The sequence below is a fragment of the Trachurus trachurus genome (genome assembly GCF_905171665.1).
Source record: "Trachurus trachurus genome assembly, chromosome: 7".
Classification (NCBI taxonomy): Eukaryota; Metazoa; Chordata; class Actinopteri; order Carangiformes; family Carangidae; genus Trachurus; species Trachurus trachurus.
Genome location: NC_139901.1, coordinates 16,500,661 through 16,644,839, shown reverse-complemented (window position 1 = coordinate 16,644,839; position 144,179 = coordinate 16,500,661). Strand labels below are relative to the sequence as shown.

General features: G+C 40.3%; 8 protein-coding genes across 12 annotated transcripts; 4 read left to right on the top strand and 4 right to left on the bottom strand.

Annotated features, from left to right (window-relative positions):
- Positions 1 to 37,977: 37,977 nt before the first annotated feature.
- edn3b (endothelin 3b) lies at positions 37,978 to 41,645 on the bottom strand (the record flags this gene model as incomplete). Its single annotated transcript, XM_083975182.1, has 4 exons — positions 41,525 to 41,645; positions 41,202 to 41,418; positions 39,184 to 39,336; positions 37,978 to 38,032 (listed from the first exon to the last, which is right to left on the bottom strand). The coding sequence occupies exons 1-4, from the start codon at positions 41,592 to 41,594 to the stop codon at positions 37,978 to 37,980; spliced, it is 495 nt and encodes a 164-aa protein (XP_083831308.1). The 5' UTR covers positions 41,595 to 41,645.
- Positions 41,646 to 45,149: 3,504 nt separating this feature from the next.
- Positions 45,150 to 55,303, top strand: ttll9 (tubulin tyrosine ligase-like family, member 9; the record flags this gene model as incomplete). Its single annotated transcript, XM_083975843.1, has 13 exons — positions 45,150 to 45,172; positions 52,144 to 52,236; positions 52,323 to 52,434; positions 52,560 to 52,745; positions 52,841 to 52,909; positions 53,007 to 53,097; positions 53,211 to 53,251; positions 53,335 to 53,422; positions 53,693 to 53,751; positions 53,871 to 54,067; positions 54,492 to 54,605; positions 54,931 to 55,055; positions 55,233 to 55,303. 13 exons carry the CDS (start codon positions 45,150 to 45,152, stop codon positions 55,301 to 55,303), a joined length of 1,269 nt encoding a protein of 422 aa, XP_083831969.1.
- Positions 55,304 to 55,639: 336 nt separating this feature from the next.
- On the bottom strand, positions 55,640 to 59,117 carry fam217ba (family with sequence similarity 217 member Ba). Its single transcript, XM_083975454.1, has 4 exons — positions 58,880 to 59,117; positions 58,670 to 58,769; positions 58,504 to 58,568; positions 55,640 to 58,410 (listed from the first exon to the last, which is right to left on the bottom strand). The coding sequence occupies exons 1-4, from the start codon at positions 58,984 to 58,986 to the stop codon at positions 57,009 to 57,011; spliced, it is 1,674 nt and encodes a 557-aa protein (XP_083831580.1). The 5' UTR covers positions 58,987 to 59,117; the 3' UTR covers positions 55,640 to 57,008.
- Positions 59,118 to 59,678: 561 nt separating this feature from the next.
- ppp1r3da (protein phosphatase 1, regulatory subunit 3Da) lies at positions 59,679 to 61,713 on the top strand. 5 transcript variants are annotated; one of them, XM_083975457.1, is made up of 2 exons: positions 59,679 to 59,818; positions 60,243 to 61,713. In XM_083975457.1, exon 2 carries the CDS (start codon positions 60,263 to 60,265, stop codon positions 61,184 to 61,186), a length of 924 nt encoding a protein of 307 aa, XP_083831583.1. In that variant the 5' UTR covers positions 59,679 to 59,818; positions 60,243 to 60,262; the 3' UTR covers positions 61,187 to 61,713. The 5 variants fall into 5 exon arrangements, with proteins under 5 accessions (XP_083831583.1, XP_083831582.1, XP_083831585.1 ...); XM_083975456.1 differs by having other exon boundaries at positions 59,785 to 59,918; XM_083975459.1 differs by having other exon boundaries at positions 59,786 to 59,913.
- A 1,860-nt stretch (positions 61,714 to 63,573) lies between these two features.
- Positions 63,574 to 84,184, top strand: sycp2 (synaptonemal complex protein 2; the record flags this gene model as incomplete). Its single annotated transcript, XM_083975842.1, has 44 exons — positions 63,574 to 63,597; positions 63,787 to 63,927; positions 64,022 to 64,165; positions 64,247 to 64,342; positions 64,440 to 64,464; positions 64,959 to 65,044; positions 65,135 to 65,229; positions 65,330 to 65,364; positions 65,454 to 65,596; positions 65,701 to 65,753; positions 66,055 to 66,100; positions 66,363 to 66,467; positions 66,593 to 66,650; positions 66,844 to 66,992; positions 67,247 to 67,321; positions 67,459 to 67,545; positions 68,116 to 68,224; positions 68,569 to 68,726; positions 68,926 to 68,976; positions 69,277 to 69,343; positions 69,436 to 69,481; positions 69,613 to 69,686; positions 69,779 to 70,197; positions 70,277 to 70,392; positions 70,788 to 70,833; positions 70,923 to 70,966; positions 71,082 to 71,142; positions 71,264 to 71,299; positions 71,453 to 71,615; positions 71,705 to 71,766; positions 71,880 to 72,086; positions 72,541 to 72,699; positions 73,703 to 73,856; positions 74,317 to 74,618; positions 75,441 to 75,719; positions 75,826 to 75,877; positions 76,117 to 76,245; positions 80,924 to 81,102; positions 81,379 to 81,473; positions 81,995 to 82,094; positions 82,391 to 82,449; positions 83,505 to 83,583; positions 83,806 to 83,862; positions 84,083 to 84,184. 44 exons carry the CDS (start codon positions 63,574 to 63,576, stop codon positions 84,152 to 84,154), a joined length of 4,737 nt encoding a protein of 1,578 aa, XP_083831968.1. The 3' UTR covers positions 84,155 to 84,184.
- A 1,027-nt stretch (positions 84,185 to 85,211) lies between these two features.
- On the bottom strand, positions 85,212 to 114,945 carry phactr3a (phosphatase and actin regulator 3a; the record flags this gene model as incomplete). Its single annotated transcript, XM_083975841.1, has 12 exons — positions 85,212 to 85,227; positions 85,697 to 85,773; positions 86,131 to 86,271; positions 86,433 to 86,494; positions 86,842 to 86,897; positions 91,503 to 91,656; positions 92,951 to 93,201; positions 93,452 to 93,680; positions 94,723 to 94,935; positions 95,962 to 96,129; positions 97,418 to 97,582; positions 114,843 to 114,945. The coding sequence occupies 12 exons, from the start codon at positions 114,943 to 114,945 to the stop codon at positions 85,212 to 85,214; spliced, it is 1,635 nt and encodes a 544-aa protein (XP_083831967.1).
- Positions 114,946 to 115,976: 1,031 nt separating this feature from the next.
- Positions 115,977 to 124,646, top strand: pigt (phosphatidylinositol glycan anchor biosynthesis, class T). Its single transcript, XM_083975047.1, has 11 exons — positions 115,977 to 116,383; positions 117,426 to 117,603; positions 118,443 to 118,570; positions 118,760 to 118,860; positions 119,050 to 119,224; positions 119,359 to 119,456; positions 119,668 to 119,824; positions 121,932 to 122,132; positions 122,846 to 123,011; positions 123,209 to 123,292; positions 123,424 to 124,646. The coding sequence occupies exons 1-11, from the start codon at positions 115,978 to 115,980 to the stop codon at positions 123,671 to 123,673; spliced, it is 1,944 nt and encodes a 647-aa protein (XP_083831173.1). The 5' UTR covers position 115,977; the 3' UTR covers positions 123,674 to 124,646.
- Positions 124,647 to 125,481: 835 nt separating this feature from the next.
- On the bottom strand, positions 125,482 to 127,053 carry wfdc2 (WAP four-disulfide core domain 2). The gene is made up of 4 exons (XM_083974735.1): positions 126,930 to 127,053; positions 126,597 to 126,740; positions 126,251 to 126,388; positions 125,482 to 126,145 (listed from the first exon to the last, which is right to left on the bottom strand). Exons 1-4 carry the CDS (start codon positions 127,030 to 127,032, stop codon positions 126,012 to 126,014), a joined length of 519 nt encoding a protein of 172 aa, XP_083830861.1. The 5' UTR covers positions 127,033 to 127,053; the 3' UTR covers positions 125,482 to 126,011.
- Between the last annotated feature and the right edge of the window lie 17,126 nt (positions 127,054 to 144,179).

Genomic DNA, 144,179 nt, shown 5'->3' with positions numbered 1-144,179 from the left:
TGGATGATGGTTGTGGCATACAAAACTATACAGAACATTATGAAAACTGTGGCAGCTGTGAGAGGTCACACTCAGTGTTCATCCCCACTGCTCAGTGAGCACTGTGAAATGTATGTTAAAGGCACAGTGTGTAACTTATTTGGCTTTTTATTAACAAAAATCAAATATTGCTTTCATAAACTACGTATTTACCGAATCTAATCACAATCGTATACAAATGAAGGTTTTCTCGTACCTCAGAATGTGTTATTTAGAAATACATACAGGTAGGTGGCGGCGCACACAATCGAGGCTGCCATGTTGCATTGCCATCTTTGAATACGGTAGCCGAAAGGTAACAAACTTGGTTCAAATGCTCTATTGAGTGTCTGTCATAATTTATTTTAAAGTTGATTTAACAGGGACGATACATACAACATTGCCACAAAAAATGGGAAAATGTGATGATGCATATAAGACGTCTAGCTTCAGCTAATTTGCAGTCTTGCTAGGCTTGTGCTGATCGCCTATCAGAGGAGGACTGACAATGTTTTTTTTGTTGTTTTTTTGCTGTTAAAAAACACACACTCTGTGCTACAGCTGAGCAGCATTGGCAGCTAGATCCTCTAATGTTGAACAGTTTTTATACAAAATGCAGCCAAACACCAGGAACAGAAGAGGCTCCTCTCAGGTGAACCGACTGGAGAGCTCAGGGCGGTCCTTTTTTCTTTTCTTTTTTTAGCAGCGCTGTTGTTACAGGTGATGCATATCTATGACCGTGTACGTTTGTCCTCTGATCTTTCTTCACGGGGACTGCGCTGCATAACTGGCACATACTGTACGTCCTCTTGTAACTTCTTGCTGCGAAATATACCTGAGGCACGAGTGGAAGTCTGCACGTAAAAACATATTATTATATTAATCGCTAAGTTATTGTTACAAGTTAACGGTTAGTTTGCAAATGTGTTTTTCCTCGGAGGCCACCGTCACTTTGCTAACGGGAGGGGTGCTCGAGCGAGTGAGCGCTGTAATCTAGAATCTGAACACTGGATGTCACGGTTCCCACAGTGGAGCTTTAAAGACTCCTTTTAGACAAAACATTTTAAAAACTTAACAAATATGTTTGTTTAAGATATTTTTGCATCTCTATATTTCATGTCTGCACTTTACTCACTGCTTGGAAGTGGGTTCTGTTCTGTCATAATAGTGGATATCACATTTTGGTCTTCTGGAATTTTCAGAATCACTTCAAAACCAGGATGGGAATGTAACCTGCTACAGTCCGGTTTGTGCTTACAGCCACATAATTAGTCCTACAGCATTCTCACATTACCACAGCTTTTTCTTCACAGCTACAGCTTAGCCGGCTATATAGATCATCCAACAGTAGCTGTTGGTGACCCAAAACATGCACCAACACAACAAATAACAGTGCAACAGTGGAAATCCTGTAATTCATTCAGGATTGAATGAGGCCATGACTTGTTTACAACTCCCTGGCTGACTGTCTCAGTGTGTTCAGTCAGACATCTGTAAACTTGTCTTTTTCTCCAGGGAAGCAGTAGCCTCCACTGACCAAAAGGTCAGTTCACCTAACTTAAAAAAGAAAAGAAAACCCTCCCTCGCTACAACATCTCAATGTGACAAGAATTCAATTTCTGAAGACCAGATTTGACTTGAAACAGTAGCAGATATCAAAATGAAAATTGTATCTGCATACAAAGAGCGGTGAGAAAAATGTGGATGACAACATTGTTTTAATATATTTAAAGGGGCCTTTAATGAAGACAATGGCTTTGTTAAACTTGTTAGATTATTCAGGAATGGTGCCATGTCCATTTTTATGTTCTGAGTCTAAAGCAGCAGGCTATCAGGACTTTTGAAGTGCAAAGAGTGCAGCAACCTAATTTACAGGCTTAGAATTTGGAGAAGATACTTGCACTAATATAAAAACACAAAGGCTTTAAATTTCCCCATATTTAACTTAAAAATGTATAATCTAATCCCATTCAAACCTTCAAACTCCTCTAAAAAAAACAGAGGCTTTGACCTCATCTAGTCATACAGTACTCCACTGCATTCAGAAAGTATTTAGATAATTAATATTAAAAAAGGAGAAACTAAAATAAATTAGGCTATATCAAATTAGAGAAAAAAACAGGCCACAAGATGAAACATGGTGGTGGCAGCATCAGGCAGTGGAGGTGTTTCTATGTGACAGGGACTGGGAGATGAAGAGTCAAGGTTGAAGGACCGCTAAATGAAGCAAAAATAGAAAGAGATCCTTGATGAAAACCTGAAATAGTGCTCAGGACTTCTGGGGCACAGTTCAGCAGAAGAAAACTCTTAAAACGTTATGTAGTGGCCCAACCAAAAAACCCTGGCCTCAAGCCAGTGGAAATTTTGTGGTGTGACTTGAAAATTGGCGTTCACCTGTATATGGTCCCCATCTAACTCAGCAGAGCTTGAGACAATCTGTAGATAAGAACAACAGAAACTCTCCAAATCCAGGTGTGCTTCACCTTGTTGACTGCTGTGTCATACGCAAGATGACAAGGCTTTCGTCACTGCCAAAGACACTTCAACTTCAACTAAGTACAAGGGTCTGAAAACTTCTGCCAATCTGATGCCCCAGTTTTTCCTTTGTAATATTTTTTTTCTGAAATTTCAAAAATTTTGTTCTTGCTTTATCATTACGGGGTGCTGGGTGTAGATTGATGAATACTTTCTGACTGCACTGTGCATTCTCAAAGCTGTTATGACAAAAAAAATAAGCCACAAAGCAGCAAATAACAGAGTGAATCCTGTAATTCATTCAGGTTTGGATGGAGCTGTGCTTTATTTACAGCTTGTAGGCTGTCTGTCACAACATGAGGAGTGACTACAGTTGGTCCAACAACTGTGTTTAAATACGAGACATCTGTAAACTTGTATTTTCTGTACAAAAGTATTTGCCTCCACTTTTTTTTAATCGCAAACTCTAATGCCTGTGATGTGTGGTATCTGTAGAAAAAAAAGCCTTTTGTTGCCATGAGAAGCGTTTCCTGTTCAAGAGTGGTACAGACGACTGCAGGCATTATTAAGATAAGCTGTGTTTAGATGATTAGTCACAGTTATTGAAAATCTTTTAAGACAAAATACAGATAAGCAACATTCAGTGACACACTCCTCCTCATAAGCACACACACACACACACACACACACACACACACACACACACACACACACACACACACACACACACACACACACACACACACATACTGTACACACAGACTTCTTTATCCTCTCATTTCCAGTCCTCTCATACACGACTCAATCAGCCTACATTTCAAAGTTAGACCGCATACACAGTAATCATTACTGAGCGCTGTGGTGACCCCGATGTGGGCTAAGATCCACTGAAAATGCACTCACTCTCAAACTGTACAATGTCAACAACAAGGAAGCAAAACGGACGCAATGTGACGCAGCAAAACCTTCATCATCTGCACCAGGGACAGTTCAGATATATTGCTAGATAGTAGCAGACATAATGGCTGATCATCTAGGGCAGAATGATGTTCATGATGCACCATTCACCACGGCCCGCCTGTGCCCATCTGTCTACATGCCATCTCCGAAACAAAGACTCTTGTCAATTTAGAGGCCCTGTGTATTGATGCGTCTCCAGGCAGACGTCAGTTGCCCTCAGGCCCATCCTTCATCAGCGGTGGGCAGGAGAAATCTGTCAAATATAGCAACTCAAAAATATGTCACAGCAGAGCAGAAGGAACATGGGCATGACAGACTGTGGATTCCTCTAGCTCCTCTAACACAGCATACTGTCAAGGAAGGGTACATGTGCTAACAGCATAGTGTTATACTCCAGAGCATATTAGAGAAAGAAAGAAAAAGTGCTAAGATAGAGAGACGAAAGCGAGAGTGACAGTGTTAGCAACACGTTCACTGGTCACAGCATCAAAGCTTTTTGAGAAAGGTGTGCAGTGTTGGAGTTATTTCCAAAAAAGAGGGGAACGTTGAGCTTCGTTTTAGCTTGCTTTCTAAAAACAATCAAGACCGTTCTGCCATCTGAGGAGATGAGACTGCCCTGCTGAGGAAAAACAAGCCATGGGTTGACAAAACACAGACTTTCACAGACTGCTGCTCCAGTGTTGATTTTTTTTTTTCACTCTAACCAAAACTTCATACTTAAGGTCCTCTGCCTGCTGTATAAGGAAGTGTTTATTTCAACAGCAATCTTAACCAAGTTGTTTATATGCCTAAACTTCAGCACGACCTTTCCATAAGCAAACACATCATCATTTTGCTTGTGCACTGCTTGGTGATATCAGATTATAGGGACAAATAACCTACAGTATATGGTTGCTTAGGTTGCTGAAGCAACTCATGCTTTTTCAAACTCTGCTGCTGTTTAAAGCAAAACAATAACTCGTAGGAAATCCTCATATAGAAAACCTGCAACATTTCTACAAAAATAAAAAGCAATTTTAGCTGCTGTGCAGCGATGGATAAGGTCCGGGCTATTTTTTTTAGGCAATTCTGAGCAACAAACAGGAGAATAGGAAGATAAGACAGTTGACATTATAATGTTAATTTTGCATCAGTTGAGGATTAAACTCATAACGTCTGACACCTAAATCCATCTTCTATCTCACTTAGCTAACTGGCTAGAGACAATTCACATGAGGCTTCTCAAATTGACTAAGCCATTCACTGTCGTGCAGGCAGATTTGAAACCACTGTAAAAAAATTCAGTTATTAAGACAAAAATCTGAAAATACACATACTGCATCTAGACAGCATGGAGCTGTTGGTAATTTGTTTTTAAAAATGATTGATTTGTTCCATAAGTGAATAACTGATGTTCAAATATGCCATTTCATTCAAAAATCTGAGAAACAAGTTTTGTGTAGGACAGTCTGAAGATGTTCTGTAGTAAGTTTGGTGTCAATTGAGGAAACATTGTGGGAGGAGAGGTTTTACAGTTTTTGAAAAACAGAGTGATGGACTTCATAATAGGTTTAAATGTACAAACATTTCTTCAATACTGAGGCTACAGTTTGATGGAAGTATTGAAGCTGTAGCATGTATGGTTTTTTGATTTGTTATGAATTTTCAAAGTTTTGAACTTTAGACGCTTGCTGTAGTGCCACCATCAGGACTATTGGCTTACAGCTGAGGTAATCTGGCATGGGACTGGACCTTGTGCAAAGTTTGGTGAATTTTAACCCATGGGATCTATGATTTCCTCGGAAGAAAGAATGAGGAATACAATAGTGTCCTGGCAGTTTAGCTGCCCGGACCCTCACCACAGATTTTACTGACACTTCTTGTTTCACGTTTCAGAAGCCAGCACAGCAGAGCTTATCTGTGGATGCCTCTGATTGCATGAAACTCTTAGATCACACATGAACTTGAATGAGTAAAAAAAAAAAGCCTATTGGTGTTGCTTATTTCTGACAAATCCTATGCTGCTGTTGTTGGAAGAAAAAAGCATCATCCCTGCAAGCATTTCTTTAACAACAACAACCCCCCACCCCCGAGAGTTTTAGCCCCCATACTGCATTTCATTATTACTTCTTTCCTCTTGGATGCTTTATTTGCAAATGTGCATTCATACAAACCAATGATTCCAGCAGAATCACTGTTAACATCCTTCTATTTTAACAACAAAGGCCTTTTATGGACCTCACCTGAAATGGTGGCAGATAAGGAAAAAAATGCATTGAATATTCTAATTATCTGCACGAGGTGATAGATATTAAATTATTATCATCCGTGGCTCTCCGATAATCCTGATGTTGTGGCTAATATAAAGTATTTTTGACATAAGAATGTGACAATCTTACATTCAGGCTTAGGACATGAGAAATATGGTGGATTTTCCTTCTTGCTCTTGATGCCTATTTTTATAGACAGGTTTTTATTAAACTTCTTTAACAGTTTTTACTCCTTCTTATCTCAGGTTTCATACCTCAAGATAATTAATAGTGTGTTATAATCAACAAAGCAGTGGTAATACTAGAAATAGGCTGTACGGGTCCTGCAGAGGGGGGCGCTCTGTGTTGGTAACATGCCTTACTGTGATCTCAAGGCAGTGTTCTTCCTTTGCCAGAAAGTCTTTTGTGACTACATCATTTACAAAAATGAACAAAGCATGCCTCAAACTGTACTCCTGTTAATTAGGCCATCCATTAATTTGGAGATTTAAAGGGACACAGAGACACAGTATTTGTCCATCCATCTGCCTGTTTCAGGACTTTTATCATTCTGACTGGCCACATATGGATCCAAGTTTCTCTTTGTCCAGAGTGTACAAAGAGCAAACTGAGCAGGTTGCCTGCCCTAATTGATTTTTAGCACTTTTTGGAAGTTAATTCCTCTCTGTGTTGCTTTTGACCATCACAAACAGTAATCTGTTTGTGTTTGTCATTTGAGGTCACCAGTGCAGAGGCACTTATCTGCCATGGCAACACTGAAAAAAAAGATCATAGCCCACTATTGAAAACTAGTGATCTTGTTTAAACAGCATCCCTATTTGTAGTGAGGCCACAAGAAAACAAAAGGTCAAGACATCAGGAAGTTTTCTTTTCCTTTCTAGCCCTGCCCAATGCCCTGTCATTTCATTCATTTTCATTTCATTAAGGACTGCACAACAAGTCGGCAGAATTTGCTTTCGGCACAGCATAATAGCACATAGTACTGTGTGGCAACACATCAGTTGTACACACATAAGACATCAACATCAGACCAGACATTTTACCTACAGACTATACATTTAACACAGATGGAGTTTGGGGATGAGTGGAGTTCAGTAACCTGATGGCAGTGGGAAAAAAGCTGTTTTTGAACCGGGTTGTTTTTGTTGATATGGACCTAAAGCGCCTGCCCAATGCAACACTTTGTTCACAAGGACAGAGAGAAGGTCTGTTACAGGTTACATTGCTTATGATGGGTTCAAGTTAGCACAGTTAAATGCAATTTAAAATAAACAAAAGTTCTTCAAATAATGGCCCATTTCAAGATAAGTTGTTTTTTACCATTTCACTATAAATTCCAAGTTCCATGAAACTGAACTCTGCAATAAAACTGATTGTCATTTAAAAAAAATTGTGACTATGCTACCCCATTGAACAGGTACTCCAAAAATCCAGTATCCAACCATTGTAAGAGTTACCATAGGAACTAGCATAAACACCTACAATGTGTATGTTTTTAGACATATCTAAAGCAGCTACTGTTGCTAAAAGGCATCAGCGCATTATACGGTCTATGCTGATTTAGTGTATCTACACATAGAAGCCACCCACTGCATCAGCCAATCAGCGAGCATTCCTCTCTGAGCTTTGCCATTTCATCTCGCAGCTCCTTTCACATCTAGGCCTTGTAATCAGTGCTTCCCCTCTAATGGCATACACAGCCAGTCCATCAATCCTTGCTGGGCAGGGGCTGGCTCTGCGAGACCAGGTGCAACAGGCCGGTGGGGGTTGGGGAAGAGGGAGTGGCAAGATGTCCTTGTTCAGGGAAAGCCATATACACACATTCCCCAAACCTTTGGCACTCAGCAGTCTTGGGAGCAGATTGTGTAGCACGACTGTTAAGTCTGCTGCAAATCACGTCACACCACAACCGAGATAAATGATACGGCTTCCAAACCAATGAGGCTGCAAGTTCATCCTCCCCCAGAGAAAGGAAGTCCAGAGGGAAATGTGCTGCCTATGTCGACATAGTATAAAGCACTGACTCGTGGGAAGGGTCTGCACAACAGCACTGGGGACTCACAGGGGTTGATACAGTTTCTACACTTAAACATCTGAGGTAGCCTACTAAGTTCCACCTTTTGATCTGATACGAAATGACAGATTGTGTGATTGCAAATTTATCCGTGTCTGCTTCATTGTTGCTTGGAGTCAAAGAAGGTGGCAAATGTGCGTATCAGAATTATCAGAGCAGGAGGCTGGGTCACTGTAAAGTTAATCCTGACTGATTAAAACAAATCAGGCAGAGAAATTTCTCAAAATGAGCTGTCAAAATTCATCTTTTGATTTATGAGATGAATATGTTAAAGATGAATCAGTTTACAGGAGTGGAAGAGCCATTCTCCACCACAAAGTAATCTCCCACTTAGTCAAGGAGGTCATGGCGGGATATGTAACAAGGCATGGGGCTATTACATTAAAGGTCAAAAGCAAATGGAACTCCTAGGACACGATGAAATACACAGACTGCTTATATAGATTTTTCTATCACAAGATGTGAATGTCTTAAGAACAATTACTGTACAGACACCCACAGTGTGGGTGACTGATTGTAGACATGTTGACATACTGTTGTTACACTCACTGACAAACACAATCCAGACAGACAAACATGCAGCAGGCGCTTTCAGTGAGACAGAACAAGGCGGAGAGCAGACTGCAGGCTATACATGTTGTCCTTTTTATACAGCATTCTCCAGTTTGTGTATAGTGTGGAAAGTAGTGCAATTCAACACAACATCCCCATGTACTAGGCCTACCTCCTCCCCCTCCTCCTCCTTGACGCAGTCAGAAGAAACTGAACAGTATGAGCTTCTCAATGTGAGCATTTCCTGCAAAGCTATTCCACTGATTGCATAACATCATAGCTACTGCCGTTAGTGTGCTCTTTCTGTGTATTTACAGAGCACTGGTAAACACCATGACATGAGAAGAGGGTGTGGAAAACACATACAGTAGACTACACTGTCCAGGTTTCTAATACGTTTTGAAGAAAGTATTTTGAGTGATAATGAATGTGATACTTACTTAGTTTGAAAAAAAATTCTATCAAGTGCAATTCATCCATTGACAGATGACCCTACATCCCCAAGATTGTATTTCACTTTATAAGAGTGATAAATGAAGTACAATCAACCTCCTCCCATTTCTGCTCTAGGCAATGATGATTCCTTCCCTAGTAGATCTTCACTAATAGATAAACTAAAACACACATTCTATTTTCACTCTTCACCATAATAAGAGACAAGCACCAACCTCTGCCTACCATTTTCAGTTTTGTTCTCATTTGACCAAAGAGAGGAGAGTGTTGCCACTAACGATAGTTAACACAGAGACAAGGAGCCCGCCTGTTTAAGAATGCGGTTACTATGGGAACCCTAGCCTAACATCATCTGTCAAGTATATCAAAATAAGATAAAGACAAAGGGGGAAAAACAGAGCCTGTGGGCATTATTTTGCCAGTTGACACATTCATGAGATGGAAGAAGAGGTGAAGCATCGCATGGCACTGTGCGGAAGAATGTGACAGCTCATGCAGAGGTGGGCACGCTGCTGTGACAGCGTTGAGACAGTGGTGGTGGGTGGAAGATGATGACCAGCAGTTTCCAGTAGGATGCCATATTATAGTCTCCATTAAAATAGTTTAACATGAAAAATGTGTGTCACAGTGGGACAAGGGGGGAATATGAAAGATTACACTCTGTGTGAGATTTAGATGACAAACTCTGGGGAGGATAATTTCAAAAAATCCTGATCAGACTATTCAAACCAGATCCGCAATACAGTTGCAATATATACACATCTTATATAGTGTTTTTGTTTTTTCATTACTGAATAAAAATCTAGTTTCTCTTTTATGGTTTTATGGAAACCAATCAGAAGGATGCAACACATTAGCCTACAACACAAACTTGCAAAGTAATTACTAAGAAATCAACTCTATACATTAATGAAATATTCAGACTTATTCATCTCTGAGCTCTCAGGACTGCATGCTTTCCTTCAATAGGGGAATTATCTACAGTAAGCGGGTCAATACAGATGAACTTTCAAACTGCAGCATATGTCACGCTGGCTTCCCCCTTTGTTTTCAGTCTCTGAGAAACTCAATACATTCACACATTATACATCCTCAAGTAACAGGTCTCGTGTAGGTCCACACAACCTTCAACTGTAAGCAACCAGTTTCTTCAGAAAAATGCTTTCATTCATCTTATGGTCGTGTTTGGTTTGTGTTTAACACCTGTGTTACACATCATATGATGTTACAGAAGAGAGCGCCAAGTCCTCCTGATTCTGGCTTTGTATCCCACTACATATTGTTTGTGATAATGATGCAAAGAGTGTCAGTTTAATACAGGCCATTATCTTTGATATGACTTTGAGAGCTCCTTTCATTTCCAAGTGATGTGAGTTTATCTTGTGTAGAATTCCAATTTGGCTGTGAACAGATCACTGGCCCTGCTTCAATGAGCTATTACAAATCAATACTAGGATGACTTGAAATAGGACTCGAGGGAAAATTGTATCGAACTGCGCTGCCTTAAACAAGCATGCAATGCTGAATCTACATACAGAAAAACACACACATAAAAGTGCATCCTGTGGTCGTACAACACAAGACCAACCTTTATCCGTATGACATATGCACTGGTGGTGACACAGCAGAATCACCACATGTGAGCAATTTGTAAACATCTGCCATATACTCTCGCTAGTATCTCATTGTTGTAACTGTGGGGTTTGCTTGGGTAATTGTTACATGTTATGTCACAGATAAGAAGAAAATGCTCAGTGTAAAATTTAGCATGTAATTTCATTATTGCATCACCAGCGTGAGACTCTTTGAACCACATTCAATGGACATGAAAACAGATTTTCAGTCATTTTTCCTGTTGATGCAACAACATCTATCTACACAAAGAGGCTTTGCCCTTTAGTGTGAACTAGCAAATGGGTGTAACAGAGGAGCACCACACAGCTCATGCTTGCACCATTGTAATGCACACCAGGGAGTCTGGAAGTAGAGCAGGTGAAAGAAAGGAAAATGAGAGTGGAGGATGCATGGAGGGACAGAGGCATGATAAACAGATGGATGGATCTTAGATCTAATTTGCCCGCTCCCTGACTCTGCCTCCACAGATTCAGAGCCTGGGAGTTACTGTAGCCTGTGGCGAGGTTGCAAGGAGCCAAATATACATGGAGTGACAAGTCTGTGTGAGTAGGAAGAGAGTGAAAAGTGGGATACTTTACTGACAATGCAACTTCTGCAGTCTGACTTGTATGGAGGTGTAAGGATAAAACTTGCTAGATAACTGCATTTATGTAGCTTTCTCATATTCCACATTGCTCAGAAACTCACGTTGTCACTACAATTTTTGCTGAACTTTAACTGAGAACTGTGTCATTTGTTTCCATGCTGGGGAGTAATCTTAATATTTTGTAAGTTTATTACAGATTGCTTTGTCTGTTACAGTTGCCAGTATTTTGTTTATAGCCTAGTTTACACAATCAAATCTAAAAATCAATTCAAGTTGTTGGATTACAGGTTTGAGTTGCTGTATTGTGGACATTAAACGAGCAGATTCCTTTCTAATGACCTTTTCCAATGCCAGTCTTAGGGCATTTCCAGTTTAATAGCTCACTTTCTCACACTGCAATTCACACACAGTTGAGACACCTTCTGTTTGCAGGGGCGCCCACGCCTGCCCCCTCTGCCACACCCGTGACAACACACGCTGTCTTCAATTAGCTCATTACACTGAGCATCAGCTGTTAGCCTATAGCTCCACATAGGGAAAAAAAAAACCGCTCCCTTTGCAGATGCCGGCGTGTCCAAGAATAGGTCTATTGTAAGTGGGTTGGATGTGTACAGTAAGAAAGCTGATGATGCGCTATGAGATTGAGGGAGATGCTAAGAGAGGTGCACCTGCTGACTCTCTGCCTCCCGGGCCTTGATATCCATGAAATACTGGATGCCCTGGATATATGCAGCTTATTAAAGCAGCCCGACGACCATATTGGTCGGATTAAAGCTCCGTGGCAACACCCTCTCCATCCGTCCATGACACTTGAGGCACAAAGCGGTGTCTTTTAGCGGAGCATGCACAGCGCGTTTTTTTGTGTGCAAAGGCTTGTCACCGGCATGAGGATGCTCTCCATCCCTCCCTCACCTACAATGTCATTTCGTAGCAACCGGCAAATGCAGCATGCACCTGTTCCGCTCTCATCAGCAGCGTCCTGTGAGAGAAACAAATAAAAACGCAGAGACCCACCTGTCCTGTGTCAGGTCCGGGTGTCAGGCTTCCGTCCAGATTCCAGTCATTGAGATTGTAAGAACCTGCAAGACGGACGCCGCCACCGCCCCAGTGCCAGCCCCCTCTCTCCTTTCCCCCCCCTACTCTGCCGAGGGAGATGTACTGTAGCCCTGCAGGCTGGGGACAGCAGACAGCAGGCACAAGCCGGCACGGATGGCTTACGGTCGGGAAGGGCTAGGAGGAGAGTAGAGGGGCGTTTTCACGGTGGAAGCGGGGGGAACTCCTAACGTCGTGCGTGATGTTTGAGGACCGCTCCGTCTATGACACGCAGCGTCTCCTCTCGCTTGCCTTGCTGATGTTTGGGTCATCTTTAGAGTAGATGTGTTAAGCGCGCTAACGATGCTTTAACGCGCAGATTCCTGCAGCCCATGGTTTCAGCTGTTCACCCACTTTTAATTAGGCTGATTGTAATTTATTCGATAGGACAGAATTTGATTGAATAAATATGTGTCGAATTCGGCCACTTCATTGTTCTTGATTGTTGATTGTAAGTTTCCGGTCTAATCATTTTAATGTTTAATCATAGATCTATTCTACAATCCAAGTAGTCCATCTTAAATCTGCTGTACTAGAGTTTTATCTGGAAACAATCTTGCAGTCTAATTATGTCAGTGCAGCCACGTGCACCTGCCAGCTACTAAAAGTCTAAATGCAAAGTTCATCTAAGATCATTAAATGCAAATTAATGCTCTTGACTTTGCACAATTCGTATTGAGAGTCGTTGACATAATGAGATATTGGAGGTTAATGGGATGAGAAAATGCAATGTGAAGCAGAAAGTGGTAAGGAGTAATCACAACAGAGGACAAGGCCTGTAGGGGTCTCCTGCCCTGCAGCCCCTCTGCAAAATGAGATCAGTCGTCATAGGACACCATTAAGGAACAGGCTATTAAAGGGATGCAGAGTGATTCAAATTAAGATAAAAAGAGTGGGGATAGAAAACCGTGGCCTGAGCCAACTCAACTGACTCCTGTCATGTTTAACATTGAGATGCATGTAAAAGTGCATCCTTAACTCACAGCATTAAGAAAAATGGCCATATTGTTCCCTGCATAGCAAGAAGGGTGTTCAGTGAATGATGGCTAAGTGGGTGATGTATTGCATTGGTGACTCACAGGAACCGGCTGTGCTTAACGCCCTCTTTGGCTTTTATGCACAAGTGTTCTGTTCAAATGCAAATATGCATACAGGAAAATCAGCTCCCGTCACGCTTCAGTGGGTCTCCTTCAGCTGCTTACAGGATATGCAGAAATGAGCAGCAGAATGACTTTGTAGCCATATGGGAAGAGTGTGAAATGATGCTGCAGGATATGTCTGACAGTATTATGCAGTAATGAATGAAATAAGATAATATTGACTACATGGACCCACAGGTCTGCCCGTATTTAAACCATTTAGGATATCAATTTAATATTGAGTATGGACATTTCCAAACTCCACTCATGAAGAGATATAGTCCGATTGCAGGTGCAGGTGATGATTGTACATGATGGTATATTATTGCCACCATGTGGCCATCAACACACACACTGAAACCATAATAAAGACAGTAGCTCTTCAGTGTATTGTATGGCCTGCACAGTACATGCTTCACCCATACATAAAATGAATTTCAGTTTGTCGCCAAGAGCATTTCAGTGCCTTTCACATGCATTTTAGCACATAATTACACATATCTGCTTGTACGAGCAAACCACCACCAGACTTCCCATGAGTTATGTTGCTTCAAGCTCAGTCTATATAAGGCATTATCATTTTTCGCAGTTATTACCTCTTCACACTGAGACTGAGCAAAGCCATACATCTCTATAATATGAAAGGATAATTCTAAACCTCTGCTTTGCTGACAAATTGAGTAATCTTAGCAGCAGTACTGTAAAAACCACATACACAAACTTAGTGGACTCAACTCAACTTAAGTTTTATCATTAACCTGTTTCAGTTAGCCCAAAGGTATAACTTAAGTTGTCTGCTTTTCATTTTCAGACCATTAAAACAAATTCTACTGACTTCAAGTCAGTGACCATAAATGATTACCTAAATGAATGTACTCAAACCTTTAAATCAGGTACTTAAACAAAGAAAAGAAAATAATTTACTGTAGCTTTAACTTTCCTGTGAGTCAAAACAAATTAAATGACCAGCAGCTCACCACTCTCAACTGTTATCATGGGGCAGTTCATTGCTAAATATTTTGGTATTTTCATTGATCATCACTGACAACACTAATGCAATCAGTGAAAAAGCCCAACAACAACTGCACTTTTCAGAGGACACACTGGTTTGGGGTGTGTGGAAAAATGTTCTTCCATGATAGAGTCAGTTGTCAACTTTACTATTATTACTTGGTTTGGCAGTCAATCAATGGAGGAAGAGAACAGGCTGCACATTATGGTTCCAGTGGCCAGGGAGATCACTGGCGTCTAACTGGCTGATCTGCCTGACATCTCCAGGAAAAAAAAGAGCTGTTTGATGCTCATTATAGAGAGATTCCTCCTCATCCTCTGTGTGGGGAGTTTGAAACTTCTCAAGTGGGTTAGCATCTGCCTTTACATATTTTACATATTTATGTGTTGTATGTTATTTACGTGTAACTGTGCTTTACCTTAGCAGCATGACAAATTTCCCACTGGGACAAGTTGAAAAGTTCAATCCATAGAGTCAAAGCTCTCAATAGATTTTGCAGTTTAAAGACCACAGACATGATGGAAACTTGCTGTGGGACTGTGTTAAGTTAAGACATGAGCTGTCTCTCCCAACATTAATGAAAACAATGTGAACCATGGTTAATTCAGCTCCCACCCCAATGCACAAGGTCAGCAGATACAACCATACACTTACAATGTGTAGTGCAGAACTGTGTCCGCTGACTTCACAGTGAGAAAATGTGACCAAACCGGCTGCCACTGAGACTGAACAGTTGTCGTTTATTGAAATGATTATTATTCAGCAACAAAATACAACATAGTGAAACTAAAAGGAGCGCTTCAGTGATCATTCCTCAAATTAACAAATGGAACAAACAAAAATGTAACTTTTCCATTATGACCTATTCTTCCTTCAAACTTGTAATGCCATCCCACCACCAGTTTGCATGATGGTCGTGGAAGGAAACACGTTGAATAGCATTTTCAAAAAAGATTCTGTAAGCCCTCTAATTGTGAAAGTGGAACAAATTGTCAGACCTTGAAACTGCACCCTTTTTTTTACACAATTATTACTCTAACCATGACAAAGAAAATCTCAACTATATAACCATTTCTTCATAAAGACATCTGCTTTGTGTCATTCTGAAGGACGAACAGCATATTTTGTAATTTAATTTGAAGCGCTATCAACTACGCTGACTTTTATTTTCACAACTACTGAGTTTACATTGAGATAATTCAAGTTTAGGTTGACACAATTTTAAGAAACATTGCAAGGTTAAAGTCCATCTTTAAAGCCCTAAGATATTTGCTTCTGGAAGAACTACTGGGTTTCTGACCAATTGGCATCATTTGTGTGTGTGTGTGTGGGGGGGGGGGGGGGGGGGGGGGGGGGGGCTTCTGCCAGTGTGGGCGTATCCTATGTGCGATGACTGCGAGAAGCATGGAGGCTCCTAGGAAGGCGGGCATAGATAATTCTAGAACTGTAGGATGCTTCTTTACGGAAAGAAGAGGAAGAGTAAAGAGCAACACTGACCGCTTTTCTTTGTGGAAAAGATGTTTCCACTCTTCTCTCTCCTGTCTTCAAAAAGAGTTTGATTTACCAACTGGCTCTGCTTATGGTGAAAAAAATGGAAAAGATGCAGAATCCCATTGGTTGAAGCTGTGATAGACAGTGATAGACAGATTCATCCAATCATCTGCCAAGTTTCACAATTTTTTTTAAGTGCCTGCCCTTTTTCAAACAGTTTCCATCTAAGCCTTCCCAGATGGTTCTGTGTAACAAACCATCTGGTGGCGTCAGATTAATTTTAAGGCGGCCGGGCAACTTTTGTGTTTTTTCAAGTTGAACCCTCTTAAAATATCAGAAAATGTTGATATACTTTCAATCAAAAATGACCTAGTTGCTTTCTCCAGAGATGTACTGTAGGCCCATGTTCCTTTTATAAGTCACATTAACTAATTGAAATAAAATATTTAAAAAATATATACAAGTATATACAGTACTGTATATATTTATAAGTTTTGCCCCTGCTTATGTACATGCATGTTCCTAAGGTTTTAAAGTCACGTGGAACCCATCCAAATGTGACATCTGCTGATAAAGTTGAAGACCAGTAGGCTCAGGTGGAGGAAGTGGGGGCTGAAAGTGTAAACACACACCATGGACAATTTCTTGACCAGAAGAAGCTAATTGAATCCATATGGCTGATGGTATGGCTGACTAGTATAGACACAAATAGAAAATGTTGTATCATTCCATGTGATGTGGGTGCATTGTTGTTACTGCATTGTGTGTGTGTGCAATATATTCACCATATTCATGTGTCACACCCCATGTCACTAAGAAAAATTGTCTTACACCTGTGTAAACAAACAGCACACACACTTGTTTTTCCTCCCTCAAACGTGCTGCTCATCCTGGCCATGTCTGACAGGCTGTATATTATATCACACTGTGGTATGTGAACATTTGAAGACCACCAACCTGCTGACGGTCAGCTGCCTGTAGTCTAGACAGAAGCCTTGCACAGTCAAAGATGAGCCAAAAACACAAACAATATCATGGCTAATTTTCATGGCCGTTAATGAATTTAACATCTGGACCTCATTGACACACATGTGTACTGTATGTTGATGTGATTTTTGAAATTACACTGTAGCATGCATGGCTTTGCGGCTTGTTAAACTGAAAGTTGTCAGCTCTCAAGTATATCAGCCATCTCTTCATGACCTTCATGACCAAAGATGAAAAGAGGAAGTATTTGTAACAATATCTTCATACACCAATTGACACAGATTGTGTCACTATAAAGGTTGAATTGTGTAGGTGTGCTTCAGACAGGCTACAACAAAAATATAGAAATACTATATTAAAAGAGAAAAAAAAGTTTTCTACATAATTCAATGAAGCCACTTGAATTATAAGGACCTGGTAAAGGAACAGAGGGTTCTACCTAGGCTCAATATGATCAAAGTGTGCACAAAACATCTGCTGTTCCTAAATCATTTCAGTGAGCACAGCCTGGACCCAGATAGAGCTGAACTCTCGCTCAGTGCCAAGTCTAACCCAAGTGCAGATTTGATAGATAACTAGACACAAAAGTGGAAAATAAGAAATTCCAGCTGCTTCACATAACCAAGGGACAGTCCTCAAACTCACACAATGATTGAGATTTATATAAATGTGCAGTGACACAATAAAAGTGAGTGTGAGAGGAGCAAAGGTTTGGCATTTCTTGTTCGGAAACGATGGAGGGTGAATTATTTGTGATCAGTGAATTGCCTGTGGAATCGGAGCACATGGTCTTCCAAAACACCGCTGAGGTTACCATAAAGTTTCATTACTCTTTTTCTGATTCACATGAAGTGTGTTTGATCCCATTCCTGAGTGCTCCCCAAAAGAAGGGTTCTGCTCAGTTTCCAAGTTATACATCCATGAGCACACTTCCCTCCTGTCTATGAACTGGGGTTTGGGGGTCATTCTTCACGTGTTCCTCCGAGGAGCCAGGGAGTGAGGAATGAGCAGCTGCCAGAAGAGCTTGAAGAAAGAATAAACAAAGTCGGAGTAAAATTAAGACATCAAAATGAAGGTAACAAGAAGTAGGTTGAATGTGTTTATAATTAAAATACAGTACACAAAAAGTCCTGGATTTTTTTTTCTAACACAAAGTGTTTCAATTCTCTTTGGAAGTTAAAGCAAGTCAATGTTATGGTCAGCCTATCTCTAAACAATACCTACAGTCTAATAGTCACGCAACTGGAGTGATAGTAGCTCACACCAAGTTACCATTCAACTGGTGTTAGAAGGAGGATCATATTAATTTGTACCTGGTACTTTATTTGGGGGGAAGAAATACTTTATTCATTAATAACTGTAAAAGCTTGAAAATACCAAAAATTGTCATTGACATTTCCAGTGGCTGTCTATATCTGGTCTTAATAAAACATAAGATAAAACGTTTAGTTTAATCAATTTAAATCTATACCAATAGCATTAACCATTAAGACATGTAAGATATAGCTATGAGTTGACGTCTTAGTGTTTGTTAATTTAGATTGAAGATAATGCTGTCAAATGGGTCAGGTTGAACTTTCTTGTATGTCTATTGAAAAGAGATGCATAAAATCATAAGAAAACAATGTAACCATAACTCACCAGCAACAGGGGTCCCAAGCATTCAGTAGCACAGTAAATCACAATATAATAGCAAATTTGAATTCTAAAGAACCAAAAAGTACTGTAGGCTACATCACCATCTGTCATGGGCCCCCTGACAGCTGTTACAGATGATACATGCAACGTAAAAGAAAAAAAAAAGAACACCCCTAGAAAAACTTTTTCAAAGTGAGACTCTGGCATGGTGTTTCTGTTTGGTGAGATCATGTGAACTTATAAGTGCAAAGAAAATTATAAGAAACAGAAAAGATAAGACTGAGGTAATGACAGGCAGCCAAGTTTTGCCACCTGGATTTAATAAGCTGTTGAGCTGTGTACATCCAAGTCACTGCACCTTCCACAGTCCTTTGCAGGGCAACCTCACACCCTTGGCCTCCAAATGTGTTCCTTGTGTGAAGTCAAGCCAGACAGCTCTACAGGTAGCCACCTCAAACAAACGCAAATATTACTTGTAACAGGCCCACTCTTTAAACTTGGCCTATATTCATCAAACCTCTGAGAATTACACCCAAGAATCCTGTAAAGTCCTAGCTTAGGATAAAAGTTGCGTTAGTGCAAAAAGACATTTTTTCTACTTACATCAAAGTGACATTTAAGAGCTACACTCAAGTGATCACATGACTGATCAGATATATCGGAGATATTGTTTGACCGTGTCTTCTTTTAAAACACTATGAATTCAAAAATTATTCTGTAAGAACATTTACAAGTATTATTATTTTTGAATAATTGATATGAATAAATAAAATTATCCTATACATTTATAATAATGATTATGGATTGTTATGATTATATAGATATAACCACATTTAATTATTTATTCAAGTGGGTATCAGAGGTATATAGAAGTATCATTTACCAAACAAAATAACTTCCACAAAAAGACAATGAAAACACATAAAATGGAAGACTTGTGAACAGTATGTGCATAAGATGGGTTTATTTGTTATTCTGAGTTTCCATATTAGGGTTGTTAAGATTTGAGTGAAAGAGGCAGCATAGGGAGTAAATCAGCTGTGAACTGCAGGAAAGGAAACCAGAGGCCAAAGCAGGTTCAGCATTCCCAGGATAACTTTTCATTATCTAGCTCGACTGCACCTAACATCGGCCGTCTCCGATAATGTGTCCTTCACAGCTGGTTATTTACTGGGCTGGGTGTTCCTTGAGGGATATTTAACATACTATTGGAATACATTTTCCAATAATACACATGCAGAAAAGTTTAGTTGTTGAGTCCTATTTTATCCTGAGCTGCAGTGATAAAATATGAATGTCAAGCATCGACACTGTCTTGAACATTGTTTTTGCTTTGTGCAATTAAAATGTGTTAAAAACTGAACATCACAAACTCCAAACCTTGGCAAGGAAAGACTCACCTTTAACAGGTAAACCTTGAATAGGACCACCAGACCTATGGTTTGCCAGCCAACAGGGTCACACTCTTGACCTAGAGCTTTCACTGGACCTCACCCTCAATAACCAGGAATTAAATGATGTCTGTGTATTTGACCATAATGCTGTGATTCTTAATGCTTTACTTCCCTGCCCTGCCCCCACTCCCTCTGTCTATCAATCTTATATCTGCATCTCTGAGACTGCCATTGCCTTTTCTGCCTCTTTTCTGCTGTGTTCCCTGAGAAATAATCTGATCCCAAAACAAGGGTGTCAAATACAGTATAGCTCGCGGGCCAAAACCTGCCCGCCAAATGGTCCAACAGGGTCCACAGGATGAATTTGCCAAGTGTGAAAATTATGTAGAAGATAAAAGATGCATAATATTGTCAAGATTGCACATTTCTTTCTTAAGAAATGTCAGGTTTTTCTGGTTTACAAAAGGATACTTTAACTGAAAACATCAATTATGTGCTTGTACTTCTTTGCACTAAAACAAAGGGAAGATTTATTTTTGTTTATATGTTATCACGCTTTTATTTTACTGGTCCAGCCCACTTGAGATCAAATGGTGCTGTATGTGACCACTGAACAAAATTGAGTTTTACACCCTTTACTTGCTGCAGCATCATTAACAATGACGGTAATAACCCCAGGATCCTGTTCGAAGTTATCAATCCAGTTATCACTCCTATTCCATCCCTCCACCTAAAATTCTCTCCAGAAAAATCAGAGGAATTTCCTTGGTTTTTCCCATCATCTCACCAACCACAGACCAATCTCCAAATTATATTATAATTTTTTTTATCCCAAATTATAGAAAAAAATATAATCAACACACAGCTCCTTGCCTAGTTAAACAACAACAGTTTGTTTGGAGAGTCGGGTTTTAGAACCCACCACAGCAGCTTGATTGCCAAGACCAAGATCACAAATGATTTTCATCTGAAAATGGATGCTGGTGACTCCTCGATCCTGGTCCATGACTTGCACACAGCATTGGACACGGCGAATAACATACTGCTGAACAGCTTAGAGACATGGGCAGGCTGAGCTGTTCTGCCCTTCAGCTGCTCCGTTCCTATGTGTCTGATAAAATCATTTATGTTGTTGGTATTGCTTCCTCTCAAACAGCCCATCTCACTTATACTGTCCCACAAGGATCTACTCTTGGCCCTGTGTTATTTTCAATTTATATGCTTCCTCTGGGTCATGTCAGTCACAAGCACAACATTCAATTTCACTGTTATGCGGATGACACAGCTGTATGTCCCTCTTAAATGTTTGAATTCCATCCCTGTAGCTTTCCCGAAGGCCTGTCAAGCTGACATTCATGGTCAGATGTCCCAGGATCTTTCACTGTTAAATATTAGGTTCTCATGTTTGGTCAAATCACTTCCAAATCTAATTAGGTTGATAGCCCCAATTTCCTCTCGACTAAATGTACAACCTGTTCCAAGAAACTTTGAGTGCTATTTGATTCTGAGCCCTGCTTCAATCTGCAAACAAAAAGGGTTACACAATAATCTTGCTTCCTGAAGTTAAGGAATAACTGCGAAGTAAGACCTTTCTTATTGACCCATCTCAGTAAAGTCATCAATGCCATTGTCTTCTCTCAACTAGAATACTGCAGCCCTCTCTCTTCTGGTCTCAGTCAGCTCTCACTTTCACAGTTCAGGATTGATATAACCATGCATTATTACAACAACAACAATTTTATTTATATAGCGCAAACTCAATGTGCTTTCACAAAAACAAAACAAAGCACAACATTACATAAGGAATACACATAAAATACATATAAAAGACAAAAAGAAGGAAATGTTGTAAATTAAAAACAATAAAAAACTTAAAAGCTTGTGAGAAAATAAATGTTTTTAGTCTGCTTTTAAAAGAAGATACTGTTGTAGCAGACCTGAGTTCGTGAGGTAGGGAATTCCAAAGAGCAGGACCATAATGACTAAAAGTACCATTCAGCATTCACACTCATGGTGCCAGGGGGTGAGAGTGGTAGTTATAGTGTCAAATTTATAGCAGCTGTGGGTCCCAAATGAATTATCTATGAATGCAACATTCTGAATGAGGAGATCTTCACAGATGGGCTGTTTGATCAAGCCAGGCAGAAACTTAATTGTTTGTCCAGTACTGGATACTGAAGCTGGTGAGAGAAGTAGTGGATGAAAACAGCAACATGCAACATATTGTTTTGAATTTTGTCAAGTAGGTCTGTTACTCCTAGACATTTTGCCTTTGCATTAAAATATCAACCCCCTGCCAATGGGTGGATTGATAGATCAAAGCTGCTAATTGGAGGTTGCAGGATTTGTCCGATATACCAGAATTCCATCAATATGTAAACTGATTTTGTGATGAGGTATGAATTGGTTTCAATGGTTGGAATGTTGTTGTTCTATCTTCGTTGGGAGAATAGATCTACAAAAAGTGTAATAGTGCCTCAACTTGGGTTGAATATTGAAGGCCTTTGTTCTTTGCAGGACCTGCTTGTGTTGTATCCTGAGAGAACTGAGGGGGCCATGGGAGTTTGACCAACCAGTCTTCACGTGTTGATAGGGACTCGGTGGGGGTGAGTGCAGGAGTATGAGGTCCTGGGCCTGTTTCTGTGGGTCATTCAGCCCCTGTACATCCAAAGTGAGAGCTGTGTCTGCACTCTCAGCACAAAGTCAAACACAGCTTCAGTGAATGTTGGACAGGATCTCAAGGTGAAGGCAACACTGCTTTATATAAACATGTTCTAAGAATGCAGTGGTTGGTCTTCATATTGTGATGGGGTCGGATTTTGGCTCCAGCTGTTTTGAGATTTTCATGCGGGTCGTGAGTTGGCAAAAGTTTCGGAACCGCAGATGTAGGATGAGTGGTTTATCTAAATTCTTCTATCTGTTATTGATGTGACATTCATATTTTTTCACTTTTTCATCAGAAAAAATGTTTTCTCATCGAGTTCAAGTCTCGGTTGTCTGATGAAGTGAACTTTCTTTTTGTTAAAAAGATCATAAAATTTGTGTTTGCTGATAGGCAGTTGGGATAGCAGGGTGTCAAGTCTCTTCACCTCCTCGCCTGCATTTTTTTTTTTTTTTGAATAGCAATTACCTCTAACTGATGTTTCCCAGAGAGCGCTTGTGGTCACATCAGGGATGCTGTTGGTGTCTTGGAAGGATGCCTATTCTTGGTAAAAAAAACTTGATAAAATTTGATCTTTCAGGAGTCAGATAGTGAAGCGCCACCTAGTTGGGGGATGTGGGTGAATTCTTGTTAGTAATTTGAGGATTATAGGAGCATGGTCTGAAATAATAATACTGTGGACGATGAATTCTAGTGCTCTCTGCACTCTGCATGAGTGAGCTGCTGATCAAAAAATAGGCAGTGTAGGAGTATGTTTTGTGGTATGTGGAGTAGTAAGAACATTCTCCATTGTCTGGGTTGTGAAGACTCCAGATATGTCAGATGCAGTTGATTTATGGGAACATGGTGGAGTTTTGCTAATCAGAATGGAGGCACCACATTTTGTGGAATCCTAAGTTAAGTGGGAGGTCTGGCCAATCCATCTGGCCTTGAGTTTCCAAGTGAGATGGGTTTCTTGTAGCAGAAATGTCTGAATTCAGTTTGTGTGGATGGTTTAATAATGTTGGTCGTTTTTGCAGGGGAGCCAGTTCCTCTTGTGCATAATGGGTTATTCACTGCCAATTATCTGATGTTGACAATGAGAAATGGGTTGTTCTGTACAATAACCATGTTGAGCTAACCTCTCCATGCACACTTCTATATCCACGAAATGCACAAATGTAGCACCCAAAACAACATTAGACAGAAATATAACTGAGGACAATAGTGTCTTGTGGGTAGAACTGGGTGTATGTTGGATGGCGTTATATTTTCCGCTGTCTTGTGATAATTTGTGGTCTGTTACCTGGTAAAAATTATTTTTATTGCAATTTCTAGCTTTTATGGGTTTGCTCAGATATTTCATGAAAGTTAGATTGTTGCAGCACTTGATATCCAGTATGGTGTCTTTTATTTTTATTTTATGGTGTTGACCTAAGAGTGTGTTGTATGGATGTGAATCTCCACAGGTTCAATACGCATCTCGATATGCTGCCAGCGATACATTAACGATATAGTGAAGCCCCCTGTCTACATTCACCCCTGTTCACGATGCAATGCAATTCAATAAAGAATTGATAACCATTTGACTACAATGTGCAAGTCGCTTTGATTATGATTCAACATGATGCAAATAATTTATAAGAATATTTTTATTTTATGCACTAATGATTTTAAATACATTATGTTGTTAATATTTTATCAACATGTCGGACAATTTTGTCTGCAGGGCAGGTTAATACTAAGATTTCTGAAAGGTTAAGTGGCTTTAGTCAAAGGGTATACAGTATTTGTGTGTGCAAGTGCCAATTACGCATTATTGTACACATGTAGACACTGTGCCTGCACATTAAGAAATTACATACCTATTGTATGGTCACTGATGGGGTCAGAGTACCTTGGAACAATCTGCAGACACTCACCTAGTGACAGTCTGTGTAAGCCTTCCATTGAGAGCCTGTTGCAAGCACTTCACTGGTTACATAGTTTCGTTTCGGTGAGGGACGCCCGAAGGCAAACTGTGCACAAGAAATAAAAGAAACATCATCAACACACCCCCTCACTTCCCCAGACAACATCTGGCTTGCGTCACACTTAGGTTAAATAAGGCAGCATACAGACTTCATATAGGTGAAGTCTATTTATCGTCAGGTTCAACTGATGTGAACATGTGTGCTCATACATGCTGGTTCTCAGACAAAAATTGCAGTGTGTGCGTCAAAGCAGCAATATTGTATCAGTCTAATTTGCACGCAGTGACAGCTGTGGCACAGGATAGTTTATGGTTTTGGACTGTTTTCTTTCTTGCACAAAGAGCCAATTTGGAAGGTACGTGTTTAAATCTGTCAATAACCCTGACACCAACAGGTGTGAACTAATTTACGGAGCAAAGGGCTGTTAACACTGTATCACTTCATCAATCTGACAGTGAGATGTGTCATTGAGGCTCACTCAAGAGTGCCAATGTAAATTTAAAAAAAAAAACTCAATCAGAAGATAAGCTGATCATCTTAGAACATGTTTATGCATTAATAGACAGATAAAGGTCTCCCAGTGCTGCTTCAGTCTGCTTAAACTCACAAACAATCCGATGCATAACGCATCCCAAACCAGTCCCAATGTTAATGTTGCAGAATGCAGAAATAAACACATTGGGTACAGTCTAGTACAGACTCTTCCCAAGGTGTTTTTGCATACAAGTTTGTTCTATCACTGTCACTCCCTGGCCTGCAACCACCTCACCACTTCTGGCTTCTGTTCCAGGAAAATTAAGTGCTTCTCCCCATAATAGCTGTTAACTTTCTTCCAATTGTCAAATCGTCTTCACCACAGTGGAATGAAAATGGGGAACATGTATGAAATTGCTTCATAGCTGTAAAATGTCCTGCTGAAGTGAAGTGGAGCTCAGGACACTTGGCTGGTACAGTCGATTAGTACCATGCAACACGGCATCCGATGTACCTGGTGAAAGAGGAAAAATAGCTGTTAAAGGGAAACATTAATCAAGCCCCAAAGGCCAACAAATCATTAATTAACACTATTAAATTCTTTGCAGAGTCCTCACACATAATAACATGTACTTGCAGCAGGTGTGGTGCTCCAACATGCACTGGTACACTACACCAGTGTTCCCTGTTTCCCTGTGGGCATGTCATTGAGTCAGGCTTTAACAGACAGGCCTATTCAGATAAATGAGAATGTAATCATCATCCAAAACAACTTGATTTGTACAAGTACAAACATTTAACCTATTTACCGCATCTAGGAACATGTTTTCACTTTTTATATGTGCAATTGACAACTTTATCCTGTTGTGTAAGCTAGTATTTGAAAAAAAAAGTCCTGGGTGTGCCCTGTCTCTCCGTTGTGATTGGCTCTGCCCACCCCCCCTCGTAAACCCTCAAGAATAAAGCAGTACAGTGAAAGGATGGATGGATTTCCCTCTTCCTACTATACTTATTAACATATGGAAACTAATTTAATTCAGCACCTGACTGTGAACTGTCACCTTGATCTTAAAGTGCCCTGCGGTGCACACACAATTATACAGTTTTGTATATGGTATTGATACAGATGATACAAGCACAGAGAAAAGAGAGAATCTCGAAATCCACAAGATAGCCTGTCAAGTTCAATGAGTTATTATTTTGATTCTTTTTGCTGATGGCGCTGCAATTATGTCAAAAAGACCATGTCAAAGTATACACAGCATGCATCAAAACACATGACCTTTAATTTGATTGCTCATAATGATTTTGATAATGATAATGACAATGACAGCAGTTGAAAGTTAAGGTGATTGAGTGTAAACAGTTCAAATAGGAACATTTCTCACATACCACACCTGAATGAACCAGTGTTTGCATGTTACTCCATTCCTTGAAGTGAGATTCAACTCTCAGCTTCTTAAGAAGTCAAATGTTGTGAAAGACTTTGCCCTGTATGATTTACCTCTGTGGTGAAGAATTCGACAAATTCATGCCTCCAGGCGGCTACGCATATTTCTTGAACACTTTGAGACTGACTTCCTCATCCTCTGTGGCCAGGAAGTTTGTATTTGAGTGTGTGTCCTAAAGAGTCCTCTTAAATTTGATACTGTGCTGCACATGTTCTTTTATTACAGGCCCTTTTATTACGGGACCAAGTCACCATATTGCCTCCCTTCATGTCTTCATTGACAACAAGATGAGCTTGCTTCACCATCTGGTAATAATGAATGTCACCTCGTTGTTGATGGAGGAGTGCAGTCTTGGAGAAGCCACGAGGGGAACAAGATCTCTGTTTCCCCTTTTGAGCCAACTGGCCAGAGCTGCAGTTGTCAGGGCATGTCGAAGTTTCAGCCTCCAGAAGGATCATTGTAATTGCAGTCTTATTAGGAAAAATGTGAGTTTATACTCTATCTCCATGGTTACAATTAGTCAGGTGGGAAAGACACAACATGACATATCAGGGCAATCATTAGACAGAATATTTTTTATATCAGTTCATGTGAATAATTAGTTCAGTTCAATTAACTCTGTGGTATCTGCAACAGCCTTGCCCAAGATGCTATTGTTCATATTGTGCAGCAGAAACAGGCATGGGTGCAATCACAGAATATTTTAATCTTTTTACCTGATCTATTTTCATGAGGCTATCTTTTTATGTTCAACAATTAATAACTTTGCAACAGAAGAGCAGGACAATTGATTCTCAAAGACAATATAGCTTTTTCCCTTGAAACAGCTGCTTTTATAATGCTATGGGAGTTAACCAATATAGCCCAAAACACAGCTGCTTTAAAGGCACTGTGTGTATAAAATTATGGCAACTAGTAACTAGCAACATCCTGTTGGCATAAGTTTTGTTTGCGGAAATATGTGCCAGTCCTTGTTAAAAATGAATTGTAGTTGTGTTGTGTTACAGCAGAAAAGCAACTGAAAATAACTACGATTGCTGTGTGTCCCCTTTGTATAAACAGGCAGTTGTTTAGCTACAAAAACTTTATTAGGTGATAGATAACATGTGGGGAATGTGTGACTGTTATACATACAGAGGACCAAAAGATGACAAATGCTGCTTTAAAATATATATATAAGCGTATTATCCAGGAAGATGATTGTAAATAAATGTGAGAGCGAGTATATTAAGGACATGCAAGGTAATATTATTTATATACTGTAAGTATCATTCAATCACAAGGCAACGTCTTTAACGGAGAAACAGAAACTGGTAACAAAGACATTCAAACATCATTAAAATTGCATTTAAAAGGTAATTTTAAAAAAATCAGGGGATTCAAAGTGGAGAGAATGTTTTGTGTTTAACGTGCAGGCCTGCTTATATTAGATACAATGACCAGTAGTTTTAAATGGCACAATGTTTCCTGCACTTTCAATCAACCATCTTTTTTTTCTACTACAAGCTAGTGCAGTTCAAAATGCTTCAAAGATGACTGATCAGCTGGAGAAATGAAGCCTGACAATGAAATACAGTCAATTAGATTTCAGCTACCAAGGACAATAAAATACAGTAAGGATAAATAAGGGGATAAAGTGGACTGGAAATTGGTTAAGCATAAAAAGAAAATCTAAAAAGCAGATGAACAGACATTAGGGCTAAGGAAATAACAAATAGAATCCAACTTTCAACACAGATAGAATAAAATAAATATATCAAGTCATTTATGTCTAGAAACCAGACATCATTAAACGCTGTGTGGACGGGGGGTGGCTTTAAATTTATATTTAGATAGTTCATCACTTCCAGCTGCTCTGAGGCGCTCAGGCTTAGAGCATGAAAGTAAAAAGCTGCCTCACCAAAACTTTTAATCCTGCACTTCAGAACAACAGACTTATGCCAGAGGACCTAAGGAGCTGTACTGGTTGAATGAAAGCATATGAGTGATATGTTGACTTAAATCTCGTGAGACATATATGAAGACAGTAAAGTGCTTTACAGAAACTGTAAAAGAATTTCAAAATCAGTACAGAAGATGACAGGCAACTAATAAAAATATGTTACAGGTGTAACTGCAGACCCGATAGGAGAGCATTACAGTTGTCAGTCCGGCTCGTACATCAGTGAAACTTGTGAAAAGGTCACATAGGGTGATGAAGGGCAGATTTGAAGACAAGTCCTACATGAGCCATGTATGTGTGTCAAAGAACACACAACGGTCCTCTTGCTTGCAAGGCAAATATAAAACTTATAACTCAAAATTTTAGTTTTGTCCTGAATGAACATTGCAACTTTTGTCAGTTTTGGATATTAATAGATACTAACTTTCAGATACTAATATATGTAGTCCTGCAGGGTATCAATTGCTCTTTTGTCATCATGACAACATGGTTGTTTTAATCACCATAACGATAGAAGGAGATGCGTCCAAATTACATAATTTATGAAGGACGTCACAGGAAAAGGAATTGAAATAGGAATTGTAAATAGAATTTATGACAATATTTGTAAATGTATAAAATTGATCTATGACAGAATAAACCTCTCATTAAATAAACCCTTTATAACATTTAATTCATGAATTAAATTCACTAATACATGATAAAATTAGAAAATCTACTTACTTTGGAGGTTGTGGAGAACAAGCAGTGATTGCCAGAAAGATCAGAGGAAAACCGGTCAAAAACTGCTCCTGATGGACAGTTCCACTTTCTCAGAACATGTGTTTGCCATATGTTCATCTGATTTTGTTTTTTTCAAATGATCGATCTACATTTTACAAACGATGATTTGTTAACTGCCTGAGTGCCTCACATATTAGACTGCTACATGCCAAACCTTTTTTTTTCAAATGAAAAATGCAGCTGGTTGACTTTCCATGTATTATGCCTCAACTTTACCTGCTTGTACTTTTCAATAATTTGGTATATTCCTGTAAAGCAATAGAGGGTATGCGTTTACGTCACGTTGCCCTCGGCAACGCCCCGTTCGATCGGACTGAGTGGCAAAACAAGCGTCCCTCAACATGCTGGCGGATAGCGGTGGACTCATAAACTGGATAAAATATCTTATATCAAAACAAATTGATGTCAAAAGGAATCGACAACCAGCTCCCCAAAACTGTCTGCTCCACTGACACTTCCTGTAACACACAGAGTGACCGCGGTACCTGCAGAGTGACTGACAGGCTGCTTACTGTGCAGAGGGACGAGATTACAGCTGTTACTGTCGTCCTGACTGTGACTCCCGACACTAAAACACGAGCTGCTTTTATTCTGAAAAACTCTGACCAGTCAAACTGTAGGATGTGTTAGAGGACTAATTTATCTGTCTAAATATCATAACTATGACACCTGAAACTGTAAACACAGCTGATCGATCAAAAAAAAATGACCGCTCCAGTGAATTTACTTTCCGTCATTGAGAACAGGTTCTTGAATGTAACTCGGTCAAAGTGAGACGTATCCTCAAGATTTTTAGCAGCTCTGTTAGGTCATGCATGCTTTACATGCTGGCAAAGCTAGACATGTCAGACTTGTGTGGGCTCGGAGAAAATCGCTTCGTTACTTGCTCGTTTTTAAACTTTGGCTGCTCTGCCACTCGTCTTTTTGCCACTCAGTGGACGTTCCACAGCGACTTCCGAGTACCGTGACGTCATGTGCATACCCTCTATACATATAGCCTATATGTTTTGTATGTTTCTGCTAACTAGTCAAGGTGCAAGAAAGTCGCTCACAGATCACAACCTCAAAGTGTTTTTTTCAGAACATCATGATGTAACAGTGAGGCTGACCTATGACCATTTGCCTTCAAAATGTCATTTTTCTTTCTATTTATCCTTTCCTTGTTGAGGTCACAGTTTTGTGAGGCCACAGTGACCTTGACGTGTAACCTTTGACCGCCACCATCTAATTAGATCATCATCAGTCCCAGTCAGTGTTTGTGCCAGACATAATGAAATTCCATCTGGGTGTTCCTCACTTTCACAACATGATGTCATGTGGGAAGGTGTGCTTTCGTCACGCTTACTTCATCAGAAGATGTCCGCAAAACGTTTTGAATGAAGAGACAGCGCTCTGCTACCTCATCAAAGATGTGAGTCACACTGAATCACTTTTGATGATATGTGTTATGTGTTGTGATGTAATGGTGGTCTGTATTTTAACCAGTGTAAATAAGTCAAGATGGGGAACATCTGAACTCGGGAAACAGTGGTGTTTTTGTACATCAGTTTGGCATAATAGCGGTTGGATGCTCAGATTGTGCCCACTACAGATGGAGAGAACAAAAATATCAAAAGTCAAAATCTTTTTTCTTGCTGTGTTTTCTTCCCAAGTTGCCATTTTATTAAGGTTTGGCCATGTCCAAGAGGATGTTTGTTCCAAAATTAGAGAAATTTCCTATTCTATAAAAAAAAAAAATAAAGCATGCTAATATGGATAGATGGTTGGATAACTCAAAAATACCTCTTGCAATAGCTGTCACCAGCATGGAGACATAAAAATGCTTGACTCAGAAACAACTCAGCAGGCTTTTTTAATCATCCATATCAGCCACGCGGTTCAGCAGTCCAGCTTGTCATAAATAACAAGATTTATTTCCACTGGGCTACACTTTGGCTGCAAACCTGCAGTAGACTTTTTCTATAACTTCAGGTTGGAGGTTGAGTGGACAAATAAGGTAAGAAAGAATACCACATTAATGTGGAACTATAGAATGGAAAAGCAAGTGGGTATTAAATGCAAATTATGTATATAATTAATATTTAAAAGAAAAAAAGAAAGAAAATGCTCAGATGCTGATAACTTTATAACCATAAAATAAGAGACTTTAATGTATCATCACATTGTAATTAGCCTACATTTATCTCTGTATACATTGATAACAAATATTATTGCAAAAATTATTACAAATGTAATGAACAGCTACAGAATCAGGCATTTGAGCGAAATTGTCATTTTTTCACTTCCATGATTATTATATGTTCAATATCCCAAGTCATAATTAGAATATACACTTACACACTACAAAACAACAACATGATATTGTGTTTGGAAATGCTTGTGTGGTCGGATTAATCATTATTGTCTTTCAATTGTCAGTAACCTGGGACAAAAGGCCTATTCATTTTAATGAACCTGAGGACAAACAACATAAGCTATGGTAGGGGCCCTGAACCTACTGCTGTATGGTCAGGAAGTCTGCACAGGAATATTTCCCAGGGTATACTGTGGGAATGAGGACCTTACTAACTGGGTGATATTGTTGATGCTCAGTGCAGAACGTTTATACTGAGGCTCCAGGGTAGGCTTATTTGGGGTAGACTTAGTATGACATTCCAGGATGATAGGTGGTATTAGGGCTTCAAGGGGTCCAGTTGGTCTCACGTTCTGTCGTACAAGGGGAAAATATTCACATTACAGAACTGCAGCTCTGCTGTATGACATATAGTATTTTCTATATCACTCCAAAAAAACTGATTTCTCATCTATGAAGAAAAACAATACGGAAAGTTAACTTGAGTTAAATTATCTTGTGATCTCAGCATAAGTCGTTCTGTGTTACAACATGATAATGTTCTCCTTATCTTGAGAAAACAAAAACACATTTTCTCCATTCATCAAGAAAAGAATTAGCCCACTATCACGGGAAATTATGTTTGTTTTCTCCATATGAAAGGAAAATTATCCAATCATCTTGATCTCAAGGATCAAGAAATAAGACTTAAGAGCAACATGACGGCCGTTGCGCCTGTTAGGGTAACTGCAGCCGAATGCAGGAGCGCGCATGAACTCTTCACAGCAGTGCAGCTGATGCTGTAACACCACATTCTATTGATTTAGTAAAAAAAAACTTAAATAAAATAAAATTTAATGTAGACTGATCAGTTAATTGTAAAAAAGAATATTTATTGATGACCCAAGACAGCGCTGCTATTCTGTCCAATAGCCTACACGCCTGAAGTTTCATTATTCATTCAAACAAACTAATGCAGCTGCCACAGTTGTTACATTTCATCAATGAGATCAGCATTTCTCCTAAAAAGAATTTAACCAGCCGGTGGTAACCCTCTAAAAACATGTGGGTAATTTACTCGGCTCGTTTTCTACCCCGGGATGACGACACAGGTTGACTTGACCGACTGAGCAGCTCAGGCACATTCATTCAGCAAAATGACAGTTACCCAAACACTAGTTTGGGTCCACCGTCAAAAGCTGTTGAGGACGCGCATACAGCGTCATCTGACGTCATGTCTGCAGGACTCCATGGGAAAATTCGGACTCCATTCGGACGCAATGGAGAGATACGTCTGTGGGCTCATTCTTTTTGATTTTGAACGCTTCATCAGCCATTAGCATTAAAAAACTTCTCTCACGTACTGTAGCAAGGTAAAACCAAATCATTGTTGATTATTTAGCCACAGTAGAATAATGCAGACATGTCGCTCATTTTAATTATTTTGTATAATTTGCATGATTAGACATTGTACAATGCACTGGCTCTTGATGAGAGATAAAAAAAAATATGAAATCACACCAGAGGTAGCCTTGAACAGTGAAAGCAAGCTTATAACTGGATGTGGTCATAGCCCATTAAAGGAATGTGGGGTAGGTCTGCACGGTCAGCGACCATAAATTCAACACAACGCATGACTACTAAACCCAAATGGCCATGAGCAAAGGAATTTAGGAAAAAGGACGGTTACAATACTGTAGTTGATCATGTACACACCCAAGAGACAGTAAAGCCCCAGGCTGTGCTGTACGCAGTACCTTCCCACATCAGACCACTTTTTTTTTTTCCTAGACCAGAGAAGCTCAAATATTCCCATAAAAGACTTGGTTGCATCGCTATTTATTTTCACTGTATGCAGTCTGGCTGAGATCACAACAGAGGGCTATAAATTATGTGTACATTCTACACAAAAGGAAGGAATAAATATTTCCATGTCATTTACGCAAAAGAGCACAGAACAAATACACAGAATGACATACACATAAGGTTTACTTTATGTTTCGCGATGAAAAACAGAAAAGTAACCACTAGGTGCTTGAAGTGACAGTTTTTTTGATTGGCATGCAAAAACATTTATTTCCACGCCATGTTATGGATGTATAAGAATGAAGCTATGTATTACATGCAAGTGATGTCGACCGATTAATGCTTTCCAGATACAATCAATGCAGTCACAACTTTTTTTTGAGAACAAAATGAGTGCATGAAGCTCTGGTCGTGCACCATTAACAGGTTTTCTAACATTTCTCTTAGAATCCATAGCAACAGTAAAACCATGATTACTAACTGGTAACAGGCAAGAAAGCAACTATTAACAAATTATAAATAATAGTGGTTAATTCTGAGCAATTAGAGCTTTACACAGCATGGTTTTGAACCACGCATTTTGTTATACAGTTAACACCCAGATCCTCATTTATACTCTTTATACTATCCCATATTATATGTGTTGAATTGATATAGTAATATGAGATTTATAAATGTACATACATACATAGTATACATACTGTACAAATATTTGTTGAAAAGGTAGAAGCGATTTGTAACAATACTTTTTTTTTCTCAATGTGTCCTATATGTCTGATCATGGTTATGATCATTGTCCTACTAGAACTAGAACTTGTGGAGAACAGTTTTGCCCCTGGACTCTGTGAGAAAACCACGGCTGCTCTGATTATGTATTTCTCCAGAATCTCTTAATATTTCTAGATAATAGAAAAATAGATTTTAGAAGGTATAGAGGATGGGGCGCCGAGTGGCGCAGTAGATTGAGTAGGCACCCTATGTGTAGAGGCTGTAAACTACAAATTTCATCCACTTGACCAAAAAAGTAAATTATATCTAATGCAATGTTGCCCCTGTAGAGTTTTTAAATCCTATTTGATTTGTATCCTGATTGAGTCAAGTCAAATCTATTGACCCACAGAGCGAACTGTCAGAAAACTGTTTTTGTTTGGTCCAGAACACCTGAATGAAGATGAGGGATGGAGCACATTTTGTGTCAACTGGGTGAAGAACACATTGTCAACTTTCTGATCATGGCATGTACAAAAAGGCAACAATAATCAGCTAAAACGATCTTTAATTGATCTCTTGAAAGGGGGCCTATTACATTTTGCTTTATTTTGTGTCATATATACAGTACTGTGCAAACCTCTTCGGCACTACAGTATAAGTAAAGTGATGATGCTTTCATAAATAATGTTGTGAATGGTCTTTATTTATCAATTAATGTCATGCAAAGTTCAGTCAACAGAAGATACCTAAATCAAGTCATAATTGGGTGTGGACACGCTTTGTCTTTAAAACAGCACCAGTTCTCCTTGATACACTTGCACACAGTCAAGATACTTGACCGGCAGGTCGTTCAAGCATCTTGGAGAATTTGCCATAGTTTAGTGGATTTAGGCTGTCTCAGTGTCTTCTGTCTCTTCATGTAATCCCAGACTAACTCAATCATGTCAAGATCAGGACTCTTTGGGGTTTGGGATTAAAATAGTTATTTTTGATCAATTTGGGATCGATAAGAGGCATCTCGGGGGTAATGGATAAGAATCTAAACATCTTACAGTAAGTGCCTAAAACTTTTGCACAGTGCTGTATATATCATACTACAATGTCAGTTGTCCATAAAGTTTCAAATAATGAGTTAAGGCATCACACTAGTCTGACGTCTTGGTCTCCTATCCTTCTATTTCCATGCTACGACCACCCAAAACAATCTACTTTGGTGGTATTACGGGCACTTAATATACTCCAGCATAAAAAAAACAGCAGTGAAGATTTACTACACAGTTATTTGGCCACAACATCCTATGAGCAACATTAGCGTTTGTATTTCCTGACAGCAGACGTTTTCTACGTCAGTCTATATTTTATCACATTTCCCACAGGTTCAACTACTGACAGGGGCATATGTGGAACAAAAATCTTATAAACAGATCATCAGATCAGATCACAACTGAAAGACTAAATCCACTGTTATGCCACAAAATAAGAAAGTAATAGGTCCCTCGGCAGGCTTCCAAATGTTCGATCAAACAGAAGAAAGTGGGCTCTGAGGGCAGCCCAAACTAATACTGCCTGCATCAGTCAGAGGCTCAACTGAAGGCCTGTTTAACAGGCAGTCTGAAATAAATAAGGCCATTTTTTGAATCATGCAAAGCTACTCTAATGGAGTCCCGGAATAAAATATAGAGTTGGAAACAAGCATAATAGGTCCTCTTTAACAACAGTCAGTGATTTTACTAAACAAGTGGCGATGTTTTCTTGGCAAGACAGTGGGCAAGTCATCATAAATAGAGAAAAATGTGTAACCCTTGTATAAGTTTCAGGCCCCAATGGAGAGGTTGTGCCAAACTCAGAGTGTGTTGTCTTAAAATGCCTCCTCAGATTAAGCTCTGTTTTCATGGAAATACTCTCAGGGTACTTCAACCACATGGACCACAAACCAACAGGCACTAACAAATACTTGTCTACCTCTGCTTCTAGAGTGGACCACATAATTTGGTAACAGTTGGTTTGGTGGGACCCAATACTGCTCAACAACACAAAAGCCTGTCTATATCACATGTTAGTTCTCTTAACACTATTTGTGCTATTGATAGAAAAATGATAAAAGAGGCAAATGTTTTAATTGGACAGTTAAAGCAGAAGTAAGCGATCCGGTCGTTTTCGCTAATGCTGCGTTCCAGGCAGGCTTTTGAAACCGTAAATCACAACTTACGACTTTGTAGCGTTCCAGGCAACCCACTCGTGTTTTCCCGACCTGTTTTACCGGTGAAAGTCACTATAACGGCCACTCGTAACTTCCGACCCGTGAACTCGTACCAGATCGAACTGGTACAACTTCACAGGTCGGAAAAACACGAGTTACGAGTTGCCTTGAACGCACCATAACAGTCCTCGTCCCTACGTCACCACATTCACGGCGTCCCTTGGCTGCACACACAGCCCTGCATGCCGTTCTCTCTCCTCATTGGATAAAAACTGTAGGATACGAGAAATGTTTTCTCCTCGGCTCAGAGCAGAGCAGAGTGACTGACAGACCCGTGTTTCGGTCCAAACACTCTATGTAAGTGATTGCTGTCGGAAGATATAACTATTTAAGACTTATATTAACACAAATATATCACTTACTTCTGCTTTAAGTAGGTATTGTTTGCTTAGCAACAGTCAGTCGGAAGAACTATTTGACGAAGTGGATGGAGACAGAGCAGTGGAGGTAAAAGAGAGACAAAGTTATTGACAATTATTGCAGGGGGACAACACATATGACCCCAAAGAGGAAGGAACAGTCACTCTACTATGTCTCTGAGTGCTGCATATTGTCATATTGAACTCTTTTAGTAGCTTATAGCTTCAAGGAATGTGACACGCTTCAACCACAGTCTGTTTGGCAATTTGGTATCACACTCTGACACTCAAAAAAAAAAAAAAAAAAAAAATCTCACACTTCAGTGATGTGGCCATCTCTTTTTCATATTTATTACTGTGAATAAATTCCATAAGAAGACCTGAACTGAATGTCTGCCTTTGTACTCTCCTTCTTCCTTACCCTGGAACTCAGTCCCAAGCCAGGTTGATATGGAATTCTGTTAAGATTAGTCACAAATACTGTACTATATTTACTGTTTTGTACCTACTGTATATCTTTTATTTTTATCAAAAGCTAAACATTTTCCTGAAACAGCACTGTAGTTTTTAGTAAACATCACTGAAACAGGAGTAAAGTGCATTTGTTACGGACTATTTTCAGCTGCAGATTAACATACATTTGGTGGTGGTGTTTAGGTTTTTTTTGTTTTTTGTTTTGGTTGTTGTTTAGTAGACTATAGACTGGATGATCTATTATAAATTTCATCCTGGCTATGTTTTTGAATGAAAAAGCTATTGTTAGTCAGTGAAGTTAAGGTAAAAAAAAAAAAAAAAGGAGGAAAAAAAGGGGGGAAAAAATAAGCACAACAAATATCACTGATGGTTCAGTTGTACAGAGCATAATTGATATACTACTGCTGAAAGAGCTGATACAAAAGAAAATGCAAACTATCAGCGTGTGACTGCTTTCCAGATGGACTGTTAATAGTCTCATAAAACAAAGATCAGTACGCACCAGAACACAAGTGGTCAAAAAAAAATTTTGTCTGCATGTTTTGAAATACTTAAAGGCATAAAATGACGAAATCACAACTTGCTTCTTTCCTCGGTTTCTCGCGGCACTTTTAGTATCAGTTGTCTCTCATAGGCTAATAGAGTTTATCTCACAGAGTCAGGTGTAGTCCACATCTGTTACCAGGTGTGAAGACAAATGGTTTGTCTGGACATGCTTGACAGAAGCAAGGTCATTGGCTATTGGATAAGTTTTTGCATTATGGTGTACTGGTAAGTGATCCTCATGCTGCTCTCAAGAGGGAACAAAAAGGGGATAGCCTCCAGGGATCTGAACTGAATTTGCAGTAGAGTTCTTGAAACCACTCGGCCTGATGGAACTTGCTCCAAAGTTCTTTCCTTGATTGTGAGTGTACCTGTGGCTGCAAGAGTGCCAAACAAAGAATTATGGGGCCACAAAGGAGTGAAGAGTCCTATCCCCCAAGAGGAAGAGCAGAAGATGAATGGGCGTTAAACTGTCATCCAGGGCCAGGGACCTTGTGGAGGCTCCTCACTGGCATTGTCTGCAGGGGGCTGTAAAGAGAACATTTCACATTAAAATGGTCATATTAAAAGTCTGTTTCAGTGATGTATTAGCACCTCTGTAGGCCTTGTGTTAAGGACGAGGAGATTGAGAATTTACAAGAGAGAGGTCAAAGCACCAGACACTGACATATCCTGAGTTCTTAGTCCCTAGAATGCATGAAGCTCTAACAGGACTGGATCCCACATTTCCCAGTTTGCAACCTTTAGCACCCCCTTAAACAGACCACCTCCCCACCCCTAGTGCTATGGACTGCCCCTTTAAGTGTCATCCATGTGTCTGAGCAAAGCCTGGATTTTACGTTTACAAGGCATCAATGCAGAGCATAAACCTTAGCCTACAGTTTGCAATCAGGTGTCTATACTGTGTGTACCACAAACAATTACAGAAATTGAGCAGATAATGTTGTACTTTGAGCTAAAAAACGCTGAACTGTGACTTTTGCTGACATTACTGCACGTTTTATAGTGCAGAACTATAAAACTTATCTGACAAAATGAAGTCCCCTGTGACATGTTTTAGCCACAATAAATAAATGTTGAAATACCATTTTAAGGACACTCTAATGTCTTTAAATAGAAGACAGTAGAGAATCACACCTCATTGTTTTTTTATACCCTGAACTGTTAATTTGTCATAATTAATTTACATGGTTCACGTACTAAGAGAGTAATTGTCATATTCCATTGCTTTTAAACATTCTAATGCTCAATTAATGTCAAATAAACCATTTAATGGTTGGGAATAGTGGAACAGTTGATTTTTTGATTCTCAACTTAATCTTATCCTATATTAGTATTACTGCATAATTTAAGAATAGTTTTCCACAATAGTGGATGCAGAAAGTGTGTCAGATATGCAGTACGATCTATATTCATATCAGAAAGCACATCAATTCTCACCATTAATATTTGATAGGGGATAGCAATCAAAATTGGCCATGCTTGGTGTTTGGTTGCCAGAAGCCTTTTATCAGTGTCATTGCAAAACTTGTACTCTTCACATCGATATTAGCTTGAGAGCTTGATGTAAATATAACACATGATGGCTCATGACAGCATTACTTGTCTTACTTTTCTTCTTGTCCTATATAATCTGACACTGAAAATGATCCAATGTTACCAAAAATAATCAGACTGACCTGGACAGACAGAAATCCTGGCACTCTGGGTCTGCATCATGCACAACACAAATGCAGCGCTGAGTCTTTGCCCCTTCAGCTGGTCGTCCAACAGCAGCACGCTTGACTCTCTGAGGGCCTCGGTAGCTCGACATTCCATAAGGCACCGTGCGTCTAATATTTTAACAAAAACAGAGGTTGTTGTTTTTTTCTGTACATTCATAAAGATGTGATTAATTATATTGTTGAGGATGCAGAGAGAATAACATGTCAATATTACATACTGTGACATTTCATGCATATCTTAATACCACTCACACCTGCTGTGACATAAAATACACTTCCTTTTGTGAACCTGCTGAACTGTTAACCTTTCACCGTTTTACCTGGTCAGAGTTAAGTGACTGGTGTGTGTTAATGTGTCACAAAAAGGTCTGAACTGAGGTCAGCTGAGAGCTATCATCTGATGTTCAAAGAAAGGCTTTGAACAATAGGCGCGCTGTGCAAAAACACTTTAATTATGATTGCAGTGTATGGTGGAGTTAATATGGGAGAATGGAATCATAAATACACAGACAGCTGAATGCAACCACATGGCTCCTCTAAAGTATTTAGGTTAAGAGCGTTTAAATTATGTGAATGAGTAGGTAAACTTTTTGCTTAAAGTAGCCATCTCAGCGTTTTGGAATTCATCTTCTTTGACAGCACAACACTTGCCGACACAATTTAGGTGCAGATACCATGTTGAAAACACACCTGATTTTTAAAATTCAATATTAATGTTATGTGTCAACAAACTTCTTGCTCTCTTAACTACGTCAATTTGTCAGGACTTGCAAAGCGGTAATAAAGTGAGATTTTTACCTGAAATGCCAACAGCAGTCTTGGCAGAGGATAAAAGAGGTGGAAAGAATGCTTCCCTACTGTCCTGCCAATGGTTTAATATGCAGCTTAAAGGTGGTAGAACAAAACAACTAACCCTCAACACACGGAGATGTTGTAAATAATAAAGATATTATGTAAGCTATAGCCATGTTGAACATACATTGTGCAACCGCAAATTGTAAGACTGACGTTTGCTCATGCTGCTCAGGTGATGTGCACGTTTATATGCCCCTCATAACTTGGAGAGCCAAAAAGCACCTTAAGTGCACTTATCTCCGGCTAGAGTTGCCCCCTGACTTTTGGTGATCAGAACATGGTTGTAGGGGTGGTCCCAAAACCAACCTCCACTATTATCATTAATATATTTTACACTCCTCTGTGTACTGTGCTTCTGCAAGACTGAAACTCTATAAAAATAAATAAATAAATAAATACACGCTGATTAAGAACAAATTTACACGTCATAGCACAGTACATAACTAGTGATGAATAAATACAGCATCTTAATATGGTCTCATAGGCTGAAAATTAAGATTTGCCCTATTTCTCATTAACTCCTGTACACACAATTAACTTTGCACTTTCTGTCTGCTCAGCCTCATAACTGCCATACACTACTTTTCATATCACATGTCAACTCATGTCCATGATTTATGAAATCATGTATGTTTTAGGTGCATTAGTGGATTGTATGTATGCATATCAACATGCAACATCTTTTCTTTCATGGTGCTGAAACTATTTTCATAAAGACATCAATGCAGGGATGTCAGAGAGAGAGAGAGAGAGAGGGGGGGGGAGTAAAACACAATAACTTGTACTGAACAACCACATCTCTAAAGTCATATTTTGACCTTTCAGAGCGAGTTTCTTTCTGTTGGGCTTGCCATCACTTGAACTATGATTGCGTCTGGCGCCTCCGGGGTACAAGTTATCGGGCGGGACGCGCTACAGTTTCTTGGCTTCAGTGTTCTCATTGAGTTGCACAAACCAACCGCATGCCAATCTGGTTTTAGTCTTAATTGGCCGTCCTTATCCCCTAACAAAGCGCAAGTATTGTGCAAGCCTGGAGATGTTTGCACAACAGGAGCGTGTCCTGGTGGATAACTGGGACGTGGTAGATATCGTATTATATTGAAACAAGCAGATCTTACTCGGGAGTGTTGATCCAGATGATATCCAGGTGGCAGTAGTAGACGCACTCTTTATCCTTGTAGGAATAACAGGTGCAGCGCTTAGGTCTGGACTTTGTCTCTGCTGCCTCAGACAGCCGTAGGCTGGGGGATCCCCCGGAGCCAAACACCCTGCTGGAGTCTGGGAGACTTCCAGGGATGACCTCTGATTTAACCACTGCATCGGACCTCAAGACAGCTTATTGTAAAAGACATATGTTCAAAAATAAATAAGTGCAAAAAAATTAGTTACTGAGCAAATAAATACAGGGGATTAGACTGTTAAATGTATTTTGCAAACATACCTTGTAAGAGAATTAATCCCAGTATTTTAAAAAGCATGATTTTCGCGAGGATTGATAGTATCCTTGCCATGTCAGATATTCCCAGAAATAATCATAGCCTGATATGGATGCAACGCATTTGTCAAATTAATCTCCCACGAGTGAAAACCCAATAACTTCAGTGTAGATCCATGTGCGGTTCATCTCATCTGGTCAAGACGTCAAACAGCGGATTAGAGGATGTTTGTCGCGTGGTTCCTTTCATATTTATGGCGTCATAAATCCTTCTTGCAACTTGCACATGGAAGTCAGAGGAAACTGCGGCTTCCTAAATACAAATTGCTCCCGGAGCTGCAGTCGCACAGCAAAGGTGATCTCTGGCGCACGGAGAGCTGTGCTCCTTGAAGTCACTTTGCCTTCTAAAAAGCCCAAATCAATGATACAGGGCTTTGGAGAGGATCGGGTACACGCCCACACCTCCCAAAACACCCCCTCTGTCAGATTCAGCAGCACAGGCGTGTGTGTGAGGGGGGGGGGGGGGGGTTACTCTGTCTGTGTTCTTGTTGGTGCATGATAAAATATGGTATTTGTCTTAATTTTAGAAGGCAGAGATCATTCAGCAACACAGAACATCATGGGCCCTGGGGCCGTTAATTAATTGACTATAATAACACTGCATAACATTCCAAATGTGTGACTGAAGTAGACTATTTCGCTCTTTGTTGTTGTAATTCAGACTTAGAAAACAAAACCATACACTAAACAGGACTCACAATTTCTCTAACACCATTTCTTTTAATCTCCTTAGTCTTATACCATAATGTTTCTGCTGGAAGAGCGCTCCTAGTAGGAAGTACACAGAGATAGTTACAGCCGCTTCCACACACAAAGATTGTACTATCCTGTCTTTAGACCCATCATTATGCTACCTTGGCTTGTTGACACTGAACACAACAACACCGCCCCACTCTGTGATTGTATGGAATAGCATGGAATCAGACATACAGTAGCATGTAACACAACAACATCGGCTGTCTGTCTGTGCCAGCTCTCCCATGCCAGCCCCCTCAGCTCACTGAACCTGCACCCGGCCTGTTAGCCTTTGGCATGCTAATCTTCAGCCAACATCTGCTCCAGGTCTGTGAATCTCTAGTCTTCCTGTCCTGAGCCAGCTAGTCTACGATCTAATTAGCCAAGGAGTCACACAGAGGTCAAGCAGTCACTTTTCAAGGGTACTGGCCAGGTCATTTTCATTGGGTTTCATGGACGTCATCCTGAGGTATTTGGTAGACTCAGCTGCTCAGAAGTGCCCTTTAGGCACTTCTTGAGTTGGCCAAAGTCAAGCCTGTTCTCAAGCCTTCTCCACAGTCAGCAAATATCAACACTCTTCCAGGCAAATTCCACTGGATGCGGAACGGCTGTAGCTCAACTTCGGCACGGCGGCGGAGCCGCAGCCGTTTCTACTCTGGTCAATGTGTGTGCTTCAACCAGCTCCAGCACCCTGCAACCCTCCGAAACACACATAGCTTCTATTTTTGCCGGACGCTGGAGCACCTTGCATAAAGTCAGCACAAAGCAGCTCGTGCGGGACAGGAAATTGTGTACAAAATACAAAACAAATTACCCAAAATAAAATAAAATACACCGTGTTTACGGCGGATCATATTTCCCGCACTACACCGTGAAAACATTGTAATGGGCTGACACCGGCCTGAAGTCAACAGGTCAAGGTTTTCAGACACTATTTCACCCCGTTGACACCATGAACGAGGAGATACTGATTTTAAAATCACAAAATAGGCAAATCAACAAGTCAGCACCAAGTTGTTGCACGCGACCGGGAGATGAGGATGTTTACGACGCTACAGTGCCGGTGCTCATGGGAAATGGGGTCTTCCTTCAGGCAAAACACCGCTTTGGTCCACTGGCGCTGCCAAACTCAACCAAAACTGAAAGTTCTTAAGTATTGCTTTAAACCATCACAATTACTCCAAAGCTGTTTTATTAAGAGAAAAAAAGTAGCATAAGTTACAAATCCTGCATAGTTCCTCTTTAACTCAGTATTCTGTGACATTAGCCAACACTGTCTAGCTAACATACACATTCAACATATTGGAAGTATATATATGGTTATTTTTGTTAAATTCAATCTCACAAGTTCATTAATAGAAAATAAATAGCATTTTGAAGCATTAGCGATCATATTCCATATTACATCATTTACCCAGCATGTGGGTGATAATGTTATTAGCTTAAACCAACATAACATTTACATCTGGCAGATAGGAAGTGTATTTAATCTCGATATAAAAGGCACTTTGTTTGGCACAACTGGATTTATATATTTTTGTGATGTGTAAATCTCATCTCTACTTACTAAACATTCTTATCACAAGAGCATTATTCTGGTAATGTTGTTCTGAATGATTCAAATGACTTGATGGAACCTGATGTTAACCCATTGCTTTTTGGTAAACTTTAAGACTGTCAGAATGAGTGAACCCAATGACCTGTTAGACTATAGAAGACCAATATAGTGGATGACATATTTAGACCACCTGTCTTGTAGATCAGGACTACACCCCTGCCTCAGCCAAAGACATCAGGCATCACAAGAATTCTATGTGCCAAAGATGAGATGAGACAAAGATCAACCTGTTCCAATAACGAAGTATGCGGAAAAAAAGCATCGTTCATAACCCAAGGCATACTTCATCTGTTAGACATAGACTAGGTGGGGGTGGTACAGCAGGACAATGACCTGTATATGCAGCCAAAGCAAACAAAGTGTTTGCTTTAGTCAAATTCAGTATGTTTCTCTAACACAAGGTCAGACTGAAGGTCAGAAAACAAGGGAAAACAGTGATGGCTGCAGTCCTGGCCTGGCAATACATTGCCAACAGAAGTGTCTGGTGATGTGAGAGACATAGATGTCAAGCAGCCAGTGAATGATTTGCAACCAAGTATAAAATGCCAATGCCAATCAGATTTCAGCTAGGATTATGCCCTGCCCTGTTCCTGGCACAGCAGCCACCATAAGTCAAGTTCTCAAGTTGTATTTATTGTGCTAAAATAAGTGGATTAGGTGCGAAAAGATTATCGGTCAAACTAGACAGTATCTTGATAAGAAATTGTGTGTAATGTAATTCATTTTGATTTAATTAATCCATTCTGTTTGTCAATCAAACCAGTGAGTGTGAGGCTGCATGCGGTATTCATGAAAGCTAAGCAGGAACACCTGTAGGAATTTGAACAAGAGGTGTACACAGGAAAACTGGAGAGGTGGGGCGGGAGGGGGGCAGAAGGAGACTTTATGAGGGTGTACCTACAGCTCTGTTCAGATCACTGTAACAAAAACAAACCTACCTCACCTAGCTTCCAAGTCCAACTTTTGTTCTCTTTGTGTTGCCTCCCGGGGCAATCATTACGATCACACGCCAGACTACCATCAATAAATAAATAAAACATAGATGAACAAACTGAAGACCTATTAATCTGTTTAGATTTTCACTAATACTCACATCAGTCTGTCACATCTTGTCCATCAAAACCGGTAGATGTAGAATAAAAACAATTTCAAAGTTGGTCTCTCTCTGGGCCTGAGGCATACACACTTACTGTACATATACCCAAAGGAAAAGATATCATGGGATATGGGGATGGGGTGGGGTAGGGGGGGGAGCTCATTCAAACAAATTCATACCTTCACTGATTGATGAGGACCTTTATCTAAATGCTTTGGCATAATGACTTAAGCTCTCCCATGGGGCCTGCTGTTTACGTTGCTCCACTCTGGGTTACATAGAATGACTGTGCAAGGTTTGTGCTTTCCTACAGAGGCATCCAGTAAACCTAAATCTGTTTGACTCATGACTGCCCTCTGGCTCCTTCCCAAATTCCCCACGGCTAAGGTTTTGTGCCATACCCCACTTCTCTGGCACAATCCCCAAGCTGGGAAACTGAGAGAATTCCTGATAAATGAAGACCATATTCTGTTTTCTTTCTCCTAAAGTTGACTGCATGTGGTTAAGTGGTCACATGATGCATGCATGCTTTCAAGGTACCATTTGGGTTTTTCTGTGAAGGACCTCTAACAACCTGGTCCGGTGAAAGTGATGTCGCAGCATGAGTTCATATGTTCACGGGTGTTTATTTACAGTTAATATGCAGAGAAAACTATAAATGTACAATATAAACTTTCCTTGGACACCCTCTTTTGGCGTAACGGATCAAGGTAATAAAACTGAATTGAGGGCATGAAACTTAATAGCAGGCCTCACTGAATTAAACTGCACTAAATTAAATTTCAGTGCAACACATTTTGGTGTGAAGTTGTTTTCCTTGTGCACAGTAGGACTGCCATTATGAAAATCTATCGAAGACCTACAGAGTTTTCCCAGGTTCCTAATATTTCCATTATCTGGCGTTTCCCAGATCACTCTCATAATTCTACAGGCTTTTTTTTTCCTTCTGCTTTTCTCCCTGCTTTAGCCTACCCCAAGAAGTCAGACATATGGTTTCACGTTATATCACAAGTAATGTATGTTCACTTTCTGCTTGCCAGAATTGATTATAGCTGCCTTGATCTAGTCAGTAGAGAGGAACTCTTCCTAAGGTATTCTAGGCTTAACTGGGAGACATACAAGAATGCATGCTGCCACTTTGTTGAGTTTTTCTTGGCCCCCTCTTGTGTTTTATGAGAAAATATTTTGGGTGTGCAAAGCCTGGAGATTTGCAAACTCATTACCTCTGGAGTGCAGTGGAGCTACTGAGGTAGGGAGTGGAGAAACAATAAACAGATGGCATTAACATCTCAGAGGCTGCAGATATGTAAGCCTGTTGAGATGAATATGAGGAGCGATGATGTAAAACGGTTCTATACATCTGATATGGATAAGAAAATCAAGCACAGAAAGGAAGTGGATTTCAGCTGTGATTTAGATCCAATGATAATGTAAAAACACAAATACCACTGAGCCTGCTCTGCATTACTATCAGTGGAACAGATCGAATTAGACACAGCAATAAGTGGACACCTTTGCACACAGACTTTTACAGAAACCTGCATGAAGACAGCCATTTGATGTCCAATCACATTTAAAGCAGAAGTAAGTGGTCCGGTCGTTTTCGCTAATGCTGCGTTCCAGGCAGGCTTTTGAAATCGTAAATTACAGCTTCAAGTCACAACTTACGACTTTGTAGCGTTTCAGGCAACCCACTCGTGTTTTTCCGACCTGTTTTACCGGTGAAAGTCACTATAACGGCCACTCGTAACTTCCGACCGGTGAACTCGTACCAGATCGAACTGGTACCACTTCACGGTCGGAAAAATACGAGTTTCCTTGAACGCACCATAACAGTCCTCGTCGCTACGTCACCACATTCACAGCGTTCCTTGGCTGCACACACAGCCCTGCATGCTGTTCTCTCTCCTCATTGGATAAAAACTGTAGGATACGAGAAAAGTTTTCTCTTCGGCTCAGAGCAGAGCAGAGGGACTGAGAGACCCGTGTTTCAGTCCAAACACTCTATGTAAGTGATTGCTGTCGGAAGATATAACTATTTAAGACTTATATTAACACAAATATATCACTTACTTCTGCTTTAAATCCCTGCAGAACTGATTGCTTAGTCTTTGTTGTTATGCATAAAGAGTGTTAAGAGAAAGGGCCTTCTTTCAAATCACAATAGGATGTTTCACCTCAAACTCTTCCACTTCCTGGCACATTACAGTGAACAGATGGCACATACCAACTGAGGCCTATTGCCACTCTAACCCTGTCATGCTTCAAAGCTTTACCCTCTCTTGCCTTTGCATCCTTGACCTTAATCAGTGACATAGAGATGTTTCCTCTGCATGTGGAGGGGCTGGAAGAGTGTAATAAGATGCTACAGAAAGAAATATAGCTGAGCTGAATTTTCCACCAAAAAGATCATCATTCCAGCATGAAGATTATCACACTAAAGTCAGCAAGATGCTTACCTTATGAGTAACAGCTGATGCACCAGGATCCCACATCCAACCACTTTGTGGCTGTTGAGAATGATATGGTTTACCAGAACTGATGACTGTCAGCCACTAGAAATTGTATGACCTGCAGGATACTTCACAGTGAGTGGTGGTACAGAGATTTATGCAAAACCCACATTGTGGTAAAAATCTGCATTGTAAAACTAAGCCAGTTAAAGAGAGCCTGTCAAAGACAAAACATAGATTTAAAATGACAATCTAAAGTGGATAATAAAGTTGGAATTCAACTTCACATCCATAGAAAACACAGACGATAAGTTCGAAATAGACAAGCCCATTGGTTAATCCTCAAAACAATTTCCATTCCAAGATGGTAATCATCGAGTTGTTTTTCATGTTGCATAAAAACAAAAACAAATTATCTGCCAAAATCATACATATAGTGACTTATACAAACTTTTGCAGAGCCTTGACTTTAATTTGAAAACAGTAAATGTATATAAGGTATTGTGGTGGAGATGGAGATGGAAATGTCTGGCAAAGGGCCAACTCTGACTAAAGACATGACGACTTCCTTTCGGGCGTAATAATGTGACCATTTACTTTGAAAATAAGGGTGTTCATGGTGGGCTGAAAAGTCCTTCCTGTGCTGCTTCATCACTTTCCGTATAATATAACTTTTTCACTCGGTGGGTTTGAGCAAATTATGGTCTCAGGTCCATTCATCTATTTGAATGAGTGGTTGATTACCTACTACTTATATACATGTCCTCTGCAGTAAAAATAAATAAATAAGAGGACTACTTGTTTTCTTGTCTGAGGCTTGCCCAAGTATATGATGTTGATGACATTTGAAAGAAATCTGATGTCATTTTACAGCCAGCTGTTTTGGATATGAAATATGATATGAACACTGCCACATTTCACTAGATTTTCTTGTCTGTTATTAATCTCTCCTATTGTTTGAAATAATATGAAAAATCCTAAGCACCAAGAAAAAACAAGTTCTTTTAACCACATGTCATGTTTTGTAATAGATTCAATTTCCAGTAATTACCAAATAAAGCATTTAATAGTTTATCTGGATGGTAGGAGATTTTGAGACTGGCTTTTGGGGCGACAGTTTTGCAACTTTCACCAAAACATTGCCCAAGACTCCAGAACCTTTTGTACAATTAAATGCAGTGCAAATGATTAAGTCCATCACTCTGGTTTTTTTTTTTTTTTTTAAACTGTAAAACTTATTAAACCTTTCCCCATCCACAATTTTTGTTCAATTCACACCAAATTTGCTACACTGCATCTTCAGATTGTCCTGCACAAAAATACCACCCAGCTTTTTGATATTTGAAAAACTAAGCCTACATTGCATGGAAACGTTTTCAGTACTGTAAACATAGGCTATACCAGCCAATTCTTGCTAAATACATTTTCAATCTTCCTGAAAAAATGTAAATTTTGGAGTCATACAGTAATGAAGTTTGGCAAATATCAGAATTTTATCTCAAAAACTGAATTTTGTAAAACATTTTGAATTCTGGTCTCATGTGAACAATTACAGTCAATGTAAGAATGGCTTTTTAAACTTTTAACATGTATCATTAAAAAACAAATCACCAACATTTTCATTCTGTCAAGATGCAATTTTCAGATTTTGAGTTAGGGGGTGGTTCTTAGTGTCAGAGGTTGTGAGTTCAAGCCTCAGCTAAGGCAAAATGGACATTGTAATGCTGATGTTCTTGTTGTCTTCCTATTTTGTTTCGTATTGCTCAGAATTGCCTATATTTGTCTAGAATTGCCTGGGCCCTCACCATTGCTGTGAAGCTATGGAATCAGACTTGTGTCAGGTGAATGCTTCTCTCATAATACAAGGGTAAACCAATTAAAGTGGAAGCTTTTTTATGAATTAGTATTGAGCTGTGATAATATTAAATTCAATCTATCAGAGATAAGGAGTGAAATTTGTTTTTTCAATGAGCCATGACCTTCATGAAAGGTAAAGGAAGATTGTAGAAGGTTTTTCAGTCGATCTAACTCTTGACTCTAATTGAAGAGTTCATTTGCAAAAGCAGATAACTCCGTTTAAAAAAAATTCTAGAATCTTCATTTTTTATTTTTTATTTGGTGTTATCAGTCAAACCAAAGTTGAGTGACTTTGAGATACCGTATCTCAAAAAAATAAAGTTTTATTGAAAACAACACTATGCAATGCAACCTTCGTTACATTAGCATCCCATTGCAAATGATAACCATCCTACAAGTCAGAATGACCACATTGACTTCACTGGGTAATTAAGTCCATTAAAGATAGATTGATTTACTGGATAAGATATCTCTGGGCAAAAAATTGAATCAAAGGCAACTGGACTTGTATTTGTCTAGGAAGACGTTTTGCCACTAATGCAAGGGGCTTCATTAGTTCGCAACGCATCAGTCTGACTAGTCCTCACTAGTCTGACGAGGACTAGTCAGACTGATCTGTAAACGAACTGATGACGCCCCTTGGCGAAACGTTATAAGATGCATCTCATTTGACAGACTACATATTAATGGGGGTGGTGGGGGGAGTGTCACTAACTCTGCTCAGATTCATTTCTAAGTGTGGGCCTTTCTCTGGTCTGACTGCAGCATAGTTCCCCTCAGGCATGTAGGCCTACTACCCACCCCACCCCCCACAACAGTGGTGTGTAAAAAAAAAAAGCCATGCCTTTTTTATTTGATAAAGCTGGTTAAGTTCAGTGTAGACTTGTCCCTGATGAGTCCATCTTTCACAGAGTTGAATTTTAGACATGTTTACTCTTACTTTGATATGCCGAAGTAGTCTGAAATGAAAACATGCACACACAAGGCTGAGAGGGCCTGTGTTGAAAAGTTTGTCAGAGTTTTGTAATAAAGTGTTAAAGAAAGCTGAGTCCGTTCTGTCTGACAGCATCCATTTGCTACATCCATTCAGACCACACTACCAGCCAAAACCAACAGATAGAAAGCAGTCTTTCATATCCTCAGCCGATTCGCTTAACTTGTTGAAAGAGACCTATCAGTTTGACCACCCAGCCACTGCTTTTCATTTTAGTAGTAGGCCTACCTTTTATTATCATATTTCATAATTTTATTTTCTTCTTATTTTATATATTAGGCTAATGTTGTGTTTTATAGCTGCGCAACCACTTGCTCCTCTGGGGACAAATTAAGTTCTGCTTGACATGACTTGACTTGTCGTGAGGGATGATCTCTCTCTCCACTCCAGACTGTTTTCTTCCATAATCTTGTTGTCATGGTAAATCACTGCAATCATCACTGGGCCATTTGTCCCTCAGGCATGTCTTGTCATGTAAGACCATACAGAAAGTTCAACTACAACATGGAATTAGTGTTGTAGAAACGTGTTAATATTGTTTATCATCAGATAATAATAATATTACAAATATTCTAATGATTGTACACATTTGTTCATTTAGATGTGTCAAAATATTGCATTCATTATGTGAAATAAAAATTGGCAAAAAGTTGGCAATTAACTTTATATTTTCAAATTTGGCATATCCTTTAACTTGAGTTACGCAGGCTTTAATTTACTACCATCCACTGATAGTATGTCATCATGGATCACCCATACAGGCTTAGGCCTATTGGCCTAACAGTATGATGTCGGCATGTAGGCTATGTGTATGATGTATGTGTATGATGACATTGTAGGCTGTTTAATGAAATGAAACAATGAATATCAATCAAGGCAAAGACTAGACATTTGCTGCAAGTAAAGCAACATCTTTCTACTCAAGGTTTTGGCACCACCAAGTGGTGATTTGATTCTAGATTTGAAGCTTGGCAAGCCAGCAAAGTCATGAAAAAAAAAAAATCTAAAATGGCTACATTAATATGTGTGACAGCTTAGATTTTGGGTGATGTATTTTCCCACAAAAATCCCCATCTATCTATCTATCTATCTATCTATCTATCTATCTATCTATCTATCTATCTATCTATCTATCTATCTATCTATCTATCTATCTATCTATCTATCTATCTATCTATCTATCTATCTATCTATCTATCACACACACACACACACACACACACACATTAGCACTTTTGAAGATAAGGGACTGTAGGCTGTCAGTTCTTCCGGTCGCCAAGGCCTCTGTTACCATGGCAACGGCTGTTGTCTAACTACTACGCCGGGGGTGTTGTTGTAGTCTCGTCCTTAGCTGTGCTACTACTAGCTCCATACTTTCACTCAGACATATTTTATCTTAATACAGCCGTAGTAACAGTTTGAACAGTGTGTTCATGTTGTGTTCATCCATGTCAAAGTATAAGGTAAAGAGGAAACGCTGCATGTACTTTTTTTTTTTTTTTTGCATGTACATTTTGTTTGTTTGTAGGCTTTCTGTTGATGTGACGTAGACGTGGAAGTTAACATTGGTTAACTAGCTAGAGTTTCTAACTTAACTAGAGCAGCTAACTGAGAATGTGTGACAAAATGCAAGAAATATCAGATGATTGTTATTAAAATCTTGGTTTACTACTGGTTTACTGCAGACTTCTGGATACAAAGGGCCACATGACTCTGGCAAAAAGGAGGAGCGGTCAGTGTCGTTTTAAGTTGAGTGTAAATAGTAACACCAAAGCATTGATGACATTGATTACTTTTGTAATGTCTCCTCAGGGAGGGAAGAAGCTGCGTGCGTTACAAATGTGGCCCACTCAACACCATACAGGATGTTCTGCGCCTAAGACCAGGCTGGGTCGAAGTGAAAGAGTGAGTTGTTAGATTTTTATCAAACCAGTAGGCTATCTTTATTTTATGTATTGCCTTGCATTTGTTATATATTGTGTTTCTCACAGTGAGGGAGAATGGGATTTCAACTGGTGTGATGTAGGCTGGCTGAGGGAGAATTTTGATCATTCCTACATGGAGGAACATGTAAGGATAAACCACTTTCGTAACCATTATGAGGTGAGCTGATATCAATCTAGTATTCTACAAGACTATAAATTGTATAATTTAGAAGTGATAAGCATATATAATTCAGCATATCTGGTCATTTATGTGCTGTTTTTTCTCTTTGTTTTCTGTTACAGCTGAGTCGCAAAAACCTCATGGTGAAAAATCTCAAAAGATACAGGAAAAATCTGGAGAGGGACATTGGACAAATGGAGGCCTCCAAATGTGACTTTTTCCCCTGCACATTTGCATTGCCAAGCGAGTATCATCTCTTTGTAGAGGAGTTCAAAAGAAGCCCTGGCAGCACCTGGATTATGAAGCCGGTTAGCTAAAGTACAATACAGATGTCACACTTTCTAAATAATAATGATTATTAGGGTTCTAACCCCAAATTAAATTAATTGGTATGTTTTTCAAGGTAGCAAAATCTCAAGGGAAAGGCATTTTCCTGTTCAGGAAACTGAAAGACATCATGGATTGGAAGAAGGTAATGTGTACTAAATCAGTCATGTGTGATTTGATCAAGAAATTGAGTGCTCACACACGTCACACACAAATTAAGATTGACTCTTGTGCTCCCTCAGGATGGCACCCGCTCAGAGGAACAGAAGGATACAGCTCAGGTGGAAAACTATGTGGCACAACGGTACATTGAGAACCCCTACCTGATTAATGGTAATAAATTAAGTGAAGAATACATTATATTAAAAATTACATTCTGGACAATCATCAAATGTTACAACAAATAATTTTACAATCAGTTCTTTTTGTGTTTTTTATCTTCACAGGCAGGAAATTTGATCTGAGGGTCTATGTGCTGGTTGCATCAGTATGTGCTACACATTGTGAATCCCAATATTCTATGCAGAATGTGATTTTTTTGCACTTACAAATATGTGCTCGTTGTTTCAGTATGTTCCCTTGAAGGCCTGGCTGTATCGAGAAGGCTTTGCCCGCTTCTCAAGCACCCGCTTCTCCCTCAGTAGTATTGATGACAAGTGTATCCTTTCTTTGGTGTTATGACAATTTGCATCTGAATGTTCTTACACTTATGTGATAATTTGAGTCTGAGGTTTTGGTACCAACAATTCCCTTAACAAGTTGAGCCTTTGTCTAATGAAATATTCAAGCAAAGTCAGTTTTAAATAGCCTGGTTTGACCTAATTTCTGAGGCTGTTGTTCCTAATTTTGTCGCTTTCATCCACATCCCTGTGGAAGGCATCATTACATCATTAAAGATCCCCAAATTCTTCTTAGTGCTTCTATGCAGATATGCATCTTACTAATGTGGCTGTTCAGAAAACAGCACCTGACTATGACCCTGAAAAGGTGTGTAATTCAAGAACCTCAAAGAATTGGTCAAAGATTGTGTTAGATTTCTGTAAGTCTTACAGAAACGTCTAATTTTTAACAAATTCTATCTCTTTTTTTTGCTGCATTGTCTATAGGGGTGTAAGTGGCAGATTCAACACCTTCGCAGATACCTGACTGCAAAACATGGTACAGAGGTGGTAGAAACCCTGTTTAAAGAGATGGATAACATATTTGTCCGCAGCCTACTGAGTGTACAAAAGGTCATCATTAATGACAAACACTGCTTTGAGCTCTACGGATACGACATTCTACTGGATCAGAACCTTAAGCCGTGAGTGCTCACGCATACAGTGTACACAGGTCAACACAGGGCATCAAATGATACACATTTTCACTTGCAAACACGCACTACTGAGGCATGCATGCTCACAAATTTGCAGAGAGAAACACATGCACGGACAAGCAAACCCTGCAAACATTACGTGACTTGCCATCAAGGATGCTTCAAAACAAAGCTGTAAATCTGCCAGAAACCTCTGTGTATGAAAACTGACAGGTGTGCAGTAATCCAGCTGTAAATTCACAGCCTCTAATGACAGTTTTTGTCTCCATTACAAATATTCCAACATCCATTCAATTTGCATGTGCCACGCATACAGATATCAGCTTTTGCTCTTCTCATCAATCGGCCTAATGCCAGCTCAAAAGGCTATGTAAATGTTTGGTGAATGTCATCACGTCCCATCTTTTTGCAGGTGGTTAATTGAGGTGAATGCCTCTCCATCACACACGCCCAGTAGTCAAGAGGATTATGAGATGAAGTGCAGACTGCTGGAAGACACTTTGAATGTTGTTGATATGGAGGGAAGGTAAAAGCCTCTTTCTCATCAAGTGTTTAACATTGCAGTAAATGAGGGGTGAGGGCTTATTTCTCTATTTAATAAAAGGCATGGCATTCTTTATTAATATTCACCAATATATCAAAATTTCAAAGCTTAGTCTTTGCAGGTTTGTGGCATATTTGAAAATTGAGAACAAAGAAAATTGAAAGAGGCATATTTTAGAAACTCTACATATATAACAATACCAAGAATATATACATTTCCTCTGATGCTCAACAACAAAATGATGAGTTCTTGTCACTTTCTGCCACCCTGCTGCTGTGTTCTAATAAACTGTGGGTTTCCTCATTAGGCTGACGGGCAAGGAGAAAAGAGTGGGTGGCTACGATCTCATGTGGAGCGATGGCCCTGTCTATGAAGAGGATGTAAATCTAGAAACATTTGGTAGTTCATGTTTCACTGCCAACACACATCTAGGTAATCAAACTGAGGAAACTTTTTGGAGGCAATGCCACATTTGAGACAAAAAAGTGTATGTTAAGTTTGGACAAATGTGATTAAGCATAGCTCTAACTAATACTACTCTATTTGATCATGTGGATATGTGGAAAAAGCCTGTATTACTAAATGCAAATATATACTTTTTTTCCCCAGGGGGCGTGAATGACAGAGATAAGCAGCTTCGCCGACTATTAAAACCATTTACAGGCCAGAAGAAGATGTAACAATGTTTTTTCCTGTGATAATTCAACCTTGATTAAAAACTGAAAAGGCTGAGTCATGAAAACCACATTTCCTTACAAATTCAACAAACAAGTTCAAACCATAGACTGTAAAAAAAAAAAAGTTCAAACATTAAATAGCAGAGTTCTTCAAAGAGAAGTAGAGTTTTATCCATCTGTTCTGCTGGTGGTGAATGCAATAATTTGCATGATTTAATAACCATAGGTATAGCTATTTGTGTTGGGGATTTAAGCAGTGTTAGTATAGTAATGAAGCCAGGTGGGAATTCTGTCCATTGTTTTAAAGTGTGCTTAAGAATGACCCACAGATATTGTCACTTGTGTGCAAAACATTTATTTCTATGCCTTACAAATACTTGCATTCAACATTGAGAAAATACATACCACAATCTTTCTGCGTGCCTGTCAACATAGTGTACACATAAATAATAACATTGCCACTCTGGCCCCTTATCTATGGCTTTGATACTTTACATGAATATTAAGTAAAGAGGTGCAATCTGAATACATATCAGGTCATTTACAACGATGAAGTGTTCTCATGAATCATTTGCACATGGTATATCACAAGAAACACATAAGACACTAATGTAAACACAGTGTTCTGTAGGCTTCAAATGTTGTTAAAGCCTGACAGATAGATGATGTGCTGAAATTTCACAGAATCCTCAGAATGACCAATGGTACAGCATCAGTCGACTTTAAGTTACATTCAGCTCTTTTACTCGGTGTTTTCTTCTTGTGCATGATAATGTAAACATAAAAAAGACAATGATGAATACATGTCAACCACAACACTTTTCATAAATATAACTATGGTATATAAAATTTGGAAAAATATGCATTTACATTCGTAGCAAACATTACACCATCTTCAATGATACAAAGAGCTCAGCTCTAGGCAAAATACAGTTTATTATCTTAGACTAAGCTGTTCATACATGAAAAGCCCTTGTAACCAAAAATGTAAATACCCATTGCACAAATAGATCTGAAACATATTACATTACTCAGCACACCAGCACTCACTGTACCTCCTTCTTTTCAGCCAAAAAATGTTGTAACTTAACATGTCTTAAAACATGAGCACCAAAGAAAAGATGAAAAGCAACATCAAGTAAAGTAACTGCTTGAAAACAAATACATTCCTACATCAAAAACTCCACTAGTAACGGCTACAGTTGTATTCAATGACTCAGATATAATGATCTGTGTTTAACTTCACTATGGATTAGTTATGCTGAAAGCTGTCTAACAGTACAGTGGATGCTTATTTTCTGCATACTTCAACATTAGTAGCACACTAAGAGATGCAGTGTTGCAGTGCATCAGAGTTCAGTCTACATAAAAGCTGTGTTTTTAGAGTTCTAGTTGTGTTACGGTTCATAGCGAGCCTCTGTTATAACACAGTCTGACTAATTACTGTACATTCTAAATGAAATGCAATGTGTATAAATCACTTCTATTTAAGAGTCATACATGTTGTTGTTTTTTTATCTCTATTCTACTTGCTCGATTTCTGAATGTTTTGACCTTTTAAAGGCTGGACACCACTGACTGATTTAGACTGCTGTACAACAGTTAGAACAGGTTAGTATTACACAGATTACACAGAAAGCAAGCATAGGTGTAAGCCCCTATACCAAGTAACCACTCAGTAAAGTGCTAAATTGAAGCTCTGTAGGGGTTACTTTGCAACAAAGTGCACATTTTTTGTTTTGCCATTCTGCTTACTACTAAGCGGTGCTTTGGAGAGGGCCTGCGGCTCTTTTGCAGCTCTTTTCATGGCAGTTTTAGAGGCCTGCCCTCCTGCCTCTGTCCTCTGCCAGTCCTTCTCTACTCTCTTGGAGGTGATGACCTCTCTCTTACTTGCAAAGACGCGTTTCTCTGCACCAGCTGCTTTCATGCCACCTGACTCTGTCTCAGAGTTAGCTCTCACGCGAGTTTTCCTCACCTGACCTTTGCAGTTTGGGTTGGATTCCTGGGGTTGTTTTCGGGCATTGCCTGCAGCCTGCATGTGCCTGATATGACTCCTTCCAGCTGACGGGCTAACTGGGGTCTGGGCACCTCCTCCACCTCCTCCTCCTCCTCCTGGGCTCCTTCCTTCTGTGGAGGGTGCCCGGGTCTCACTGCTGCTCCGCTTCGCTGGTGCCCCAGGTCTGGCTCTTCGCTCAAGTAGTGGACTGAGCCGTGAGTGGCGCTGGTAGGCATAGGCAGAGCAGCTTCCATTGCACATAGGGTAGCGAATGTGACAGTGAGGGCAAACTGGGTAGCGAGAGAGGTGGTGCTGAGTGGAGGCAGGTGATGGGGGGTTGTTGACAGGTGCAAATGGGAAGGCTCGCTGGCTGTGGCGCAGCCCTTTGGGTGAGTTGAGTCGGGACGGTGGAGCGGTGTGAGGCCGCGGTGGGTGAGCTGTGGTAGCTGAGGGGAAGCCCTGTGGCCTTGGACGAGTCCCAGGTGGACGGCTGCTCTCTGCTTGCACTGTTTGGATCTGGAGCCATTCCAGCTGCAGCAGCCTCTCAAGGTACTTCTCTAAAGGCCCTACAGGCTTGGGCCGGGGGGCACCACGGCCCTCTGTGTGAAGAAACACTGCCAGCTGTCTCAGGCTCCAGCTGTTGAAGGGAGGAGGCAGAAAGTCTTGATAACTGTAGGCGGGTTTCTCGCTCTCGTCTTCGTCGCCCAGATTGCCGCTGGGTCCCGGGAAGTCGGGGGGAAAATCATTACTGTTGATGACCTCGGCCCGGAGGTTGAGGTGAGGAGGGGTGCAGGGCGTACAGGGGGAGGGCAGCACAGGCAGCCTCTCAGAGTCGGACAGATCGCTGGCACTATCGGTGTCATCATCCTTCTGGTAGTGCTGCTGTAGTGCTTCTGGTGTGGGGGCCGGGGAGTGCGTAAGGGGGTGCGATGGCATGTGTCGTAGCCCTGATATTGGGGAGAGAGGCAGGGAGAGGGCTCGTCGGTTTTTCCCCATCCCCCCACGGTTGGGCTGAAGCTCGTTACTGCACTGAGGCATTCGCTGATTTTCCTCCTTCCTCTGCACAGATGAGTGTTTGCGGAGTTGAGGTCTCAAATCCCCTTCTTCTTCGGGGCTGTGAAGAGACAGACACGTGTAAGGAAAGCTGTTGGGGATTTAGGGATTTACTGTACTGGAAGCAAAGCATTCACAGACAATGTGCACCTACCTGGAGAGTTTGCTTGTGTTCCTTGCTGTGCCAGACTTGACCCTACCACCTTTGGACTGTGCACCCTGTAGATAAATGCAGAAATGGTTTGATTATTATTTTTTTAATGATAGCCTAATAATATCTCACTGAAGCTTCACATGACCTACTACTATCATTCACCCACCTTCAGCACTGTTGACACTGTGTCATTATCCTGACCTGACCCTGGTGGGGAATTTTTCACTTGCCCCACTGCTTTCTTCATCTTGTTTCCCTTCTTTGAACTGTGGAAACATGATAGCGATTTGTAAGGCACCTCGTACGTCTTGACTGAAACAACATGCGACAACTTTTATTTGACCTTAAATGTATTCGCTGTAAAATCCGACAATACCTGGTTACTGGTCCGCTGTTTTCAGTATTTTTTACCCGAATCTTCTCTTTGGAGACGACGCGTTTCAGTGTCGTGGATGCAGTGCGCTCCTGCATGATGGGCCCCATGTTGCAGGTCGCCAGGGAGTCCTATGTTGTTTTGAGTCCAGCACAATGAAACGATACGGTAGCTAAAGAACCCAACCGACATCTCGGATCAGATACCCTATTCTGAGAATGAGGTTAAAAACACCCATTTTCTCAAAAGTACTGCAATGCATCATGCGCAGATGTCGACAATCAGTTCTTCTCTGCAGGTTAAACTCGTCCTTGTGCTTGTCGTCGACCTGCCTCCCTGTGCGAATATTTAACTGAGCGATTATTTTAATGTAACGCTGAAAGCAGACGTATCTGTTTTTCGTCTGTCATCTTTCTCGCCATTAAATATGCAAGACAGTCAGACACCGCATACGCTTTGTTTGGCTCGCCGTCCCAGTCAGATTGGTTTGTTTACCTGCTGCTCTGACTGGTTCGCAGCTTGCGTCGAAGTCTCGGAGTGAGCATCACAGGTGCATCATGGGACATGGAGTACAGGCGTTTGAGTCGCTCTGTTCAGGTCACGTAATAACGCTCCCCGATGAGTCCACCTACTCTCTTCAAACAACAGTTACAACTGGGGGAAAGATCAAATTCGTGTTTGATGAAAGAAACTGAATATACCGCACACAACAGCAATGGTTAACGTTATATTACTCCATCTCCCATACGACGTCAGTGATCTAGTAGTCTGTTTGCAGCTTCCTCGTTGCTGCGCGCCTGCTAGCAGATCTCCACCAAGACCCCTCTACAAACCTGTACGTGTTGGACAGTTATCGAGTTGGCTACCGATTACAGATCTTTTGATGCGACTGCAGCCAGAAGCGGAGACTCCATGACGGGACGGACGCACGGAAACGCGCAGGTCTAATAAATACGCAATAAATACACTTTAAATGGAGGCTCGACCAGGCTACATCCCGCAGCTTAGTCGTAACTAGCGCTTTACATCCTAATGTGGTGAGGTAAAGTCAGAGTCTATATCTATTGAAGCATATTTCAGTGTGATCTTAAAACTATTCAGAGGGAGAGTGTGTGAGAATAAACTGCATGCAGTCAGGTCCGACACGTACTCATAGAGTACACGCCCACTTTTTCCTGCAGTGAATGTTTTTGCCTCGTGAAGAATTGCAGCAACGAAGTTGCCTTTATTTTGGATTTGCAGCACAAATTGCAAGTACAGGTTAAAAAAAATGTTCACCAGATGTGGGAGATTATTTTTTTGACTGGAGTGCACTTTGGTGGTAAGGCAACTGACATTAAAATATGCTTCATAACTTTCTTTACAGGCAAGAAGAACAGTTTCAACATGGATAGAGGGTGGTTTATTGGATATGAAAAGATTTCTCCCTCAAAATCTGAGCAGCAGATGCCCAGCTCCTGTAGCCGCGTCTCGAGGCCCTGCATGACTATCAACTTGACTGAAATGCTTCAAGCTGACAAACATGTTGCAGTGAAGAAGCCAGTTCCAATACGCCCCCCAAGCTCCAGGGTCTCTCCACTAAGAAACAAAGATTTCCACCGGAGTCCCTCCTGTGAACCCACACCTAAGCCAATCATCAGACAACGGTCACACTCCCTACCATCTACCACACAAAAGAAGAAACAATGTAGAAGTGTTGGCGTGCGGTTCGTTGATGCTTTGGGCCTTGACCTGGAAGACGTCAAGCATTTCAAAGCTGGAGAGGATCCCTTAGTGCCACACCATGTTACCTTTAGATTGTTGATGGGTGCAGAGTTGGCAGATGGAAGGCATCTGGAGATTTCCTTGCCATATATGAAGCCATTTTTTCCCCAACAACCCGGTGACCAGCCAGGTTTCCTGCACCGTCTTTATGAGCAGAAAGTGTGTCTCGAGAGAGTTTTGTGTTTTGAACTGGGTGTTATTGGAATTACCCAGGTTGTCAATTTGGACTTTGGGAAAGATGTCACTGTCCGCTATTCATTTACAGAGTGGAAGAGCTGCACAGAAACTAAGGCCTCATGGGTGTCCACCATCACGAAGAGCTGGGATGGAGGAGAGGGTCAACTCAGTTGTGATACATTTCGTTTCCATCTGCCTGTTCCTCCATTCCTGCGGCCAGGAGCAGTGTTGGAGTTTGCCATTCAGTATAAAGTCTGTGGGGCTGAATACTGGGACAACAACAATGGCAAGAATTACAAGTTAGTTTGCCATAATTACAAGCTCACTGTGCCCAAAGAATGTGAAGATAGTATGGTGCACTTCATTTAGGATGCTGATGAAGAAGGAAAGCAATAAGAAGCACTTTATGGCTGTTGTCAGCAAGGCCTATAACAAATAACAAAATGTGTAACTGCATTGTCACAATTTTATGTAATTATGTTAAACTAATGCTAACAGGATTTCTTAAAATCATGTTAGATTAAGTGTTAACTAAGGCTGAGCTAAGTTAACACTAGTGTTCTTATCCTTGATGTTCACTTTAGTGCCACAGTTTTACTTATGCAACTTATTAAAAAAAAAAAAGCACTATATTTACTTTTCCTATCTTTATAGATTTTTTAAAAAGCACTTAATGTGGGAGCACCCAGTGAAGGTGATACCCACTGAGTGTTATGTAGATTATCTAGCACCTCAGTTTTTTTCCAGCTGTGTAATTCACATAGAAAATAGTTTTATATAATGCAGGAATTTGATCTACTGATGATTTTTTGCTTTATAGTCGAGTTTATTTTTTTGAGTCAAATGGCCAAACCATGGAATAGATATAAATTGAATCACCAAATCACTAAAGAATGAGCTGCTTATTTTGTTAAACAATAAAGCACTATTGTAAATAATGTTCAACTTGTATCGTATTGTCATTATTTGTACTAGGCTAGTTGTAGTTTTTGCAAGTAGAAGCCCCACCTCTTTTGCCTATTCTCTATCTATCTTCTGAGGCTTTCTACCAGTGTTCTGTCTTTATGCAAAACTATCCTTAGCCTACTGGCAACATGTTTAAGATAGTGTATTGTATTCTATTTTTTCAGTTCAGTTGTAATAAACCACTGGAGGCTTTACCAGGTAATGTGTACGAGGGGTGGTATGAGTACCTAGCCCATACAAGTTTTACTGTGGAGCACTGTGTCAAACACAACAGTCAAGGTAAAGTTTAAAAGGAGAGAAAAAAAAGTTAAAACTATCTTGCCTCTCCCCAATAAGTGCACCTGTGTTCGTGCTGCTCTTGTTGCCCACCGCTGCCCTTTGGCACCAGCAGGAAGGCCACACACCCCACACAGAATCACCTCCATTCTCCCCAGGTAGCTAAGTGCCTCTAATTCTCAATCATGCACACTTACACACCTAGGGGAAAAGATGGGAGGCGCACATACACACATACCTGTGCATTCAGCAGGAAATCACCACTATAGTATGTACCCTGTGGTCACACTTTGACAAGAGCATCATATTACCTTCATATTATCATTACATGTACAGTAGGTAAGTCCAACTAAACAGAGGCAGGCAGAAATTTGTGTAATTGCAGGGAGGACAAGAAACACAGAGGTGGTGATTATAATTTGTAACAGAACCATGTCAGAATTTTACCAGTTCATTTAAGCAGTGTAAAGCTTACTTTTATTTTTATTTTATTTTATTTTTTATCAAATAGCTTCACTAAAATATAAAAATAACACCCTTTGATTTTTGTACCATGACTTCATGGGTTTCTGGTCAGATACTTACTGTAGTCTACTTTTTTTTTAGCCACATGTGCCTTTTTTCTTAAAACAAGAGTGAGCATGAAAATTAGATGGACATGAATAGTTAACTGTGATTAAATAAGTTCAAACACCAAGGCAGGATAGCCCACCCTTTTCAGAAGAAGACAGTCTGATTATGGTGACTACTTTGGTAGCTACAACCATGGCTACAACCAGAGAATTTCTGATGCGTAGACTCTGGTACAACGACGTGGTACGTGACGTGAGGTTGCGTCATTGACTGTATACGTGATGCCCGCGTGAGGAACGTAACGACTTTCGCGCGGGTGGGTTCGACGATCTGAAAAAAGAAAGAAAGTAGGAGGCGACACATAGTAAGTAACGTGAAAATCTGTCGTCGTTTTCTCAGACTGATGATTTCTGTTTGTACTGTCAAACGATTTGAGTAGATCAGTGACATGGATATACATAGTGACAGGTGACTGTTGTAATGCGAAATTTGTGTTAGCTAAAGAAATCAATTTAGCTAACGTAGTTTCAAGCTAACCGCCCTGGAGTAACTTAAACGACAGGGGCAAAATGGTGGACTTCAATTAACGTTGAATTGAAATAGTTACTTTAGATTATGTCAGATTATGTACAACCACACTTAGGCGTTTGTTCTGAAGAAAGTTTAGATTAATGAGTCAAGTCAGCTTGCCAACAGTTAACGTTAGCCAAGTAAAGTAACGTTAACATTAGAAATATCTTCCCAAACGTTTTGAAAATCCTCGAGATTGAGTTGAGTTGTGATTGATCACGATGTACAGTAATGTTTGAAACTTAATTTACCTACCATTGATTTACCTTCCAGTGTCTTAAGACTGATGGCTTGATCATAATTTTCCTATAGAGTTACTCTGAGGACAGCTAAAGTCAAGTGGCAGTGAAACTGTTTCTCAGGGGGGGAGAATGGCACCGAGCCAGGACACACAGGTGAGAACAATCATCAATCGAAAAAAAGTTGCCATGACTACTGTAATTTCAGTTAACTTTGTTAAATATTAATTGGTGACAGTCTGTAAACAGCCCATCCTACCAACATTACGATAACGTTATTAAATATTTGTTGCTGAATAATCATAACAGCAAAAAGTTAAGTTGATGAATCCTCCTCATACACAGTTGGAGAAAGTCCTGGATGAGGTGTTGAAAAGTGGGGATGTCCATGCACTGGATGGATTCTTGCAGAGGGACATATATGGAGGGACCCCCATGAAATGCTCTAAACAATTTCTCTCCAAATTGGATGAACTTGTCTGCAGGGTAAGATGTGGCTCAGCACATTAACTGATATGGCGTGATTTACCCCTGTTTGTGGGTTTAATGAAGCCATGTCTGTGTTGTGCACATACTGTAGAGCTTGGATCAGAAAGACTCAAGATCAGCCAGGTTGGGTCTTGCTATTGTGTACAAATGTGGGGAAAACATAAAACTACCTGATGGACATCAAGGGCTGTCAGGACTGACAAGACAAGGACTGATCAAAAAGATAAGTGTTCATGTAATATAATTTGGGACACAGTGTGCGTGTATGTGCTGTTATTTAGTGAATGACTGAACCTGTTTCATGCACATGGTGCAGTGGTTTGAGAAGTGCAGGCAACTGTGGATCCAGTGTGGCCCGCAGTGGGATGAGCCCTTGTTCAGCCTCTCTGAGGACTTCTTTGAAGTCTTAATGGTAAGCCAGTGTTGAACTGTGAAATACACTGTGTATGATAAAACCTTTGTGCTTGTTGCTAGAATCTAAAAAGAGTTTTCTTTCCTCTCTGTTACAGGTTGTTCATGAAGCATGCAAAGAGGGTACAGTGCTACATGTTTTTTATTTATGTATTTGTATTCCACCTTCAGTATGTGTTTTTCATCCTCAGTAAGCCTTTGTACGATCCAGGTCAAAATTATAACCAACCATGCACATTTCACCCTAAATTGTAAAACATGTTTACATTTAATTGCTTATTACCAACAAATCTCAGGTCTTACAGTTACAGCATTATTGGAATCATTTTGTTTGTTCCACAGTTAAGGAGAGTTTTAAATTATACTCACTCTTGTGTCAAAAAAATATGTTATTTTGATTCCACTATCCCTTCAGTCTGAGGGCACTGTCAGCTCAGGTGCTGTAATCAAGAAAGAAAGATTGGAGGAACATGTTTAGGTCAAAGACAATTTACATTTAGCATAAAGGACAGTCTTTTTAGAAGCATGCCAAGGCTTACATTTCCATACTTTTAATAATATCCAGAAAAATCTGTGCCGCTCTATTCAGAGAAGTACCCCAGTGTCTTGTCTTACAGGAACATACCAAATCACAGAATCTTTCCTGTATCCGGTGGGTCAGTTGGGAGTAGACCCCAGAATCTACATCCTGATCCAGAAAGAGGTCTTTTGATAATATATACTGATACTACGTTTTTGGTGTACCATTTGGTGAGATGCTTTTTAAAATAACTTGCTGATAATGTTCTAACAGTCAATTCGTAAATTCAACTTAATACTGGACAAAATCCCAGTGGAGCTTAAGAAAGAGAGGAAGATCCTAACATCACAGAAGGCCTCAGACATCATGTATGTTTTGATAGTTTCCTCATGGCAAGAATTATTATTAGTCATTTTTCACAATGTCTATTCACTCTTGAACTTTGACTTGTTAATCATACTTCAACAGGGTCAAGCTGGCTGGTCAGATATTGGAGGGTGGTGGTAAGTGTTTTTTATAAGGAATACAGTCTCTTTTGTTTTCATACAGAAACACACGGACAAAAATATACAACATATTATGTTTGTGTTAGATTACGACTTGCAGACAGCTCTGATGGAAGCATTGTGCAGAATGGCCACTCCCACCCAAAGGAAGGCGTTTGCAGATCGGTGGTTCAGCATGGAGCATGTGGCTAATGCCTTCGTCAAGATCTGTGATTTGGAGTTTGAGACGGTAAAACCTGGCATTAGCATTTACATTTTGTTCTATTACTGTGGCAAGTAACTATGGCAATATTTCATGTAAATGTGTTAAACAGCAAATATGTCTCATTTCAGGATTGTCGCAAGTTCCTGAACTTGGTGAATGGGATGCAGGGAGAGAGAAGAAGGTACCTACAAATCATACCTCAGTGTGAAATATTATCTGGGGCAATTGAGGGGTCTTTAAGGTTGCCATTCAAAAGAGAAATACTTTAATTCAGTTTCCATGACTCTAACAGAGTGAAAAAGAATGACTGTTTATGTTTTCCCAGTGATAACAACTACCTTTAGACAACATTGTTGACTTAAAAAAAAAAAAAAATCTTTGACTATACATATCAGTTGTGGTTGTTGACAGCTTAGTTGGAAACAAATGTATTGCTGAAGACAGATGCATATAACTAATATTGATGTTCTCTCTGAATGCAGGGTGTATTCCTACCCTTGTTTGGAGGTTAATTTGGGAAAGTTTGAGGTCAGTATTAAAAGGATATGTACCAAATATGAGGGAGAAAAACAAAACTTGAAATTGCAGCAATAGTTAATGTCTTAAGATGCATAGAAACAAATAGATTATGTCTCTGAGCCAATCAGCACATTCAGTGCAACAAGACAGAACTTATAAAGACACCTTTGCCTACTTCATACAATTAAGTGAATGTAAGGTCGGACATCACATTATATCAATTACTCCCAATTTATTAGGTGTATTGAAATAATGGTTGTTATGTTCCCAGCTGCTGATGCCTATTGATGAGAAGCTGGAAGAATTCTGGATTGACTTCAACCTTGGCAGCAACAGCATCTCCTTTTACTTCTCTTTGCCTGATGAAGATACACAGGTACCTCAATATTAATAGTTTATTTTATATATATGTTCAGTACTGTATAACTATTAATTACGTTCACATGACCAACAAGAGACATCTGTTTTAGTCTAATGGAATGTGGTTTCTCTTTCATGTAGGGCCGGTGGGAAACGATATGTATTCATGAGAATGAAGTCCAAAGCTACACTGTAACAGGTAAAAGCACAGAAACATCTAGTGTAGATTACATCCAAACAGCCAGCACAAGTATTACTGTATTATTACTGTACTGTATCAATCATGACATGTGTGTGGCTGCTGGTCAAGTGTACCTTTACTAATACATGTGTGTGCATGTGGCTACTGTATATATGTGTGTGTTGTTGTTGTTGTTTTTTTTTATCTTTAGAGGAGGGCAAGATGAAAGTCTTGCAATTAAAACTGTCAGAAGTGGTGGTGGTTGGTGGGGTTGAAGGATCAAATCTTGCCATCCACTTCAGCTCCTCCCTGGACATCCTGCAGGCTGCTCAAAATGTCTATGGACACAGCAGAAACAAAGTAGGCCATGGCTTATTCAATCCTCCCTATTGGTCCCAACATCTATACTGTATTTGGATACTACAAGTATACATAAACAGTATCTAGGTAGTATTGACATCCATGACAAGCAAATGTGAGCAATACAATAATGACACTGGCGATAACTTGGCATCCTGTGAAAAAAACCTTTTCTTCAGTTGTAACAGTTTATTGATTTGTAAAATTTGAAAACCCACAACATTGTTTGAAGATTTACGTTCTCTACCCGTCAGGGCTTTGAGAGAAAGATGAGCACATCAGTGGTGAAGACAACAGTTAAAGTCATAGTTGAAGACAACTGCACCCAGGTAAGAAATGTCAACTTCTTAAATATTAATGTAGTAATTCTATGCCAAAATATGCAATAATGCATCTTTATAAGCTTTGTAAATTTGAATCAACATTGAGGTGTCTCTATTTGTGCTGCATGCTTTTCTCCATGAAGGTTGTTCCAGAGAGCCAAGTCTCTCTTGGTGACAGTCAAAAAAGTACTGCCCCATACCTACTACCTGCCGCATCTGCACCAAATCAGGTAAAATTGTTTTGTATTGTATAGACCCTTTCAGAGAGTATAAACAAAGACAGGTGTGGCTCATTAGAAAACGCTCTGGTACACTAAATGGAATGGAGCCTTAATTAGTATCCTTGGTAACACCTGTCTTTGTTTATACTCTCTGAAAGGGTCTATAAACAGAGGTCAATCAATACATCTCTTCTAAGTCTTTATGTAAAATGAATACATTATTTTTCAACAAGTGCAGTTGTTGGTTGTAGTTTTGCTGTGTGCATCTTGTATACCAACTGATTTGCAGGAGGGCCAGTAGGGGGCGTAGAAAGCAAGATAACTACATGTCATGAACTGAAGAATTTATATGTGATCTGATACCATCATCTTCATTTGAAACGCATTACATATCAAATAAATAATATGATATCATTTGAATATCACATGTGAAGTGACTCTTCAGCAATTCACAGACACAGTCATTAGTTTCTCTTTGGGTTAAATAAACCATCCATCCATCCATCCATCCATCCATCCATCCATCCATCCATCCATCCATCCATCCATCCATTTACTCTCTTCTGATTTTCAATTCAGAAGGTGACCCCAGCCAAGATGAGGATTTCAGAGTCCACCACCGTCATCAGCAATAGTGCAAGAGGAACTGTACATGATGCCAGTTTCCTCTCTGCTTCTAAGTCATCAAGTAGGTGGACATTAAAAACCATAGCAAAATACTGTACAATCACATCAGGTCCTGCAGTACAAAACTGCACTGGCAAAGGACAGGCAACAAATCAGAAAGTTACAGAACTGTTTTGAAAATAGCATTAATAGTGATGGGACTCCTCTCCTAACAGCTTGTTTATTTCATATTTATGTCATCTGTATTTGCATCTGCAGTATTCTACAAACCATCTTCTATGAGTAGTTTGTCTTGTTGAATGGAAGCTCCCTATCAACTTTTTAAACCTTTGTTATATGAGAATAAAATAAAACAAGGAATATAGATCTAACTCTCATCTACAATATTGATATTTTGTTCTTAAGATGCTCCAGCTAAGAGTAAAGGGAAGCCATCTCTGGAGATGGTGCGTTCATGTGAGAGGAAAGGTGAATTTTGTGTGGGAGACCAAAGGGCGACCCCCAAGCCCCCCAGTAATAGCACAGCATCGAAAAGGACAAAAGCAGGCGGCATGCTAGAAAAGGTAAGACATGCACCGGTTACACTGCAATTAACAAGGGGTTCCATATACTATACTGTACTTCTCTCTGTATTATGCTCTGAATGGTCTTTCAACAGTACGTCGAAAATCGGATATCACAGTATGTAAAATATTTTGTTTTTGGTTTCAGAGTGAAAACTCAATTTAATGTTCTCTTTTTCAGAGTAATATGTCTCTCCAGAGTTTAGCTTTCAAGCAGACCAATAAGACCAAGGGTGATAAATATGAAAAGGTATATCATGTAATTATTTTTGCTTATATTTAAAGTTAAGGTTGCATGTTACTACCTCTTCACATTCTCTACACTGTTTTTGATATGTGATGGTGAAATACAACTGACTTATGTTTAATGATATTGGTTTTTGTGGCTACTGGTTCCAGTGAGCACTCCAAACAGGATTTCTCTTTCAGCTCTCTGTGAAGTCTGGGATAATTTGGCCTGAACATCTCTTAAAAGTTACTTCAGTGGAGATAAAGTTGTATATACAGAAAGTTAATTGTTCACCTACACGTCTCTCTAATTGTTCTACAGAAAATTCCAACCTCAAAAGCAGTAGACATGGTTCTAGCTGGACAGGGAGAAGAACAGTCTCAGTCGGGTATTATATTGACTTAACTTCAGACCAGAAATACAACTACATAGTTATTCTTCAGAGACTCTTGAACATTATCTTGATATTTTTACTTTCAGAGTGTAATTTTGTGCCTGACACCCAGCCCAGACCTGTGAAAAACATGTAAGCACTGTGAAGAACCACTCACACTCTGGTACCACCAATGCTCTGATAAGAAGTATTGTCTGCATTTATGTCAGTGCTGTGGATGTATATGGAGTGTATTATCTAAGTGTATTGTTTTCAAATTGCAGATCTGCTAACTGGAGCAAACTGTCAGTTTCTGAAATGCTAACCATGCCCACACAGGAAATAAAGACTCGACCTGGTAAACAAAGTGTCACACATTTATAGTTAATACTTCAATGTTATTAAACTTTTTCTGTATTTTTATTTATTTATTTATTTTTGTCTCTTTAGAGCCTTGTTCAAATTTGGCACAACAGCAGAAGGATCCAACCTTAGCACTGCCGTTGTCAGTTCCAGGCTCAGACCCTGTCAGCCTAAAACAGCTACATACTGAGCTCACCCAGAGACTGCAGCAGGTCATCACTGAGAAGAACCAAGGTCCAACACCTCAAAAACCAGCTGCAACCCAGAGAATTTTGTCTGGAGCCAGAAGGGATTTGGAAGGCAAAAGCTCACCAGACCAGCAAGTACAACAGGCCCAGAGAAAAGACTCACTCAAAGGAGGAAAGAGCAAAGGCAGGATGGCACAGGAGGCAGGTGTTGGTCTAAATAAAGCTCCAATCACGGCGCCCATGACCAAAGCTCTACGTGATAAAATAGCACCCAATATTAAGGCTGAAACTAAAAGGCCCCCCTCAAGCAAAGACAAGGTATTTCAGCAGCGTAATATCCATTCCTAGGTTCAAAATGTTTACTATGATTCTCACACCTTCGTTTGTCTCATCTCAGAAAGATGCAGTGGTTACAGGGAGCATGATGAAGGCCATTGCCAGCCATTATGAGTTGAACACCAGATCCGCAGTAGAGAACACACATCAGAGCTGGGTTCCTCCTGTTATTAACAGGTTTGAACACTGAATGGTTGTAGCGCTAATTTATGTTGTTCCCATGTAGATGAACAACTGTCATTGTTGGAATAACTATGCCATGGAATGACCATTTATGTTTTTCTATATAGGCAAATCTTCAATATGAGCTGTTTATCAACTGCTAAGGTAAGGGGTCATTGTGGTTTATGTTTAGGAGTAACCTAGTAACTTTACTTTTTCTGTTGCCTTAGAGTTACTAAAGATGATCTTTTTTTTTTTAGAAGAATGTATCTCAAACATCTGTAAGCCTAATGAAAACCCGCATCAATACAGCATCAATGCCTTCAAGGCAGAGGTAATATAGTTCATTTAAATGTTTTTTGCATATTATTTCAGTAGCTTTATGTAATGCCTTCTCTCTTGTTGAACAGAAAGGATGTTTTTGCATTCACCAGTGAGTCACCATTGACTACCGGGGTAAATATTATAAGAGTTTACGTATGAATGTAATATACAGAAGTATCAGTGCCACTGTGGTTTTTAAAATTATTATTCATTGTTTTTAGGGGGGAAAAAAACCCATGATTAACACATCAGCCTTGTCTAGCAGGTAAGTCTTATACGTGAGAACAGCTTGTGTGCATATTTGTCAAGAAATGCATCACATAAAACGATGGCATGCTGTCAAGATTTTTTTTTTTAATAAAAATTGTTCTTTTTGGCAGCGGCATCCACGACTCCTCAGGGATCTACAGCACCAGCGAGAAAAGACAGTCTGTGGCTAAAGTATGCTTTCATTCTACTGAAGTGTTTTACTACATATGTTAAAAGTTAAAGCTGATACATGCTCTATTTCTGTGTTGACAAGCGTCTTTTCTTGTTGTGTTTAAATTTGTGTTCTTTTCAGAATAAAACAAGGATAATACAAGCCTCACAAAACAAGGTCATTTTCACTTTTGAAAGTTGTGGTTTATACATGTTATAGCAGCAAGAATTATGCAGCATTCACATGAACTAATCATGTACTGGCTAGAAAAGCATCTCTTTCACTTTTCTCTCTTGCTCTTTCAATCTCTTACTACCTTTTGTGTTACAGGAGAAGGAGAATGTTAAGAAACATTTGTTCAGTGACACAGACATGGACGGTGCCATATCAGAGGTCAGCTGGCTGAGGGAGTCGAGCAGGAAACCTAAACCTGTTGTCAAATACACAAGGCCAGCACCCGTCAAGCCTAAAGCTGTAACAACTAATACTTCATGTAAGCCCTGAAACACACATCATACTTTCAGCTGATTATATAAAGACATTCATATTTACATAAACAGAATGTGCTTTATGTCATTGCAGATGAATCTTTAGATTCACCACCACCACCCTCCCCAAAACATGTCAAAGGCAAAACTAATAAAGTAAGGCAGGAATGTTTTATTTTGTGATGTATAAAGTTTTCTGAAGTTATGTGCTTTTAAGCCACTAATGCACTATCACTATCAGCCACAGTGTGTCATTGTTGTTTCAGCAGAAGAACCGCAATATGAAGGGGAGAGTGGAGCAGCCAAAGACCACAGTGAAGCCAGCAGCAGCAGCAGCAGCACCAAAAGCAGCACCAAACGGCAAACATGCAGCAGGCAGGAGACCTAAGAGAGCTGCTGCCCTCTCAACCAAGACCTACAAGGAGCCAAACTCTGATGACAGCCAGTCAGAATCAGAGAAGCCTCCTGCACCCAAGGCAAAAAGCTCCTTGTTTATTATATTTTGAGGCATTGCTGTAAAAATGTCATTATTATCATTGCACATGACAACGAGATGTTTTATCCTCTGTTTCTGTCTGAGTTATTTAGTTAAGTGGATCTCCCAATACCAATTACCATTTTTGTGCATTGTTTGTTGTAAATTGATTTGCAAAGCAAATATTCAAATTTCCTTTTCATTCATGATCCTCACACAAATTGACCTGAAACCTATAATGACAGATTCCAGGTACTTTGAGTCGTCCCTTCTACGTTTCACCAGTGTTAAAAGAAAAACAACCGGCGAATTCACTGGCTGGATATGTGCAAGTAAATGAAAAATTTACTGGCACACTCTCAAATTTTAAGGGCAAAATGCACCCATTTAGGGGCAGTCTGGAGCCCTGAGTTGTTTTTAATAGCAAAAATCATCATCTTTTTGTCATTTTATAGACTGGTCATCTGGGGATTACTAAGAAAACTCATGAGGCTTCTCATCCAATGAAGAAAAAGACTGCGAGCAACCAACCAACCAAAAGACATGTTAAGCCAGAGAGAAACCTTCAGAGCAGCGAGTCAGAGTCAGAGCAAGAGCAGTCATCCACTGCTAAGGTAGAGGTCATAGTTTCATGTTACTCAGATTTAAGTAATTAGCATGCCATAAAGCATATGTGTCTTGACTGTCATGTGTGTGTAATTGGAAAACTTATCCATGTCACCACATGGGCATGCTGTGATCAACATAGTTAGCTATTTCCTCTATTCTGACAGATCAGAGACTCATTAATCATTTGTGGTGGGGCCATACAACTACAACATTCCAAACTGTCATATTTCTCGGACTTTGGCATTGACGTTTCATGTTGCATAACTTTAGGTGAAGTAAGACATTTACCTAGGAAACGTGTATTAGGATGCATTCCTCAAAAATTTACAAAAAATATGAAAACATCTACATCAGAGCTTGAGTAAACTCCACAGATGGTTTCAGTTGTTGTCCTAGCATCACATACTGCTGTTAAAGCTAATGATTTTGAAAGCAAACTGATATTGGCAGGAAAACAACATGGGTTGGAAATTAAATTGGCGCACAACGGCAAAGAAAAGTTCAGCCACAGGCAACTTTTCTCAGCTATAAAGCCTGTTGACAGTCCCCACATCATATTAGTTTACTACGCTGACGTCTGAAGAACATTTCTGGTTAGTTGCTGATTATGTTGTTTGCAGTGTGAATGGATAATAGTATATATTCAGAATGTGGTCACTGAGGGGCTCATTTTAACATCATAATTGTTGAAACACCAGAATGCGAGTTGGTTTGTCTGCCAAAAGCAGGGGAAGAGTGAGAAGTACTTTTCAGATGTTCCAAACCATATTTGATTGTCTGTTGATCTCATCCAGAACAATCTATTTAAATTCTAACAAAGGGATGTATAGAGAAAGACATATAAAACCTCACAGCATATTGGACAACTGTTACATTTACATTTTAGTAGATCCTTGCCACTGATAGAAATGTTGCTGGAAATTATACACAGTTTTGAACATGCACACAAGTGTTGTGGGTCTAAATGGGTCTTGTTTATGTATAACAGACATTCTTTATGTTTTTTAGCAGCGGAGGCCTGAGAATATTCTTCAAGAAAGTTTGAAGTCAAACAAGAAAAATGTTGTCAGTGTCCAGGAACAGACGAATGCATTGAAGGATTCCTGGGTGTCCCGTCAGACCTCGTTCTTTCCATCGCCTCCTTTCATCGATAAGATGAGATGTAAGACTGTAGAAAGCCACTCAACAGCATCACAGTTAGATAACAGTCATTTGACTCCTGACATAAGCTAATGTCTATTACATGCTTCATGGTGGGTCGAATGGTTTATTAATTTGACCACATATCTTCAGCTTAGTTAAGTCTGCTTGTGGTGGGTAAATTTGGGGACAAAAAGGATTTTAAATTTGTCCGGTAAAAATGGATCTGTATACAAAAGACAGTTCAGGCCAATTATTTTAATTCCTGTAAAACATCTCTGCATTTGGTCTGGATGCATTTTTACTCAAACCACCTCTATGCAGAAAGTTTTAAGTCCTTACATAAATAACCCCATTGCTCTCCAAGCTCTTAACTGTAAATTGATATGTAGAAAAGCATGTATGTATATTGACCTTTTACTCTCTGTCCAACTTCTGAGGCCAGCTGCTTGAACATCTGTGCTTATTTTGGACCCTCACAGCTGCAGAGAGGTCAGCCCCAACCTTGGATTTGATCTGCTCCCCTCTCCTCACCCCGCGGGGATCCCCACTCCCTGCCTCCCCTGACCCTGCCTGCCAGGACACCCCCTCGCCAATCCTGCTGCTACCCAAACCTCGCTCTACAGGTGGCAGCAGAGGAGACTTCAAGCCCTCCTCTTTGTACAGTGCAGGAAAGAAGCCTGGCTCATCCAAGACTCAGTCCGCCCAGTCTGTTCGATCTCTCTTGTCACTGAGAGGTCAAGCCTCTGCACTGCATGCTCCCATTAGAACGACTGCAGTGGAGGTAAAATAGCACCGTCCAGACCTCTTGTGTAGTTCTTGTGGATTCTGTGTCAAGGGTTAGAATCACATTCTAAGTTTTAATGTAGCCTGTTCCAATTAATCCTTTTTACCCCGATAATCTGCTGTTGTACTGTGTATCTCAGCAGTAGAGCCAACAATATGTTATCTTCGTCAGTTGTAAGTGGACATAAGTGTCGAGGAGTACCCTGGTATTTATCATGTTCAAGTGAAACACGCAGCTTTAGACCACATGGAGATCACTGACGCCACTCGAAAGTCATGTGAGAATTACTAGATGACTTGAGGCCTTCATAACCGGTAAACTGTAAACTCAGGAAGTAAGTCTGTGACCTAAGCATTGCTATTTGAAATTCCCAGACCAGCTGAAAAAGTTGGTGAAGAAGAAGTTTTTTCTTTTTTTTTCATTTCATTTTAAGCAGTTAATTTCAAACTGTCCCACCCATACTTACATAGGGTTGTCAAGGTTAAAACTACCTGAGATTATACCAGTGGTAAATGTATGGAAACTTAAGTCTGAAGTAACCATTTTAAAAATCAATTTCCCCTAATATATGCATCAATTATTAATTTTGAGAATGGTGGAATTACTTACAATGACCCCTTTAACACAAGCAGAACTGATAATGTAGCTTTTAACACTTTCATCTCTACCAACCAAATGTATTGTGAAAAATGTTTCAAATCCATGACAGGTATGGTGATTAGAGAAACGCTAAATTAGTTGCCTATTAGTTGCCATTAGTACCTCCTAATACTTTCTCATCACTTTCTGTCCCTTGCCATTATTTCTTTGTTTTTCCAGATAAGTCCAGTTCAGCAGCGTCCATCTCCAGCACCCCCATCTCCTTTGTCTCTGTCTCTACCCCTGTTGGCGTCCACACTCATTGATCTGGACAAGCAGTCCATGCCTTCTCCTACCCAATCACCATTCCCTGAAAACCAAGACTGCTGTTATGGCCTTACTACAGTGTCTTCAGTGTCCCAGGTTTCACTGAGCCAATTGTCCACTAAGTCATCATTGCTCAGCTGCAGAGTCAAGGACAGCTACAAAACTGCTCTGACTGTATCTTGTAAAACTGAGGTAGGGGGCTTTACTTGACATAATGTTTTATGATTGCATATGGATGGATGGATGGATGGACTAACTGAATTACAAATGACTGATGTGTCACTGTCCATCCTGACAGAAAACACCACCTTCAGACAGAGAGGTAAACTCTTCAAAGCTTGACACCTCAGGTAAAAGAACTTTATTGTATCTTGGTCCTTTACTGAAGTGTATCCCACCTAATGCAATCTGAGTTTAGAAAGTTACATTTAAGTTCAAAATGATATCTAATTTCACAGTGATAATGAGCACAATCCCACCCCCTAAATTCTGAAATAGGGCTCCGTGATCAAATCACTGACATGTTTTAGAGGGAGTCCATTTGTCCTAAAATGGAGTAATTTATAGTTATTTGTGGAACTTGTTACAGGACCTTCTCGCAAGCGCTGCATCTCATCTGCCAGTAATTCTGACGAAGATGAGAAGGAAGAGAGAAAGAAAAGCAAGATGAGAAGGGAGCGTTCTCCTCGGATGAAGCCAAGGAAGTTGTTCAAGTCCTGTAAGACATGTTACTTTCACTAATCAGTAGTGAACTGATTTCAGGAATATCACCATGTTGAGACTTAAAGCAGAAGTGAGTGATATATTTGTGTTAATATAAGTCTTAAATAGTTATATCTTCCGACAGCAATCACTTACATAGAGTGTTTGGACTGAAACACGGGTCTCTCAGTCCCTCTGCTCTGCTCTGAGCCGAGGAGAAAACATTTATCGTATCCTACAGTTTTTATCCAATGAGGAGAGAGAACGGCATGCAGGGCTGTGTGTGCAGCCAAGGAACGCCGTGAATGTGGCGACGTAGCGACGAGGACTGTTATGGTGCGTTCAAGGAAACTCGTATTTTTCCGACCGTGAAGTGGTACCAGTTCGATCTGGTACGAGTTCACCGGTCGGAAGTTACGAGTGGCCGTTATAGTGACTTTCACCGGTAAAACAGGTCGGAAAAACACGAGTGGGTTGCCTGGAACGCTACAAAGTCGTAAGTTGTGACTTGAAGCTGTAATTTACGATTTCAAAAGCCTGCCTGGAACGCAGCATTAGCGAAAACGACCGGATCACTCACTTCTGCTTTAATAATAATCCAGAAGGAAAAACATGCATAACTCAAAAAGGTATTATGAACATATCCACAATTGATCGTTTTCTTCTCCATGTAAGGTCAACTGAATCTCATGAGGCATGCTTGGTAATCAATTACTTCTAAAATCAACATCAGTGTACTATATGTTATGCAATTAACACATACAGAGATGCTTCAATGCAGTGTTGCATGCTTAACATTTTGAGCCATTTTTCACACTTCAACGTCTAATATCGGCAATGACTTCTATGTGTGATCATATGTATGTTTGCCAATTTTTTCAAGCAGCTACACCTGGGGAGTGGGGAGTAATTAGAAAACGATACTATACTTGCAAATTTACCAAGTACAGAATATCAGAATACCAACTGTAAGACTGCAGAGTTCCCCACAGAATTAGATACTGTAAATTAGGGGTGCAACAGATCAAAAACCTCACGATCGATGAGATCACGGTTCTGAGTCACGGATTGGACCATTTTCAGATCAGCAGGGAGTGGAGGGTGTTGGTAATACACATGTTGGTAGAAAGGAACAATGGGCCTCATTCACGAACCGTTCTTAAGAACAAATTTGTTCTTAAGTCCTACTTACGAAGTTTTTACGAAGATTGTGGCATTCATGAATGTTTTCTTATCCAGAATTTGTTCTTAACTAAGAACAAAATCTAAGAACAGTCAGGAGTATACTTACACACCTTTAGGTGCTGAGACTTATGCAAAAATAACCGATTATAGCGTTTTCTTTTGTTCTGCAGTTGTATGACATTATATGATTTGAATAAGAATTATTTTCTTATCTTTTATGATGTTTTTAATAATCATATATATTAATAATAATAATTGACAAATCATTGCAGTCTCTTAAAAAACATTATAGACACAAAATTCATATCATATCTTTTTTTGGGGGAGGGGGGGGCATACAGCTGCCGATATGATTTTTTTTTTTCCTAATTGCGGGCTGCAACAGTGCACTTACTGTAAGTGTTCACACAACACACAACTGTTTTTTTTTTCATATGTGATAATATGATGATATTTATGATGGCACACGTGAGAGTGTGGTCTCTCTGATACCGAAGAGCTGCATCCACTGCTGACGCAACTAAATACAGCCTAAATATAAATATAAAATATAAACTAAATATAAGCCTTTTGCTTGTTTCTTTGTTTCATCCCTGCCGCAGTAGCGCCACTTCACTACTTAAGTTCTTTTTACGTTTGGAGTCTGGTGCTCCCTCCCAGATTTTCATTTGAGCATTTCAACTTTCTTTCTCACTTCACCTTCTCTGCTCAGTGCCTGTGGGTTCTGTGTGCACACGGCCCTGCAGTCTCATGCCCTTTTACGGGCATTGATGGGGCGGTTACCTATGCTAATCCTATGTTAATTAGACTCACCTGGCACACGCCCTCAACTTACGAGGAGATGGCATTCATCAAGTAGGAACACAGCTGCGAACAATTCTGAGGCTTACGAACGCGTTGATGAATCTGACGTAGGGTTTTCTTAAGGAACTTCTTAAGAACAACTTAAGAAAGAATCTAAGAAGGTTCTTAAGAAGATATTGGTGAATGAGGCCCAATGGGCCTCATTCACGAACCGTTCTTAAGAACAAATTTGTTCTTAAGTCCTACTTACGAAGTTTTTACGAAGATTGTGGCATTCATGAATGTTTTCTTATCCAGAATTTGTTCTTAAAGCAGATATCAGCTTCACGGCCGTTTCGGCTAATGCTGCGTTCAAGGCAGGCTTTTGAAACCGTAAGTTACAGCTTCAAGTCACAACTACGACTTGGTAGCGTTCCAGGTAACCCGTAGCTCGTGTTTTTACCATCCTGTTGTCTGTGAAAGTTCCCTGTAACGGCCACTCGTAACTTCCGACCCGTGAACTCGTACCAGATCGAACTGGTATGACTTCACAGGAAGGAAAAACACAAAGTACGAGTTTCTTTGAACGCACCATGAGTTAGCAGCCCCCGCCCTTGTCAGGCATCAATTGGTCCTCGTGCTACGTCACCACATTCACGCGCATCCCTTGGCTGCACACACAGCCCTTCATGCCGTTCTCTCTCCTCATTGGATAACACTTGTATCCCACAAGGAAAATTTTCTCCTCGGGTTACAGCAGAGCAGAGTGACGGAGAGACTCGTGTTTAGGCTGAAATACTTCATGTAAGTGATTGCTGACGGAAAATAGGACTATTTAGGACTTATATTAACAAAAACATTCCACTGATATCTGCTTTAACTAAGAACAAAATCTACGAACAGTCAGGAGTATACTTACGCACTTTTAAGTGCTGAGACTTCTGCAAAAATAACCGATTATAGCGTTTTCTTCTGTTCTGCAGTTGTATGATATTATATGATTTGAATAAGAATTATTTTCTTATCTTTTATGATGTTTTTAATAATCATATATTAATAATAATAATTGACAAATTATTGCAGTCTCTTAAAAAACATTATAGACACTTAATTCATATCAGTTTTGTTGTGCGCAACATACAGCTGCCGATATGATTTTTTTCCCCTTAATTGCGGGCTGCAACAGTGCACTTACTGTAAGTGTTCACACACAACTGTTTTCTTTTTCATATGTTGATGATGATATTTATGATGGCACACGTGAGAGTGTGGTCTCTCTGATAACAACCCGAAGAGCTGCATCCACTGCTGACGCTACTAAATATAGCCTAAATATAAATATAAAAATATAAACTAAATATAAACTTTTTGTTTGTTTCTTTGTTTCATTCCTGCCGCAGTAGCACCACTTCACTACTTAAGTTCTTTTTACGTTTGGAGTCTGGTGCTCCCTCCCAGATTTTAATTTGAGCATTTCAACTTTCTTTCTCACTTCACCTTCTCTGCTCAGTGCCTGTGCAGTCTCATGCCCTTTTACGGGCATTGATGGGGCAGTTACCTATGCTAATCCTATGTTAATTAGACTCACCTGGCACACGCCCTCAATTTACGAGGAGATGGCATAAGAACACAGCTGCGAACAATTCTGAGGCTTACGAACGCGTTGATGAATTTAACGTAGGGTTTTCTTAAGGAATCTCTTAAGAACAACTTAAGAAAGAATCTAAGAAGGTTCTTAAGAAGATATTGGTGAATGAGGCCCATTGTTGTTGTTGTGCGCAACATAGAGCTGCTGCTTCAAGGATACGAGAAGAGTTCTTTTTTTTTTATTGCCCGTTTTGTTCCCACACTGAACGCACACATTTTTTTTGTCATCAACCAATCCCCAAACCACTTGCTTGACAATCCGTGGATAGAGATCCGTACAGATCAAGGATCATCAATGATCTGTTGCACCACTACTGAAAATATTGAGCTTAAATTGTGCCAAATAAGTAACTGAACTATATTCACAACTCTTCATGACTCTCCTCACTGACTAGAGTCCGGTCAGTGAGAGTTGATTACATATCATTAACGGCCAGTATTGGCACACTCACATGTGCTCCCAGAATGACATGCACGTTTTGATGGTCCACTGGCAGCATTTCTCCCAGTGCTTGTGAGTCAGACGAGTCAGTTGTCAATGTGTTGTGAGAGCGAGGGGCTAATAAAAGCATACAGATTTTACCCATTTGAAAAAGTGGAACATTTGAAGAATCAGTACAGTATGTGGTGGACAAAGTTGATTAGACTGGCAGACTGCCACAGTCCAGGTTGGTCATGAGGAAGACCAGACTGTAAGAGTTTTACTCAACATCACATTCAGTGTCAAGTGACTTCACAAAGACCAGATCTTGTGATAAGAATCTTTTCTGAACCTGGTCCATTCGCCATTATAAACTCCAAAAAGCATCAAGTGTAAGTCCAAGAATAAAAGATATGGTGATAGTAACATGTGGGATACAAAATTTGCCCCACTCTAGCAAAATCTGGCATTATGGTTTTGGGTTGTTTGTTTGTAATTTGTACATTATGTTCAAAAGGTATGCCAACAAGTTCTTACGAAACAATTCAGTGAAAATTATTGTTTGTTTTTACTATTTCCAACTTGTATAATTTGAATGGAGATTTTGGTGTTTTCCCAGAACTCTGAAGTAGTCTTTCCTGTCATCTGTTATTCACAGTCACTGAGGTGTCGGCTACAGGCAAGGTGAGCCGGGTCCTGTCCTCCACCCACACCGTGACCTCCGGTGACATGGATGAGGATGAGGACGAGGATGAGGACTTAGAGTTACCAGAACTCACTTTAAAACAGGGAAACATGTACCAGCAATTCAGCTCTGACCTCAAGAAGAAGTTTCAGGTTGGATACAAACACAATGTGACACACATACTATATTATCAGCAGGGCAAGAGAGTAAGCAGCACACTGTCACATTATATTTTATAGTGTAGTTCCCGTTTGCCCTGAAAATGCTTCTTAAAACCATTAAAAATCATGCCTCATGGTCTGCCATATGTGTTTGATAAAGCAGTGAATATATTTTTTACTAGACTTTTAAGCTCTATTAATGATACAGAGCCACTGCAATGGTAAAAGATCACTAAACTTCCTATCTTCAATTGTTTTTGCATTCAGAATCGTTGCCAGATGATGGAGGTTTACAACAAGCAGTCTCTGGTCACAGTCCAGCAACATGTCTCATCCCTCAACATGCAAGTCACCAAATACAGGTCAGTGAGTGTGTAATAATCGTTTTTACAGTCCCAGGTCTCACTTTCCCATTTGTTGACTGGTTGCCTTCTGTGGCTCAGTAGGCAGAGTGGAATCGAGAGGTTGGTGGTTCGAATCCCAGCTGCGTTTCAAAGTGTCCTTGAGCAATACACACAACCCACACTTGCCCTTGTTGTGTCATCGCGTGTGTGAATGATTAGCTTTCAAAGCACTAGCTACAAAAAGCGTTGCATGAATGTGTGTGTGTGAAAGGTGAATGCGACAAACAGTGTAAAGCGCTTCAAGTGGTCCTAGAGACCAGAAAGGCACTATATAAGTGCAAGACCATTTACCATTTTATTTGTTCCATATAGAAAACAACTTTACAGTTGGCAGTGTTAATTTCCCAAACCAGTTCTAAGTTGGTGCATAAGCACTTGAATGTCCACATAGTGTCTTCCTGCTATTGGAAACCTGCTCTGTTTGTATTTTTGTTTTGTCTTTTCATTTCACTGGTTTTCTGTCACCCCATGTGGTACAGGACGCAGAGGCTGTCACAGGTTGAGAAGATCCTCTCGGAAGAGATCAACAAACTGGAGCAGGATGATACTGCTTTGAAAAGAATGGAGAAAGACCTGAGTGTAGGTCTCTCTGTTTCTTTCTCTAACACACTAATTCTCAGACAAGCTGTTTGGAGTTTGGAAAGAATATGTAAAATTATATTCTTAAAACTAAATATGATCTCATTATATAGTGTTTGTTGTTGTTAGTGTCTGTTGTTGTTATTGTTGTTTGTCCTGTTCGATATATGGTTATATGGTGTCCTGTGATTTTCTTTTCTTGTTTTGTTGTACGAGAGTTATAATTTTGTTGGTTTGAAATAAATGAACAATGTGTTCTTGCTGTTGATGTGTCTTTGGTTTCTGCTCTTTCACAGATACACTGGAAAAAACAGAGTGTGGCTTTCCGGTCTTATTGGGAGCAGCAAACCATGAGGTGAATTTTAGGACTTTGTGTTTCTGTTTGTGTGAGCGCTGAAAGAGCGATTTTGTTAGTTTGTTGCTATTTTCCTGCCACTTTTAGATCAATGCAGTTGCCACAGGCTTAACCCCAAATACTATGTAAAAGGTTGAATAACATACTTGTTTATTCTGTGAAAAATGGATTAAAATGCATGACAGAAAAAGATGTTTCTCCTCGGGCTTATCATCATAAGCTAGCTATGCACCCTACAGCACAAGCTATTTTTTGGCCAGTGCTTCTTCATATGACTATGCTGAGTTCACTGATCTTTAGCAATCTTTGCCCTCCTATTATACACTGTTGTAAAGGGCTAAGATAATGGGTATGAAAAAAATTGTCCAAAGGAAGCAATCTAGTACTATGTTTTTGTGTAAATAGAAAGCATCCACATTAATCAACATGCCTCTCATCTCTCTCTGCATGCTTTAATTGTTTAAATTAACATGTATCATCCAAGCAGTGTATTTTCATAATCATAAAGTTTTGATCATAACATTTTATACTCACCTAACAAGATCCGAAGTAAGCAGTAATCCCCTTATAAAGTATATTTTTGCCTCCATGACTCAGAGAGGTAATAGATAAAGATGTGTGCTGTTCAGGCACCTCAGCCTGACCACTTGTGCTATTTTTTGTGAAAACCCCCAATTCTAGCACTACTTTCTTGATTTGGCTTCTTTGTGATCACTCCAGACTTTCTTCTTCACAAGACAATGGTAGACATATTCTTGAGTCCCAATGAGTGAGATTCAATAAAGAGGTTCACTGGTAACCTTTTAAATTGTTGAGACCTACCAAAAGCATATAGTCTACTTTAAATCAATCCACCTTGGTCAAACAGTTTTACTGACCAAGTGCTGTAACTGTGTCAGTAAAAGAAATTCAGTTTTTAAGAGATAGTGAGTCCTAATCTGTTGGGTTGAACACATGCTATACTGTATGTCCTTTATCTTTACCGTGTGTGTTCTCCCACCCTCCTAAGCTTGGCCTCATGTGTCATTGTGGATTGTTTGTATCCTTCCCTCCAGAGATGAGACCTTGAAGAAAGCCCTCCAGAGTAATGTGTGTCACAGCTTGGAGTACGAGAAGAAAATCTTCACATCCCAGGTCTGATACTCAGTCCTCGTTTTGCAGTTAATCTATGTTTCTATTTTCTTTCTCTTTTTTAATAGAACGTGTCGTCATTGTCATGTCATTGCTGAGTGGCCGTTACACTATTTTGCTTACATCATTGTCTCATGTGTCAGCTCGTGCCCTGCTTGTCCTGGCTGTCATATTCTATACCCCCACCCCTAAAAAAAACCCTACTACTCTGCCTGCTGTTTTCAGATGTGCCTGATAAGAAAGGATATGAAGTCAGTTCAGGACAGACTCCTCGGTGAGATGGTAAGTCAACACGACACAGGTTGGATAGAGTCCATCTGAACCATTAGACTGGCTTTTTATCTGTCTTTTATTGTGTGTCTGCAGCAGAATAATGTCCCATTGAAAGCCAGTACATCACATATAGCCTTGAGAGACTCCGTGACTCAGATGGTGTTTTGTATGGTTTGAAATTAAGTGCCTTTTACAGAATGATTCTTTTTTACTTGTTTACCTTTTGTAGCAAGAGGGAGAGATCCAGAGTGTGAAGAGAGGCCTGCATTCGTTGTTTTTCCCCGATGGAGCCAGGTTTTGAGTCCTTCCGGGTCTTAAAAGTGTAAACAAGGTTGTGTATTTCACCACACGATTCACACTGTGCTGTGTCGTTGAGCTCTGCTGATTTTCTTCATGTGAGTGTTCAACTGAAGTGTTGATTATTCCAGGTTCTGCTTTTATTGTAGGTGTGTGTATTTGTTCATTCTAATTCAGATATGTTGCTATGTGATTGTTTTTATTAGAAATGTTGTGCTCTGATATTTATTAATTTGTTAATATTTGGTTCACAAATTCAGTCATTTTAGTGTTCTGTAAAATAGATAGAGGCAATAATCCTTTTCAGTGTATTCATTTGCCTTGGCTGAATGATATTTCTAACACAAATACTAGATAAAATTACCAAATAAACATTCAAAATGTTAAATAAAATAGTTTTTAAAAATGAGATAAGCCATTTGTTTTTTTTAAAAAAGACCTTGTATTTTGAAGACAAGTAGTGCTTACAAAGGTATTTCTCTTTTCAGTGAAGACATTGACAGTCCCATTCAGATTGACATACTGTATGTACAGTTAATATCAAATTCATCCCCAGTACCACCTCCCCCAGACTGCACAGTCTTTACCCAGTCCAAGTGACACATTACTCATCAGTTAAGAAAAGGTGAAGCTGGTCACATGCACAACTTCTTCCCACTACACAGATTCACACTGCCTTTTCAAAGGAGTCCATGAATTAGTACAAAATAAAAAAAACAAAACAAAAAAAACAACACTGACTGAATGACAAGATTGTTTTTCCTCCTCTCTTGTCCCGTGAGTCAGAGGCTCCACCAAAGTCCTCTCCCACCAGCCAGCTCCCGTGGGGCAGCGTCCAGTAGTCTCCAGGACAGACTGCCGCTAACATTACCGTCATCTTCTCTCCCACACCCATGGCCTCATGCTGATGCTATGATAGTCAAGGGCGCTGGAAGAATGTTTAAGACACGCTGAAGACAAAAAGGCTCCAGGCTCTTTGAACTGTCACCGCTGAGCAGCTTGTAGAAGCTTCAGGAAAATTTCTATGCTCAGCATTTCTTCACAGAAGAAACTCCCCACTTTCATGGCCGGTGGAACCTGCAGAGACAAACACGCAGAGAAACCATGTGTTACGAGGAAGGGTACAAATTGTGGAGCAGAAGGTGCCTTTGTCGTCATCTATGATTAAAGCTATTAATCAGTTCTGTGGGGCTATTTTTAGCGCAGCCATTAAATGTGCTGAGGGGCTGGACGTGTACTCCATTTCCATCCTCCCTCTGGGTCACTGTTACAACTCACTACAAGGACCCCCCGCTTTCCAAACAAGCTTAGCCAAGGACAAGGTGGCATTTTATCATTCCTGGTTGCCTGGCAATACGAGCTCCAGAGGACAGCCTCCCTCCCTCCCCCCTCCCCCTCTGCATTCAGAAGCACTCCCATCTATCTTTAGCTCCTCGGAGCTCTCTGGATGAGCAAGGAGAGCTAAATTTAGACTCCTGCAGCCCAGAATAGCACACGCACCCCAAACACGCAACACACACACAGACATACACCTCAGAACACTAACCTCGTTAGGTGTTTGCTAGAGGCGTGCACTTCCATCTCGGTGCTTTTGAACTCGTTCAGCTCTTTTCGGATGGCAGCCTGTGGGGAAGAGCGGGAAAAACAACATTAGTGCATCCCTAAGTACATCCTGAGCCATTGGTGTTCTGCAACCTTTGAACGGCAAAGTGACAGCAGGAGAAAATATAATGAAACTAAAAAAAATAAAAAATAAAATAAAGAGAAGAGGGGATTTAGATAAGCTGATAATATCAACATGTGATGCTGATAGTCCTGATGGACAGAGGGTCATACTGTCGGTCAGACCTAAATAGTGGACTTGTTTTGGTGATAAATCAAAGCAATAAGTGGCATGTCATAAAAGATGGAAAAACTTAGGAGTTCATTTTATTAAAATAAAAAAAAGTGAGCTTGTCATTCTTCCCCACAAACACTCACCTTGTCTGCCGCTGAGAGCCGAGTCCAGGGCTTGTCTGCTCTCCTGTCATAGTCCTGAGCTTTGGCCACTTCCACATAGTCGCTGAAGCGGATCAGAATCTTTCTGTCTCGCAGTTCATCAACAGTGGGTCGCTGGTTGAGCTGGAACAAGGAATGGGACAAAAATTTAGAGCCAGCTGCCATCAAGATTGGATTAAATACAGTTGTTTCCATGTGTTTTCACGCCTACAGTGTTCAAACAGTTGATAGATGATATTAGTTATCAGGAACAAACATAACAAAATACTCATTCACTTGTGTACCTTTCTATTTAGCCGCTGTTTGATCTCTCTCCTCTCCTCTTGCTCTGTCTGGTCATTTCTCTCTGGAAGAAGAAAAAACAACCACGTTAGAAATCCATAATACACACACACAAGTCATTGATTACTTTATTGAACTAAAGTAAAACTGTTTGAAAAAAATAGGACACTACAACTTTGTCATGCAGTTAGACAATGAGCACATATCCAGTCCCACCTCTAACAGGTTTCACAGTGGAGAGTGGGAGTGTGCAGTCATGCGTTTTTTTGCTGCTGAATAATGTACTATACTTGGCAATCTGTGCCATCATTAATGCATCTCTTGGCCGCGGTCGGTGTATTGAACGGTGCCTTCTTCCCCCCTAATGTTAATATTAGTGATCAGGTGAAGAGGCGGTAGTTTTGAACTTACGTTTCAAGATGTTCCGACTCTCCAGCTCCTCCACATTTGGTCTCTGGCTCAGCCTCCTGCGGAGAAACACCAAAACCACGTTTTGAACCATTGTGGCTGAAGCTGTCCCTCCCTGTCCTCTTTAAACCGGCTGTAGTTTCTTCACTGTGCGCGTTCTCGAAAGGAATCCCCTATGTCTCCATCTCGCATCCAAACCGCGGCTGTGATGCTTGGGCAGAGGCGCTCCCCACATCTGGAATAGTCGAAGAAGCGCGATTCTCCTGGTTGAGAATTCCCCACCAATTTTATTTTTCGGTTTCCAAATGCTGCATCTCAGGCGCAGCTGCCGTATTGCGTTTAACTGTGCACCGCAGCAGCAGCAGAGTCCTCTTTACTATCCGCCGACCGACGCTCACTACAAGCGCTTTTGAACTGTGTCGTGATGGGCTGCTGGGGCGCGACTACCCCAGTCTCCCTGGTTACTACATGCATAATTTGTGAGAGGCGGAGCCTAACTGGCTCCCACTCACGGCATCCCCAGCCTCCTCCTGATCTACACTGGGCTACTGGAGCAGTCGTGTTACAAATGTTGTTGCACCACCACATCATTTTATTTCTCATCACGTACAGTAAAAGGGACATTTCAAAGGAAGCAACAAATAACCACAAATAAAACACTTAGAATGATAAAATAACGTGACATTCTTTATGATCCTATAGGATTTAGGTCTCCTATTTGCTATAATGACTGAGTTTAAACATTCAGATCACAGTAAGTCAATTTATTTAAAGCTGTCACGTTCCCTTCCCCATCAAAGCATCCTAAAGGTCTCCAAAAATCCAATTTTTTCCTGGAGCCCCCTGTGTTTGTGAACTATTCATACTTTGTATAAATAATAAATGTGAGCTGCACAACAGGGCTCAGCCCCAGAAGGCATGTGGCACACCCATGGGCACACCTCTAGAGGTGGAAAGGACAGAGAGGGTAGATCGAATGCCGCCACGCAGCAGGACTATCTTTCATCCCCTCACCCAAGCCAACACTGGACACTTTATAGTTCTGTCCTGTCAAAGATCAAAGTTAGGTCACGTACTGAAACCTGGACACAAAGCTTTCCTGGTTGTACGTGCACGTGTTTATCTGTGCTGACTGTCAACAGCTAATACAATTATTTAGTTTTGTAAACCCTTTAAAAAATAATTTTGTCTCAGAAGATATAATCAAAAAACACACCAGTGCTCAGCAGCATTATGTAATAAACACCTATCTTAGGTTTGTACATCTGCTTTATTTACATACATCAACAGTGGCAGAAGAAACAACGCAGGGTTTACAGACAGGAATGAAGGATGTTATTTTCAACCCCTCCCAAACACTGTTTCTGCTCATTAATGTGTTGTGTAAGCGTGAGTACAGGCAATTCTTTGTAATTAACATGTGTGAGGAGACATACAGAAATAGCGTGAGGAATAATTCAGTGGTTTGACTTCTTGAATTCTCTTCTGAGAAATAAGATTAAAAATGGAACATTAACACGAGGAAAGTTTTTGGGAAAAAATTTTTTTAGACACATTATTTTACAAATAATCATTATGTTGGAATTTAGTCTTAATCTTTGCATTTTAATAAAAACAAAAACCCTGACAAAATTCTTCTGTTGCTTCCTCTAAGTTTCCCTTTCAAATATAGTAGTTTTTGATCAAATCAGGAGTGCTTTGTGTTACTATCTCCAAATCTCATCAGGAGGAGCACAGCTTGAAATGACGACTCTTTTGCCTCACGACTCTCCAATAAACAAACGGAGAGACAAAGTGTTCCCAGAGCTCTAGCACTGCTACATTTTAAACAGATGAAACAGAAAATCACTCCTAAAGCCCTAGCGAATACAACCATCAACTGTATTATTGACCTGGCCGCCGAGTTGCCTAGCAACAACGGTATCTTTGAGACAATAGAGTCTTCCTGCAGAAATCCTCACTTCTCCCTAGCAACACACTAATGGGGATTTCACTATTGCCCACAGAGCTGTATGTGCCTCACATACACTATGTGGCTATTTTTAGAAACAGCCTGCTTACCTTCTTTCATCTCTGTCTGTGAGATAAATAAGTCAAAGCTCTCTGTCAATAAGACTGTCATGGTGACAAAGTCAGATTGTGCTCTTTGTGAGCCAAATTAATCACTATATACAGTATTACCATGTGATACTCTCAGGTGACAGGACGGTTTATTTGTGATAAGTATAACACTGTATGAGACAACACACTGACTCACTGCACCAGTTTCTCATCCACTGGTTTCTACATCCGGGCTTAGGGGCGCGATATCAGAAATACGATTTTGAGAGGTAACCCCCAGAATACCACGATGACGCATAAACGCCTGCAGGCATGAGGGTTTTTCCATTTGCCACTCAGGATGTTCAAATGTAATGATAACGAGCTAGAATAGAAAAGCTGACTATGCCAGCAGAATGAAAAATCCAAATAAAGGAAGGAGAAATCCAGCGAGTGGGTGGCGGAGGCTTTCAGTCTTTTATTTCAGTTGCCAACTGCGCAAGGAGACAGAATTGGCCTTTCTCAGCTTTCATCCTTTTTATGTTTTACATTACTGTATGTTTAAGTACAGTAGCAGGCGCCCATCTGCCCCTCCCCCTTTTATTTCTGCTGATATAATTCCCCAGCAACACATTTGTGGAAAGCGGGGAGTGTATGGGGAGATGCATTATTGAACAGTGTCATGAGCTAAGATTAGAAACGGCAGAGTGCGACTGCAGCACAAGCGGCAGGTTGGGAGCCTAAAGATAGAAAGGTCATCTATCACTGGCACAATAGATGGACAAGGTGTCATTATCCACGCTAAGTCCTGATGGCATTTTCTGCCTGATTGACAGGAAATCTAGATAGATAGGAGATGTAGATTTATATTGTGAGCTTCAGAAAAAATGGGAATAAAGGAGATTGAATAGAAATGGAAGTTGCCCAGAGGACTCCTGAGGAGGGTGTGATGGATTGTTTTGTGATTCAGTATGCATGCCCTGGTGAAATAGAGATTTTTTTTTTCCAATACGTCTGTGCCCCCTCTCCTCCCCCACCCCCTCTTCATCATTCTGAGCTATATTTAGCCAGGAATGGATTCCCCCCAAACTGCTGCAGTGTGCCTGTAAATACTATTGCATATATTGTACTGAAGGATGAAAATGCATTTTTTTTTCTTGCATATGCTTGACACTGATGATTCAAGTAATAACATTCAAAAAACTTGTATAGAGTGTGAGGATTATAAGAGTATAAAACTACTATATAATAGTATATACTACTGTAAAGCAACATAATGTTGTAGATGTTTTTTTTTTTTTTCGTAAAGTCTTCTATTAGACAGAGCTAGCCAGCAAAGGTTTAGGTTGTACACATTAATAGGAGCATGACACAGACAATTAAAGCTGCTTTAAGGATCCTTAGAAATCCCCCTGAGGTAATTATTTTTTCCTGTACTTGTAAGGAAATTGAAAGGAAATCATGTGCTGTTAAGAAAGGGTCTTTGTGTAACAAGCAGATTTTCTCACTGCTGTGCTACAAGTGGGACCTCTGTCTGGATCCTGCTCGCTCTTATGCAAGCTCCAGTCATGCTCCATCTTCACCTTTACATAAGCAGCGGGTTTGCAAACTTGTGAACGTCTACACACGTTTTCTCAAATAACAATAAGACACCTTCTTCCAGTCAATCTAAGAATAGACAGGGGGGGCAGTATTCTTAGTTGTCTCACAGACAGATGATAGATCTTTCACTCTAAAGTGTGGGTGGTGCTCTGTGCTTGGCTGCGAGTTCTTGCACAGCAGGTTATGTAACGCTATGGTGTGCCCCTGTTTGATGCTCTGGTGTTAAAAGAACCTGGGTCTTATGACACATTAGCACACACAAGACTGCTGCTGTCATGTCCTTGGACATTCATTTTGTCAGTTGTATTAGAAAAGCCAGTTCTATTAATGTGCTGGCAGGGAACCAACGCATGCAAACATCAGTGGTGTGTTTTGTACAAAGAGATTTCCTGGGAGCAGCGTCTGTCTGTACTTGTTGCGCTCCAGGAACTGTGATAAAAGCATCCAGGAATTTACGATGCATGTGCATATTTCTAGCCCAAAAGATTTCTGGGAATTTATTCTATTTGGCCACTCACTGGTTTGAGTTGATAGCTCACTTTCTCACCATTTGGAAGTGTCCCAGTTTTGGTTAAAATAGTTACACACTAGATGGAGAGGCTTCCCATTATGCGGGTTGGCCTTGAGTAAAAAGCATGATAATAAAACTGATTCCTCTGAGCAATAAAAGATTACACAACATAAGTCCAAGTCCATGAAAAACACTCTGTTTAGATCCGATTCTTATCTCACCTCCACCTACTGCTGGGTGTTATGTAACGGAGGCAATTACTGTAAACATTTAGGTTTTCCCTGCATGAGCATCATAAATAGCATGAACATCATTGATTTATACATACATGCACATATTAGTCATATTAGAGCCAGGACAAAAAGAAATGTATATTTCTATCACAAGACATGCGTTATCCAACCTGTTTTTAACAATGATCAACGTAATGTTAATTGACTTTACCTCAACAAATACATTGCAAATACAACAGAGACGGACACGGTAATGGTGAGAAGATTTCATCACTTACTTGGCGAGTTTCATTTCAATCTGCTGGCGAATTTCCTGGCGTTCTTGGTCGCTTCTTACTGGGAAGATATTTCTGTCCTCTAACTCCTGTTTGCTGGGCCTGTTTCGTAGCTTGACAGCCAGCAACTCCTTCCTTAGCCTGCGAGGAAGTGTGCCTGCAACAGTGCATACATGCATTAAAACACAGCAAACCTTTATTATCAGCCTTGTATGCCTTTGTCAAAGTCTTCTTCCTTTTCATATCCAAAAATATGCAAATACTGTTAGTGAATAAAGCCTCTCAATCCTTGATCCCAGAAGTGCCACTAACCTTTTAATTTCAACAATGGATGTTAAATATCATCACTTACTAAATATTATTTAGAGTGTAGTGTGGAAGTGTTTGGACACAGATGCTGTTTCCGTTTTTTCTCTGTACTGCAGCACATTCAAAATGAAGTGAAACAGGAATCATTAGGGTGAAATGCTGACTCAGAGCTTCACTGGTTTTTGAGGATGTGGCACATCCATATTACTTTGTGGCATGTAGCTCTTCATATGTTTAACTGCCAAAGCTGGATTACCATTTGCAAAAACCAGGCTATGCCCCCAGGGTCACAGATCTCCAAAGGCCCCATTAAGCCCTTGGTTCACTCCGTCAGCAGATTTGTTTAGGCTATTATTATTATTAATATTACTGTATTTGACTGTACTCTGGATTAATTTAAAGCTGCATGATTTGAATGTTTTGTGTTGTAATGTTCAATATTCGGGCTGGTTTAAGATCCATTATTATTTTCCAACTCCTGATGTAAATGTGAACTGTTCAACTGTGTTAACATATAGTTCTCAGTATTGTCTGGCTGTTGTTTGATGCTGGACAGGTAAAATACAGAGGATTTGTGGGAGCTGGGTCAAATTACACATTAAATCAACCCATTGTTAAGATGGAAACATTGATTAGTAGAATTAGTCCATTAAATCCACAAGCTAATTTGATACGACACACAAACCGAGGGACTGGGTCATCCCACTACCTTCATCATCTGTTTCTGAAGAGAGGTTCTGAAGCACAAAGTGAGCCGCTCTGAAAACCTACTAACTCCCAGCCGATAAATGGTCAAAGAGAGGAGCGTGAGAAAAGCCAAGAATCTGGTGCATGCTGCCCTCAATAAAATTTGCACAAGTTGTATAAAAATATATAGATGTTATAGATATAGATGTCACGAAGGAGGAAATTAGCCATAAAGATCAAAAACATTTTTGTACTAGGACCAGGCCATTCAAAGTAAGTGCAGTTTATGATACTTAATGTGTTGGCTTATAGTTTCAGTCTTGGAGGTGCTGCTAAAGGCTCAAAAGCAAGATGCTGTCCTTAACCTTTCTTTACAGTCCAATATGGTACAGTACAGAGTCCAAACAAAAACATACAGCAAATGTCAGTATGCTCTTTTAAGCTCTTTGACCCACCAGAGATGACCGACTCGTTCCAGCCGTCCAGGTCATTGGGGAGGCCTGAGGTGTTGGAGAAGCACTGGTCCAGCCGCACGTTCTCCTTGTTCTCCTCTGCCTCCTTCTTGGGCCAGTCGGAGCCTCCACCTCCCACGCAGCCACCCACCAAAGACAAGGTGTGTTGGTTCTCAGAGCTGCATGAGCGAGAGAGCCGCCCGTCAGAGCACCACAGCCGAGGGGGTGAGCCCTGCTCACACCCTACATGGACACTAAAGTTAAACAAGAGGGTGTAGAGATTTAGGATTAATGTAATGGCAAGTTTATGGATAAATGATGAGATTGAGATTTAAAGCACTTGTTTTTAGATTTAAGAGGAAATTATTGCCACCCAATATATATATATTATCACATTCTATCGGAAAGGACTGAATCTTCTCTAGAGCCATCTCTAGCATTAACATCAGTGAGAGTAAACACAGCTGCTATAAACAGATAAATGGGGTCAACCAGAGGGCTCACCTCTCCTGCCTGTTCTTAGAAGCGAAGGCTCTCTGCAATTCTTCCATAATGCAACTAGGGGGCATAGGAGGATGCATCATGTTTGCTAGATGTGGGGACCCCGAGGGGTTGGCCAGGGGCCCTCGTAGAGGCAGGGTCATTGAAGCCATGCTTTCTGTGGCCCTGGGTGGAGGTTCCTTGGGGAGGTAGGAGTTGGGCAGATGAGTGGGGAGCGACACAGGACCCGAGTCTGAAAGAGAGGGATGAGGAGAGATGCACTGGTGGTTAAAAAATAAACTGTCATCTCACTCATATGAGTTGTCATTTATCTTACTGATCTTAAGTTTGAGAAACACACTTTACCTCATGGGAATTCACCTGGCCTGCACTTTTGTTTAGTATGAGAAAGTTGAAGGTTTTTTTGTTTTTCAAAACAACAAAAAAAGGCCATCTGTTATATGTCTAAATAATATACTGCACGTTCTCTTCTACAGCAATGTGTTTCATATTAGACTGAATATAGCACAAAGACAAAATGACTTTATAATGTGTTGTGTCACCGTGACCTGGCAAAGCAGCTTCAGCACATAATTGTCATTGACTCAGCAAACCTAGATGTCTATTTGTGGGGACAAAGCCATTTTTATAAAATATGTCATTTTATACTCATTTACAGGAAGTAACAAAGCAGGCCACTGATTTTGCATTGTTTTCATTTTATGCTACTTCACATTTTTTATCCTCATTTGGGATATACAGTATATCGTGCTTTTTATGTCACAACATTTAGAACTCGTAATCTACATTAAAAGACACAAGGTTCCCAACCTGATGAGGGCGTGTTGTCATGTGAGTTGTTTGCATTTTCTTCCTTCCCCTCCACTCGACAACATTTCACATCCCTTTAGATTTATCTTACCCTTACGCTTCAGGAGAACAGTGGCAACCTTTACGTTTGATGTTTTAGCTATATTTTGCAGACAATACTGCACCTATAAATTTGAGTGCAGAATTTTATGAGTAGCTATACAGTAGTATGTTTTTACACCGTTGTATTGGCACTCTATTCAGCCATGTTGAGGTTGTAAATGTGCTTCATGTGATTTTTACACTTTGCTCTGTAAGGAAACATCTGTGTTCATTTCTTTTTTTGTTGTTGTATAGCTCAGTTTGAACTACAGATGGATAAAATCATCTGTAGTTCAAAGTGAACAGGGACATGTTTTACTACTGCCAGCCTGTCAGTTTTTATTGACTACATATTCAAAGGAGGAAAAAAACCCAGCACTCACCGTCTCCAGTACTCAGCTGGGGCAAATGTTTTGGAGGTACTTGTGGTGGGGACGTTCCTGGAGGAATCTCCTCCTCTGCTCTTTCTTCCATCTGGTCAGTCATGTCCTGCAGCCCTTCAGGTAAATCCCCAGCAGGTTGCACCTCCTCGTCTCTCTCGTCCTCTAGTGGTACATTCTCCTCAACTCGCTCACAGTCCTGAAGAGGGGCAGCTACTGGTTGTTGTTAATGAAGGGGAGCAAAACATTTAGAAATGTTAATGAAATGAGAAAATTAAAAAATGAATTATAATTATTAAATGGACACTATTAGAAACAGTAGTATTTTAAAGAGCAGTGACTGTTAAAAAATACTTGATTGAACTGCAATCCTACAATTAGTACCGTCTGAGTGTAGCCTACTGATATTAAAATCATATCTATTATGCATCGGTGCATTGCATACACAGGGAGCACAGAGGCAAAGAATGTCATTCAATTGTCTTTGCTGCCCTCTTCTGGTTCGTATGCACAATGTTGATACAGACACAGTGTGACCAAATGATTTTACAACATTAGAATTGTTTTAAAGCAGAAGTAAGCGATCCGGTCGTTTTGGCTAATGCTGCATTCCAGGCAGGCTTTTGAAACCGTAAATTACAGCTTCATGTCACAACTTACGATTTTGTAGCGTTCCAGGCAACCCACTCGTGTTTTTCCGACCTGTTTTACCTGTGAAAGTCACTATAACGGCCACTCGTAACTTACGACCCGTGAACTCGCACCAGATCGAACTGGTATGACTTCACAGGTCGGAAAAACACGAGTTACAGGCTGCCTTGAACGCACCATAACAGTCCTCGTCCCTACGTCACCACATTCAGGCGCATCCCTTGGCTGCACACACAGCCCCGCATGCCGTTCTCTCTCCTCATTGGATAAAAACTGTAGGATACGAGAAAAGTTTTCTCCTCGGCTCAGAGCAGAGCAGAGTGACTGACAGACCCGTGTTTCGGTCCAAACACTCTACTGTATGTAAGTGATTGCTGTCGGAAGATATAACTATTTAAGACTTATATTAACACAAATATATCGCTTACTTCTGCTTTAATTTTTGTGTTGTGTTAAATTTTCAAGCATCTTATCAAAGGTTTTCCAGCAATCAGTTACACTCTCAACTTTTACAAATCATTCCTTTTTTTCTGCTTATCTGTTTGTTATGCTGCTACAGTGTCTGTTGATTAAAGCAAGGGACTGTCCTACCAGAAGGGGGAAGCTCCTCATCAGGACCAAGGTACTCCACGCTGCTGACTGTGAGGTTTGCGTTCAAAGACCCTCCGAATCCTCCAAGCAGGACTGCACCATCTGAGCAGCAGCCCTGAGTGGGGGAGTTTGGGTCGCGGCATAGAAGACTGCTGGATAATGCTACATCTGTGTGAGGATCAAGAAGAGAGAAGCATGTATGTTGCTGTTATGATTTCTTTGTTGTGTATAGACAAGATTTTGTGTCACTCATGTGAATTATCACTGGTGACATATCATTTCTGGTCCTATTGGCCGAGGCTTAGTTAGTTTATTTGCTTTATTGATTCGGGGATGTATTTTCACCTTGTGCACTGTGAGATAGCACAAAACAAAAACACTATGAATAGATATAATGTGAATGAATCAGTTATCTTTATAAAATATTGTGAATAAAAGTCATTAGAAATTGCTTGTGAAAAGACAGTTCCAACATGTCACTACAATGAAATCAGGTGGCTGAATGAGTCGTGCGACCATCTGTAACAGTGATGACCCAAAATGACATTCACTCTTTAAGCCACCTTGGTTTAACAGCACTCTCCATTACAGGAAGAGCATCGTATTTCACCTTGTGCACAGCAAATATAATGCTTGTCAACCTGAGGATGCCAGGAACACAGAGTTACTGTACAATTATTTATCAGTACTGTTTGTCAGCTCACAACAACCTATGGTCCTGTTGTTTTATGATTTCATAATATTTGGTAATGATGATCAGAATAGAGTCAAACCAACAATTTTTTTTTTTAACAGCTGGGACAGATTGTCTTAAGACTTTTGTCTTCGAGCCATCTGGATTAAATCTTTTTTTATTGTGCAGAAAACATAAAATTATTTAATCTTAATGTTTGTTGGATTCTTGAGAATTTTAGTGATGCCTGCAAAACAGTAGTTAGTGTTGTTGAATGGTCTACTGACCTTTATATTTCAGAAATTCAGATACAGCTGTATGACATGCCCGAAATAAACAAATTGATTGATGACTTAAGAGAAAAGATACATCTAAGTTTTATTAGTGATTTGTAACATGCGATTTACTTTGCTATGGTACATTTTGATATTGAAATATGATACTGATGTTGACAGTATGCCTGAGCCCTCATAAAAAAAATGTCATCAGCATCAAAATGCAACAGGTGTGTTTTTCATCAGAGGGCCATAATTGTTTCCTCCTTTTCTTTTGATTTTATAATGTGCACATTTTGGTGTACACAATGACAACATTTCCCTGCAATCAATTTAAATGATTGAGACAGTTAGAACTCCACTCTGTGCATCTTTTCACCTACGCCCTCTTATTATCTCCCTAATTTAATTCATTAGGGCAGATGACGAGAAATGTGAGTGAGTGCATCTGTTTGTGGCACCTGGAAATCTACAACCTCCTCTCATTCAACTACTCTGCTTTATGTACCTGTGGAACTCTGCTTGAGCTTTTCATTTTTCTTTTTCCTCCACTTCCACGGCTTGAAGATACGCCCCAGGGTGGCCAGCTTGCTGTTTCGTCGGATGGGTGGAGTGTGGACTCCGCTCACCAGGCAACCGGTCCTCAGCACCCTCTGCTGGTCCACCAACTCTACTACAGAGACAGTGGAGATGGAGGAGGAAAAAGCCCAGAGAGGGGCCCAGAGTTGTTCGGAGGATGAAGCGCGGTAAGGAAAGAGTGGGGTGGGTGGTGTTGTCAGGAGAAAGGTCAGAAAAAGGGAAAGAAAGGGCAAAAGTGAGAGGGAGTGTGGGATTGATGAAGAAAAATCACCAAACATGCAAATGTAGGTGAAGGGCGGGAGACAGAAGGGGAGAGAAGGCGGAACACAATTAGTACGCTCACCTTACTGAATAAACCATGATGGACTTCAAGTGCTGTGAACAGATTGAATTAGAAAGACTAATTTGATCAAGGCGCACTCCCTCGTGGCTGTTATTTTCCTGTGAATCCCTCTGTCCGAGCCATACATCACGTATCAAAATAAACATCTCTCACAGTCCAAACCTGGAGAAAGCAAGAAAGGCACACAGACACAGGGAGGCTCCTAAAACTACAAAAGGATTTTTTCCCCCTAGAGACCAACAGGTGTACCAGTCTCACAGCTTTCCCAGAAATGACATTCGACTTGGCTTCCTAGTCAATCAGAGCTATTATATTATATTTAATGTATCAATCTTTTTTCATGCTAACATAGTGCTACACTTCCAGATGTATCTATATTATATTTTCTGTCCCAGCTCTCTACAGTGAGCTAGATTTCCAGGAGGTACAAATACATCCCCAGTATGTCCCATAATGCCCTTCTTTTGGGATCCTAATTAGCTTGTTATGGGTCCAAATAATACAATACAAATAAAATACACTGTGTGATAAAAAGAAGAAAAAAAAGAAAAAAAAATCAAAAAAGAAAATAATGTAAATGAAATTTAAAACAACGGACAACAAAATAAAATACAGACAAAATAGTCTCAACAACAGTCACTAAAAAAATCTGTATAAGTGATTAATATTGTTTCAAATGCAAATTGTGAAAAGAATCAAAAATACTGCACTGCCACCCCTTTCTTTCTTAAGAGGAAACTTGTATTTGAATGAATGATCACTGTGACTCATATCAAGCAAAGTGTGGGTCTACAGATCCATGTGCGCACACTGCTGGATTGCCCGCATCCAGGCACAAAGAGAGCCAAGAAAGAGGAAATGCACAATAAACACCATGTATTTAAGAGCTACATACGTCAATGTGACAAAAATGGAGCCATATCTGCCTTCAGGAGGCTGATATCTTTGTTCAAATATTCAGCTGAGGAGGAGGAAAGGATTTGTGACGCGAGAGGTTGGGGAGAAAGAGGGTGGTGGTGGGGGGCTCTGTTGAGTTGCTTAGGGTGTGATATAGAGTACAGTGATGGAGGAGGGAGGATACAGCTGACTCCTTTTCATGCTTTTTTTTTTCTTTTGCAGCCCCTTGCTTCTTCCCTGAAGCACATGGGTGTGGAGTAGGAAGAGGATGGTGGTTAGTGATTGGGGGAGGAGAGAAGAGTGGGAGCGGGAAACGAGGTAGGAAATGGGGGGTGTTGGGAAAATGAAAGGGAAGTGAGAAATAAGGAAATGAAAGGAGGGAAAGGAAGGGAAAAGAAAGGTACCAGTAACGGGAAAGTGGGCTTCGCAAGCTGAGAAGAGGAATGAAAAAAGAGGAAAAAGGAAAAAGCGAGACAGAAAACGAGAGAATAGATGATGAAAAGGGGGTAATTTCCTGTTCATAGTTTGATCCTAAAAAGTTCCTGGAAACAGGTCAGTTGACCATGCACACCCGTCTCACTGTGTCATCATCACTACTGTCACACATTCAGCACGGCAGACATGGCACCGCACGCAGAATCCAGGTCAAGCTTGAAGGAAAGGCACCCAGTCGCACAGAGGGGGGAAAAAAGCTTAAGAGAAGGAGAGGGGGAGAAGGAGGGGTAGAGGTGTCTGTATGAGAGCGAAAGAGAGAGAGAGAGAGAGAGAGAGAGAGAGACAGTGTGTGGAGAAAGGGGCCTGCTGCTGTTGCTATGGCGACCATATCCAGATGCTGCCGCAGCAGTGGGAGCCAGCGGGAGGAGCGAGCCAGTCTGTAGCTTAGAGGAGAGGAGGAGGAGGAGAGAGAGAAGAGGAGAGGAGAGGAGCCCCCTACACAGACACTGCCTGCCACATCTAAAGCCAGTGGCAGCACCAAGTGCATTGTGGGTAGGGGTGAAGCCACATGGAGGACAAGATCTGTCTGCATTTTGAAAGAGGGAAGGAGGGAGGGAGGGAAGGGGGGTGGGGGGGGGATTCCAGGGGAAAGAGGCGAGAAGGAGCGATGGGAGGGGGCTGTTGCTATACGGAAGAGCTTGCAGGAGAATCTGGGCTCGTCCAATCACAGAGCAGCTATTTATAATGCATATCAAGTAACTACATTTTCATAGAAGGGGTGGTCGTTCAGAGAAAATGACGGGAGTCTGGGTAGAGCAGAGGAATAAGGTGAAAACACATGTAGCACATGGAGATTTCTTTTTATCCGCTGGATGAGGGTGTATCGAAATGTGTGTCAGGCGTGCATGTACAGCCCACACGCACCATGTGGTGATGATGTGCGATTCTAATTAATATGCTAATGCAAATAGGATTTGTTAAATCCACGTGTCAGCTGGATGCAGTGGAAAAATAGTGTGTTTCCTGTATAAGGCCACAGTCGTCTTCTACACAACTCTGCACACACTGTTAAATCCAATCAGGTAGTGATAGCACGGCCTCAAATTCCCAGTACAATTCATAAACAATGAAAGAAGTGCAGGCAAGTGTCAGCTACAGCTGCTAAACTCAATACTGCATTAGAGCAGCGCAAAAATAAAAAATGATGAAGAGTGGAATAAAGTAGACAATATGATAATGTGACTTGGCAAGAAAACTGAAACAGAGCGCGTTACTGTGCCACCAGGGACCACACCCCGCTTAACCAGCTTGTCAGCACATTCAGGAGCATAAGATCTCTCCCCACATGTGCACCCCCCATAAGTGATGAGGGGGAGAAGTAACCAACAGAAATGTTTTTTCTCTTCAATGGTAGAATGTCTAAAAAAAAAAAGAAAGGTAAAAATGTGTCAGAGGCTTTCTTGCTCTGCCCTGATACCTGATACTGCCACAAAAGCGAAGACTGAATGAAGTGAACAGGAACGAAACACTGGATCCGTTTGTGACCTTCTAGCAGATTTTGCAATGTGGAGGATCCACCAGTGAGGTTGTGAGGGGCGAAGCCTCGGCTTGCTGAATCACCTGACAGGGCGAGCTGGTGAATGGGCTGGTGTTTTTTTTTTTTTTTTTTTTTTTACAAAGCTCTCTCTATAGCATTAAAAAGATAAATCAGAGCACTCCCCTGATGATCTAGTAGCTCACTGGGACAAATGTGATGTCAGCAACTACAACTGCATCATCTGGCTGTATATTCAACATTTGTCATGTAACATCTTATTTTACAAGTAGATGTTTAAACCTCTCAAACTCAACCAGCGCTCTCTCTGGGATATCATAGGCCAACAAAGGAGTTCAAGTCAAAAATGTTGTTCACTAAGTATTATTCATCCTTCGAGTTAAATTGAGTACAGTCAGGTGCATTTTCTTGAACAATGATTGATCCATTAGCTGGGTCAGATATTTTCAGCCATATCAAGCTGGCCGTAGTTTGGGCCACTGCAACTTAACTATTATAAACTTTGTGCGTTTGTGGTCCCCAGAGGATGAATTCTATATCAACCTTAGTCATCTGCTCGGGAGCGTGCCTATGTTCCCACAGCCCTATGTTCCCTCAGCTCTTTGTTCCCTCAGCCCTATGTTCCCACAGCCTTATGTTCCCACAGCCCTATGTTCCCACAGCCCTATGTTCCCACAGCCCTATGTTCCCTCAGCCCTATGTTCCCACAGCCCTATGTTCCCTCATTTCTAAGGTTTTTTTTTCCTTTCCAAAATTAGGCCCTATGTTCCCACATTTCCTTTATGATCAATTTGCATCAGATTTGATCCCCATTTCTCCCAATTTGGTAGTCAATTACACCCAACATATTATCCAGTAGCAGTTGACTACAGATGTAATGTAGCTTTTAGCTAAATCTGGGAACATAGGGCTGACCCCTTCTAACATAACAACTCCAACATAGGGTTGAGTGACGAACTCTTATACCGAAATTAAAGTCACCTCCATGAGTTAGTGCAATTTAGACACATTTCTACAGTAGTACAAATAGTGTTAGTATAGTAAACAAAGCATTAGAAAGTTTGTAGGTCATGGTGCAAAGGACCCTAGTTTGAAATTACTCCGAATCATCCCTTTAAAATAAAAATGACTTGACTTAGAGTTTCATTTTGAGAAAATTCTTAGAAATAAGAAAAATCTTAGAAATGAGGCAACATAAACCTGAGGGAACATAGGGCTGTGGGAACATAGGGCTGAGGGAACATAGGGCTGTGGGAACATAGGGCTGAGGGAACATAGGGCTGTGGGAACATAGGGCCTAATTTTCCAAATTTTCAGTGAATTTTTTTTTCTTAGAAATGAGGGAACATAGGGCTGTGGGATCATTGGGCTGTGGGAACATAGGGCTGACCCCATCTGGCTCTATATCTAGATAAATGTGTATACAGAATCCTGCTAAACACTTGTATGTGTGCTTCAGTAGTCTCATCAGAAATATAAATAACATCAAACCAACCCTTGACTCTCATCATCTCTGCAGGCCACATGGAGCTTTGGTTCCTCGCTCCATTCGCCTGGTCCTTCCACCCGGGCAACTGACAATGTGCCCTTGAATGGACCACCTCCTTGCTGGCTGCCACGCCAGCTAACCTCCTCTCTTTACCCCCCTGGCTTTACAACTGTGCTGCCATCTGTCTGTAGCCCCACTGCCTCAGGGGCCCGGCCACAGTCAGGGCACCCAGCTAGCAACTTTAATGGAGAGAGTGAGGAGCAGAAGAGCTAAAGCAACACAAAATGTAATGTGAATAAGGGAGAGATGCTGAGATCAAGAATGGCAGTGGTCAGCAACAGAGTGATTTACCAGATGTTCAGAATTGCATATCCAATCTTCACCATTCATCCCGATGAACTCTTTCAACAATAATGGAATTACAATAAAAATGGCTGATGATGAGTACGCAATAGCTTTTCCTCTTTAGAAGACGTTAAAAATGCAGACCTGGAGGTTTGTCCATTTTCTTTTTCATACAGTGTCAGACTGTCCTATCTAGAGTACACCATTATCATTTTAAATTCCATGCTGAATTAGATTATTTGCATCAAAGGGAAAAAAAACTCATTGTTTACCCACTGAGCACTCCATATTAGCTCTAATAAATAGGTTGCGGCCTTGGCAAACAAAGACTAGCTGTGTTCCTTTGGTACATGTGTTAAGATGACTCATCCTTACATATTCTGTCATTTGTTTGGGAATTAATCTTGTTTCTGAGAAGACAGGATATCAGGGTGTAAGGCTACATGAGTCTGCAAAGGTCAAGCCTCCAGATCATCAAAGTGATTACAGCCCAAGTGTGAAACTCCAGCATGTGGGCTACTGGCATCAAGAGAGTGAAATGATGTCAGTGAGGCCATCAGCCAATAGGAAGTGCCTGGGGCCCTTGTTTGTTACCATATGTTGGTGTTGAGAATGAGGACTAGTGGGTGGCTTCACGTGTAAGCCTTTCCTGAAGCATCAACAAGGAGAACTTGGAGCGTTAACGTCATTCCCCGGTTTGATGGAGAGACGTTTACCTGGTTTCACTTGAGTTTAGATTTTCATGAAACCTGGCAGACAGGTGGGCTTGGATGTAGAACATCTCTTGTGGTGATTGCTGCACGGCTCTTCACAACTCGTTTTCCTTTTGACTGTTGGACCAGTCTTACAAAGCACATGGTAAAGTGCTTTTGGAGCCTAGATCATACTAGGGAATGATAGTCAAGATTTGTCATCCTCCGATCCATTCTTGACAATTCTTGAGAAAAAAAAAGACACTTGTAAGCGTGCCAGCCTTGGTTCAGTGTTCACTTCAGTATTTCTTTAAAACAAAACAAACAAAAAAAACTCGAACAAGTTCATTTACCCTCAATGATGCAAAAACTTCAGAGCTCAATATCTGAGTAGTACTGCATCTTCAAATTTGATGGAAATAACCAAGGATTTTAGGAAATTCAAGTAGCCTAAGTAAAATGACATAATGGGTATTTTTTATTTGGATCAAAAAATAAGACTGAATAACAAGAAGTTAATGACTGTACTGATGTTGGTTTGTGCTGTGCTCTTTAAAAGTCCTAGTTTGGTTGTTGCTCTGGATGGTAATTGTCTTCTACACATGTTAAAAATAGGTACCTCTGCGTATAGCGACCAGCTAGAGATTTGGATAACAATAATTTACAGATGCACACATACACAAGCATGTACATGAATGACACATTTAGACATGGACACACCTCTGCATTGAAGGCAAAAAAAGATTAGCTATCTCTGAGCAACTAGTGAAACCCTCCCTGCAGCCACCTAGTGAGCCAAAAATGTTTTTTCTGTCACCCAAACGATAGGGTGAGCCTTGGCAAATGTCACTCCAACCTGCTCCCCCAACAACAACCAGAGAAGGAAGACGTCCTCCTCACTGTGTCCAGGAAGACTTTCAGTTCATACAGTTAAGTTTTGGGCTGCGTTCCCATTATAAGAAATCTTGTCTTATTCCATTAAAAAGCTTCCCCCCCCAATCAAGTAATGGAAGTCTTGGTTCACCCTTCATATCTTGGGCTGTTCCTGCTGTCTATCACATTAATCTAACAAACTGCAAAATTCATATGGACTCATTCAGCTCTTTTCATATATTCACAGGAGCTGTTTGCAAAAGATTCACCGCTTGACAGAGGTGATTTAATTATAAAATTACACTTTGAGACACTGCTGACTAAAAAAATGGCAGCCAGCCTCATGTTTAGAAAGACTTTTCCAGGAACAAGAAGGTCATAGCTTTAATCCTAAGAGCAGCCTGTGTTTATATCTGTCTTTGAACATCATGAACTCCTAGTAATTTTTAACTGCTCAAGATATTAACAAAATGTAAATGTGAGCGGGCCCTCTCAGGGTTTATGCACAGGTGAGTTAGCCATGGGTCTGCGATTGGGCGTGGGTGTTTTCAGCCAGCTAGGCCAGTCGCAGACTCCAGTAGTGGAGTTACGTGGGTGAGCAATGGTGTGTAATTTATTCCTGTTATTTTCACTGATTTAGGTCAAAGCGTGAAAAATTTATATAAAGCATACTGAGTGTGTGCATGAGAGAGGGAGGGAGAGCGAATGAGACAAATGCTGCACCCACAATGTGTGCCAGTGCATGAGTGCTTGTGTACATGTTTTTTTTTTATACTTGATACAGAAGCTGATAGCTCAGTTCCACTGAGCTCACATCCCTCTGCAGGGGAGGAGAGCACATCATGGTCTCTAGGCAGCAAAGACAGTGGGATGTGCACAGAGGAACCGTACGAATCACCACTGTTAGCACAGTAATCTCCAAACAGGTTCCCACAGCAAGGACGCCACTCACTTTTGGATTTCCTCAAGTGTGCAGCAATACAAGCATGGGACTATTAAAAACTTAGCTGGAACTAGAACCAAGAGCCTTTGTTTGAAAAGCTGCTTCTCCTCATGGAAAGCACAATGCTTGGTTGAAAACAGGGTTTAAAAAAACAACAACATATTATTGTCCAAAAAGCTGTATTTATCCCATGTGCTGGATCTCAAATAGATCATACAGAGCCAGGGTGAACAGTGGCCAAAGAGCTAATTTTATGACGCCAGACTGTGCAGACACGAGTCAGTGCACTAACCATCCAGTAACCTCATTTGTTACGGATATATGGATATATTTAAACAGGCCAGGCGTTACATGCATGGCCATATTTGCCATTATACCATGTAATAAGCATGTCAATAGCTATGTCATGCATATCATGGAAGACAAACTAGGGACGTGGGGCCAAACTAATACACCACCTGTTGGTTTTTGTATTACTACCATCATGATAACTAAACCTATGACAAGTTTTACAACAACTGAATTAAAATACAAAGAAGCTCTCAGATATGATATCAACTTGTTTCTGTATATCATGCCAGAGAGATGATGTAAAGAGCTGCTTTGAGAATTGCTTTGGGTCAAAAATGAGTCACTGACAGTGAAATCTCTCATATGAGCTTTGTTGGACTGATGACAGAAAGGCAGAGTTTCTACAAAATATTTTGTTCAGTGATACACATTTGTTTGTGTGACCACACAAGCTGCAGTTGTGCTGTGTCATACAGATGCTGCACTGTTGAAAAGGACATTATCTAAGTAGTCAGGTTCAGACCATACTGTATGATGAATCAGTGTTGATGAAGTTGCTAGAAGCCACTCGCCCATCGATAAAGACCACAAACTCTGTGCTACAGCCTTGGCCACAGCTCCAGTAGCAGTTTTAATGGGATTGGATTGGAACGTTTGGCTTACATGGATGTATGGGATGACTACATTAAATTAAATGGAACTTGTGCCCGAATCTGCACAGTGTGCTTTCCTCATTAATGTGTCATCGGGGGAAAAAAAACAAAAAAAAAAACAATTCCCCGGCCTCTTTCCCAGCAGATCAAGTCGGTTTGGGTCAAGGTATCGGGGATCCAGGACAAGACTTATCACCACATGCTCTGCCTGGTTCAGCAGCCTTTTGCAAGCAAAGGCTGGTGCTGTCCATGGTGCTGAGATTCACTCTGCCACAGTACAGCAAAGTCTCAAGTCCAAAGTCACTCCCTGTTTGCACATTGATGCATAACACTGTATTTACTGCAGTTTTTCTGTAGTTGTGACAAGATAATGAATATTTGGGGGGTTGGGAGGGACTAATGGTCATAAACAATTTACCCCATATGATAAATATGAAAATAAATGATCATGATTAATACGTATCCAACAGCTGAATGTATTATTCTTCTGGACAGCTAGCTTGGAGGGTCAATATGTGGAACTCAGAACAGATAATAAATGGGATATAAGTGTTAGCAATAGGTTTTTAAATGTGATCATGTCATGAACAGATCCCTTTCAGTACAGTTATTAATTGAGTTTCTCATACGTGTTAAGTTTGTAGAGATGCCCAGATGTCAAAGTAGCCCAAGCTTCAGATGTTGTTTATACTGGGCTTTCACTCTTTGTGCCTCGCACACAGCGCAGCAGCACAATGAAAAGCTTTGATTCATTTCCGTTTTATGGCTGTTTTCCTTCAGTCATCTGATCCTATGCATTTCATTTACCATCTCCTGAGAGGAGCGAGCAGAGATATTAAATAACACTGTAGTATAAGAGCCTATCAAACAGTCACTCTGTGGAAGTCCTCACACCACTTTCCCTCCTCTGCAAGGTGTTTTCAAGTCTGTCAAACTTTACATGCCTCAGGTTCCCTTTGCTTTCTGTCTCACTCCATCTTTACTCTGTGGCTCCTTCCCGCCTCTCCCCAATGTTTCTCTGTCCCAGACACCAGTGGTTATCTGCGACTCCCCTCTAACCTCTCCATCTATCTCTGACTGAATTTGGCAGGTTTGTTAGGAGACAGGGCCACTGCAGCCACAAACAGGGGTGAGGATGCAACACATCTATCTCTGTGTCCCCATGTGTGTGAGAGAGACAGAGACAGAGAGTCGCTGGGAGTTGCTGCTGTGACTCATCAACCCTGGAGAGGGTCAACAAGATAACTAGCACTTTCTTTACTTGTGATATGTTTTGTTTTATGTTATAATATTATCAACAGTGAATTGTATAGCAAACTCAGAATCATCCCCCAACTCTGTAGCCTACTTTCCCCTTAGCTCAGCGGAGACTTGAAGCATCTTTCAGCCGATTATTTAGGTTTTAAAAACTTAAATAATAAAATAAATAATCTTTTTCTAATTTCCTGAGTAAATGAGACTGTCCTCCATGTGCAGGTCCTTATTATGATGTTACGATGTTACATCTTCTTGCTAGGTGACACCTAGTGGCCATAGTAAGTATAACACAAGCAAACGGAAAGGTGCAGTGAGTAGTAGTGGTAAGATCCACAAATGGAGTGCTTGGATGGATGGGTGAATAAAACACAGGACTTTGACACAGAAGAGTGAAGTTTGATTGCCAGATGAAAATAGCAGTTCAGTTTTTTGTTTTAACTACTTCATTATTATAGAAACCATGACGACAAAAATTATAAATCTTGAGGAAGTACCGCAGTGCAGTCATGATCTTTTCCTGAGTCTGACCAAGTTGTTTTTGTCCCTAAACCTGATTAAACAGCATATAGTTACCATGCCAATAATGAATATAACAGTACAGTCACAGTCACAAAAATAGTCTATATGGTTGTTTAGGTTTGAAGAAATCAAAGTTTAAAGCCACTGCAGCTTGGTTCTCATACAGTAGGTATTTTGAATAACAATGGGGTAAGACATGTAAAACACTGAGGCAGTTAGCAAAGAGAGGAAGAGAAGGAGTTGTCTAAGGAAAGTAAAACATATAGGGAAAAAAAACATGGTGATTTAACTATCACTTTAATGTCTGTATATGATTCATGGAAAACTGGCCAGGTACTATGGCTCGTGCAGAGACGTTCCAAATCAGACCCACACAGCCACTGCCTCTTTGTTAATGGTCTCCTATAGACAATCCATCATCTGACTGTAGCCATTTACCAACTCGGACAACTTCTTGGCTTTCTTTCAACGAAGGCTGCTGCCTCCTCGTCTATTTCTCTCCTTGCACTGTTCCTCTCACCTCTTTTTCCTCCTTGCTTCACTTATTCAGTCACCACCTTCTTCTACTCCTTTCCTCTAAAATGTGTCTTCACAGACTCGATACCCAGAGGAGATTCTTCTCTTAGCTCTTTACCCTTCACACCATTGTGCATACAACTTCCTGAACTCCATTTAACCTTAGCTTTTAGAGGCTAAATAGCTCCATTACATGCTGCCTTTCTGTGACAGGTGTTCAGAACTGCCTTGGTCTTCTATGTTCTGCAAGAGCTGTCTGTTCAGCTCCCCGACGAGTCTGCACAGACCTGCTAGTTCTGCAACAGATCAACGCAGACATGGATGCACATGCAAAAAACAAACAAACACATGCATGCAAACAGCAGCCGCAGCAACAAATGGCTCAAACAAGGGTGCATTCCTAATCTGCTCCCCCATCCACAGGGAGCAGGCATGATGTAGGGCTTTTGTTGTTGCCGTCATTTTTGTGCTCCATTTTCATGGGCGGCTGAAAGACAGTGAAGGCGTCCATTGAGAGCACAGCTCAACAAGGCGTCTAGATACAGCTTAGCATTCACAACTCATGTGTGGTTCCACAATGTGACAGTACAGTTAATACAAGATCCAAATATCTTATAGAGAGGAACAAGGAATGTTTTTATGTTTGTTTGTTTTTTATGTGAAGACTAACATTGCTTCTCTTTGTGGCCCCACTTAATTTGGAGAGGAAAAAGCTGAAGACTTGGTGGTGTTGGTCACCGTGAATGCTGAATCATTACATTACTGTAATGAGCATTAGATCCCAACACTGTCTTTTCTTTGTGATTCTCAGACAAACTTAAATGTAGGGTTGGAGATCCTATTGAGCATTTTTTACATACCGGTAATTATTTGAAATCTTCTTAACACTCCGATTGCAACCAATTAATTTAATGTTTTTTCACAAAAATGAAAGAGGTCAGTCAGCTGTGGGATGGACATTCCTGTAAAAATACTGTGACACGCGACAGTATCGCGGAAAGCCGCGTCGCTCATATTGGGATTACATTGGGTTGCGCCGCGAGGGCGACACCTTCACAGCTTCACCTTGATGTGACCACAACGCTGAACAAGCGTTGCCTGTTCCTGAGCTCTGGAGGCGTGGCTTCAGAGAGAAGTCTGAGGAAAGGGGCCTGGACTTTTGACTTGTGTGTTTTCAAAATGTGGCCTGTTAGAATCATTTTTCAGGATCTCCAACCCTACCTTTAAAGAAATAAAATGTATATATTTATTATATCAGAATTCAGGCAAAAGGGAAAAAGTGATGAACCTGTTGGGATTCTTTTATCATTCAGTGTTTTTAACTTCAAAAATCTCAGCCAGGTTCATCACTTTTTAGTCTCCCTCTGTTGTGTTGGATTTGCAGCACATTTGTTGTCAAATTAAGTTGCTTGTGTATTTGTGTGTGTTTTCCTGAGTTGCAGTGTGTTGAGCTCACCCTATCAAGAAATGGAGTGACTTGCCAAGATTTTTTCATTCACTGGATTTGCCTAAATCAGGTATTTAACAGGCTACATCATCCGTTTAGCTGTAAGGACAGCTTTAATGCTCCTTGGCAAAAACTATGTTGAACATGATACATCAAAATCTTCCATACAATAGGTGTTGATTAAGATCTGAGATCACATCATCTTCATACTACATATTCAATCCATGCAGCAAGCCCTCGTGCCCATTATCTTTATCACCCCATTCATGCAAATGTATTCTCATCACCTACTGCTAGAAATTAATATTATAATATACAGTAACATAGAAATGTTTTGTCCCACCCACCCTCAACAAGGACAAAAACTACAGTAGCCTATATAATGACTCAATGAGTCAGTTCTCTTGGTCATGGATACATCTACAGTATGTATAGATACATAGATGTTGATGCTGTAGAACATACAGTCATTGTTTTAGGACATACTGTCATGATAAACAACAGTAAAATTCTCATGAAGGTAAAAGCAAGAAGCGTCTCTCAGACTCTAGATGGCTAAGTGTTTCTTCTTGGCCTCTTTGGGGACCTCTGTGCATCATGGAGGAGAGAAATGAATAGCTCTCCAGTGGCTGCTACTAACAGGTGGCCTTGACTGACTCACAGTCCCTTAAGGCTGACCATGACGAATGAGTCGTGACTCTGGCGTGGATAACAGCTCCGCTACTGAAAATAGGAAGTAAGGACTTAATTAGGCTGAGCTTGATGTAGGTGCAGGTGGCTCCTCTGATCAAGCTATGGCATATCTACTGCACTGTCTATCATCATACTGTAATCATGTTTGTTTGCATGGAGCTTGATGTGTACTTGTGTTTAACTGTGTTAAAGGCCACCTCTATTAAACTCTTCTTACTTTGATGAACAGTATGTTCTTTCCAGGACAACAGAGTAAGAGCATTATCAAAACAACTGCAAATAATATTGTAATTCGACTTACATAATAACCCTAAAAATCTAAATCCCCACCCTTAAATACCATTGGTTTCCTTTATTTGAATGAGTTGAGGTGTATTCCTGCCTAGTAAAAATGATGACCTAACCAAACATAGATATAGCGTGATGTCATCCTGAGATATTTACAGACTTGAACTGCAGGAGAAACTCACTTCCCAGCCACTGGTGCTCTTCCTGCTGTTTTATTCACTTACAGTAACACGTACTAGTCACAGCTGAATGTAACAAGTTCACAGCCAGATAGATAGATAGATAGATAGATAGATAGATAGATAGATAGATAGATAGATAGATAGATAGATAGATAGATAGATAGATAGATAGATAGATAGATAGATAGATAGATAGATAGATAGATAGATAGATAGATAGATAGATAGATAGATAGATAGATAGATAGACAGACAGACAGACAGACAGACAGACAGACAGACAGACAGATAGATAGATAGATAGATAGATAGATAGATAGATAGATAGATAGATAGATAGATAGATAGATAGATAGATAGATAGATAGATAGATAGATAGATAGATAGATAGATGTACATCTTTATCTTTGCTTCACACTACACTAGTCATTCAAATCTTAAAAACTGGGTTGCTCTATGAAATATGACGTAAAGATTCCTGTGGCACCACTACCATTTTGTGAACATTGTCACGTCTTCATTTTAAACAAAGCTTTGTGAAACATGGGACAAATTAAATAAGACCTGATGGCTCCGGATTAAAAAAAAAGAAATCCTACTAATCAAGATCTCAGCACAAGGAAGGTGTATATGCACAAGACATTGCTCTGCTTTGGGGTGAGTCATTGTCACGGCTCAATATCAGCTTTCACAGGGTTTGATATAACTCCTTGTTCGCTGAACATATACCTGCAGTCCTCAGAGATTCCTCTGATGTCAGATCTGGGAGGATTATCCAGGTATCAGTAAAACCAGCAGAGGAGGAAGAGCCCAAAAAACACTGATCAGTGGGTGCTAGAGGTTCAGACACTGTTCTGTAACTGGACAAATTAGCTCTGACTGTTCTCGGGTTTCAGCCATCATGTTTGCGAAAAACCACCCTTCTGCAATCGCCTTGAGCAAGATGACTGAATTCCTGTGCGCTCTAGGGACACTTCTCTTTCATTTACCCAGCTCCCTGACTTCCCATGAGGGATGGCAAGTAAGGGAGGATGAAAAAATGAATAGTTGGTCATTTGCACCTTCAGTGTATGAGAGCGATGAACCAATTAATCCAATAGTTGATAAACAAGTCAGCCACTTACAGTAGATCATTTGTTTCTTGGGGTTGCTATTTGGAAACAGTCATAATGCTAAACATTAGCTAGATCACACTTCTCTAGGAGACAAAACAAGCATCAGCCGGGCAGCGTCCGCGAAACCGAAAGTAAGGAAACGCTGGTCAGCTCGCCCAGCATTTCCACCACTAATAATAACAAAATAACGATAGAGACAAAACGATATATTTATCAAAAACTGAGCCATTAACAAGTGTGGGTAACGTAGATTCATCCACATTAAGGTGAGACTTTTTTTTTATAACCAAATACAAACTCCTCGTTGTCCCTTTAAGATATTAATAATTCAATCAAAAAGACTTGTAGGTTAATTAATGAATGGAAATGATATTCAGTACAGCCATATCTGCACCATACTTGTGTATTTATGCTGAATTAGCACTGCACTTCCTATTATCTAAACAGGCCTTTGATAAAAGTCTTTCCAAACATTCTGCCAGTAGTTCACATGTGCATCTCTCTTTCAAAGGAATGACTATATGGAGAGAAGCCACAGGGACAGCCCTGCTTGGACATGCTCCCCGTCCGCAAAGCCTCAAGGTGTCCTCTCCACACCATTACCTTGGTCGAGTATCAGCAATGACTAAGTGGACGTTTGAGGGAAAGTGGCATTTTATTAGCAGGAGAGTCTAAAAGGTCCTCCTCTGAACAAACTGACTAAACACGTTTTATACTGCAGCGACTTATGTTCCTAAACAAATTTAATATATGCTTATAAATCTTGCTGCTTGAGGAGGCTGTTTCCATTCAGTTTCCACTAGATGGACTCCTGGGAGGAAAAGTTATAGCAACAATAAAAGAAAGTCAAGCATGAACACTTTGAAATGTTATTCCTCGCACTTAATAAAAACTAGCATTGGATTGTTGGATAGCCCGATTGAGACCGATATTGATTCGTCCTTCTCGGGGTTCCTGCTGTGTTGTTATTACTGCACCTTCATTCAAGAGAAAACATAGCTCTGCTTCTCTGTGATGGTCAGCTGTAACTGCTGTCTCTATTGAGTCTCCTCCCCTGTGTTGAGTAAGTGGATGAATACAGTGTCAGGCTCTGCAGCTGCAAGGGCCACTGTGTTGGGGGAAAAAGGCAAGCCTTTGCCAAAGTAATCCTTTGGCAAAGGCTGGTGTCCCAGACGCTAGCACAGTGATGATCTACGCAAAGGGTGGGGGTTGGAGTGGGTGGGGAGATGTTGTGTACTTTGGGTCACCAGACACTGACATTGTCCTTGCAGCAACAACTGTATTTACTGTCTCTTTTTAATCGCATGGTATATTCACATCCTAGCCAAGTAACACGGTTGTGCATATCCACCATGTGATAAGAGGCTGGTGTTGCCAGAGTTCTTAGCTCTCATCACTAGCATCACTGCTCTCCCAAGCTGCCGTGTTGTTTACTCAGGTGTGTCAAAGACCCAGTGTGACATTATCACATCCACCCATGTACTCCGTCCACAGGAGGTTTGAATTCAGGAAGGGCCCGATCGAAAACGTGCCATGTGCAGTTGATGAGTGCAGACAGGTGAGTTTGGAACAAATGAAAAAAAAAACTGAAAGAAAAAAAATGCAGGCTTCATTATGGAGCAGTTGAAAGGTGAATGGCACTTTTTTTTCTGAATCATTCAGTCAAGCATTCTTCATGTGCGTAAAACTCACCATGTGTGGGAGTGAGCAATGACTCTTTCCAGGCCCACACAATATGACCATAAATAGCCTCACTTACGTAAAAATGTAAGCCATACTTTCACTGAAGAAACAATATATTGGTAATCTAAGAGTGAGAGGCATTTGCAGTAAAACATAACAAGGAGCACATGAAATCTATTTGCAGGAGTTCATTGGAGACGTGCAGAACATGACTGCTCCCTGGTGTTCTCCTGTTATTAATGAAAGATCAATTCATTATTCCATATGCAGAGGGATGACTAACAGACCACAGAGAGATAAACCTGTACTCCATGTTAGAATAACGCGCACCAGCTGGATCCATGAACTGCTGAATGGATTTCTTGCTAGCATTGGCTCTCCTAAATTTGGAAAGGGGAGGTATTTCCACCTATATCCTTTTTATCACGTGGCCGGTCATTGATCACAACAGTGATCAGCTCAGTGTTGAGGGGGGGGAAAGAGAAGAGTGGGGGGTGGGGGATGACAGAGCTGTCATTACGCAGAGAAAAGACCTATAGGCATACCACTGCATGTGCATGAAAATTCAACACACAAAAAACAACCGAAGACCCATGTGTTTCCTAAATAACGGGCTCTACGGGTGGATCAGATAAGACAACAACTGTCACCATGGACCACGAATGCATGCCGATTTGCTGGTGCTGAATCGGGAGGTTTGCATCACGCACAGGGCGGCAGATAGTGTAAATGTTGCACGCGTTAAATATCATATTAAACGGCCTGCACGCTGGTTCTTAAATAGGCTACTACTTGCAGCCATAACAACCCAACGGGCTACAGGCGTCTACGCGCAAATCTTGGAGAGGCATGTATGCAGCTCCTCATACGCTGATATGGCACATTAATTTTCAATTTACAGCTCCAGGATTCAGTGTTACAGGCTGTATTTTTTTTATGTCCAAGGTTAGAAGCATATGCGCTAATTATACATTGGTATTCTGATATCCCACTGGGCAGGCACAAGGATGCCGTATGGAAACCGCTGCTTCGCCAAAATAAGCGGCAACAAAATAATAATAATGATAAAAAAAATATATACATATGCACTTGTTTTTTCAGCAGATGAATATCCAGACAATGACGCGTGTGTCTTACCTGTGCTGTGAGACAAATCGATACCCGGTTCGGTGAGTATGTTCGGGTCACTTTGAGATCTGCCTCGTTGCAGACAGCCGTCTAGTCCATCCGATGTAGCCATGAGGAGACAGCACAGGAATCCCGAATAAAATATTGAAAACCCAACCAGAGGCAGGCAAGGTCAGGAGGAAAGCAGCGAGCGAGTGCAGATTTAATTTGCTCTGACAACAGCCGCTTTGAGCATCTACCAGGGAGCCATGGCTGAGCAGAAATTCCGTGTTTGTGTGTGTGTGTGTGTGTGTGTGTGTGTGTGTGTGTGTGTGTGTGTGTGTGTGTGTGTGTGTGTGTGTGTGTGTGCGTCTGGGCTGTGTGCGCGATGATGTGTGGATGTGGGAGGGGTATGATATGCCCCCTATGATGCCCGTCTCTGTCCAGCAACACGGCCAAATATTCAACACATTAACTAACATGCTGTTACACCGATGTATTAATGGTGCTTAGCCTACACATTGTAGGGTTTTTTTTGTTGGTGTTTTTTTTTTTTTTTCAAGCGCATTTCACAAAATCTCTACACTCCCCCCCACACACATCGTTTATTTTTGGGTCTATAAAGCTTTATTGTAGGTCTAAGCTGAGGCAGCGTCATAAAATGCAAGATTAAGTCGAGGCAGCAATAATGAATTTATCGAGAAATTACATGACTAATCGGTTAATTAGATAGCGTGCAATTGACTGTGGAACTAGCCTACTGGTGACCTGATGATGCACGTAAATTAATATAAATAGCCTATTAATATTTTGCGCAAAACACCTTGAGGATGTTTTTAAAGCACAACAGGAGGCTACATGAAAACCCCAGAGCTGGGACCTGTATAATATTGGCTCCACATTAAAATGACCTATATCATTTGTATCAAAGTTTATTCTATATATGAATCATAATTTTAAAATAATTTAATGAAATAAATCAGCCTAACCCTCCATAGTTGCATTTACGTGTGGAAAAATACATCTAAAATGCGAATATTTTGCTATTTTGCTTAAAACAAAGCAGGTTCATGTCTGTGCCACTGGACTACATAGGATGCAGCCCATTGGCTGGTTCAACATGTGACGTACTAACGCGGAAGTGCTCCTCCGAGGCAGAAGAAAAATGGCAGCTTACAATATCAGACCCTCAACTGTGCTGTTGATTTTTTGTGGTTTGTTAGTGTTTGTCGTCACAAAGGGTCAAGAAACTACACTAACGGGTAGTGACCGTGCCGCCGTGGTCGATAATGCACAAGCAGACACCGAAACAGCGGAGAAAGCGCCCGAGCAGCGCGTGGTGGAGGAGAGGCGCTGGGAGGCGACCGTGGTTGATGAGGTGACTCCGGATGAAGCTGCAGCCGAAAAACACGACACTCCAGTCCCAGAGAGCGTGGCCCCTTCATCGGTACCACGGCCGAGAGACGATTTCCAGGAGGAGCTGGTCATCAGGCCGCTGCACTCCGGAGATATTTACGCCAGCTTCCAGTTCCGCACCCTGTGGGAGACTGATTTCACGAGAGAAAACAAAGGTGGGTTAGTGCTATAGCACTGAGACTAACTAAACTCGAGTCATAAGTGGTGTATTGAATGTAATTAATAACCCACTCAATGGCTAACACGGTGGTCTAATGATGCTCTATGGATCAATTGGCCTTCAATTCATTAATAACAGAAAAATATGGATTGCCAGATCGTGAAACTCCCCTCTTCAGCATGGCACTTATGTCTCCAGTGCACCATTTGACCACTGGCTATGTGCAAAATGTCTTTTAAACCTACAATGACAATTGATAAATATTTCAAATAATATCCTATTTGTGATTTACCAGGGTATTAAACTGTAAAATTACTCACAAATCACAACCCACAACACTGTTATTGCCCAAACTATTTATTCAAATAGACCACACTAATACAGGAACGTTTTTAGAATGGGAGCTTAACACTGTTCTAACTGTATTATTGCTCTCTCTATTTAATCTTCTACATACAGCACACATCTAGTCAAACTTGAATAAGTAAATGAAAGGTTAACTAAGAGGTCAAATGGTGTTCATTAGAGAGGTCTTGCTACTCAATTGGAGAGCTCAGTAGAAAGACGCACAACATTTTTAGCAAGTCTTAACAAATAGATCCTTAACAGATAGTGTAACATAAATATCACAGACATGTTGCAACATAATATATCTGGAAACCCATTGTAAATCATAATAACTATCTATCTCATGTGTAGAAGTCGGGGAAGTCACAAAGGTCTAAATGTGTCTACAGCTCTGGAGTAAAATTGTCTCAAGTTTTAATCTCATGTGGTATTTATGTGCAGTGGAGAATATAATTCTAATTGTGCACTGATTATTCACTCTTCCCTGATTAGCAATATTTTAGTAAATGTGTTGAGTCAGAGCTGCTGTTCATTTACTACTTCTACTACACCACACTCCAGTCTAACAGAGTTTGAGCTGATCCATAGCCTGTAAATTCAAAAACAGCTTGTATGTTCTGCTGTTTACCTGTTATATACAAAGGACAACAATGCTGTAACCACAAACTTTTTAATGGTATCTTCCTCAGTCTCCCACTACCGATTGTTCCCCAAGTCCCTGGGCCAGGTCATCTCCAAGTTCTCAGTGCGAGAGCTGCACATCTCCTTCACACAGGGCTACTGGAGGACCATGCAGTGGGGGCAGCCCTTTCTCTCTTCTCCTCCTGGGGCAGAACTCTGGGTGTGGTTTCAGGACTCTGTGACGGAGTAAGTATGGCCCTTTGCTTACTGCAGGACATCAGAACCGGGGAAGTTGACTTGTGCTGAAATTGTGACACCACTCTGCTGAAGTTGTTAGTTGAGGTATGATAGAGGTTTGATAATCTATAGCTGGCAAGTAGGGTTTGGTGCATTCCAATGGAAATCTTAATAATAGACATGCTGCAGTGTTTGTGAATTAGTTGTCTCACTTCTTATTTCTCTGTGCGCACGTTGCCTTCTCTGCCAAAAGCAAGCTCTCTTGGGTTGTTGCACCCGATCCTGGGAACTGGGAATAACAAATTCAGTCACTGTTTAACTGGGCATATCAAAAAGTAAAGAACAGTGAGAATACAAGTGGGAATTCCTTGAGCACAAGCAGAAAGCTACAACACAAAGTTATGTCTCTGGTGGTGAATCAAACTCTCTAGCAGCACATATGCAGAGTCATTGTTATTGTGCAAATAATTATTGGCTTGAAAAACAGTATGTGAGGAATGTAAATGACTGTTAATTTTTGGCACAGGAAAATATTGCTTTACTCTTCTGTTTGCATCAAGTGTTTTTCACCAGTTAGTAAAAAGATTATAGTTTTCAAAAAAATATCACAAAAACAAAAGTAACATTCCCAACATATTCTGCAGGAACATGTTGGGAAGATGAAAATGTCCAAGAACCTCTTTTTTTACAAGCAGAATGAAACTCAACTCATTATTTCTATGTAAAGATCAAAATTAAAATATTCATACAAAACCCCGGAATAAAAAAAAAGAAAAGAAAAGTTGGTAATATTTTTCTGCAACCATGTGTGCTTATCAGTCTTTTCTAACAATTTCTGCCTTTTTCAGTGTGGATGGCACATGGAAGGAACTGACCAATGTGCTGTCAGGGATTTTCTGTGCTTCACTCAACTTTATTGACTCCACCAACACTGTTCAGCCCAGTGCCTCCTTCAAACCGCTCGGTGTAGGCAACGGTACGGTGCAGCCTCCTCATTCTCCCTTTGCATTTCCCAATTTTCTCAGGTGGTGGTGAACATATTGAAAAGCTAATCACGTGAGAACCACCTCAAACACTTGTAGCCTGCAGGTCCTACAGTAGTTATTGTCCTGGATGCGTTACACTGCATACAGAATGATTTGTGTTTTTTGTCTTGAACTTGAAGTGACAGACCACCGCTTCCTCCGCTATGCTACCCTCCCACGTGAGATTGTTTGCACAGAGAATCTTACACCATGGAAGAAGCTCTTGCCGTGTGGATCCAAGGTGTGTGTCTATGTCTGTGTGTCTCTTTAAAAATACATCAAAACCCAAATGTCATGTGCTCTCCTTTGTATGATGCACACACTGACTGAACTTGTGTCTCAGCACCACCTTACATGAAGAAGAAGCTCAAACGTCAGTCATTGCTGCAAACTGACTCTTTTCTTCTCCGCTGCCTTGTTGAACTTGCAGGCTGGTCTTGCAGTCCTGTTGAAGTCTGAGAAACTCTTCCACAGTAGTTTCCATTCCCAGTCAGTGCACATCAGACCTGTGTGTGAGGATGAACAGTGCCAAACCACGTCCTGGGAGCTGCGACAGACACTGAATGTGGTGTTTGACCTGCACACGTCTGGACAGAGTAAAAGAGGTGAGCCGAAAGAACTTGTTTACTCGTTTTGGAGCTGAGTTGTATTTGGTGTATTTGGTACCATAGTAATGGGAGAAAACAGCTTAATGACTTCTTCCTGACTTTAGTTAATTTCCGGCTGTTTATTTCTACAGAATGGTCTTTGTTCAAGATGTTTTCTCGGACCCTGACAGAAGCCTGTCCATTGGCCTCCTCCAGCAAAATCTATATTGACGTCACAGACAGCCCAGAGGTTTGATTTCCCCAATTTGCTCTCTCTCATCCACTGCAAATGATTATGCAAACTTCTCCGAATAAGAGGACGAGTTTTTTACCAAACTGCCAAAGTAGCATTGTGGTGTAGTTAACCAAGATGATTTAAATCTTTTATATAGAAATGATAACCCTTAACAGTATGGCCAGACATATGCTTTGATTGAGATTGACATGATGTCATTTTGCAGGGGGAGCAGTTTGAGCTGAGCCCAGCTACTCCCCTGCTGACCCAGGCAGTGGTGCTGGGGGACAGACGGACCTTCTCCGTTTATGATCTGACCCAACAAATCACCTTTGGCACCGTGCGCTCCCTCAACCTGCTGATCCGCTGGAAATCCACTGAGGGTGAGTGAGAGATGTGGCACATGATACAGCTCTGTGTACCATGTGTTTCACATCTCACTTACGTCTGATTTGACAAGAAATGAGTAAACTAAAAGGCCTCAACTACATGTGGTTTCTATCTCTTAGCTGATTTAATGACATACTACAGTGGAAACCGCTTATAGTGATCACGGATATAGTAATCAACCGCTTATATGGATCAAAAGGCTTGGGACAGAATCATTTTATACAAATGCTGTTTAAATTATTTGTTTATCGTAATCAAGAAAGCCGCTTATAGTGTTCATTTTGGTCATTTTATGAATGAAAACATGTGCAAAAACAGCCTATTTATTTTATTTTTGACGGTGTCCCTTTGACGTGCACGGCTGCAGCAGCCCAAACAACACATGTCGCCGCGCTGTGTCTTGTTGAGCTGTGTGCGTCACCTGGCTGGCTGAGCCACATGACTGTCGGTGCGGCACAACTCTCATTATCATTGGCTGTTTGTGTTGTCTGACAAAACATGGATGAATGAAACCTATGAAACGACTTTCTATCGACTCGACTGCCTCTTGTATTTCTATCGGGGAAAAGTTATTTCGGGATAAATATCATGATATTTTATCGCCCAGCTCGACAGTGACATATTGCCCCTTCATTCATGAAAAATCATCCGGCACTACTGTACAGTAGTTTGCTAATTTTAAAAACACATTGGCAGCAGCAACGAGATCTGTACTGAGACTGTTATTCTGTCATGTGAGTTAAATGACTGCTGTGTGGAAAACCACGCTGTTGTCCGTAATCGAGGTGTAGACGGGTGAGTTTGCAGCTGACCAGAGGATCGCCCTGACGACCATTTTCGTTTTTCTCATTGAAAAACTATACAAATGGCATTTAGATGATGCTCTGCTTAAGAAATTAAGTGAAAAACAAATCTATCCCAGTATCACCGACAATTGCGACAAATGCCACGCTTTATCTTGCAACTTAACTCATATGTTTTACTCTTGTTCGTCACTTTCTCGTTTCTGGCAGAATTATTTTGATACCATGTCAAAAATATTTTCAAAGACCATAAAAGTCTCTCCGCATGTCGCCATATTCGGGCTCCCAGAAGACCACAACCGGTTTACCTCTAACCAATTAGATATTTTAGCCTTTACTTCCTTACTGGCAGGACGCCAGCTTCTTCTTCACTGGAAGTCAACTAAAGCTCCATCTAGCACTCAGTGGCTCAATGACACCATGTCTTTTCTAAAACTGGAAAAGATCAGATATTCAGTGAAAGGTAACTCTGATAAATTTTATAACAAGTGGCTTCCCTTTTTAACATTCTTTCGCTCTCTTCAGGCAATGCCTCCTGATTGATGGACCCCAACCTCCTTTCTTTCTCTTTCTTCTTATCTTTATCATTATTATTATTTATTTGTTTATTTTATTTTATATATTTTATTTATTTATTTATTTTTCCTCTCCTGTCTTTTGGCTTCCCTTGTATTTTAGTTTACACCCTGTAGCTTAAACACTTATTCACTCATCACATACAAGAATCCTCAGTTATTTATTTATTTATTATTACTATTATTTTTTATTATTTTTATTTTTGTTTGTACATTGTTTGTTTGTCGCCCGATCATGTTCCTGTTGGGCCACAAATACAAAATAAGGAAACATCCCAGGAGGCAAACTGTATGTCTTGCTCTTCATTTATCATGATGCACAGTATTTCTACTGTATCAATATGTTTACATTTTCAATTGTGATGCAGATGTGTTGCGATACTCAATGTAATTATAACATTGGTTTCTGTTCTAATTGTGCCTTACCTCCTAATAAAAATATTAACCAAAAAAAAAAAGAAATTAAGTGAAATAATAAAAAAATTGGTATAGTAATCAACCGCTTATATGATCACATTGACTCTGGACGCACGTGATCACTATAATCGGTTTCCACTGTATTTTATTCTTTTATTCTCTTGTGGATTGCATCAAGGTTATTGTGAAAGACTAAAGTCGGCTGTCTGTTTTGGTGACAGAAAGTCCTCGATAAGCGCCATCTTAACTTAACGTTACCACCAAAGAAGCATATAAGCATTGTGTCACACACTCCGCTCTTGCAGGTGACATGCTGCGCCCCCTGCTCCATGGTGAGCGCTACGTGGCCGGTTATGGACTCCAGACGGGAGAGATTCACACTCTGATGTACAACAACCACCCATACAGGTCGTTCCCCGTGCTGCTCCTGGATTCAGTTCCCTGGTATCTTCGCCTCTACATCCACACCCTCACAGTCACCAGCAAGGGAAAGGACAACAAGCCCAGTGAGTAACTTTACAAGCTTCTGGAAATCAAACGAGTAACATGAAATGAGACATTATAAATAAAGTAAGTTAATTAAATTGCTGGTACTTGAATGAACCAACAGATGTTTAAGTGAAACGAGAAGCCACCTGCACTGAACGAGACAGCAGAAACATAACTTTCCCTCAAACTATCATCAGGAGAAATTTATTTTCCAACGTCTCCCACGCACATCAAGTTAATTTCATTGCCATGACTCTGCAGTTGTTTTAGCTGGTGGCAAATGAAGCTTTAAAGATACAAAGAATAAGCAGATTTACATTTAGTTTTCCTGCAGTAAAATGGAGCTGCTGCTCTGTGTTAAATTAAATGTTGGCAGTGTAAGGAATGAATAAAAATCTACTGATGTACTTCTACTTATAGAGCTAATATTTTGCAAATTTACTGATTAATGTGTATTTATTGTGGAAAAAAATAGATCATTTATTCCATGTAGGTGCCTTAGTTCACCACAAGGAGGAGAACACGAGCTGCATGTCCTGATGTGAGAGCTGTGCGGTTTGTGTTTAGAATTAAAGATGTTATTTTGGCATGCCTGCATATCAAGATGATTGTTTTTTGTTCAGACATTATCACGAGTATTATTGTTCTTGATTTGTCACAGTATATAAAACTTCTTATTGTGTTGTGTCTGTTCATAGTTTGCCCACTCATGTTTGTCTTCCTCCCCCAGGTTACATCCACTACGAGCCATCTAAGGACCGTCTGAGGCCCCACCTGCTGGAGATGCTGGTCCAGCTTCCTCCGAATTCTGTCACCGAGGTCACCGTTCAGTTTGAGAGGGCTCTGCTCAAATGGACTGAGTACACCCCTGACCCCAACCACGGCTTCTATGTTGGGTATGTAGGCTATGTAAAGTTTCTGAAATAAGAAGCACATGTTGCACTCATGTCAGTTTAGAGTTTATGAAGTTGTAGTTATTAATTTGAGGGCTGTGAGAGCAGAGAGGTTCGTTTTATAGTCTTTTGTATTTATTTTTAGGATTTTTCTTTTTTCTCACCTTCAAAATGCCTAAACTGTTTTTGTCAACATTTAGGTCTTCAGTAATCAGCTCTCTTGTACCAAGTATTGTTGCCATGGATACAAACAACACGCAGGAACGCCCACTGTTCAGCAGCTTGTAAGTATACTGTTGTTCCTTTTGAGGAAAATGCCATTTATTACTACTGATCTACTGTGTGAGATGTTTCTGTGTCTGTCAGGAAGCTTTGTTTAGAAAGTCAAATGACCAAATTTCCCATCATCCACCAGTTTCCCCTGCAAAGAGGAGACAAGCTACTTTGTGCGCGTCTACACGGAGCCTCTGCTGGTCAACCTGCCAACTCCAGACTTCAGCATGCCTTATAATGTCATCTGCCTGACCTGCACTGTGGTGGCTGTGGGCTATGGCTCGCTCTACAACCTGCTGACCCGGAGCTTCCAGATAGAAGAGCCCAGCCCAGGACTGGCCAAGCGGATAGCCAACATCATCCGCAAAATGAGGGGCGTGCCGCCACTCTGAGGCTGGACGTCAGTGCCAACTGGCTCTGATTTTAGGTAAAGGAAAATTGTCCTTTTGGCAGAGCTACTGCTAAATGTGGATTCAGGGAGTCAAACACTGATATGAATGCAGACTGTAAGCACAGTCAACTTGAAGGTTTCTTTTTTAAATGGAGGAAAGTATTCAGGATCATTTCCTGCTGGTTGAGGACAAAGAAATGTGGACATTTGTGTACTCTGACTGTTTTTATTGCTTGACAAAAAAGAAGGAACCAAAGCTGCAGAGTGTGCAACATTTTTTTTTTCTTTTGTTTGGTTGGATGTTTTTGTTTTGTGGGTGTTTGAAATTATAATCCCACTCTAACACTACACAGCCACACTGTCACTGGGGGGATTTGTTACTGTGAGGAAGCTATGTTTCAGTGAATGTACTATGAGTTCAGTTAGAAAGAAGATGTCCCTGACCTGTTGATTTCGATCTCCTTGCAAGGCAAAATAAAAATGAAATGATCCTTAAACTCAGAGTGACTGAGTCAGAAAGTCACAGTTCTATTAAATCTCAGGTGTAACAGGACAGAAAACTCTTTAAATACTGACTTTCCCACAACACATACTAAACAGAGCATTAAGGTGGAACTAGGGAACATGCTGGTGTGTTTCTATTGTCTGACACGTGTTCTCTGGAGCGTGTTTTTTTTTTTTTTATTCTCTAAGTTGAACATGTCCCTGAGCAACCACAGTACTTGTCTGGAACTACTTATTCTTTTTAAAAAGCAACAGGCCTCCTACCAAACATTTATTTTGCACTCATTTTGGATGCATGCATGAATCTTAAATGCGATTGTTTGCAGTGCCTGAATTTGAATTACTTTGTAACCCCTTCACTCACCAGGATCCTAAAGTGAGTATAAGTTATACTTGTCTGTCCAAAAGTCCATTCTGATTCACTGGCAGTGAAGAAGTATGCAGAATGTGAACGGTGAATCGGTACTCTGTTGTGCATTTGTGTGTGTGTGTGTGGCAAAAAGGTGTTTATTATTGACTTTTAAATAAACTGTCGAACAACTATTTGATATTTTATTCTAAGTAGCAGCTGTGTACTGTAGGAAGACACATGAACACTGAACCAAAGCTGGAGCTGTGTTACTTCACTCCGAGTGCCCACATTTTTGTGTAAACAAACTTGGCCCCACTTCTGGCAGACCTAGAGAGAGCAAACACAGTGGTCTCTGTATTTGGCCGGTCAGCATTTCTCACCCCTGCACGTTTGGCAACAATGTGGAACAAAAACAAAAGGAAAAGCAGCATTCCACATAAGTGATGTTCATATCTGGTCAGCTGCAAAGTATGTTTTCTCTCAAAGCAAGCGGGTATAATACACAGGCAGGAAACACAGCTCTGCTAGCTCAGCCTTCACAGTCTGTTTCTCAAGGACCCCGTATACCCGCAGTGATAAGTGGCTTGTGTCACGGTTCTCAATGACATAGCCTTTACTTTATGCAGCACATATGTTTGTGATTTCCTGAATACTATTATAAATTATAAAGTCAAATGTGGATGTTTGTACGGGAAAAACAATTTGAGCTGTATTTTTTTTTTTAAACCTGTGAGGTCGGGGTGCAACAATGTTGAAATGTTTAGGCAGCAGAACTTCTTGGCTACCTCTTCATATAGTCTTGTTTTCTGCCAGTAAGCACTTTAGATTCTTGGCATATTTCATCATTCCTTTTACAGCCAAACTTGTCTAAAAAGCCCATAAAGGAAACCAATGAAACCTGAGAGCTGTAACCAGCAAGGTGATAAATACAGAACAGATTTCTAAGTCCTGGAGACATGTTTATTTGTTGTGATACAAAGACAGTAAAGTACATTTTTCATCCATTTAGAGCATTTCAAATATGAAGTATTGAAGAAATACTCTGTGACTGATATCAAAGTACAATTACACACAAGTTCATATGTAAACTAATCAAGTAAAAACATAAACATACTGCAAACCATTAGTGGCAGCCTGCTAGCTAGTCTCTTTCCATTTCAGGGATGTTCTACAAAGTCACATTTTCTTTATACGTTTTCTCAGAGTGGAATACATTGGAAAAAAGTCTGTGGATAATGAGTTTATTTTCCCTCTGAGTAACAAGTGTAGAGTAGATTACCTAAACATACATTTATTCACATAATCTTGAATTTTTTGAATGTGCTTAAAGTATGGGAGGTGAAAATGTATAACTTTATTCAGGATAGCACCAACTGAAATTGTGCAAATATACCAAAGTGTGCTACTATGAAAAGGTTTAACATAATACGTTTACTAATGCAAAAACTAATGCACAAATGCAACTTAGTGAGTGTGAGTCCAATCAGCAGGGCTCGCTGCAGGCGTGGCCGCAGGTCGTCCTGCAGCACTTCTGCTCTCCTGGACATTGACCATCGTGGTAGCAGTACTCGGCGCACATGGGGGTTCCCTGGGGCAGAGCGCAGCGACCCGGCTTCACTGGCACACCACAGACACAAACATACTCAGTTACAGTGTTCATGAGCAAATGTCAGTGCATTGATGTGACTGCACAAACACAGGAGGAGTAGTGCCATATCTAACCTGTGTATGGTGCGATGCACTCATGTCCGCATCCATTGTGGCAGCATTTGTCATTACTGGGGCAGTCACTGTCATTAGAGCAAAACTCAGCACACAACCCTGAACCCCAGCGCCTGCGAGGACACACTCCTGGCTTTGCTGAGGGGTAAAAAAGAAATCATTGTATTCAAAGAAAGCTGAAGCAGAATGTCTGGAAAATATGGCTTTTGATTGGAAGAGTCTTTCTGTTGCCTTATGGACAGTCCATGCTTGACTTCCATGTTAGTTCAGTCACAGAGAAGATTTAACCAAAGATTTAACAGCTGCCCATTTGAGAGAAAAAAAAGTTAAACATTGTGGCTCGTACTGAAAGCCGGAGGGACACAGACAGCTCCACAGTCAAACACACAGCATTTGTGGTCTGCAGGACAGTCTTCATCACACACACACCCCTTATGTGATGGGACAACATTAAGGCGACGTGGGCAGTGGCCTGGTTTGGGAAGAATCACTGAGAGAAAGAGGCAGTGAAGCAGAGAAGGAAAAAGATCAGTTGTGGAAAGGGAGATTACATTAACGAAGGCGTCTGGTAACCAAACAACTCTGGTTGTGTGTGAAACAGACAAACATGAACTTTTCAGAGGCAAACAGTAAACTCGCAGATCCCACATTAAACACATCTGAGTCAAAACAAACGTACCTGTTAGGTTGCGATCAGCTTCTGCAGCAAGGGCTGTGTTAAAGTGCACATATGCACTGAGTGCTAAAAGCAATGCACAAACTGTACACCAGTGTTTCTCCATGTCAACTTCTTGCACACAAGAATGTACTCTTGTTTGGACAAATATCCCAGTGCACAACCTGCAGGCTGGGCAGCCAAGTCACAAGATGCTGGGTCCTTGTGCCTGTAGAGTTACATTCCTGTCTCACTACATGGAAGCAGCCACACTTCTGCCACCAGACACTACTAATGGAACATAATTCATTATACTATTTGTAGTTTACTTCTATATACCAATATACGTATAGTTTTAGCAGACACAGGGAGGTCAGGGAGGAGCGAACTAACATTGCTTTGATTGTTTTTAATTGTTGCTCTGATCATTTATGAACCACGTGTTTAGCAGGATTTTACTGGTTGGGGTTCCAGTTCAACCTGTGGCCCATGTGTCATCCCTTCTCTCTATTTCTGCTGCCAAAGATTTTTTTTTTTTAATGCAGAAAAATTACAAAAAATTAATTGCAAAATGCTTCTCAGTGAAACTAGGACTGCTTACTTTTGTTTCCTAAATAACTTATGAACCAGACATTCAGCAGATTTTTACCTGCAGCTCATTTTTCCACAGGTGTCCTCCAGTCCAGGGAATGAAAACCAGTGGATAAAAAAAAGTGAATCACCATCTTAGTTCAATGGACACAGAGATCGTCTCCAGAGACTGGGAGCTGAGCTGTCTAACATTTACTCAGCCTGTTTCTCTGATAATTTCAAGTCCAAACATCTGATGACTAACGTCCTTCTTCTGGTAAAAAATACATAGTCACAACAATGATGTAAAACGTGTCTGTGGCTTAAAGCTGAATTAAAAAAATAAATAAAAAGCCAATTTAGAGCTTCAGGCGAAACACTGTCCCTTGAGTAAAATCATATACCGGTCTGTCTGCTGGGAACATTTAGGGTAAAAATACAATTCAAAAAACATATCACACTAGTCATTTTTGAATATTGTGGAAGCATTACATATTATCACTTGTGGCTTGCTACAATTCATCAAAGGGATAAGGTATTTCTATACAGTTTATTAGTAAGATGACCATATTTGTGTTGATGAGGATGTTGTACCAGTTAATGTTTATGATGATGATGACAATGATGTGTTGATTTTTTTTGCTACTTCACTTTTGCTGTTGTGTTGAATTTGCTTGTTTCAGTTGCACTGTCCATTGCGCAGCGTTTACAATTTTATTTTCCTCTCAATCTGTGCTGCCTTCTTTTCAGCTGTTTTCCTTTTTATACCAAATATCTTCATTTCATCTTCATCCAGTCCAAACTATGTTGCAATATCATTTAATATTTCTGCCCTCTAACACAGGTGACATGATACAACATTGTGTGTCCTCAGTCTGACCCTTTATTGCCATCTATTGGCTTCATTAGGACTTACATGTAGGTTGTTGGATGAGTCATGTTTCTTCTTGACACAAACAGCATCTGTTTTCCATGTTGCATTATTAATGTATTGTGTGTATTAACCAGCAAACTATGCCATTAGCCACATATAGGGCTAATATTATCTAACCTCATATGGTCATATATTTAGCTTGGTGGTAGATTTGTCTGATTGTGAGCGCCTGTTTGTAAATCGTGATAATAAGAAATACATTAATGGGCATCATAGTACATGTGAAATACCCTCTCTTGCGTGCAATTTCTTCGTCTTGACTATAAAACATGGTTTGATTAGCTGATTTCTGAACTCAAAGGTGTTCTCACTTCCAGACAGTGTTGACTCAGCAGCACTGACTTGTGTCTGTTTGTTACTTCTCAGTATTTTTTCATCTCTCTGTTGTAGATTAAATCTGACGTTGCTGTTTATGAAGAAACACAACATCCATAAGCCATGATAGTAGGAATAACATCATATTAATGAGATAGTCTGCACAATTACATTATGTTTCTGCATGAGACAGCACAAAGCTTTGCATGTATTAGATTTCTGTCCAGCTGAACTATGAGACAGGACTGTCTATCTGATCCAGTCCTCTAAGGCTGATAAGGTGGCGCCAATGCGTGCAGTCTACTGTGCTGTATAATGGTGAACCAGACGATAACCTAATATGTCAGCATGTGAAGGTTAGGTGTGCAGAAAACAACAGATTTATGAAAGGGCCACCTACTTTTCAGAACAACTGTCTCTTTGGTGACGGGTACACTATAGTTCTCAAAAGAGGTTTATGTAACCCACTTTCTTTGTTTTTCCTGAATGTAATCAATCACACCACAAACCATTCACCTCCACTGTTGTGCAGAAGAGGAGGCCTAAGATCCAGTCGTGCAAGAAATCCTTAGATGTTAGTTAAAGTAGTGATACCATGAATAAAAATGCTTTATTGCAGTCATTCAAGGTTACTATTAGTGATGCATTTTAGAAACTGTATACTTGTATACAGCTGTTGAATAAATTTAATGTATTTGTCACTGCAATGTAGCTTACTGTAATAATACTAAATAAAATAAAATACTAAAGCTGTTTGTTAGTATTTTATTACTGTCTCATGTACTGTACGTCTCGTCAAAAAAGTACAGTACATGAGAGTCTCTGGACCAACATGGTTAGATACCAGATGAACAGTAAAATAATGGCTCTTGTTTTGGGTGAAACTGTTAATTGATCAAGAGGCTCTAATGAAAGATGCAGCAGCTGCAGATGGCCAGATCCTTGGGATGAAACACAACAGAGGCCCATGCAAGAGCTGTGAGGTTTGCTTTGAGCTCAAACTGTAGTAAGATGTACATATACTTATCTTTACTATCTATCTATCTATCTATCTATCTATCTATCTATCTATCTATCTATCTATCTATCTATCTATCTATCTATCTATCTATCTATCTATCTATCTATCTATTTATCTATCTATCTATCTATCTATCTATCTATCTATCTATCTATCTATCTATCTATCTATCTATCTATCTATCTATCTATCTATATCTACTATACGCTCTAACCATACTCTTCAACTCCAACTTTATTGTATGGTGTTGGTTGGTAAACAGAACGGAGGTAGTGAGCACTCACCCTGAATCTCAAAAAAGGAGAAAAAAACTCTCATGTGGAGGTGCACGGCCAAGGCAAACAAGAAGAGAAGAGAAAACCAGCACCCTCCAATCAGCTCCTTTTAACTTTTTATTGTAGGACAGGCAGGCAGGACAGACGTTTCGACCGAAGTCTTTTTCAATGTGGCATTGTGACATTGAAAAAGACTTCGGTCGAAACGTCTGTCCTGCCTGCCTGTCCTACAATAAAAAGTTAAAAGGAGCTGATTGGAGGGTGCTGGTTTTCTCTTCTCCTCTTGTTGGTTGGTAAACAACAACAACAAAGTGGGTTGCAATGGCTACACTACCATTTACAGCCTCTAGGTGGGTGTCTCCCCTTGAATATTGAAGTCTCTCTTTTTTTTTAGTTGACCACCAATCTGTACATTATTAGTCAAAGACGTTCTATAATATAGCAGTTGAATGAAATCACTTCTTAATGTCCTAACAATACATGTATATACATATAGTTCAGTGTTAGTTTGATTTTGTGTTTGTTTTGGTCAAAAAGAAGAAAAAAAAGAAGGTTGACATCACACCCATCTCTGGTAAAAATCTCTTTTATACGTCTTTCCAGCGTCTGTCGGATGTTGCAACGTAGTGTAACTATGTAAATGTATTCTGTCTGGCTTTATTTGACTGACAGGTATCCCCCAAACCCTCAAACAGGGAGAATCCAGAAGGTTATTATACAGGGTGCAGTGAGCAGTGAGGAGTAATTTTACCCCAAGGAGCAGAACAGCCATGCAATTTACATGTCCAACCACATTGCTTATAGAGAGCTCAGTAGCCAGTGGGATCTCAGCTGTGGGCTTTTTAAGACCTGAGATCTGTTGTTTTTCTCATTTACTTTCATTCTCTGTCTGACATATCACATATCTGACATATGGGGTGTGTGCTGCATGTGTTTGCATATACATGTATACTCAGAACACATGTGCACATAAACAAGGTTACAGTATTTTTTATAATCTTGTATTTTTATGTCTCATTCCCACCACGCCAAATCTTAAAAAAACACCTTGTTTCCTCTCCCTTGTGCTCCCTCACTTTCCATTTCCCCGATGTTTTATTTTTTTCCCCTCCTGTCCTTGGGAATTCAATCATGGAATAATGTTGCTGGAAACCCATGTATTCATGTAACAAGGCTTGGCTAGTGGGTGATATTGTATGTCCTTGAAATGATGTAGATGCTATCAGTTTCACTGGTGGCTGTGAATGTTGAACAAGTGAATGAGGTAAAAAAAAAAAAAAAAAAAAAAGATTGTTCGGTATGACAGTGTTCAGTATGTGAACCTTACAGTGCATATGGTTAGGTTTAGATTTGTGTGAAATAGTGAGGCTTTAAAATGAGGTAATCTGCCAATTTTATGGCCTCATCGAGCCTTTTCTATTGTCACCAAAGACAGAATCGTAGATGGAGATGAACAATAGCAAATCCATATGCTTGCATAATGGAAGCACAGAAAGGAAAAATACGGCTGACTTAAAGTAAAATGAAGACATGTCAGCAAGTATTAATAATCAGCATGACTGACCCTGTAAAATCCAATACCAACCTCTGAAGATCCAACAGCAAATGTAAAAGCAAATTGCTCTTTTGAGGATCTGAGAAAATGGTGCACTTTTCGTTTTAGATATTTCAAATCAATGTAAAATGTCAGTGCCCTTGTGCAGAGAAGGGACAGAGTGTTTTGGGAACAAATCATAGATTGCGCAGGATTCCTGTGCTACTTTAACAGAAATCTTTCAGCCCAAAGTCACATGACAAACATGATATATGGGCATAATTCCCTACCTCCAGCTCATATTGTTTCCAGACTGACCCAAAACAAGTCTCAACACCACCCCCTGACCTCCAGGCCCCTCCCCCCCGGACTCCCATAGTCAATCATGTATTACATTGTACATTAACCTGCCATTGACCTCTGTATGCTAAACCCAATTGCCATATTATCTCCACTATAATGTTCTAGTCTTAGTTATCTTCCTGGGACCGAATCAGATTTTGTGTACCATTTTACCCTCAGGCATGGAGAGAGAAAGGGTAGGAAAAGGAAAGGAAAGGAAAGGAAAGGCTGAGATGATGTATGTCGTTATTATGTGAGTCGTTATTATTTTTTAGAAATAATGGGTGAAAAAAGGTGACGCTTTTAATGCCTCTAATTATCACTTCCTGGCCAAGCAATTATTACTTTTGTTACCAATACGTTCGACCGATGCTCCCACAAATGTGTATACTTATCCTGCTAATGCTGAGAATAATGATAATCCTGTGATAATGTTTTGAAGTCAAAATAATGCTAATGCCTCTAATGATGAAGCATGCTCAGAAATCCCTCCCCGTCATCCCATTGTCTCCTGTGGCGGAGAAGCTGGCCCTGGGGCCTCATGGGAAATCTGTAATGTATTCAGCCAGGCCTTGGGAGTAAAATGAAAACAAATGTGGTGTAATAAAGGAGAGAAGATGAAGCGATTCTGTGATGATGCTCTCCACCAGCCTTATAAATCAAAATAAAAGTAGAGCAGGTCATATGTGCCCCCACCCTTACTGGATACACACACACACACACAAACACACACACATGCATGTATGCATGCATGCATGCATACAGATATGAAGAAGAAGATTGAGGAAACTACAAGAAGCAAACACAGCAAACGTACCATCTATTTGTAGAAAAAAATCTAACACGTTCCATTTCTCCAAATGAGCACTGCTGCATTTTTGCAGTGAATCATGTATATGTATTTGCATTTTCTTGCACATCAGTCATTTCTGTGTAAAAAAATATATACATTCTCTACACATGACCATCAGAATTTAGCTCAAAATTCAGATTCTCATTGACATCCTGTACTCATTTTGCAGACACATTTTCTTTTTTTTGCTTTGTAACCTCAACCCTTAAACTCCTATATGAATGTTTTTTCTGTCTTGTTCAAATCAGTTTTAGAGGCCTGGGGAGGTAATGTTATCACTTCATGAGGAAAGCAAGGATTACAAAGAACATCTGAGGAAAAAAAAACAAAGATAATTCTTCCGCAGTATAATGATTTTATCTTTTGAATCGCTTCATGACCCCTCAGATTTGTCTTTGTGACCAACAGTGTTTCTTTACCACCACTTGGGAAACCACTATTAACGACTAAAGCTGATCTCAGTGGCAGTACTGCTGTTCACCTGTAGGGGCTGCTGTGGTGTCAGTGTGTTTGCTGTCTGCACACAGTGGTCCCAAACAGAGAAGCTGGAGGCTTGATGATAGTACAGTAGCAGCAGTGCTCATTATAGAGAAAATCCCCCCCAAAAAATTAAAATGGAAACAAACCTTGTAAACAGCTGGTTATCTTGGCCCACATTTGAAGCAGCCAATTGGCGACTCATCCGATGACATTAGTGTTGATTTTAAAATTGTCACCCTCACATATTCACGGCGCTGACGGTTGATGTTTAAAGGTTAATAACAAGAGAGAGGGGTCTATGTCCTTATATGCATTAACATCGAGTTGTGAAATACACCAGAAACCCATTCAGTCCCTCTCAAACCTGCAAACTTTGAAGACAGGTTTGCGACTTTCTTTGACAAGGTAGCTGTTTATTACACAGATAAAGAATAGTAAACAGAGAGTATAATAAATAATTGATGCCTAATAAGTTGAGGGAGAGCACACTAGGGCTCCTTTTTTTATTTTCAGGCCAAGAATAGAGAAAGCCTCCAGAGTTGTTTATTTCCTCCCTCCTTTCTTTCTTTTCATGTCCTTCTCATTTTACGAGCCATGAGTCAACACAGCACACGTAAATGATATTTTGACACAGAGAGCCATGAATAATGCATTTGAATTTACTTTTATGCCAGAGTTAGACCCCTCTCAGCACCATTTCTCCCCCTCCTTTTTCTGCTCTTTGTCCCCCCCAACACACATACACACACAAGTCCCTACCACCCTCCCCCGCCTTCTTTACTGCACCCGCCTCCTCTTTTTCCTTTTCCTCTCTTCACTATTCATCCTCATCAGAGCTCAACCTCATTTTTTCCTCTTCTTTGCCCCTCCCTCTCTTTCTTTCCTTCTCCTTCCTGCTCTCCTACACCTCTATCAGGCAGCAGGGAGGAAACGGTGCGGGATCAGACTCAGAGCTGAAGATCTACTGTATCTGTGTTTCTCATCCAACTCTTGCTCAGGTGGCTGCTCACTGATATATTTTTATAATCATGAGATCAGGAACTGGGGCAGACACAGACGAGCTATTTTTGCAAAAGTTACCGAGTACAAAGATTGAGTTACTGCCTTGCTGATTGATTTACTACAGATCAATGAGCTGAAATAAGGTAAATAAACCAAGGGTTTTAGAGAAAAGGGCGAATGTGAAGGTGGACATTTTATAAATGGTGAAAGGGAAGGATGTTGAGATTAACCTTTATTTATTTTAGAAGCAATCAGTCCTCTCAAATGTGAGGAAGACTTTCACAGATGTGGCTTTCACCCGATGAAGGCCTTTAAGGTTAGTGAGATCCTGATGAAGCCAAATTTTTTTGCTTTGATTCAGTGTCTAAATTAATCAACTATTACTTGATCTCTTACGCGCAGTCATCAGTTGCACATTGCATGATCCTGCCACGTCCCTGATGTTTAGCCCGGGGGCCCACAAACTGGTGGTGTTTTAAAAGCAAATTAAAAACATTTATTTTGATGCTAAACAACTTGCTTGTAGTCATAAAACGGACATGAGAAGTGAGGGCAGAAGTTTGTGGTGCTCTGACTGTCTCATCGTCATGACAGACAACATCATTTTGATGCTGTTTCTGCTCCTCCACCTACACATCAACACTACTCTCATCATCTACAGATTGCAGTGTTTCAGAGCAGGGGCCATTTTACCTTCCTTCATTGTTTATTGTGTTGAAGAAGGTTCTTTAAAATGTGAAATTGTGGTTTTATTGTTCATATTTCTTGTTTTGGGAATTTTCACAGCTTTTATGTTCTATATTTGCACTGTCTTGTTCCAGGATTTTGCGACCTTGCGGTTTTGCTGTTGTTGTATTTTGCTATTCACTGCAATTTGTGTAACCATTTCCTTTCTAGAATTAGTGAGGCACACCCTGACACTCTGACTATCAGGATACAATCTTGAAAAAGTATGAGTTGGATATAAAAAATATTCTCGAAATGACAGCGATAGAGATATTACACTATGATCTCAATGTACGACAAGAAAATCTTCAAATTCCACAGAAAATGAGACATTTGGTTATTAAATTTCTTTCCACTTCTCTCTGGAAGTTTTTGTACAGCTAAACAATGATGTTATCACCACACTCCCAGTACTGACCTTTCATTATCTACCAATGTATTTCATCTTTTTGTCGTTCTTGTATGTTAATACAACCCACACAGTCTGTTGGATTATTATTTTTTCATTTCTTATTAAATTGCCTTTTTATTTTCTGTAAACTGTACTTCTTTTGCCCAGGACACCCAGTCTCTTTGGGAATAATATCCTAGTAAAATAAAGGTGTTGCACTTAAATGACACATGCAGTGATACAACACTGACACTTACTGTAAAAAAATAAGATAAAGTAAAAAGTTTAGGAGTCCCTGATACAGACCCTAATCCAGATGGTGATACCAGTCGCTGGCTGCGGCCTGTAATCTACTTACTTTACACTTTTGAGTAATATAGTCCTCATCCCTCTGGTGTGAAATCCCTCTGCTGAGAAGTGGCATCGAAGGAAGCGGGGAAGAATAATCTGCATCATCCTCATCGTCCAGAGAGTGGTTCTTCATTCATAATTTACAGTCTCCCCATTACATCTGATGAAAGCCACTGACCTGAAAATACAGGGCGAATGAGCTCCTTCGAGTATGGCGTTAACATTGTCTGCGTCCTGTGCATGTTGCCAGCAAACATCAATAAATGAATCCAATGTCAACACTGGGATCTGATGTCGTTTGTGTTCATGAACATGGGAATATGACACTGTCCATTTTCCACAGTGATATCTTATATTTGAGGGAGGTGTTGTAACGTCTCCTCAAATAGACAGCACATTTGTAATTCTTATTAAAGAGATACACAAAGTGTAATTGGATGTATCACAGCAAGATACACAATTGCTAATTTCTGAGATGTGATCACATGTTTACTAATCCAGTAAATTTAGGCTAAAGACCACATGCAGAGATGTTTTTTTGTTTTTTAGCTGAGAGGACATCAAAGAGCGTTTTCCATTTTAAATGGTGTTTTTATTTCTACATCATCATGCATACTACTGTACAGTAGTACAGTATGCACATGTCTGCTGTACATGGAATGCCAAATGTTTTACGTAAATGCATTTCTCCCCTGCTATGACCCAGAAACTGCATTTTCCCAGTGGTATTTGAAAAGTGCAAATACACACAATCTGCAGTTGCATTTAAAAAGTAAGTGAATTGTGATGTGAACATTTGTGCATGTGTGTGTGTGTGTGTGTGTGTGTGTGTGTGTGTGTGTGTGTGTGTGTGTGTGTGTGTGTGTGTGTGTGTGTGTGTTTTTTCCTTCTGGTCATACATTTTCCTGAGTACAACCTCTTTTGGCATCCCTTTCTTGATTGGATTGTGTATGAACAATGGAAAACGCTTACCCCACAATAACAAGTAAAGAGTAAAATAATGCATCTTGCCCTGCATTGGAAACACAAGACAACACTATTTGTCACAGTATGAGTTTTTAAGTCTGAGGTTGTTGTTGTTTTTTTTGTTGGAATCTGCTTACATACATGAGACTTATTTCAACCACAACAAGTTCAATACTCGATAAAACATGACCAGTTTTCACATCAAATATATAGGCTGTTTAATCGCAGCTAAATGCATTAGTCACCGTCTTGGCCTGAGGCAAGAACTGTGTTCACAGCGCATCATTTGCTGTGATATCTAAAGCTACCATATCCCTTTAAGCTAGTTTCACTAAGTGTATTTCTTGTTGCAGTTAAGTGCATATTTAACAGACTTTCTAGTTTCTCCCACAGAGTTATTCATATCAAGCATTTTCAGAGATAAGCCTGTCTAACTTTAAGTACCTCCACCCCCCCACCCCCAGCTAAAAAGAAGTTTAAAAAAAAGTAGAACAAAAAGAGGAAGCTCCAACCTTGTCAACACTGTGCCCATCTGGCATCAGCATGAAAATGAGCATATATTGAGAACCTCAGTGTGACTTCAACGTACCACATGAGTCATTTGGGAGTGTGAGTCATATTCTACCTGAATACAACAAGAGCCCCAGCTTTTACCACACACCTACAGAGAGGGAAACTTTTCACAGACTCAAGTTACCACCTCAGCATGCCTGCAACTGTTGACTACACTAAAACTGGGACAATCTCCTTTTTTGTAGTGCAGCCCAAACGCTCAAAAGATGTGATTAAATCAAGTTTTAAGCTGACTTACAGTTAAAGCATAAACAGTCTCCATGGTAGCAAGGAAACAGCAGCTGTATGTGTATGTAGCTTTTCACCTGTAAAACTTTTCAGCACTTTTGAAAAGCTGATAGATAGATAGATAGATAGATAGATAGATAGATAGATAGATAGATAGATAGATAGATAGATAGATAGATAGATAGATAGATAGATAGATAGATAGATAGATAGACAGACAGACACTAAATCTTATTTGTTACATGCATAATTACAGATGCACAAACAGTCAAACGTAAACAAGAACAAAGATCTTCACTCAGACTTAATCAGGTAAACTTCATCTGAAGTTGCAGCTTCGCTTCGAAATGGATGCATCTGCACCATTAAAGGGAAATAATTGTGGCCACTTTCATCCCCCGCGCAATTAGTCTCTCTTCTGTGAAGTCGTCAGTCAGATAAAGGACAAGAGCAGACAGAACCTTTGTCACTTTAATCATTCCTCTGTTTTTTTCCCACACTGGATCTGTATGAGTTCCCTACAGCTGAATGTCAACAACTCAACATGTCCTTCATGCCTCTTTCGCATCATTAGTGCTCTTCTTTGTGCTGATACTGTGACACTGCCAACCTGTGCTGTATGTTAGAGCCATTAGGAGCAATGTGTACTTTGTTTATGTTATATCCAACACAGATGCAGCCTCAGGCAGCAGTTGCACTTCAACACAGAAGTAAAATATTAGCAAGCAGGAAGAATCACAAGGTGCGTTTCCATCAGCTGTTTAGATGCGCATCGAGATGTATCGCATCAGAAAATGATGATGGAAACGCCGTGATTCGCATTAAAATCCCCTGATTCGCACAAAATGAAATACGCTCGCTATGGCCGGGTTTTGGTTGATTCGAATGGGATGGAAACAGCTGTATGCGAATCAAGTGTGACGTAGCGCACTTTCACCCCATCTGCTCCCGTGTTTGCAGTTCACTCACAAGACAACATCAGGGTTTCCGCTGTCACACAACAATTAATTAATTGTGGCGCATCGCCACGGCAAAATAAAAGCCCCCACACACCTTCATAATGATGTTACTGCACTTCTTCATAGTTCCTCCTCAGTAAAAACGAAACGCTTATCAACCAGCGCATCCAGCGTTTATCATTAATAAAGTCTGTGGCAGCCGCGTCTCTCTCTCTCTCTCTCTCTCTCTCTCTCTCTCTCTCTCTCTCTCTCTCTCTCTCTCTCTCTCTCTCACACGGACAGGTCGCGTTATGAAGGTAATAAACATGCGCTAAATCGCGCTAATGTGTTCAAATCAGACCGTCCGTCAGTCCGTCCGGGCGGGGGGGAGGGAGTGCAAAGTCCGTAGATGGAAACACACACGATTCGAATTTCTTTTAATGCGCATTTCCCAGTAATTCGAATCACTTTGGATGGAAACATGGCTACAGTTAGTTAGTGTTATTCTTGTACCTGTGTGCAGAATGTAATCATAGCTAAATATTTGATTCATCACAAGAATGTGACCTACAAAATATGACATACAAATGATATTCAGAAGTCAACAGTGAAAATGATGAGTACGGTCCGAGGTACAGTGAAGTAATATGTTTATTCATCAATACTGTGGCTGCTTGGTTGCACAGATAATGTGGTGAGTTACATAATAGACAGCGTTTAACAGACAGTGTACCACAGTTTTCTTGTTTTAACACACACACTTGGGTTTTGATTTCAAAAATTTGGTAGACAGTACAGTAACTTAGAGGATCTTCAGTTGTGTTACATATTACATGAGTCTATGCTACATATAATATTATCACTTTAATTCAAATCTAATTAAGAAATAATGAATACAGCAACAACATTGAAATGCTGCTATTAAAATATTTATACAAATTAAATTCTGAAATATTAAATACATAAAAACATTTAGCAAATAATACTTGTGTACACAAGTAAAGTTTGATTGCAGTTCTTTTACTGAAAACTATCATATTGCTGCTTTAACTCGTATTAAATATCTGAATGCTTTATGCACCACCTGATGACTTTGCTCTTCTACTAATCAGAGATAAAAGTGCCTGATTGTCTTGTTGAGCAGTTGATCTCTGGTGCACACACTCACCCTCTGCAGCACCATGGTGAAGCTTCAGTCTGAATATCCCCGCCCCCCAACACCTCCCAATAAAACTGATTTGCTGTGGCATGTATTGTTTTGGAAAATAAATCAGTCGACTCTTTCCACTTCATGCACTCGTGACATCATTTGTTTCCCCTCTTAACTCAATTATTGTCACTTAGTTCATCTGTAGGGCAACAATGACCTGTAGCTACAGTGTACAGGGCCCTTCCCACTCTCTGCAACACGACAGAGAGGACAAGAAAACGGTTACGCCTTGAGCCTGTAAGTTTGTCAAAGTTGAATACAAGAGAGAATATTATCCGCCTTATTTTTCTGTCACCCAATCCTCTTTTTCCCGCCTCGAAAATAAGCTTTAAGGTAATTGTGTCATTGTGTCATAAGGCAGAAGAAAAATGGTAATCCATTAAATTGTATTCCGTGTTCTGTGTTGCTTTTGTAGTGCAGAGCGACACCACAGGATTTTGGAAAGGTGAATTATGAATAATTGCCTTTGATCCAGGATGCCTGACGAGTAATAACGTTTAATGCTATAGCTGATCAATGAAGCTGAGGCTTTGTGTTTTTTTTATGTTGAAAAAAAAAACAGTTTGTAAGAAGGTGCCAGTTTGTGTATTGTTAAATTCACATGGACAAATGGTGACTTATACAGTGACAAAACTGCTCAGTTTACTTTAGTTTACTTCCTCCACCTTCCTCCTTTCTGGTCTGACATGTTTAGCACCTGAAAGTTTGGAAGCAAAAGGCCATTTGTGGTGAATAATTTAGTATTCAACACAAGAGGGGCCAGATGTTACTGAACGCACACGTTTCAAAAGGTCTTTGTTGTGTCAATTAGTTGATTAAGCATCATCCTCTCCCCTGTTGCCTCCAGAAACCCGATCTGTTTTTAAACAGATTCACATTACAGTGGAGAGCAAGAGAAAGGGGACATTTTCAATTACATGTCAGCACATATGACTGACAGTCAGCCACCATTTGATCAGGCTTTTACTTTAATTGCTTGCATTTCATTAAGTATAATCATTTATGGTGGAATTTAATCAGTGAGGATTCAGCTGCACACTGCATGGACTCAAAAAAGGCAAACAGACAGCAGAATACATTCAATTAAAGTGCGAGAGGTGGCAGACAGCCTCATCATTGAGCTTAATTTAACTCTAAAACTAACAATATGCTGGTGTTTAATTAGGTTCATACCACTCAATTCGGCTTTTTTTTTTTAGATTTTGTACATGCAGGTCAAAGCCATTAGCTCAGAAAGTGGACAAACAAAGGTGTAATAAACAGTTCTAAGCACTAAATTACTGAATGAAAAAATCTTTAGCTGTTAAAAATGAAAAGTTAAACACTGGAAATGAGCAACGCAGCCCTCACCTCTAACATTTTAAAGGGTTTAAAAGACAGAAAACTGAAAAACCCTTTGTTTTAAAAACAATTTCTTCCCACGCTAAATATTTCCTTCCTACACAAAATCTCTAAGATGCCTTCCGTAGATGCAATCATTTGCAGAGAAGAGAACGATGTCAGCAAAACACAAAGACACAAAGAAGACAGAGAGTGAGAGAGTGAGCATGAGTGGGTATGGGGAAAAAGAAAAGGAGTGAGATGAGACTGGAAAATGGAGAAAGACACAGAAAAGAAGCCCTGAGCCAAGACTTATGACGAGAGCCTCGGCTCAGCGGGAAGTCTTCATCTTCCTAAATATTTAGCAAGCACCTGATCCTCAGCTGATGGTTCAGACTTGGCCATATAAGGTCAGAAATATCACAAGACCCGATCCTCCACTACCTGCCAGAGGAACACGCTTCGACATCTCGTCTCCTTCTCTGTCAGACTCCCTGGTACACCTGCAATGAGAAAATCATTTTAACATGAAAGTAGATAATCCTTGCAGCTGATGGAAGATAATGTAGGCTATGTCACTTGTGGATTTATTAGAATTCTTTCGTTTGCTGATCAAACTAATTTTTAATCCAAAATACGGTACAGATAATAATAAATAATACTGGTAATGGAGAATTTCTGTCTGTCAGCAAAGCAGTGAGGCGGTCTTAATTGGTTGCACACAGCTAATAGACCTTGTTTTGTTTTGAAAATAAGCAGATAAATGGAAACACAGTCATTTGACAAATAATGATTGAATTTTAAAGGGTCAGGTCACTCAAATTGCATAAAAGCATAGGCTACTTTACGTAATGTTATCAAGCTGTGGTGGTTTTCCACAAATACACTGAACAGTTTTGAACTTCTCTTAACTGAAGAATATGAAAACTGCTGAGAATGTGTGGATGATCCAAAGTAACCAGGATGCTGTTCCTGAAAGGACATGTTGCTCTTTTGTTGTTTCAATTGATTTAATTATTTTCATTTCAGAGCAGAGAAACAAAAGAAAAACACAGACACCTTTCAGAACCTGAGCAACTGAAACCAAAGTGTGCATGACTCAGTGGTAGCAGCAAGGGTGACCCAACCACGGACCTTTGCCAACAGCTTTATTTTAACCATATCATGCAAGTGGCTCTTAGGATGAGCTTGTTGATCAGCTTCTTGCTTTGGTTCCAAACTGATATGTTTCAACATTATCATGATATTTATCATAGACATTCATTGTCCACAGAGGATGAATCCTACCCTGGCTTTTCTTCTGGTTGCACCAGGATTTTTCTGATTAGGATGCGATGGCAACATTCATGCTCCCTTTATGAACTATAATTTTCCCTGTTAGGAATGAGTCACCTTATTCACCCTCAACCTGCTCAATTTAGCCCTTTGCAAAGAAGTAGCAGCCAATTGACTGAAAATTTTGAAAAAAAGAGAGTGTATTTCCTCTATTTTAACATGTTAAAAACCAAGCCTATAGGTCTTTTCTCAAAAATTGCATATCCATAATAAAATGAGTAGGCTATATCTCTGCAACCAAGGTCTATTTGAATACTTTTGGTGTCATAGTAAAGGGAAAATTTATATTTAATTTAAATTTAGAAATTGCTGAGATGTGTAAATTTCAGTGTTACTGGTGAAGAGTAAATGAAGATGGCACACAGAAAAAATTCAATAAAATTAATATTCGCCCCTAAAAAAATCATAATTTTAGATGAGTGTCCTTCAGAATGATGCTGCAAAAGCTCAAAACCTCTATCAAATGATTGTACAGTACAATGTATGAACATAATCTTTGCAGTGGTTAATTCTGATAAAGTGAAGCAGTACTTAAAATGATTGAGATTTTACTACGAAATATTCACGTGAGCTTTCCAAAAATGTCCATTTTATGGCACAGCTTGGAACCACCTGCCACTGTAAACCATTGCTTAATCTTTATTTTCACACAATTTGCATAAACTAACTGAAAAAGAATCAACCGGGACTAAATAACAACTAGTAGGCTACTAGGCCTTCTGTGTTTGGGCGCAGTTAGAGCACTGGAAAAGTGCTCTAGGTGCAGTTACGCCTGGCTCTATCTCTGCAGCGGATTGGTTGATTTGAGTGATTGACAGCTCCACGTTGATGTGATTGACAGTACTGGCAGCCAATCAGAATCAGCAGAATCCTGAAATGTGTGACTTGCAGGCTGTTGTGTGCGTCGCTCACAAAGGTTCCCCCGCTCCTAAAGCCGTCCGGACCGATTTAGATGTAACACCCGGTCAAAGTTCAAACTGGAAATATTGTGGATTTACCATGGATCTATGGGATTTACCCATAAAACAAACTTTTCACGGCAAAACAGCAAAGGTAAGAGGAAATTTACAACCATGTTTTGGCCAAGCAGTGTCTGTGTTTGCTTTTTATACAGTCTATGGTTTGCTCGACATTGCTCGTTTTTGGCTTCTCTCTGCCTTGCTTCTGTGTAGCTTCTGTGTTAGCCGCGGTTGCTATGTAACGTCAAAGACGGTTTATAAACCATTTATATATACTATAATATAATATTATTATTATTATATTATTATTAATAATATTATATATACTAATCCATTTATTGAATATCTTTGGTAACGTCCCAATCTTTGTAGCCGGAGAGGTAGCTGCATAGACGGATTACCGCATGGGCAAAGTGGGCGTGTGCCCAGGGCCCCAGATCCAATAGGGGCCCTTGGCCTTAAGTGTTTTTTTTTTTGTACAATAAAAAAAAAATATTGGAATGAATGTGGTTTTGAAAATGTAGTATGATTATAAAATCAATTGAATGCTTTAGAAATGATAAATCAGTAATGTGTGATGACACAATGACGTATAGCCTACGTGCGCTGGGGTCAAATATACAGTGCGTTTTTAAAATGGAGACGCGGGCGCTCAGTGGATCAGCTGTTAGCTGCTAGACGAAAACAAAGGAAAGAAAAAGCTGAAACGGTTGAAACGGCTGAAACTGCGCTATGTAGGCTAAGTGGCCGTAGAGGACAGACTGATCCGAGTGTTGGACTACCTTAAGGACTTTTCCTCGAAGAAGACCAGGAAAAAGCCGGTGGTTTTGGTGAGTCTATAGGCTGTAGCCGATACTCGAGTAGGTTACTCGGCATCCGAGTGCAGTCCGACCCCCTGGTTATGTGTGTGTAATCTCTCTCGAGCTCTGTTAAATTAATAAACAGAGAAAC

Coding starts and splice junctions, on each gene's coding strand:
- fam217ba (XM_083975454.1), bottom strand. CDS start 58,986: ATGGGGCCCATCATGCAGGAGCGCACTGCATCCACGACACTGAAACGC. Junction 58,569..58,669: donor CAGTGTCAACAGTGCTGAAG/GTGGGTGAATGA, acceptor ATTTATCTACAG/GGTGCACAGTCCAAAGGTGG. Junction 58,411..58,503: donor AACACAAGCAAACTCTCCAG/GTAGGTGCACAT, acceptor GTCTCTTCACAG/CCCCGAAGAAGAAGGGGATT.
- ppp1r3da (XM_083975457.1), top strand. CDS start 60,263: ATGGATAGAGGGTGGTTTATTGGATATGAAAAGATTTCTCCCTCAAAA.
- pigt (XM_083975047.1), top strand. CDS start 115,978: ATGGCAGCTTACAATATCAGACCCTCAACTGTGCTGTTGATTTTTTGT. Junction 119,457..119,667: donor ACGTCACAGACAGCCCAGAG/GTTTGATTTCCC, acceptor GTCATTTTGCAG/GGGGAGCAGTTTGAGCTGAG. Junction 123,012..123,208: donor AACCACGGCTTCTATGTTGG/GTATGTAGGCTA, acceptor GTCAACATTTAG/GTCTTCAGTAATCAGCTCTC.
- wfdc2 (XM_083974735.1), bottom strand. CDS start 127,032: ATGGAGAAACACTGGTGTACAGTTTGTGCATTGCTTTTAGCACTCAGT. Junction 126,389..126,596: donor CTGTGTCCCTCCGGCTTTCA/GTACGAGCCACA, acceptor TTTACCCCTCAG/CAAAGCCAGGAGTGTGTCCT. Junction 126,146..126,250: donor GTGCATCGCACCATACACAG/GTTAGATATGGC, acceptor GTGGTGTGCCAG/TGAAGCCGGGTCGCTGCGCT.